Source organism: Girardinichthys multiradiatus, chromosome 1 (genome assembly GCF_021462225.1).
Source record: "Girardinichthys multiradiatus isolate DD_20200921_A chromosome 1, DD_fGirMul_XY1, whole genome shotgun sequence".
Lineage (NCBI taxonomy): Eukaryota > Metazoa > Chordata > Actinopteri > Cyprinodontiformes > Goodeidae > Girardinichthys > Girardinichthys multiradiatus.
The window spans coordinates 21,322,231-21,465,283 of record NC_061794.1 but is presented as its reverse complement, the minus strand read 5'-3'; the positions used below and the strand labels follow the sequence as shown (position 1 = coordinate 21,465,283).

The window sequence follows — 143,053 nt, the reverse complement described above, 5'->3', positions numbered from 1 at the left end:
GGGCAGCACTATGCTCCTCTTCACCGTACAGCCAAGAAAAACCCTGAACGCACCAACACTTTTTCTGGAATCATGTTGAAAGGACTTTTAACCGTCAGAGAAGTTTGATAGAAAATGTTTGCGGTTTTGAAACTGTTCTTTTTTTAAAACCTTGGTACACCTTGATACCGGTAATCAGCCCACGCCTACTGTCAATCAGGGCAAATATTGTGCATGAATAAACACAGGGTGCAGCATTCTCTTGTTTATAGATCGGTTTTAATTTATTCTTGTCATTGAGGCCCCAAATTTATGCCAACATTGATCTAGCAAGGGAAAATATATAACAAATTTGGGTCGCTGTTTGATGACCCGTGGGGTCAAGGAGATAGTAACATTGGTATTATTGAGCGTGGCATCTGTCGTTTTTCACCTGGGCTTCTGTCCTTTTCACTGTCCCTTGCATTCTCTTCAGAATGAAAACAAACCAAATCTGTTGCGGGCAAGGTTATATAGCAGGGTGTCAGGGTGTACGCACAGTATGCTCAACATAATTATCACAAGAAATAACACAGCTTCACATTAAAGTAAAGGGCAATTTCTTGCTGTTTGTACTTTTTAATATGTGTATTTTCAGAAACTTAATGCAAAAGCAGATAAAAATTGTATTTGGAGATAAAAATGCAGCTAGACTGTTTAGATTTTGACACTAAATTACAACATGACCAATTTACATTACGCGTATATTTTTGGTTCCATGGAGTAATTTTCCTGATACACAGCCAATGCGATCTGTGCATTTTGTGCCATCTTCAAGTAGTCTCTTTCCAGTCAGGTAGCCAGACTGTTGCAAAGCGTCACTGCTGAGCCGCCGAGCTCCGACTAGAATGAGCCAGGTGTTGTGGTAACAGACTTCCCCTGTGGCCCACTGATGAAGAACATCTGGAGCGCTTCTGTTCCGCCACTTCTTTCCTGTCCCCAATATGACCAGGCGATGTAGCTAACACTGCGATGCATGTCGACACATGGCTCCAAGGTCCCCAGATAGGAGATGAGACGCTCAGATACTCTTACCTGACAGGGCTGCCCCGTCGACATGCTCTGAACTCTTTCCATATGTGTGACTGGTGTCGGGTCCAAAGGGTGCCGGGCCCAGGCAGGGAGATGCTGCTGCTACTGAACAGGCAACTGTTTATTAAGGCCCAAAAGGTTCCTACCCACATTTGAAAAGTTTGGGATTTGATTTTATCATTTTCCAAGGCTGTATAAGTAAGGAAACGGAACAGCAGAGTATGGCAAAAATGACTTTAGTCCTTATTTTATTATCTAAAAAATAAATGTCTTGTTTATAAAAATAAAGTGTTTTTCCAATTGATTTATAATTAAATAACATCATTAATCTTTGATTTGCAACGTCAGAACAGAATCAATCATTTCAGGAGTTACTGACAGATCCCACAGATAAAAATGGTCAATTTCATTGCTTTTTTGCCTCTAAACACCCTTAGTTTCGTTTTTGACCTGAGGTTATTAAACCGGGTCTGGTTTAGATGTGCCCCAAAGTATTGGCTGTAATATTTTGCGGTAATTTTTACAAAAAAGAGGGATCAGAGATTATTAACTGCTTTAAAAAAAACCTGAATTGAATGCAGGATAAACCATTCCAGTTTTCTTATAGCAACATTTATACATTTATACACTGCGAATTCTTCAGGGCCAGTTTTGTAGAACACACAAATCATAAAACTCAGCAATGTACATGTTTTCTAGAGTCTGAATTACAGTTTTGAAAAGTATGTTATTTTGAAATTTGTAGGAATCCTGGAGGGAGCAGAGTATGAATAGAGGAGTTATTTATGATAATGTGACACTTTATCATAATAAAAGCATCTGTATGAAACATCTTAGAAGTTGTAGAACATTGTGAAAATAAAAGTATTTTGTTAAATTCCAAATTCTTTACTGTTTTGACAAGATATTAAAAAGAAAATATTAATAAACTACAGTTGCAAATGTCATTCATTATATTGCATGAACAGGTCTCATCACTCGCTTCACTTTTAAAAAGCTCGGCCTTTATTCTCCTTGACAAGCTGCACTTACAACATGACTTACAGCTGAGAATAAAAGTGTAAGGCAAACTAAGTAATCCAATAACAGAACTTTTCATTTTACAGTACTGCAGTCTCCTCTAAGTAAATACATCTTAAATCATCAAGACACAATAACTGGACGTCAGTGGCAGGTGAACACACAAGCACACACCTGCAGTGTCCTCGTGGTAAACTTTCAAACATTATACTTTTCCATCATTATACAGATATCCTCTTTAAATATTCCCTACAGTATAAGTCTGTAGATATTTAAGTCCTTTCTTTTATTCTTGCAAGCAAGCAATGCATGCTTTTTGTCCTTCCTTCTTTCTGACAGCAGAGGCTATAAAAGAGTTAAATCTGCTGGAACCTTGTCCCATTGGCCAATTGAATGGCAGAGCACAATGATCCAAAACACCCACTGCAGAAAATAAAACAATATAAAGAAATGCGCAATGCTGGGATTTAATTTTCTCGCCACCATCCATTTATATAATACATGAAATGAACCTCAAATTAATTTGCACCAAGGCTCTAAAGTAACAATGTAATCTCAGTGTTATAGCGCTGTTGCAAATGGATTTCTGTCTCTTGTAATTTTATAAGAAGCACTCTGGGGGTCACCTTAAAAGATGTCGCTATTTTTTAAAAGCACAAACTGTCCCATGGCCTGTCAGCAAAAGAGGGAATCTTCTGCAGCGCAATCTGTTTTGTGCCATTGATTTGTCTGTTGTGCCCTGTCACGTGGTTTTCCTGTTAGGGTTTGCTGGTATTGGTAGAGGTGACTAATATTATACCCAGATGCCTATAATAAAGTGCAGAGTGTCTGCTTACTTGCGTGCAATCTGGCCCTTGCAGCCTCCTGAGCAGTGGAGGATGATTTGAACCCTGCTAAATGTTAAGGGAACATAACATTGCATGGCACAGCAAGAGTAACGGACAGAGGGGCTCAGCAGAATATGATGACACTTCTATTAGTATCTTCCTGCTTAAAGATGTAGAACCAAACTCTGCAAATTATCTGGATTGTGACACCTCTGACATTTAATGAATGATTGCTTTTCCAGTTTTTTTTATGACATGTACAGTGCTCTGCAAAGTATTCATACCGCTTGAACTTTTTCGCGATTTTCATGTTACAACCCCAAATTTCAATTTGCGTTATTAGTAAATAGTACATAATTGTGAAGTAGAATGAAAATGATACATGGTTTTGCGAATTGTTTACAAATAACAATTTTGAAAGAAATTATGCTGGGCATTTGAATTCTTTCTCCTGAGTGAATACTTTGTATACAGTGCAGTTGCAGCTGCAAGACTTTGAGGTCCCTCTCTACCAGCTTTATACATCTACAGACTTAATTTTTGTCCGTTAGTCTTTGCGAAATAACTGAGTTTCAGTCAATGTGGATGGAGACTGTTTGAACATCAGTTTTCAAGAATTGTAAAATATTCTCAGTGGGATTTAGGTCTAGACTTTGACTAGGCCATTCGAACACATGTATGCTTTGACCTAAAGAATTCCATTGTAGGTCAGGCTGTATCCACAGGGTCGTCATTCTGCTTGAGCATGAACCTCAATTCTTGCAGCCTAACACTAACACTGTCATTGTTTTCGTAATAGATCTGACCCACATACAGAAGAACACTCTGAGGAAACAACTGAATCAGTGAAAGGTGTTTATTTACAGCAAGTGAGTCTGGAACGTGAACGGGTGAACAAAGGGACAAGGAACAAAGCATAGCTTAGAAGTGACTGAGCTTGTTACCACTGAAGGCAAACACTCTGGCATCGAAGTGCTGGCAGCTTTCTGCTTAAATACTCCTCCATGCAATCAGCAGATTAGTTGCACCTGTCACCCAGCTCACCTGAGAAACTACAGCACCATCTGGAAACTGAAAACAAAGTTGCACACAAAACACAAACACACACTGTAACCCAGACCCCGACAAACACGTGTTCTTTGGATGTCATATTTTTAGCTCCACCCATATCTCCATCAATTCTGAAAAGCCTCCCTGGTCCTGCTGCAAAACGCATCCCCACACCATGATACTGCCACCACCATGTCAGTTTAGGTTGATGGTTATATCACGGTTATATGGTTATATATGGTTTTATTACCCAAAGATGTTCAAAGTTGTGGATATTGTTTTACAACTTAACCCTGCTTTAGACTTTAAACCCAGACCTGTCTGCGGTGTTGGTTGGTCTTCAGGATGTATGTATTGTTCGTTAATGTTCTCTCACAAACTCCTGAGGCCTTCACAAAGGAGATGGATTTATACGGACATTAAATTACTCACAAATGGACTTTATTTACTAATTATGTGCCAATTGATTGCATTATTTAGAAGTCTCTCTACCCATCTACACCCACTTCTTCCGTACAGGGTCGCAGGGGAGCTGGTTCCTATCTCCAGTGATGTACGGGAAAGACGTGGGGTACGCCCTGGACAGATCGCCAGTCATTCGCAGGGCAACACAGAGACACACAGAACAAACAGCCATGCACACCTGAGGGGAACTGAGAGAGACCAGTTAACCTAAGAGTCATGTTTTTGGACTGTGGGAGGAAGCCAGAGTAACCGGAGAGAACCCACGCATGCAAACTACATGCAGAAAGACCCCCGGCTGGGACTCGAACGCAGGACATTTTTGCTGCAAGGCCACATTGCTACCAACTGTACCACCGTGCAGCTTTTTAGAAGTGTCAAAGTCAAAAGGGTTGGATACTAGTATTGAAGGGGCATGATTATTTTTGCAAGGAACTACAAAAAAAAAAAAAAAAGAAAGAAAGTCACAATTAATGCATCCAGTTATGTTTATTAAAACTCAATGTATACTAAAAAAAAACATGTTTTTCCAACTGGAAAATTGATGGTTATTGGACGCTTGTCAAGCACTACCTCTCATGCTGTTCAGTCACTTCTGAGCTCTCCCCTGCAGCCATAACGTCCCCTCTTCCCGTCAGAATCCACTCAGCATTCTCCGACAATTTTCATCCTTCACAGGAGTCCACACAGAAATCTCCTGAGCTATAACTCAGCACCTAAATTTAGGCAATATGTTGACACACTCCACCGTGGACCCGACTGCACCTTTTTGCCTTTTTTAGGGAACAAAGCGCAGCGTCTCGCAGAAGCCATCCTTGTGTGGTGTTTGCTTTTTAAATTACCACAAAGACTGAGAGAAGGTCATTCAGAATACACAAAGTGACATGATTTAAAGAGTGTTTTCACAACGGTAGCTGTTGAGAGAAGAACGCTGCTGGATGACACATGGTTTACAAGTCTATTACATTGTGCATTATATGTTTATTTTAAAAACGGTATGCTTTACTCCACAAAAAGTCATCATAATGACAACTGCATCTGAACAGAAATGACTCTGATTGAACCCAAAGGTCTTGTCCTTTCACCCCAAATATATAACTTTGTGTGATAGGTTTGTAGCTTGTTTGTTTCTTCTGTTCAGAGTCATACATTTGCTGCTGAGCTTCTAAACCAGCTTTTCAGCTCCCCCCTTCACCCTCTGAGCATCAGCGTTTTCTCTGAAGAAGGAATTTGGAGCTCAGAAAGTTTATAAATAAGCCTTCTATCATATTCCACAACAGGTGTGACCCCATGTCCTAAAACTGAACACTTTCAGTAGCTGCCCGCTATTTGCTATAAGAGATGAGGAGTGGATGAACTATTGGCTGCCATATCAAAGACAAACTGCACCCCTGTTTGCGATACAGATTTGTTCTTTTTCAAGTTTCCTTTTGTTTCTTTTTCACATCCTCTCTGAATTATGGCAGTGTGTTAAATGACACCAGTTTGTGCACACAATAGCAGCTGTAGCGAGGACAGACATGTCAAGTTGTGTTCCTGCCAGGGGAGTTTCAGGTATTCAATGAAGCTTTCAAGGATAAACAGCCTATCAGGTGATTTGCTGTACCCGACAGAACACTGTGAAGAACGCCGTACGTCCCCACGGTGTTTCAGCAAATGCCTGCAAAAGTTGGCAGTGAAATCCTGAAGGACACCCAGACTCAGACTTAAGAACGAATCTATTAACTGTTGACAGTCTTAACAAGGGAGGAAAAACTACAGTTAAATACACATTACCTGAGAGCCAAAAACCAGTCAGGTATAAATTGCAGATAGAGCATATATGTCCCTTTATGCTTCTTTTCATAAAACACAAAAATGGATGTGTTCATCTTCTTTTCTCCTCAGTATAAAATACAGATATCCGAATGGTTTATTCTTGAGGGAACAATATCAGAAGAAGTCATTATGTTAAGCAGAAAAGTTGAAATTTAAGAGTATAAATATCTTCTTGATTCTATGGCAATCATTCTGGACAATCACAAAAGCCTCTCACAACCAGGGGCGACTACAGAAAGGATTTGAAGGGGCGGCCAGATTGTCGCCACAGATCGCAGTCTTGGAATGGCCCAAAAAAAATCGAAGGTCATAATAGATGTTCCCAAATGTTCTCCTTCTGTCGTCATACATGAGGTGATTCGAAAGTTGTCTGCTATAAGGGACCAAATATCCCATGAACATTTTCACATGTTGTCATGTTTGTTAAAGCCACAAACATAATGTGTGATAGACAAACACAAAGCAATGCAAAAAAATATTAAAAGTATGTGGTGCATTGTATTTGGTCCCCCTGAGTAAATACTTTGTGGAACCACCTTTAGCTGCAGTTATAGTGAGTAATATTTTTTCATTCTTCTTTGCCAAATAGCTCACGTTTGATCAGATTAGATGGAGAGCGGCTGTGATTAGTTTTCAAGTCTTGTCACAAATAATCCATTAGATTTACGTCTGGGCTTTGACTGGGCAATTTTTGCACATAATTATACTTTGATCTAAACCTTTTTATTGTAGCTCTGGATGTAGGTTTAGCGTTATTGTCCTGTTGAAAGATTAGCCTGTAACCCAGCCTAGCTGCATCTCTTTTTTCAATGACTGACCAGTTTTGTTGTCCCTGCTAAATAAAAGCATGCCCACAGCATGATGCTGCCACAGATTTAATCATGGGGATTATGTGTTCACACTGTGCAGTGTCAGTTTTGTGTCACACATTTAGGGCAAAACGTTTAATTTTGATCTTCATGATGCTGTTTGTTCACAACCTTTCTGCCACAAACCTCTTAGGGCATCACAGTACAGCTTTATTCATACTGAGATTAGGTAAGAAGCATGTAATTTGCCAATTATGTGACTTCTCAAGGATTTTATTTTATTTAGGGGTTTCAGAGAAAAGAGGGTTTAATACCGATGCACAACACACTTCAGATTTCATTTTGTAAGAAAAAAATAAATAGGAATCGTGTATTTTTTCTCTCTTTTTTTTTATTTTGGGCCAATTTGTGTTGATCTATTAGTCAAAGTCCCAATAAAATACATTTTAAAAGTTCATGGTTGTAATGTGACTACAGTAGGAAAATGTCAAACGGTATCATTACTTTCTAAAAATGCACTGTAAATGTTACTTTTCTCCTTAATTTGCCTTCACTGCATGAGACAGCTGTCTGACTGCTCAGATCTAGTGAGTAAGGATTCTTAGTCATGCATGACCAAAAGGCTTTAATATACATTTTATTTCATTTGTGAAAATGATTCATTCAAGCAAAGATGTGGAGGAGAAGTATTTGCACATTAAAAACACACTGATGTGCGAAAGGAAAATATTTTTTTCTTATATTTATAGTAAATCTCCCAAGAAGTAACAGTAAAGCGCTACATATTTATGTTATGTACAACTGCAGCTTGTTTTCTTGCTCACGGCTCGCATGTCTAATTGGGGGGCTGGCGTAACACGCCATTTTATTTACCACAACTTAACTGCTAAGACCAGCTGAGAAATAAGAGACGATGGGTAATGGTGGGTAAAATGTCCTCCTCCATGTTACTCCCATGTCCTTAAATGTCCCTCCTGTCCCCTGTCAACTGAGAGCCATCTCAGAATTAGGGGAAGGTGAGCCAAGAATGAAAGCTGGCCAGATTACTTTACATTATTTCAATCAATTATTCAAATGTCCCCATCGCTGTCACGATGGCTGGCTTGACGAGGCATGCCAAATAATGATCCCGGCAACCCCCACGCTCGCATAGTTGGGGCCACACACTTAGACTTGCAAGTGCAAGAATGACCATGAAATATTCACATGGGACACGTTCACACCAGAACACTAAGTTTTAGGTCTTTTCACTGTACCCAACCGCAAAAAGGTGTTGGGTCAACCTATCTCTGTCTCTGCGGTCACATGAGCAGCTGGAACAGCATGGTGAGGTGAAGGGGCGGGGGGTTATGTATAGCCATCAAGTGCAAGAGGAACAGGGTACTCTTTGTTCCAGGTTGTGACTGTTAAGGAGTGTCAAAAGCTAAAAAATATTTCAGATTTTGGTGTGTGTTAGGGGCCGGGCCTTTCTGTGTCAAGCATCTGCTCTGTTTACACTCCCAAGGAAACAGGTGCAGGCGCATGATGGTGGATTTCAGTTCAAAAATAGCATTTAACATTTTACTCCTCCTGGAAGCCTTCTCTGGGACAAATTCTCATGTAATCATACACCCTGCATTACTGAAAACTCCTAAAGTTGATCCACGGAGACATGTGCTCCAGGGAGAGGAGGAGACACTGAGGCTGGAGAGGTGTAAAGTATCATTACTTTAGTGCCTTGCTAAAGTAATGATACCCCTTAAGCTGTTTCACAATTTGTCATGTTATAACCACAGACTACAATGTACCTAATAGGCTTTTAAGTGATAGACCAACCCAAAGCAAAGCATGACTCTGAAGTAGAATCAAAAAGGATCCATTGTTTGAAAAGAATCTAAAAAGCGTGGGATGTATTTGTATTCAGCCCCCTATACACCGATATCCCTCAATAAAATCTACTGAGAAATCAGATAGTTAATTAGAGTTCACATTTTATGATCTAATCTCAATATAAGTTCAGCTGCTCTGTAGAGGCCTCAGAGGTTTGTTAGAGAACATTATTGAACAAACAGCATCATGAACACCAAAGAAGAAAGCAGATAAGTCAGTGATAAGGATGTGGTTTAGGTTATAAAACAATATCTCAAGCTTTGAAGGTCTTACAGAGCTCTGTTCCATCCATCATCGGAAAATGTCAAGCATATAATACAACTACCATCCTACCATGACAGAGAATTGTTGAAGATACCCACAGTAGCTCTGGAGGAGCTGCAGGATCCACAGGCCAGGTGGGAGAATCTGTTGTTGCAAAAACTATTAATTCTACACCGAAGAAAGAAGCAAGAAGAAAGCTGTTGTTGAAAGGAAGGCCATAGAAAGTATTGTTTTCCACAAGCCAGGGGACAACAGGGGACATCGCAATTATATATGCGAAGGCAAAAGACTTGGGACTGGGATAGAGGTTCATCTTCTAGCATGACAATGATGTGAAACATACAACCAAAGCTACAATAGAATGGTTTACATTTACATGGTTTACATTAAATCCCCATTATTCATGTGTTGGAATTGTCCAGTTAATTAATGGTCACAGCTGCTCTCCAATGATAAGTGGGCAAAGATTTCAATTTCTAGATATGCAACGCTTGTAGAGACACACCCAAAAGACTTGCAGCTGTAACTGCTGAATACTATGCTTGCATCTTTTTCAGATTTTAATTTCAGCATATGAAAAAGCTAAAAAGGGTTGGATACTTTTTACAAGATACAGTAAACTGGTTTGGTTTATCAATATCTACAAAAGATACATTTTACAAGGGTGCATAAAGTTAGCTTATTTGGCTCAAAACTAAGCACTCCTAAAAGAAACAAAAGTTAACATTGTGAAAAGAAATTGTAAATATGAAACAAATATGAAAGAAAATTGAAGCAACACATAAGATCCACTGTGTGTCTCCTTTGTATCTTTAATTATGCCACAGAACGAGTGTGTTTTTCTTAAAACAACCAGGTCAAGCTCCATCTCCCTCTGAGCCATCACATTTTGTTTTATTTAATTTTTTTTCATTCACGTCACCAAATGCTGCCTGCAACATAATGAGAGATGTGGCAATTAATTTTCTTTTAATCAAGGTCGAAATAAAGTAAATTGGTGCAGCTTGGCAAGCCCTCATTTTCTATTTTTGCAACGATGCAAAACAAATACGAGAAAATTATGGCCCTCCTCACCTTCTGTAATTAAAAAGCGTGAATGATCACAGGGAGATGATATGTGCCATACAGTACCTCCAAATATGCCTCTCTCACCCTGTGCAGAGATCAGATTTCAGTGCTTTTGAAACAGATGACCATGTTTTCCTCCTCTTGCTTCCCTTATTTGTCTGATCCCCCCCACCCCTCTGCAGGAGTTACAGACAGAAGGAGCAGCTCAACGTGACATTGACTGCAATGATGTTGTAATGCCTCTCAAATCTTATTAAAAAACGCAGCTGTGGAAGACCTTGCTGACTCTACACATTTGCATTAACTATGTTGTTTCAGTGGTCCTCCAAGCTGATTAGGAATTTATTAAAATTAGATTTTACCTGCTCGTCTTATCATCACCATATGGTGTGGTGACCAGCACTGTTGTTGACGAAAGGATTTGTTTTTTTTTTCTGACTGCAAGCACGTGATTGAAGCTTCTGTAATTATTTTTCTGAGATATCACCCCACACAATACACTTGGAACACAGACCTAAATGGGTCTGTTATTTGAGAATATACAGTTTGTCCCTGGAAAAGTTGAGATTGCTGTGATATGGTGGTTTTCGTGGAGGACCCACATGTTAATTTCCTGTTGGAAGTGATTGAGGAAGTAGCCACCTACCTCTTATTGTTTGCTGGCTAAACATGTAAATATCTTAGATGGAGAAATCATATTGCCCACATGAGCAAAAAGGCAAACAACAAGGATGAGGGCGATGTTTTAACAATGTTTGTGTCTGAATGTTATGTGCTTGACAGACAAATACGCAATTTTCTCTGAAATTCATGCCGATCCCTTTTGACAGAGGACCGAAGAACCTTTCGAAAATATTCATTCCCCTTAAATTTCATCAGGTTTTTGTCCTGTTAAAACTTCTTTAACCGGGGTTTTGTGTGATAGATCAGCACAAAGCAGCACATAATATTAAAGGAGAAGAAAAATTCCGCATGGTTTTCAACATTTTTGTAAAAGGTGTGGCACGTGTATGTATTAGGTCCCCTTTTCTAATTCTCCTGAATGAAATTCTGTATAATCCTTTGGCTTCAGAAATCATTAAGCAGAGTCCACCTGTGAGTAATTTGATCCCAGTATAAAGCCATTGGAAAACATATTGGGATGAAGCAGCAAGGAACAACCCTAAACATACAGCCAGATCTACAATGGGATGATAATAGAATGGGCAAGTGGTAGAGTGGCCCGGTCAAAGTCCAGATCTAAATCTCGTTAAAAATTTGTTTCAACAATTAAAAAAACATTGTAAGTCCAGTGTATTTGAGCTTCAGCTGTTATGCAAAGAGGAATTGGGAAAATGTCAGTTTCTACATGTGCAGAGCTTGAAAAGACATTCAATCACAGCTGTAACTGTAGCAAAGGGTGGTTCTACAAAGTATTGGCTTCTAGGGTTTAAAACAAATGCAGACCACATTTTTCAGATTTTTATTTGTAAAAAAATTGAAAATCATTTTCGTTCCACTTCACTATAATGTACTTCTTTGTGTCAGTCTATGACAAAAAATTTCATTAAATTCCTTCATGATGTGAGGCAGGGTAACGTGGCAAAACGAAAGAAAGCTGAATATTTTTACAAGGCTCTGTATTCACAGGCTGACGTTTTTCAGCTCCTGCCCTCTGTTGCTCATGTGCTGTGTGCATCTGTCACACCAAATGTGCCTCTGCACCGCCTCAGACACTAGGTGTACAGTGTACAGTGTTGAAATGTTCTGGAAAAACACATACAAAGGCTTGATCGAGCATTAGCTCCAAGTTAGCACAGTAAGGTGGGCATAGTGACAGCTGTCCAATCTTCCCACCACCCAATTCCTCCTCACACTAGCCACCATCACTTTTCAAAAATGCTCCCTGTTTACCATACATAGGCAGCTGCCACTGCAGATACCTTCCATAAGACGACCACCTGCTAAAGGACATTTGTACATGTCTTCATTTAATTAAGGCAAACGCCAGTTCATTGGCTCCTTCATGCAATATGACTGAAAATAAGTCGACCTTGTTCAGCCTTGTACAAGCGCACAATTTAGTCCCCCATGGAGGCACACTTGTCTTTTCACTCACCAAATTGTTTATTTTGCTAAAAAAAAAAAATTTATAAAGTTTTTAAGGAATCTTTTATAGCTATAGATGCTTTGCAGCAGCATGGATAGAGTATCCTAGTAAAACATAAGCCAGTTTGACCCCTATTTTTCTAAACCTTGCAACAGTTTATATTTAACTGTCTTCTTGTGGCCCAGAGCACTATGGTATCACTTACTTGCAATGTGAAACTTATTTTGATGATAATAAAAAGCGCATTTGAGCTGATATTGCTGTCAAACACACAGAGCTGTCAGACAGCTGCAGTCATTTTCTTCTGCTTTTATCTTTTATGTAACACATTTGTAAGGCTGCTAAACTGTACAGAATTTGAATTTTTCCTACATCTTGGAAACCGGCACTCAACAAGCAGCAGGGAGGAGGAGCTAATTGGAATTTATTTTTTTCACACCTGAATATCTCGTGGGGTTTTTTGTCTGCAAATTACAGCAATAAATGCTTGGCATTAAACTCTTAGAGAGTCCTGACATTCTGGAACAAGTGTTATACAGAGTCAGATGATGCGTTTTATTGGAATTTCACATCTCATAGGTCAAGACAGGATGTATTTAGAGTAGCAACAGCAGGGGTGTGACTAAACAAGGTTCATGGGATAACACCACCCCTTCCTTCCAACAAAAAGTATTATTCAACCTTATTGTTTTGAATTTGAAGTAAAATCCTTGTTAAACCCATTATTTTAATAAAAGCTCTAATAAAAATAACACACAGGCCCTAAAAGGATCATTTGATTTTTGGATCTGAAGTTCTGATTCATTTTTAATTTAATCTAAAATTAAGGCTTTGAGTTTGTTACAAACTGTTCCAATCATAGACTTGGAGATGAGATAAATATCATTTACAGGTCACAATCATAAATCATGATGAATTAACAGAGGAATTACCAAGAAGAAAGTGGTCTGGTTGTTATAAAATACTATAACCTGGGAGGAACTTCTAAACTACTCATCTCATTTCCTATCCAGCTAGTCCTTGTAAATTTCCAGAATTAAAGCTGATTTATTGTTTTTTATATATCCCCAGACATATGTTTGGGCTAGATGAGTGTGAGCCTACCAATAACACGTTTTACAGACGTGAGCTGGGCTTTGATTTTTCAAACTTGATTGGAAATATTGTCTTAGCCTTCCCAAAAAACATTTATTATAATCTCTCACTTTGAATTTTAGCGTGTGAAGCAAGCTGATATGTGTCAAATTTAGGCTTACTGCTGCTTAGGTAACAGGCATGTTGTAGGTGTTCAAATTGGCCTGTAGTGTCTGCCCATAGTTAAATAAAATCAGCAAAATTCTTATACCACTGGTAATAACAGCTATGATTTTTATTTGGGTTGGACACTGGTCCCAAATAGATATAAACTGGTCGTGTGCTTTACTGACAACACAAAGTAGTTCCCTACACTGATGCACAAAATGTTTGATAGCCTCAACACTCACACTTTGGACTACATTTGCTCTCTGGCATGGGATAGGGGTTCATTCCAGTGATAATATTTCACATTTCACTTGGAAACGGCCCTATATTCCATTAATAACTTTCAATTTTAATACTTGGTTTCACCTATATTTACTGCATGTGTCGCCATGCTTACGCGTGTTTGTTTTTTATAACATGGTCGGTAGGTGATTTCATAACTTTATTACTCTATATTAGCAGATAATAGTTGCATACACATAAGAGGCGAACAGTATCTATGCTACAACACTAAAGTTACACTGGTCAAGATTACCAGTTATGTAATGCACATATCATATGTCTGCTGGTATGATTTCCAAATCACAAGGGGACCTGGAAAAGCATATGAACATAATATCTTTAATGAAGTGGCAAAAATGACAGCCTGTTGCAAAATCATAAGGTTTACTCCACTCATGGCACTTCTACTGTGTTTTCATTGTACCTCAAAGTTGGATTTTCTATTTTTCCAGTTGGGAACCCATTGAGAACATCCCCTGAAGTAGGAATTGCACCTGGAAAAAGTCGGAGCTGGCAAAAAAGCCCTGAGTTTAGCATCTAACATGACTACCGGGCATGCAGCATGTATTGGAAGTTGCAGATATAAACTACTTGTTCGCACTTCTCATGGATTCTTTAACATTAAACTGCTGGAAAACATAGTGCTATAAGATATCTCATTGTGAACAAGTAGCTTTTGAAATGCAATGTTATCACATTGTCGCTGTTCCGAGCTCTGACTTCGTAGACATATCGAACACAGCGCAGGAGCGGGCTGACGAGGGAGATTTATAAAGCGTGCCTGTCTCCTTACATAGTAAAAATCACCAATATGACATCTTTCTATAACAGGTAAGGAAACTTACCTTAAAAAATTTGAAGTATCCCTTTACGTTTTTCTCAATACAGGTTGTCGAATTTCACAGTATTTTTATTCTCGTAAGTTTTACGATTTATATGATTAGAAGCTCTCTGACTGAAACTAATTTAATTTTGGGAGATGACAAAGACCTGAGTAAGAAGTTCAGCAAGTGTTAAGCATGATGATTATGGGAAAAAAAAGATATGTACTGCAAGAGGGGGCTAAGGCTCAACAAAAAGCAGAGATTTTGACATGATTTAGACTGTCTGAGAACAAAATAAACAAAAAAAGAAAGTCATCTCTCAACTGAGGCCCAATTACGTTGCACCCTACTTCAAAGATCCTCACTTTACTTTGTGTACTGAACAAGCACAGGGACATTATGTTTGTTTTGTACGTGTGGTAGGGGCTCGGGTCAGTTCACCCCTTTCACACTTCCTACCTTCAGTTTATCCCCTCATGTTACAGTTTCATTCCAACCTACTTTCATTCAGTACTGGTAAAAGAAACATGTAATACTAGAATAATTAATTATTGTGTATCAACTTGTGTATTAAGTTTGTTGGTAGAAAAGCATTTTAGTCAAAAAGGTAGACAAATAATCCCAAAGTGATCAAATACCATATATGATTTAATTGATTTATTTTATAAAACTTATGTTACACCTGTTTTTATTGGGTGTGACTACAATCTCTTTTTGAGCCAGATGACTTTTATGAAATGTAAGAGATTATGATCCCTAATTAACCAGGGGACGGTTGCTGGTGTTAGGTTGAACTAAGGATTTAAAATGTTACAGTTTTAAAACTCCTCAAATGTACCATCATGCTTTGGTTTTAACGTCATTTTATCATTATTTTATTATTTTGTGCCAGAAAAAGCACAGGAGAGATCAGAGTTTTCTGAGGCTTTGGTAGCATAGATTACTGCAGAGCTGCCGCTACCTAATGTGTTGCTGTGCAATGCTGGCCAGCCAGCTGAAGGAAGGGTATTTCACTTTTTTTTATCTGTTACAGAAAGCCCAAATTCAAATGTCTGCTAATAATTGGGGTTTGCTGAATTACAGGGAGTCATTGTGTGGAAACTGAAAGAGACCACTATGGATCTTATTAGGGTAGACTCTGAGCATTGCGCATCTATAACGCAACTGAAGCTGATAGCCCACCTAAGTAATCAGATACTATACATTTCTTATACTGATGTTTCTCTATAAAGAGCAGCATGACCAGAAGTAAAATTCTGCATAATGGGAACTTAAAGTGTTACTAGATTTAGTAATTGTTCATTCTGGTTGTGGATGGCTTGTGGGACTTCTGAGGTGGCTGACTGGTACTGTGAGGCCAAGCATGCCACCGCCCGGGCTGCGGCAGAGGCAAAAACTCGGGCCTGGGAGGAGTTCGCTGAGGCTGTGGAGAAGGACTACCGGTTGGCCTTGAAGCGATTCTGGCAAACGGTCCGGCGCCTCAGGAGGGGGAAGCAGTGCTTCGCCAACACTGTTTACAGTGGGGGTTGGGAGCTGCTGACCTCGACTGGGGACATTATTGGGCAGTGGAAGGAGTACTTCGAGGAACTCCTCAAATCCTACTATCACGCATTGCCTGGTGGAAGCAGAGGTTGGGGACTCAGGGTTGGACTCTTTCATCACCCAGGCTGAGGTCACCAAGGTGATTCAAAAGCTCCACAGTGGCAGGGCTTTGGGGGGTAGATGAGATCCCCCCTGACTACCTCAAGTCTCTGGATGTTGTGGGGCTGTCATGGTTGACACGTCTCTTCAACATTGCGTGGCGGTCAGGGACATTGCCTCTGGACTGGCAGACTGGGGTGGTGGTCCCCCTTGATAAGAAGGGTGACCGGAGGGTGTGTTCCAACTATAGGGGGATCACACTATAAGTAAGGTCTATGCCAGGGTATTGGAGAGGAAAGTCCGGCCAATAGTCGAACCTCGGCTTCAGGAAGAGCAGTGTGGTTTTCATCCCAACCATGGAATACTGGACCAGCTCCACACCCTCTGCAGGGTACTCGAGGGTTCATGGGAGTTTGCCCAACCGGTCCACATGTGTTTTGTGGATCTGGGGAAGGCATTCGACTGTGTCCCTCGTGGTGTCCTGTGGCGGGTGTTCCAGGAGTATTGAGTCAGGTTTCTTTTCCTACGGGCTACCCAGTCTCTGTACAAGCGGACCAGGAGTTTGGTCTGTATTGCTGGCACCAAGTCAGACCTGTTCCCGATGCATGTTGGACTCCGGCAGGGCTGCCCACTGTCACTGGTCCTCTTCATAGCTTTCATGGACAGGATTTCTAGGCGCAGCCAAGGGCTGGAGGGGGTCTGGTTTGGGGACCAGTGGATTTCATCTCTTTTTTTTGCAGATGACGTGTTCCTGCTGGCCCCCTCTAGTCAAGACCCACAGCATGCACTGGGGCGGTTCGCAGCCGAGTGTGAAGGAGCTGGGATGAAGATCAGCTCCTCCAAGTCTGAGGTCATGGTTCTCGACTGGAAAAGGGTGGCTTGTCCTCTTCAGGTTAGAGGGGAGTTCCTGCCTCAAGTGGAGGAGTTCCCCTGCTCCTCCACATCGAGAGGAGCCATTTGAGGTGGCTCGAACATATATACCTGATGCCTTCTGGATGCCTCCAGACAAGAGGTGGTCCAGGCACGTCCTACCGAAAGGAGACCCAGGGTATGGCCCAGGACACGCTCGAGGGACTATGTCTCTCGGCTGGCCTGGGAATGCCTTGGGCTCCCCCTGGAGGAGCTGGAGGAGGTGTCTGGGGAGAGGGACATCTGGGTGTCTCTACTGAGTCTGCTGGCCCCGCGACCCGGTCCTGGGTGAAGCGGAAGACGACGAATTGTTCATTCTATACACCTCCCAAAGGGAGTTAGACCCTGTCAATCATTTTTGTTTTAATGTTATTGTTAAGACTGTAAAGCTTTTTTTTTTTACTCAAAAATCTCACCCCCACCCATGCCTACTGATCATGAAACCAAAAAACTGTGAGTCATATCCTCCTAGTAGATTCAATTTATAAGAGATTTATGACAGCATTTACTCAAAGCAGATTAGATGTAGATTATAGGAAGTTATTTAAATTTTTTGGCTGTCAAAACACATATGAAGCACGCTGAAGGTGGGAATGAATTGAATCATGGCTGGTATGCAAAGTCCTACCTAAGAAGGAAGTTTGTGTCAAGTTTCAAAAACTCAAAACTGTCTGTACCACAGGTTAAAACTATGCTGCATTCAAAGAGGTGATTGCAATAATTATTTAACTGATTTAAATTGCACATTATACATCACTTTTGTGAATTAAAACATGTTTGTCTTTCCTAATAGACTGTCATGTAAGCAGTTTTTAATGTTTCATAATTAGTCATTCCAATGACAAAGGAGTCAGCAGGCCAAGGGTCGGGTGAGCACACCCTTGAGGGCCGCCTTATGAATAAACGGCTGGCAATAAATGGACCGGGTCATTACTGAATCAAGTGATCTGCAGAATAATCTATTGATTTTCTGGTCTTTCTTACATCTTTATTATTCTGTATCACAGTATTGCAACATCAGGAGGAACTCGTTGATGGATGGGATGCTTGGACCTCTGCAATGACCATGATGGGTTTACTAGAAAATGCCGCAGAAGTTTAATAATAAAAATATATGGTGTACTTATAAGGAATCTTTGACATTCTTGACAATATTTGTGTTTTGGAGGCCCAGGAAAGGAGATGAATTTCTAAAAGAAGAATCTTTATGAATCCAATTTTTTACAGATTTGTTTTTCAATATTCACGTGCTCGGTGTTAAAGGTTTTCTATTCAGTGAGAGGTGCCCAGATTCTTTCAGAATATTTCAGTCCCCTCAAAAATGTTTATTAATTAAAATTATTCAGCTTAAAATTTCAGCCAGTTAGTTGTTTTTGGGTTCACAAGACATGCACGAACAAAAAATAAAGTCTCCTAACATAACCAATGAACTGGAGATATACTCAGCATTGGATCTCTATCCTTGAATCCTAAACCTTAGAGGAAGAGCTTAAAGCACTGTCTACCTCGTTAGTTGACTTTGCTATTGATCCTCTTGATTCTTTATTATGTACAAGGGGACACATCACAAAACTGCTAATTGGCAATAATCTGTTTGTCAATAGTTCACGAGACTGCAGAATTTAGATAAGGAAAGTTCAAGTTTAAAATACATTATCACAGCCCCACTATTCCTGTGGGGCTTGCTCCTGCAAAAGCTTCAAGGAGTCTCATGCACAGAATAATTTACAGTAGATTATTGATGTTTGTAAGGTAGCCGAAAAGGGGAGGAGGAAAGAAACATAGAGGAGGGGACAGTAGTGTCATATAAACAGATAGCTAAACTTAAAATGTAGCATGTGAAGACTTAATTTTTTTTCTTGTTTTAAGATAATTCCTACTTATTATTCTATGTCAATTAGAAATCAAATGGCCACGTATTGTGCAACAAGTATTTTCTTAAAATAGAGGCCAGTACCGTTCTGTCTGAACATGTTTTCATTGAGACTTTGGTTTTCTGCTATGGTTTAGGGAAATGTATGTTATTTTAATTGATAATGTTATATAACCATAAATGTGAATGTGAAAATGCACTGTTATCTTTTTGTCTACATTACCAAAGTGATGGATTGCTGACTTCTTCTATTTGGACCTTACTCAACTGTAGCTGGGAAAGGCTCTAGTCATTCATGACCCTAACTGGGATACAGCGGGTACAGACAATAAATAAATGTAGGACATCTTTTCTTCTTACAGTTTGCATCAATAAGACAACAGGTGTCTTCACTGCTTTCATTTACCAACATGTATTACTTAGAAAAGGCCTTAGACTTTGCAGTTGGAAACAAGTGATGTAAAAATGTGTGCAAAGTTTGGCTTGACCGAATAAAGCATTACCCATGCAATAGTGCCGAGATGAGCTATTGGGTTCATGAGAACAATACGGGATTTTAGTAAGATTTTAGAATATACTCAAAATATGAATTTTTCGTTTTTCCAAATACAGTAAAAGGTTCACATATCACAGATTGCATTTTAAAGAATGTGCATTATTCAGGGTAAAAACAATATTAAGGTTTGACTAGTATTGTGTTTTATATGTTATATCTCTAATTTCAAGATGTTCTTGCTGACCCCACTATACAATAAAATTGCTATTTTTTGTGTGTTTTCATAAATCAAATGCAGATTTAATAGATTTCAATGTATGTCAAAAATCTCTCTTCATCATAGAATTTTAAAGTACAGGTTAAATCAGTGTAGGTGTTGTAGATTTTTGACTCATGAATAAATACAGTTCAGACTAAAACTGAAATAGGCCATTAGTTTAGTTCAGTAGAAAGCCCTGAAGCAGATGCTAATTTTAGCATTGTTAGCGACTAAAAGTAAGCCAGTTGTGGTTTTCTCACAAAACCTATAATTTGTTTGTACCTTGCTTGACATTGCCATTGTTTCTTCTACCATGGGTTTCAAACACAGATGTGGATGCTTCTTAAGTGCTTTTGTAGCCTATTATAATGACCTACCAGTCTTTATCAGTTGACTCTGTCAGCAGAGAACTGAACTTATTTCTATATTTCAACAGCAATTGGTTCTGCAGGTTGAAGCTAATGGCTGGTCCTAGAGGAACCAAGACCTAAGCAAACTTTGATTATTTTAAACAACTCCAATCTCAAAAATGTCATAGTGAGGTTTTAAATGCTATTTTATACACCTTTAATTCCTCATAACTTTTGAACCATCGTTATTTACACAAAGGTTTAAACAGGAAATAACGGTAGGTAACAGTGCACGACCAATGACCTTCCAAGGTGAAACGCTTACTGAGAATAGAACATGTAAAATTTTCCAGTGTTTGCAGAATAACTAACATAGCTAACATATTATAGCGCTTCAGGTAAATGCGATTTTGTTGATTTTCATATTGCCTTACCTTTTTGTTGGGTAGTTACTCTGACTGGAAAAGCTTTACATGTTCCATTCACTGCGCGTGTTTCTCATAGGAAAATCGTTTTGTGGTGCAAAACCTGCTTACCCTTCATTTTTAAAGGACTGCCTGAGGCAAATGTGACAGCAGTTAAAGATTAATGAAACAGATTGCATATACTACTATGGTTTTGATCACTTTAATGATGACAGAAGTCAGCTTTGGTCTTGGCTCTTTTCAGACTAGCCGTTAGCTGTGTTTTTAGATTAGGGCCCTTTTTTTCCAAATTGCACTCTGTATCCTTTTATACTTCTTGCATCGCGTGAGCAGGCAGCCTGTTTCAGCAGGTTCCACTCTTTGCTGACTTTTTCTTTTTTAAATCTATTGTTTTTACAAGTTTTTTGCGTTCATATTACATATTATGGCACTGACCATTTTGTGGTCAGTGCCATAATGTGTAACTTTGTTTTTATTTTATTTTTTTATGGGATTTGTGTTCGGAGACCATGTGAGAGACCATGCTCCCAGTGTTTACCCCAGAGATCAGCTGCTAGCTCTCAGTAGTTACACTGTCCCACTGAACGACCCACTATTGCCCATGAGCCTAGGAGGAAGAGATACGGGACACAACCAATGGAAACGGAGGAGAAGGTACAGACCCATTGTCCCGTCCATCATCATGTAAAATGTGAGATCCCTTCCGAACAAAGTGGATGGGGGTGTGGCTAACTGAGCTTACTCTGGATACACACGTAGACATGGACAGTTTTCATTTATTTCGGACCAACAGAACCAAGGAGAGCGGTAAAAAGAGAGGAGGGGGACTGGTTGTGTTAGTGACTGATAGATAGTGCAACTCTGAGCATTTAACTATCAAAGAGACACTCTGCAGTAAGGACATTGAGCTGTTAGCGTTTGGCGTGAGGCCATGTTATCTGCCACCAGAGTTCACACGTTATCACAATAACATTGTATGTCCCCCCCTCTGCTGATGTGGAAGCTGCCTGTGACATCATCCTCACTGTTACAAGGAGATCTCAAACACAGCATGCTCAGGCCCTTTTCCTGATATCTGGGGATTTTAATCATGCCTCCGTGTCTTTTACTCTCCCCACCATCACTTAGCATGTTACTGAGCACCAGAGACAATAAAACGCTCAACTTATTGTATGCCAACACCAAAGAGGCAAACAGCTCATCACCTCTATTATTTGAAACCTGTTTGTCTAGAATCTGTACTCTTCCCAATAACTAATAGGAAAATCTAGTTTGGTATTACAACAATCAAATCCCTTTTAGATTTGTTGACCAGCACTTTGCATGTCTTCACTGGTATTTTGGCAGTTTATCTTTGGTGATTATCACTCCAAGTCTTTGATGTTGGAAGGTCTCCTTTCCATCACCCTAACAAGTCTGGACTTTGGCTAGGCCATTGCTAGACCATAATATTGCCTTCTGTCAGACAATTATAATTGAAATATTACTTTAAACCTAAGTCTGCTGCTGGTATTTTGGTCCCAGTTTTATATATAGTCCAACATTATTCATACCCCTGGCAGATTTAGGTTTAAGATAACATTTTAACTTTATTATAGGGAAAAATATAATTCTAGTGAACTAAACTTATTGCCTGTTTCTCAAGCATTTTGTGATAAAAAAATCTAAAAACAAACATTAATAGTAAGTGAATCAAATAATTTTTTAGAAGAAAATGCCTTTCATGAGTTATAAAGCCAAGTGGAAGAACATCTTCATACTCCAGTTCAGGTTTTCCGAGCAACACCAAGAACACCGACTAATTCAATTAAAGGACTCCTCTTCCCACTTGAAGCCGGTCTCCAGGGCAGATCTTCCGGGCGACTTGCCCCGTAAGAAATTAGAAAATGCTACAATAAAAACCTTTTAAAAACTGAAAAATATGTGGGAACTTTTTCCTTTTTTTAATGAACACCCAAGAACCGAACACCGTAACCACACACGTCTCTTCAACTGGAAGTCAGCGAAGTAGCTCAGGTAAGAGAGTTTCTCTTTTCCTCTCAACTAGTCTCCATGCTCATTTCATTTCCAAACACAATATTCGGCATGAAATGACATCAAAGTGTGTCTGTGTCCAGCCGTGACAGGGACATAAAGACATACGAAGTAGTGTGTGACATTTTAGGGTTGTAGGACTAGTCGGCAAACCCGGTCAGTGTCTCGGTAGAGCGGCAGCGCCGACCGCTGCAGCAGCCTCTTCCAGCTGGAGCGACTCTTCCAGCCTAGGTAAACCTATTGTACGGCTGGAAATACAACCGCACGAATAAACTTTAATATTTGACCTGAAGAGGAAAATCAGAGCCCTTAGAGAACAGATGGAAACTAGAGAACTTCCCCGTTTTACAGCTGAAAACAAAAGCAGCCAACTTTTTACGCTCCTCCTCTTTGAAATCTAAATCTAAGACAAAGTAGAAATAAAACACACATGCTGCGTCTTATTTGCTACTCTGCATATTGTTGCTTGTGTCTTACACTGCTCAAAAACGGAAAATTAATAAAATAAGAAACAAAAGAAACAAACAGTAGACTTTTATTGGTGCGCTGAAAGTCACAGTTTTAGTCGAAACTCTTTTGGTTTTCTCCAAACAGGTAGTATTGACTAGCAGAGTGTCATTTATTGTAAATAGAGGAACTGCTAAAAATGTAATCAATTTTCAAACCCTGAATAGAGGAAGTTAGGGTGATAAAAGTGTTGTTTTTCTGATCTGCATTGTGTGCAGTTAAGTTTGATACATTTAATAAAATACAATATATCAAAACCAATCAATAATTTTATGTTTTACCCAAAATGTTGTATAAAACTGCTCATTCATTTCTCACACTAAACACAATTTCCAGTAGAGCTCCAGCCCCAGTGACAGACAGCTTTTCTGACTTCCATCTACTGAAGGAAGAACAGTCTACAAAAGCACTGAGCATGTTTGCTTAATTCAGATCTCTACCAAAGACCTTTATGATATGAAATTTAATATAACATGTGTCTGTAAAGAGGTCAACATTTGTTCTCTTGTACATTTATAAATTCCTTCTGTATGCTCTCTTGTGTTTTTATTATTATTATTATTATTCTCAGGGATAAGGATGAGGAAAGGAATAGATCACTGGCACTTTAAGCCACAATTTCTCATATTCTCACCGGATCTTTCCCCTTTGCTAATTATTGTGTTGTTTTCAGAGCAAATATGTCATATCCATGGCGACCAGGCAGGTTTATTGTCTCTCCTGTGCAATAGCTCACAAAAGTAATTAATTACCCCTTTTCGCTTTCCCTCTTGTCTTTGGTTTAAGCAGATCATGGGAGGAAGATGGAAAGCCATCTTTTATATTAAAAATCCCACTGCTAGTACAACAAAAGGTAAACAGAAAAGTTTTTTTGCTGCTTTTCAGCTTCTGATGTCCATTTCATGCTGAGATAAATTTTTGTTTGTCTTACAAATCAGTGGAAAACTGATATTTTTCTCATGTTAAAAATATGCATTTATGCGGGCACTGTGCGCTTTTGAAGTATTTTTTTCATTGTATCCTTGCGATGCAGCAGCTGTTCAGCCTAACTGTTGCAGATGTATTCATGCATGCAAAGCAAGCACACACTTGGCACTTACAAAGGCACGCTTAAAAAAAACACATGTTTAGACATGAAATCAGCTTGCATTTTCTGTGTTTTTTGAATAGAAACCATTAGCAAGTCTTAAGGTAAGTTTGCTCCGGTGATGTCTTTTATTTTTTGAGGTCACCAAAATATAGTACTCAACAGCAGGTGACCCCGACAGGGGACAGTAGTGCTGCTCAATGCATCGGAAGGGGTATTTTTATGTGCTGTGCTCAAATGGAGCTGTAAAGCGATCAAGTTTAGAGGAGTTTCCAGTTTTTTGTCACAGTGTTTTTCTTCAGTGTAACTCTTAACGTGATGGCACGTGTCTGCTGTCTAAAGGTCCATTTCTAGCTGGGCACAAGCCAGCCTTCACTGTCAGCCCGATGGTACAGGTTCTCATCTCTCTTCAGCTCTGATGAGACACTGCAGTATCCATCTGTCAAGCATGCTGCCCTCCATTCCCTACTTCTCCCTCTGCCTCCTCCTTTCAGTGTTTCCTTGTCAGTGTATGTAAGAGTAAAGTGGAGTATATTTCATAAGAAGTAAGTAAGCCAAAGCCTGTACAATCAACTCTTTAAGGGTTCATAAGTCTGAATTTGATCCAGAGATGAACAGATCAGAATTTTGTGGCCTATTTTGAATAATCTGCTGTTTCAAAAATTTGACCTGCCAATTTGAATTTTAGCCAATTCTGGTTTCTCTTTGAAAACTATAAAATGGGAAGATATGACGACACCATTCCCAACTTTTTTTCAGGGCTTCCTGTTCCATGCAGTAAGTAATTATTTATATTAAGAGCAGATTCAGCATTACACTGTGTATGAGAGAGCAAAAACAACCGTTTTCTACATTGTTTTTAAGTAATTAGCACAGTTAGGGGTGTAAGCATTGGTCAAGCATCAGTCTCTGTATGTGTAAAATATTTTCACCTAACTCTGAGATGTCTAAAACACTGATTAGAAATCCAAGATGTTTTGAAACCGACATGGTTGAAAGCTTAAAAAGATAAAGCAGAGCAACTCTGGTGTCAGCCTTGCTGTTATCTATACAGGAAATTTAGTGTCATACACACAGAAAAAACACAGGTCAACACCATGCAATCATAATGCTTGCTTCTCTTTACTAAAAAGAAATATCACTAACCGATAAGCATCACTAAAAGGAAAACCCTAAATACAGTAAAAAGTGAACAGTGTGTGATGACCACCTTTAAATCAGAGTCAACTTAAAAAAGGGCAGGTGACCTAGAAAAATACACGTTTGAGGTTAGAGCTCATCTGCTGAAAGTCGTGTTTTCGCTCTTTCTAGCAGCCTGAATGAACCACATATCATTGAAAACACAGCTTCCCTTTTTTTTTTAGCTTCTTGCATCTCTGATATATGTCTGACTTCCATCTTAAACACTTCACTGAAACTGAAAACAGCTAACCTTGAGTCTTCCCCCTTCAGGGCAGCACCTATACTGAAGAATGGTGTTGTTCCCATGACCCGACGGTCAGTTGGGTATGATGCATTCACCTATTGGAAGAAGATCTGATCCAATCCTGTGACTTTAAGGTCATCTGTCTCTTAAACAGACTTCTGTTGCTGCCTGTGGTGGTAGCTAAACTGGGTTAGGACCTTGCCGTTTAATCGGCGTACGATCCAACATTCCTATTGCTCGGAGCCCTATAAGTCAGTTAAATGCCTCATGTCTCTTAAGTACCCATCTGCATCTGTCAGGGGGTGTGTAGAATTAAGCCCTTGTGTATTTCTCTTCTGTTTGACCTTGGCTGTGGACCTCCGGTCTTTGATGTCAAATAAGCATCAGTAATCCCCAGCGGCATTTGACAGGCTTCAGGAGTCATTATTTTTGTTTCCCCAGCACATAAGCTTTATCAATTGCCCTCAGTGTAATGATTTTGTATACAAATTTCCACTGCCTCAACCCATAGTGTTTTCCCAGTAAAAATATACAGCCCTCAACACGTACGGTTATACCAGCACAAATAAGGCACATGTTTTTTTAATCATCATTATTGTTTTGATTTTAGTGCTGAGGAAATGTCATTTTTGCATGCTTGATCAGCCAGTAGAGAAATCCAATATAATGGAGGTTCAAGGTGAATTGCATCCCTTACATTGTCCCCCCGCCCCCTCCACGCTTCGACTCAACGAATATTCCAAAGCAAAATAAACAAATCACACAGACAACATTTGAAGGCATGAAATAAGTATCGATTAAATCCTGCAGTTCACAGATGAAAATGGCCCTTTTGGTAATTTGTCCTGGGTCCCCTCAATACTATGAAGGAAGAGACAAACAGAGGAAAGGGACAGTTGGAACACAGAGGAATGAGACAAGTGAGGAACAATAAAGAAGAGCTTTTAAGGACTTAAGAAAGAAACAAGCTGCCCCTTTCAGAGCTCATTATCATTCTTAATAAGCCTTAAGGAAAGAAGAAGCGTTGAGATTAAATGCATGGTAATCTTTACACCGGCCAAGGTTAGTAGGGACGTCAATGTGCAAGTACCGTTTCCAGCTGGCCACTTTGGGACAGGACAGGAGCGCTGTTAAGGATAGATTTTCAAGGAGAAAGTGGGGATGTTTAGACGATGTGTAAAGGTTAGGAGCCCTTTACCCCAGCTTGTAGCTTTTCACTGCTTCTGCCACCTGGCATTTAATGAGCAAACAGATCTGCATATGAGTGAAAAACAGCAATATTTGGCCATTAGACTGGTCGCAATATGTAGTAATTCGCGTGAAGAACTAAAAAGCTGAAAAATATGTCTGTTAAATAAAAATATTTACACTCAGACTAACTGTTGACTGCAGTGTATGTCTGGCTCAGTGATTTTTGGGAGTAGTCCAGAAGCAAGCCTTTAAATGAATTCAATAAACTGGTGACCAATTAAGTCATTTAACAAATTGCCAGTTACTTGTAGTGGTTGTTCAGCCATGTTGCTTTAATGGAAATCCAATGGAGTATTTATATACTGCACTAAGTTTACAATCCAGTGGTGTCTAGGAGCAATGTTATTAATATTAAAAGTATTTCTATTTGTTAACCAAAAGAATCGTGGGGAAGCCTGTTAGTCTTGTAGTGATCAAGGGTGGACTTCATCGATGAACCCTTCAATTTCTGTCATATTTGTTAAAAGGGCTTGTTATCATTAAAGTTAGTATAAGTGAGTGCATAATTGTATAAATGTCTGATGGAGAATGCAACTTCAGAGCTATGTGCTTCAGAAAATGTTTTTAGTTGTGGGGGTAGACTTTTGCAATTTTATCATTTTATTATAATGTTTAGTAAAGTTAGCTGAAAGTGGTGTCCTGCATACAAACGTTTAGCACTGAATTGAAAACAAAAAAATACAGACGCATCAATCAGAATATTTTCGAATTTCGAAACCAGACAGTACTGATTTTAGCTCATTCAATTTCTCTTTAAAATATTTAATATAAGAAGATGTAAGAACAGCTTTGAAAATATTTATTTCTGCTGTAACCGGTCATTACGTATTAATATGAGAAGCAGAGGCGAAGTGTACCATCTTCTATTATTAGTGAGGTTAGCATGACTAACAGTTTTTGAGTTGACTGTGCATTCCTAAAGAATATACACCTTTACCTGAGATTTCTTATCACCAGCCGATTTCATAGTGCATACCTACATAAATAGATTGGGATTGTATTTTCTTTGATCAAATAGCTCCAGAATAATATGTTTTCATTGCAACTATTATTAAAAAGGCTAAACATAACTGGATCATTATAATCCCACACCTTCTCTCTGTAAATTGTATGATTGTCCATTTAGCTTTGATTTTATGTCCTGCACAGTTGGAAAAGGAGAGTCTCTTTGGACTGGGCTGTGTCAATAATATTGTGTTCCAGTATTTCCATACAAAACACCGACATACAAAACAAACAGATAATTTGTACAAATGTGGGTAAATTACTAGTTTTTTTTCCCATTCACACATATATAATGTCTTATTTACTTCTACTTATGGGCTGTAATTATGTAGGAACCTTCAATGGCTGCAGTTAAAAGATTCATGCTACGAGATGAAGTGTCCCTGGGCCAGATACTAAACACTCTTTGTGGTCCATATGCGGCGATTGGTATGTGATTGACACTAGTTCAGCATATACAGTATGCATACAGACGACAGAAAAAGCTTTGTGCCAATGGATAAATAAGAAACAACAAGAATATCAGCCTTTCCCTGTTTAAAAATACACAGCTACAAAAATTCATGTAAATACAAACGTGCTTGAATACAGAAATCTGGTGAATGAAATACCCTTTATCAAGTACAAATAGATAACCTCTTGCTACATGGTTTTACAAATAAATAACAGGCATTCCTTGTCTGAAATATTCAGCTGTATACTAAAACACAGTCAGCCAGCAGCAGATAATATTGTTGTAGGTGGTAATGTAAAATCATATGGCCACCTTGAAATGTAGGGTTAAAACTAAATAATTTGGCATACCCTCCAGGCCAGTTTGAACACAATCCCAAAAGTTGTTGACAACAGAGCACATTAAAAACAGCTTTGACCGAACAGACGATGAAAATCCTCACTGCACAGGCTCACTCTCAGTGCCAGTTGGTTTGTTTGCATCCATAAAGTTCTGTCCTAAAACAATCTGAACAAGTTTGGGCAATTTTGAACAAATACCCTGAGTGAACGTCCACCAGTGGTATTGAGTCATCTGTGACATCCAATAAAATACCTTAGTTAGCCCAAAATATTTGTCTTTTGCTTTGGGCTTGTAAATAAAAGAGTTATATTTTGACTATTTGTTTGAAACGGTTTACCGAGATTAATAAATTATATCAAGATTATTGAGGTTTAAGTTCAAAAGGTTTGGTGATTTTTATCCTGCTGAAAACAAAACAGGAAAGAATAAATTATTTGATCGTGTTTGTTTTTTTTTTTTGTCATCTTAATTAAAGTCATTTTTAACTATCCAGCAGTTTTACTGGATTGGACTGTCATGAAAATTGTAGAATTTATAGAGGGTGTACTTTCGTTTTAACATAACTGTAGATGACCTGGAATCAACTGAGTTGGTTATGTAAATCGGAGCAATCACAACAAAAACTGCAAAGCCTCTTGGTAGATATGTTAATAATACTGATACATCTCCGGGATGCTCCACATTTATTTTCAGTGCTCCTTGCAGTCATTCTTTCTTTACTCTTATGCTGCTTTGTCTGCAGCCTTTGTTTGCCCATTTGGTATTCTGGATGGAGAGATGTTTGAATGTCGAATATTCTTCTGGAATCAAAACATCCTACTTTTCCTGTATTTCCAATGTGTTGCTGGAGAGTTTTGAAATATTCCATGTTTTCTGTTAAAGACCTTACAGTGCCCATTTGAATTAAAAGGGAAACAGGCTTTAAACTTACTTTTTTATTATCCAGTTTCTGTGCCCTATGTTGTTCTAAACCTCCTAAACCTGTCATGGATTTTATGTCATTCCATAAATTTGTTGAGCTTAAGAAAACTCCTGGATGTAAACGACTTTCCCGATTGTTAAAAATTATCTGAAGTAATGTGAACAATTACTTAAAAATCCACAAAAGACCCCAAAGAAGGATAAAAGAATATTTTTTTTGGACCCCTGTGATGGACTTGCAACCTGCCCAGTGACCGCTGTAGATTATATTACTATTACTTAATGATATTAGGCACCAGCCCCCCCCATGACCCTGCAAGGATAAGCAGGTATAGACAAGAATGGATGAATGGATTTCGATGGAAAAAAATACAATATCCCTGAACAGGATGCAAAGAAAAAAAACAATATTAAAGACACATTTTTGTGTTATAATGGCTTCTAGCCACAAAAACTTAAACAAAACTATATTCTATGTACCTCTTCTGTGTGTTTTTTGAACCGGGAAATTGTTGTAGAACCATAAAATATATCTTACTTCATAACATTGCATAATAATAGGAAAAGGTGTGATAGCAGTAACTTTGGTGAGTGTCACAATGACAATATCACTTGAGCTAAATTAACAAATGCCTAAATAAACAGTGCTAATGTCTTTCTGCTTTCTGCAGTTTATTGCAAATACTGACCCCAGGTAACATGTTGGTTAGAGTTCCATTCCAGCAACATGGTTTTATTGAAATCCTTGCATCTGCCTACAGCTGATATTTTGGCAATGAAACAACTTGGCAACATGGCAACGCAGTTTTCTTAATGAATTTACCAGAACATCTTAATGCCCTCTTTCATTCTTTTTAAAAAACCAGAATCACTCAATATGTTAGGGGCATGTTGAAAATAAAAGCTTTGCATTGTATAAATAGTTATTGCCTTACATGCAGCTTTTTCTGATGTTAATATTGTGCTCCATGATATTGTGATGATGATAGAACCTCTGCTCAGTCCATCAATCCTCGCTTCTTAGTCATAAATAGAAAAGCTTACAGACATTACCTCATGTAAGGGCATCAGGTGCTGATCACAAAGAAAGTTGTGTTCCAAAACTGAATCTGTTATTTTTTCAAACCCTCTAGTTTAGGTATATAGGGAAGGAGAATTTTAAAAGATTAGATAACATTAAATCTAACTGTATACAAGAAGAAGTCTAATTCAAGGTCTAGTAATATTCTCAGGAGAGAAACCCACAATGCGTTAATTTCTTTCGCTTGCTGAGCTCTAAACTAGAAGAATGGTGGTTGATTTAAAACAAGAAACCCTTTGGCATGCATCCACGGGCAATACAAACACTGTTTTGATCATACCAACATAGCAAGGCATCATCTGCAGGATAAGATATGATTTCAGCCTAATGTCTTAATTAATGGTTTATGCAAAGTTCTGGTCAGAGAGAGTGAAAGATATAAAAAGTCAGAGCGTTTAATAGAGTTGTGTTCCTTTGCTGAAATATATATTTTTTTGTTTAATTCTCACTGAAAATTGGGTAAACCTGACAGACAAGTTGAGATTTTGCCAAACACTAACTGTAGAAATGTTTTTGAGTGTGTGGGCCTTTCTTTTTTGCTCAAGTGGGACACCAGTCAGAAAAGAAACTTCAGTCATTCAATGATGTACAATGAGTGTACCTTTTGTCTTGCTCTGTTTAATACCATGTTTGTATATTTATGTCATGTAAACATGCTCCAAAAAACTTTGTTCCATTTTTCCCACTGTTAAAGGCGGCAAAAAGTTTTTCTTGCAACATATCAAAGACAGTTGAATACTCTGCTGTCAGTTTCTCAGCCTTATATTGAGTTCTATTATGTGTTTTACACTCTTAGCCCTGCTTCTTCTTTCAAGCTACAAAGAACAGTGATCAATAGAAACAAGTCTTATTCATGATTCTTACCATTTGACTTAAATTTGGTTGCAGCAACGTTTGCAACCGACCCCTCCACCCCATCACCAACCATCCTCGGCCCTCCGGGGAGCCTTGGAAGACAAGAGAGCCATCGCCATGGTGATGTGAACACAAATCCCACACACACCGGTCCATTGTGACTGGCGTGCGTTGAGGTGAGAGGGAACAAATTGTCACAGCAACAGATTTTTTTGTGTTTTTGTTTTTGCCGCAATTCCCAGAGGAAAATGCGCTTAGATCCGTGTTCATGGTCGCACCAGAGAGACTGTGGGATTAAAGGAAACAAGCTCACTAAGGAAACATGGAAACTACAAATACGTATTTCTGACTTTTTATGTTTTATTGAGGGAAAACTGTGTGAGTTATAGGTGTGGGCCCATTGAGAAAAATAAAGATCCGCATTTTTAAACATATCAGAAACTTTTTTTATGAGTTTGTAATTACTGTAGGACAGTTCAGTCCAGAATTTATTAGTCCATTCTAATACTAATAATGTCTAATACTAAGGCAGTCCTAATGCTAAAAAACATTGAAAACTCTCCTTTTAAAAAAATCCCTGTTCAGTGCAGGATTGTCCAGTTTTGATTTGATATTTCAGATTTTAAGCTAGAGATTCATCTTCAGTCCAGACTCATTAAAAAACTGAAATAGCCCTTTCATTAGGCAATGATAGGAGACTCCAAAGAATGTGCTAATTTTAGTCTTGTTGGTTAGCAGGTTGCTGTTTTCTCAGGCTGCTAACAAATCCTTTGTGTCGTCTGCCTAGTTTTTGTAACTTTCTCAATTTTTCCTGCAAATAACCAAAAATGCTGTGACATAAATGATTTGAAATTGCTGGGGGCTTCTTTAGTGCTTTTGTAACCAAGTCTGCCAGACCCCTGTCAAAACAACCCGAAGGTCTTATATATAACTACCACAGGGTGCCAAACTTTAACCATTCTGCTTCATATCCAAGGTGCATAAAGAAAACTTAGATGTATGAGCCACGTGCTCACATCGAATAGTTAGAGCTTTGCAAAAAAGGCTTTGCTTTAATTAGAAATATTGCAGTATTTTATTTTATAAGATATCCATCCCCGGGATCTTATACTGCTAAAAAATACCAGGGTTTTGCAATGTTTACTAAAAAATCTAAAAACACAAATGTTTAATATAATCTAGTTGCTTTTTTTTTAAACATAAAAGCATCAATTACTGTATGTCGACTGCTGCAAAAAGTTTTATTTTAATTGGTTGCTAATCACCTATAAAATAAATGCATAGCATTTTTGATTTAGATGCATATTTAAACCAAAATGTTGAAAAAAATACTTGGTAAGAGTCATTTTAAGTAAAAATGCTTACTGTGCAGAATATAGTTTAGTAAGTCTGGGAGTTTAACATGCTGGTATATTTGGCTTGGCTATCTGCTTCAGTAACAGGCCTGCAGTCTGTTGCTGAACAGACATGCCACTCTTAGGTAGTTGTTGTTTTAAAACGGCACTACCTTAATACGCTTAATGGGTGGCGCTCTTTAGTTTCCATGTCGTGAACATCCATGTTTCGTGCTACAAAACAATTTCTGTCTTTCTATAATCCAGGGAAAGTACGACAGACATTTTTAAGCTAGTCAACTAGCAACATTCATCAACAGTTGGGAAAGAGGGGCACTGTGGCCCTCTATGGTCTGTACAGCCGAAGAGAATCCAGTAATTTATAGTAAAATCTATTTAGAGTTTTTGTGGTTTTGACACCGTAACTTTGAAAAACTTGTCATCTCCAGATGTTATGAAGGCAAAATTTTGAAGGGTCCTGCTGTTTTTGCTGTTGCATCATGTGATTAGCTGATGGTGATGCCCTGTGAACACTAAGTTCATGCTGCTCTTTGATCGGCCTCAATCCTTGCAGCATGCTATTGGCTGCACACCTTGAAGATGGAAGGCTTTTACAGATAATGTGGCAGTGAAAAGGTGGAGCGACTTTTGCCCTCAACCCCAGGGTAGATGTGGGCTTTGTCCTGTGACAGGTTCAGGGTGGCCCTCAGTCTTAGAGGTTGTGAAAAGGAGGTCAGCCTGTGCCAGAGGCCCCAGAGGTGACTTCATACTCCCAACCCTAACGTCTGGTGTAATGTCTAGACCTCCTGCCCTCTGCTCATACGATAAAACAATTTGAAGAACCACACATTATAATCATATTTTTTGTTTTGGTTTTAGGATCACGGCTGTGTGCTGGATACTAAAACTCTCACTTTGACCTGTTTTATTATGCAAAAGCCACAAGTCTCATGAATATTTGTTGATGTGTAAGCCGTAGCAGTCAGGTCTTTTCATGCCAAGTCTGTAAGAGCTTGCTATCTTTGTTCCCTGAGCAGATGCAAAGGTGGAGGTCCTGAGAGATCCTTGTATGTTTGGAGACCTCTCCTTGCTCCTTTAACTGCGACCTTAACCACATCACTGCTCTGTCTCAATCAGCTCTATGCTGTAATCCCACTTCACAATTCCTCTTGGCTAAGAGAGTAAATAAATTTTTCAGCATTTATTAGAATACAGCTTGCCAGAAGGGACTTTCTCCTCTCTCCTATTGCTGCTTCAGTAATTAGTAAATTGATTAGGAGAACTTCAACACACCTCCTTGGCTCTTATCTCCCCATTCTAAGACAATATTGCAGGGCCATGGGACAGCGTAAATATTTTAGGGGAGACCCTCAGTGAATCTCATTAAATGGCTCTGGGGCAGAGCAGCTGTCTCCCGTTGAAGGTCCCAGCCAATTTTCTAAACTATGATTAAAGAAAAGTTTTGGATTATTTAAACATACCATGTCCTGTGGGTCCTTTTTTTCATTGCAACACTGAAGACCTCTGTGATTCTCCCACCCATTCGGTGCTAGGACTGATCTTCTCCCTTTGGATCTATTAGTTTGAAATCATTTGGGTGATGACTCTTTGAAAGTGTTGGTCATTTTGGGATGCCATGTTCAAATGCATAGCTACAAAGACTTCTCTTTTATGCACAAATGCTAATTAAAATTTTTACCCCCGTCCCCAAGCTGCTGCAGGAAAGACGTGGCAATTTGGCAGATAATCAAATTGCATTTTAAATGAAGCCATTTAAAGATGACTGTGGTCTGCTCACAGGAAGACACAGTGGCACAAATTAACCTAAAAACACTGCTTTGTGCACAACACAACAAATTTCTCATAAAATAACTGGATGCATTTGTATTAAATAGATCACATGTGATGTTTTCTTTAATTGGGTGAAAGAAACTAAGCTGCACAGATTTGTTTCCTCCAAATGCGTACATGCAAGAATTCTGTTTTTCTTTTAATTATTATCTTCCACTCGCTAAGTGCCATCTTTTAATAATGTGCTCTCACAATCGGACCAATTGCAGCTAAATGCTAATATGACTTGAGTTGTTAACGGATGCGTTACCTAGGCAAAATAAATTTGTCCTTAATTTTAGATTTTCAGCCTGACAGAAATGGTAAACTGGGTGGAAAATGTTGTCAACAGCTATGTTTGTCTACAAAAATATTTGCTTAGAAGCTGTCCCCCCACATTTGGTATACATCATTAAGTTCGTCGTGGCCAATCAAACTGTCCGTTCACATGGCATTCCAGTACATATTAGTGACAATTCGTTAGCAGAAAACAGAAAACTGACACAAAAAATTTGGAAAACGGGCCTGAACTGTTTATTTCCCAGAATAAGCTAAAAGTGTGATTCTGATGAAATGATGGAATTGGTTCAAACATGCAACCCGCTGAACCTTTACTACCCTTTCTTTTGTATCACAGAAAAGCTGAAAACGCTTCTTTTTTTTTTTGTCTTGAGCAACATTTTTGGTAAATGTAACCACTGTGACTGCTTCTATTCATAAAACTCTTTATGGACAGCACAAGTGATGCTTGACTTGTAAGTTTAAAGGGTTCCTAATTGACTGTGATTTGCTGGCTCTGCAGCAGTGACTTTGCATTTCAAGTAATAATCCTCTGTGAATTCTAAGTTGAAACCCATTTCATCCTGGCCCCTCAACTCTATGTTTATCAGGGATAGGGATAGTTGTTCAGTTCAATTCAATTCAGTTCAATTCAATTCAGTTTATTTATATAGCGTCAATTCATAACACATGTCGTCTCAAGGCACTTCACAACAGTCAGGTACATACATTCCAATTAATCCTAACCATTGAACAGTGCAGTCTGATTCAGTTATTTATTAAAATTGGATAAAAAGTTTTTCTGTCTAAGGAGACCCAGCAGATTGCATCAAGTCAGAGACTTGCAGCATTCCCTCCTCCAGGATGAGCAAGTAGAGACAGTGGACAGTCACTGGCGTTGACTTTGCAGCAATCCCTCATACTGAGCATGCATGTAGCGACAGTGGAGAGGAAAAACTCCCTTTTAACAGGAAGAAACCTCCAGCAGAACCAGGCTCAGTATGAGCGGCCATCTGCCACGACCGACTGGGGGTTTGAAAGAACAAAGCAGAGACACAAAGAGAACAAAGAAGCACTGATCCAGGAGTCCTTTCTATGGGAAGGAAAAGTGAATGTTACTGGATGTAGCTCCTTTAGTCGTTTCACCTTGAAAGAAAGAACAGATAAACTCTGAGCCAGTTTTCAAGGTTAGTGTGAAAGAGAGCACATAGAGTTAGTCACAGTAGAAGCTCAGTCAATTGCCATGTCTAGGAGAGAGAAAGGGTTAAACGCTGAAAGACAGGGCCATGTGGATCATCGGTAGAGGGTGAGCATTAAGCTGTTGCCAGCAGAAGCTTGGACGATGCCCCTCTCCAGAAAGGTGTCACAGGCAGACACAGAGCCAGGCCAGGTGTAGCTTCTAGGAAGAGAAAAGAGAGAACAAGGTTAAAAGCTGAAATAACAGCAAATAATGCAAAATTGGAGAGTAGTGTGAGAACGTAGCGAAGAGGGTGAAAGTGGTCATTATGTCCTCCAGCAGCCTAAGCCTATAGCAGCATAACTACAGAGATAGCTCAGGATAACCTAAGCCACTCTAACTATAAGCTTTATCAAAAAGGAAAGTTTTAAGCCTAGCCTTAAAAGTAGACAGTTTATCCATCTAGAGCCCACTGATGGCCATTGTTATACTAAAAACCACAACGATCGGGATACCTCTCTCTGTCAGACTGATTATAACCATTGGAAAAGAGAAGGGGTCATACAGGTAGCAGAAATGGAGGGTGTGTTTGCACCTCAACCATAACTGAGCCGGTTTAGGCTAAACCTGACTCCCCCTTACTCCATCCAACATGGAGGGAAGAAGACAGAGGTAAAAATAAGAAAGATAGCTCAGGATAACCTAAGCCACTCTAACTATAAGCTTTATCAAAAAGGAAAGTTTTAAGCCTAGCCTTAAAAGTAAAGCTGGGAGTTGGTTCCACAGGAGAGGAGCCTGATAACTAAAGGATCTGCCTCCCATTCTACTTCTAGAGACTCTAGGAACCACCAGTAAACCTGCAGTCTGAGAACGAAGTGCTCTGTTAGGAACATATGGAACAATCAGATCTCTGATGTATGATGGAGCTAGATCATTAAGGGCTTTATATGTGAGGAGGAGAATTTTAAATTCTATTCTGGATTTAACAAGGAGCCAATGAAGGGAAGCTAAAGTAGGGGAAATATGATCTCCCTTTTTAATTTTCATCAGAACTCTTGCTGCAGCATTTTGAATCAGCTGAAGACTTTTAACTGCATTTTGTGAATATCCTGATGGTAGCGAATTACAATAGTCCAACCTTGAAGTAACAAATGCATGGACTAGTTTTTCAGCGTCACTCCTGGATAGGATATTTCTAATTTTGCCAATGTTCTGGAGATGAAAGAAGGAAACCCTAGAAACCTGTTTAATATGGGATTTAAATGACATGTCATGGTCAAAAATAACACCGAGGTTTTTTACTTTATTATTGGAGGTCAATTTAATACCATCCAGGTTAAGTGATTGACTAAGCAGTTTCTTTTTAGCCTTTTCAGCCTTTCTAAGAGAATATTGTGATCGACTGTATCAAATGCAGCACTGAGATCTAACAGGACAAGTAAAGACACAAGTCCATTATTTCAGTGTAGTAAGGGGAGCCCCTAAAAGCACATATTTTCAATGAAACATTTATAAACAAAAGGGTCAGAGTTTCACCTCCCAACACACAAATGTGCATGTTTTTTTCAGCTAACACAATTTTAGTGGGACAACAACCACTTTGATGTCTAGTTTGGAGTTGTGCTTTTGGTATTACTGTTAATCATTGCTTGTCCAACACCAAAGACAAATATCTCTCACTTTGGGGATCAGTATTCAGAGTCCGCAGTTCTCAACCGCAGCGTGTCGTGGGTTCAGCTCCTGGCCCAGGTAACCTTTGCTGCATGTCTTCCCCTTCTCTCCACCCGTTTTCTGTCAGCCTACTGTCGAAAAACAGAGAAAAATAAAGGCCACTAGTGTCGCAAATAAAAAAAAAATTCTAACTTGAAAATATTTTGCTATAACAACAACCATTAGGATGTGTAGTTCAACACATATTAATGCAGTGGTGTTCAAACTATTTGCCATGGGGCCAGAAAGTGTCAAGTTTAAAGTACTGACGGGACACAACTTTTTAATGTTTTTTTCAGACTGAAAGTGCAAAAACATTTTTGTGTGAAATGTTTAATTTTTACCTGCTGAGCAATAAACTCAACCAGGGGTACCCAAGTCCATTCATTGAGAGCTACTACCATTCAACTTTTAGATGAACCCCTTCTCCAACACCCCTGAATCATATGGTCGAGTTCCCTCAACAGCATTTGGTCATCCTGTACCAGCCCCAGTGGGTTGAAGAAGTATCCTGCATCAAAAAGTTGCAGGATAGTAGCTCTCATGGACTGGACCTGGGCACCCCTCAACTAAACACACAATATTTTCTTAACAAATGTAGTCTGTTGCCGTATTTTAAAAAAAATGCATACAGTAGAACTTTGTTGTGGTTCATTAAAAAATGATTAATTCATTGTCAACAACAAAATGCTTTATTTAGCCAAGTTTAATGGATGGGGGCACCCTAGTTGCTTTTGAATGGATGTCACTGTGTGATCCTATTCAATATGAAATTAAAATAAAAGCAAAAATATGGTTAATAAAAGATAAATACATTGTTTTGTACCCAACAATTTTCATTTTAAGATATTTCTATTTGTCTGCATCGTTCTTGAAAGGCCCTGCGTCAGTAAAAAACATAATTGTCTACACAACCCAGCAAACACACAACTTTTATCAGATTTGATGTTTTTCCAGATTTGAATGAATATTCCAGATGTCCCTCACAATTAAGATATTAAAAAAAAAGATATTGATTTGTTACCTCATGATGACTACAGAATCGAGGCACGTGACGTCGCCCGGTACTGCGGAGCCGGGGTCCCACCCTGGAGCCAGGCCTGGGGTCGGTACTCGTCGGAGAGCGCCTGGTGGCCGGGTTGCTCCTCACGGGACCCGGCCAGGCCAAGCCCGAATGAGGGACCCGAGACCATCTCTCTGTGGGCCCACCACCTGCGGTGGGAACCGTGAGGGACGGGTGCAAAGAGGATTGGGCGGCGGATGACGGTGGAGACCTCGGCGGCCCGATCCCCGGGTGCTTAGGCTGGCTCTAGGGATGTGGAATGTCACCTCGCTGGGGTCGAAGGAGCCTGAGCTGGTGCGGGAGGTCGAGAGATATCGACTAGAAATAGTCGGGCTCGCCTCCACGCACAGCGTGGGCTCTGGAACCCATCTCCTTGAGAGGGGCTGGACTCTCTTCTACTCTGGAGTGGCCCGCGGGGAGAGGCAGCGGGCTGGTGTGGGTTTGCTTGTTGCCCCCCAGCTCAGCCGTCTCGTGTTGGGGTTTACCCCAGTAGATGAGAGGGTCACATCCCTGCGCCTTCGGGTTGGGGAGAGGTCTCTGACTATCATTTCGGCCTACGGGCCGAGTGGTAGTGCGGAGTACCCGGCCTTCTTGGCGTCCCTGTCGGGGGTGCTGGATAGTGCCCCTCCTGGGGACTCCATTATTCTGCTGGGGGACTTCAACGCCCATGTGGGAAATGACAGTGACACGTGGAGAGGCGTGATTGGGAGGAATGGCCTCCCCGATCTGAATCCAAGCGGTGTTTTGTTATTCGACTTCTGTGCTAGTCACGGATTGTCCATAATGAACACCATGTTCAAACATAAGGGTGTCCATCAGTGCACTTGGCACGAGGACACCCTAGGCAGGAGGTCGATGATCGACTTTGTTGCCGTATCATCAGACCTTCAGCCGCATGTTTTGGACACTCGGGTGAAGAGAGGGGTCCACTGATCACCACCTGGTGGTGAGTTGGATCCGCTGGGGGAGGGGAAAGCCGGACAGACTTGGCAGGCCCAAACGCATAGTGAGGGTCTGCTGGGATTGTCTGGCAGACCCCTTGGCCAGGGATGTATTCAACTCTCACCTCTGGGAGAGCTTTTACCAGATTGCGAGGGATGTTGGAGACATAGAATCCGAGTGGACCAAGTTCTCCGCATTTATTGTCGATGCAGCCGCCCGTAGCTGCGGCCGTAAGGTCTGCGGTGCCTGTCGCGGCGGCAATCCCCAAACCCGGTGGTGGACACCGGCAGTAAGGGACGCTATCAAGCTGAAGAAGGAGTCCTATCGGCTGTGGTTGGCTTGTGGGACTCCTGAGGCGGCTGACGGGTACTGTGGGACCAAGCGTGCTGCGGCCCGGGCGGTGGCAGAGGCAAAAACTCGGACCTGGGAGGAGTTCGGTGAGGCCATGGAGAAGGACTACCGGTTGGCCCTGAAGCGATTCTGGCAAACCGTCCGGCGCCTCAGGAAGGGGAAGCAGTGCTTCGCCAACACTCTTTACAGTAGGGGTGGGGAGCTTCTGACCTCGACTGGGGACATTATTGGCCGATGGAAGGAGTACTTTGAGGATCTCCTCAATCCTGCCTTCAGGCATTCCCTGGTGGAAACAGAGGCTGGGGACTCAGGGTTGGACTCTTTCATCACCCAGGCTGAAGTCACCGAGGTGGTTAAAAAGCTCCGCGGTGGCAAGGCTTTGGGGAGATCCGCCCTGGGTACCTCAAGTCTTTGGATGTTGTGGGGCTGTCATGGTTGACACGCCTCTTCAACATTGCGTGGCGGACGTGGACAGTGCCTTTGGATTGGCAGACTGGGGTGGTGGTCGCCCTTCATAAGAAGGGTGACCGGAGGGTGTGTTCCAACTACAGGGGGATCACACTCCTCAGCCTCCCTGGTAAGGCCTACGCCAGGGTATTGGAGAGGAGAGTCCGGCCGATAGTCGAACCCCGGCTTCAGGAGGAGCAGTGTGGTTTTCGTCCCGGCCGTGGGACACTGGACCAGCTCTATACCCTCTACAGGGTACTCGAGGGTTCATGGGAGTTTGCCCAACCGGTCCACATGTGTTTTGTGGACCTGGAGAAGGCATTCAACTGTGTCCCTCGTGATGCCCTGTGGGGGGTGCTCCAGGAGTATGGAATCGGTGGCTCTTTACTAGGGGCTATCCGGTCTCTGTACAAACGGAGCAGGAGTTTGGTTCGCATTGCCGGCACTAAGTCGGACCTGTTCCCGGTGCATGTTGGACTCCGGCAAGGCTGCCCTTTGTCACCGGTCCTGTTCATAACTTTTATGGACAGGATTTCTAGATGCAGCCAAGGGCCGGAGGGGGTCTGGTTTGGGGACCAGAGTATTTCGTCTCTTCTTTTTGCAGATGACGTGGTCCTGCTGGCCCCATCTAGCCAAGACCTACAGCATGCACTGGGGCGGTTCGCAGCCGAGTGTGAAGCGGCTGGGATGAAGATCAGCTCCTCCAAGTCCGAGGCCATGGTTCTCGACCGGAAAAGGGTGGCTTGTCCTCTTCAGGTTGGAGGGGAGTTCCTGCCTCAAGTGGAGGAGTTTAAGTATCTCGGGGTCTTGTTCACGAGTGAAGGAAGAATGGAGCGGGAGATCGACAGACGGATCGGTGCGGCAGCCACAGTAATGGGGGCGCTGTGCCGGTCCGTTGTGGTGAAGAGAGAGCTGAGCCGAAAAGCGAAGCTCTCGATTTACTGGTCGGTCTATGTTCCTACCCTCACCTATGGCCATGAACTTTGGGTCATGGCCGAAAGAACGAGATCCCGGATACAAGCGGCTGAAATGAGCTTCCTTCGTAGGGTGGCCGGGCACTCCCTTAGAGATAAGGTGAGGACGTCCCTCCGGGAGGAGGCCCAGGGGACGGCCCAGGACACGCTGGAGGGACTATGTCTCTCGGCTGGCCTGGGAACGCCTTGGGCTCCCCCCGGAGGAGCTGGAAGAGGTGTCTGGGGAGAGGGACGTCTGGGCATCTCTGCTGAGTCTGCTGCCCCCGTGACCCGGGGACGGAAGACGACGAGTACGAGTACGAGTACCTTCAATGAATTAAATTCTAAATTGCCATCAGGTGGGAGTGTTTGTATAAATGGCTGTTTGTCATGTTTATCAAATGTGTTGTTGGTCTTATGATCTGTCCAGTACCCCGGATGGATGGATGGATGGATGGATGGATGGATGGATGGATGGACGGATGGATGGATGGATGGATGGAGCAGCTACTTCAAGTTAATATGTTGGTTGTTAAACACTGATTCATATTTCTTTTATCTTCCTTAAATGATTTCTTGAGATTTTCATTGCTATTGAATAGACCCTTCTGTAATTTTTTCAACCCACGATATTTTATTTTTTTTGCTTCCAGTTACCCAGATTATCTTGTAACCTTTTAAAATGGTCTCATGCAGCTCTTATTTCAGGTTTCTGAAAATCTTTTAAAGTTTCTCTGTGGAATTCTCAGTTTTTCCACTTAGGTTGGGATTGCTGACTCATCATTTTTAGAGATACGATTACAAAGGCTAAACTCAAGGAATAAACCATTGTTGTTTCTGCACATAACACACAGCTCAGATAAATTCACTTTTCTTTAGACAGACCTATGGAAAATATTGAGGATAACAGTTTGACATCCTTCCACTGGATATCTCTTATTTTGCTCCAAAAAAGCCCCTGTGGAGAGGAGACCCATCCTGCCCACAGCCATCTCTGTTTTTGGTGACTCTTTGAAGAAACTTAGTTTGAGTTATTAGAACTTTTAAATTCCATTTGGGATTAATAAAGTAGTTTTTAATTGAATTGAATTTAATAAAAAATATTTCCCAATCTGGGCTTTTGCATCCAGTCCATCTGCCCAAATTAAGCTAAACAAAGATGTTAAAATCAGGCTTGCTTAAAGCCCATTTGATCAACTTCAACCGCCTTTCAACCACATTTAGACATCTTTATGTGAATGTCTTTTCACTTTTCAACCATAAGTTGATGTTTAGGTTGGCTGCTTTTTTAAGATCTCAAACAAAATCGTCTTTCAATAGATGAGGTTGCTTTCTAAGTCTAAAGAATAACTTAAGCAAACATGAAAGTCTGAATCCAAGAAAGGAACGTAAAGGGTTGTTCACATCTTTGGATTTATAAAATATTGTGACAGCACTTAGCATTATACTGATTATTGTAAAAGTTTTCGAAGGCACAGAAAGATAGGAAATAACAGAACACCTATAATCTAAAGAAAACTAAAACAACATCAGACTTGATTAATAAATCATAAAATAAAAGCATCCTAACTATGAACCCTGTGGCCTCCTAAAGCAATGATTTAATTGTCTTTTGCAGCTCTGTGTGCCCTGTGTCCCATTTTATCTTTTGGCTCTCTCTAAAACGTTTTTTTTCTTTTTGAAGCCAACCAATCGCCGTCTTATGGTGCGGATTGACAAATATTGTTGCAAACTTAATGACACAATAGGGATTTGATTGATCAAGTGGATGACTGATCATAAAACTGCAGTCAATATTTGGCTGCAGCTTTATTTCCTCACCACAACGACAGCATAGCGGGATGTCAAAGATGCACGGTTACACAGATGGTGATGACAAAACACATATTTACATTATGTTTCTCCCTGAGTGTGATAATACTGCCTCTGTTTGAATAATATCCTATGATGCTAAAATGAGCACTCTTAGCATATTTATTCAGTTTGAGGGAAGTTTAATGGTTAAAGCTGACCAATTTCCAAGTGTTTGGGATGAAAATCTTCCTCTAATTACTTTACTGTGTAGATCCTTTGGTCCCAGTCCCTCTGATGATATTAAAAAAGTCTTATTTATAGAAGTAAAATTTTAGCCTCAGAAACAATAGGATAGTTCTGTTTAATGGTACAGCAGACTTTATCTTTTTAATAAAAAAAAATCCTGACTTGGTGAAAGTTTAATTAATAACAGACTTAAAGCTCACAGAATGAACAAGGGAGTTGGGTCTTTAAGGAGGTACTTATTTTTCCATCTGGGCTATCCTTCTGAAAAAAGCGTCAATTAGAGCATTAAGCTGAAGAGACAAAAAATGTCATTAGTTCTTGCAAAAAAGAATAATGGGTTTTAAATGTTTTGCTTCAGAGGAAGACCGAAAGCACAGCGAGCCTTTGTATTTTCATTTATTTCCCTCAATTATCAGAGTTTGGAGGAGGGATTTATTGTTCTATAGTGCATTACAGAACACACCAAAGTACTAGTTTTGTCTTTGTTAATTTTCGTGATACGTTATTGTTGTTTAACGGAGTTTCATTTTATTTTCCTGCTAAAGATTAGTACCAATCAAGTCATGTTTAGGAAAGCAACAAATATGACTAATCCTGCTCTTTACTGCTTTTAATATCTGTGAGATGCTTGTCTCATAATACTGTATATTGATATAACTAAGAAAATAAAGTTCTTTCATCTTTTGAGTGAGATTAAATTATCATTGCTGTTGGATGGCGGCACAGTAGTGCAGCAAGAAGGTCCTCGGTTTGAATCCCGGCGAATAGTTTCCTGCGTGGATTTTGCATGTCCTGCCTGTGCATTTGTGGGTTCTCTGTAGGTCCTCCGGTACTTCCTTCCCACAGTTCAAAAACATGACTGCTAAGTTAATTAGTCTCTCTAAATTGCCTCTAGGTTTAAGCACGTGCGCACATGCTTGTTTGTCCTGTGTTTTATTCATGTTAACAGTCCCAAATATATTTTATTGAGATTTTAGGTGATACACCAACACAAATGATGTGTAGTTTTAAGTGGAAGGAAAATTTTGAAGGGTATTATTACAAGTAAAAATCTGAAATGATTTAGATTTTATTCTGCCCTCAAGTCCCCTTAATTAAAATCAAGTGCAACCCATTGCCTTCAAAATTCACCTAATTTGTACGAAATGTATAATGCTTTGTGTGGCCGAAAGCAGACTCTCTGACACCAAACTAAATGCACCTTTTGCGCAGTGAAAGAATGCGGTGGGACAATCTTGATTTTGGAATGCTTTTCACAACTGCTAGGTAAACAAGTTTGTTTTGGTAATATGAAAAAAAAATCAAGGAGTATAATACCTTTTGCACTATACCGTAGCTATTAAAATTTAGCCCTGTGGGCAACTTGGAATCGAACATGAACATGAATTTAACATGAATTTAAAAACGAAACTGCTGAAAACTGAAAAGGAGCCATCAAATTCCATACTAAAAGACATTTATTTTGAGGTATTCTATCTGTATATATTCTAATAAATGATCCACATGATCATGTTTATTTAAATAGGACCTCCTTAAACCTTTGGTGCAAAGATTTCACAGAAAATATAACAATCAGGTGAAATATAAATACAGACATCCACTTTGTACCCAGGTAATCTTGAATAAGATGTGTAGCCTATTCCATTGACCTACATGCAAGTGGTGGGGTACATCCTGGACAGATCCCCAGTCCACTGCAGGTCCAACACAGAGACACAAGAGGCAAAACCTCCACCCAGTGGGATTTCCAAACCTCCAATTAACCTAACATGCTTGTTTGTGCAGTGTGTGATGAAACATGCATACCTGTTACAAATGCTTTATAGGGAATAATAAAACTTCAGCGATGCACAATAGGACCAAACATTGATCCGAAAATTTAAAAAAGTAAAATCAATGCAATAAAATCAAAGAAGAAAAGAACTAAAACAGAATTCTGGCAGTAATATATGTATAAATATATAAAAAGATACTGATCTGTAATCAAGTATGGTCCTTTATGTAATGAACCTGTTACCTTGCACACGGCCATTTGAAAGGTTTTCCATGTGGGCACAAAGTGTGACATTGCTTTTTAAATGAATCCTGTGTTATTACTGGTCATAGTGCAAGAGGTTTGAGGCACTGAGCCCAAAATATGTCACTGACGTGTGCCACACACAACAGGAGATGGCTTTTGCATCACAGTGTGAGTGGTAGTAAATGATTGGTTACAGGAGATCCTCCAATAAATTAATTGTTTCCACTTCATGGTTAAGTATGTGCTACTCTTCCAAATCGAGTGCTGGTACTTGGTTATTACACTTTAATAGCTCGCTTGCCAAACTAACGATATATTACTCCATGTGCTGGCTCAGATCAGAGAAGATGAATTGGCTATTAATTAGAGTTGCACTGAGAGGGCACAGGGGAGAGACTAGTCATAGCCTTGCAATCAGTGTCAACGGGGGCCTTTTTTCTGACTGGGACTGACAGGGCAGGCCCAGGTCACTCGGTCTTACTGTGGAAACCAGTGGATACCATGGAAGAGACCATCAAAGGGCAAGAGACGTGAAGCATCTGTGAGTTCATCTGATTCTATCTGTCAGGAGCAAGGACCAAGTAGCAGAAATGTGTGGGAGCTTTTCTTTTTTCTCTTTGGCTCAGCAAGGTTCCTTAACAAAAGCCTCACGTCCGGATGACTTTGAAATAGAAAGTTATGGGGGAAATATTTGACAGGCAGAGATGATTTGTAGTGAATATTATTGTTTGGCTCCCTTTTCTAGTGCAGACTCTAAATTAGGCCTTTTATCACAATTAATTAAGCTTGCCTATAGGAGATATTCCATCTTGCGCTCATCCACACCGGATAAATAAGTCAAAGCGGCAGGATATATGTCCTTTTATTGGCTGACTTGATCTCAGAGGCATCTGTAGTGTGTGTGTGTGTGTGTGTGTGAGGGGGGGGGGGGGGCGATTTTGTGGATGAGTCTTTGCCATCACTCACTTTCAATGCTTATTTAATGACTCTTTTTGATAAAATCCTCTTTTTTTTAAAGCAAGGTATCAGGAGTTATAGCCTGTTCATGCAAATTAGGGAATTTTGACACTTTGTTATTCATGTTGTTGCCTTTTTAAACACTTTAAGGCTGTATATTTCACTCTGACAGGCTGCTCCAAAATTGCCACTAAATATTATTAAATATTTTAACAAGTTCCTTGTAAATATGCCCTAAATGTTTGAACGTTGGGGGGGAAGAAAAATGGCTTTGCATCAACTTATTAGAAGCTATAAAAGTGGCAGTGATTTATAGCGTTTGTGGAGAAACTCCGGCTATCTTTCTTTTTTTTTTGCTTATTCTGTTGGCTTGCTTTGTTCTGATGTACACATTAAAGAGAGGAAACATTAAATTAAAAGCCTGTTGTTTCACAAGTCATGAAATGATATCAGAAGATGCTTTTGTACCTGTAGTCCTTGAAAGACAGAATGATGTACGGCAATATTTTCAAGTTTTAAAACTTCTTGTACCCTTCAACACTTTAACAACTTGTGATATCATTTACTCAGAAGCATCATGCTGATTATTTTGCTGACTTTTGTTTGAGACTTAAAGTGCACAGAGGTTTTCTTGCAAAACACATTTGGATCTTTTACTGCCAGTCACAGTGTCTGTCTTTATGTAATATCATATCCAGCTAAGCAGATACTTTGCATTAATAAGAATGAAATTCTTTCTATTGTGCTTTGTTGCAAAATTTGTAATATTAACATGATTGTGAAGACTCATATCTCTATCATTTACAAAGTTAAGGAGAAGAAGAATGATCTAATCCAAAATGTGTTAGGATTATGGCTTACCCTGGATTAATATACTAAATATATATAAACATATAGATGTTTATAAGCAAATATGGATAATTTAGAAAATGTGGGTCTTGCAGTGGCTGCAAACCTTTAGATTTTTTTAAAAGAAAGTTTAGCCACATGTTTTATCACTTAAGATCTTAAATTACACATGGCACCTATTAAAAATAGGACTTTGTTTTTTTAAGAAATAGATCAACTTAACAGTCACTGAATGTCTAGTCGTAGGGATATTACGAGGTACTTAAAATGTCTTACAAAAAGGGTCAGAATGCACTTTGACACACTTTTTCTTAGTTTATTACAAATCAGATATAGTGGTAAAGTGTAATGGTAAGTGGAAATGCTTTGATGCATTTGACCCTGAACGGGATGATCTTGTATTCCTTCATTTGCTTTGTTTTCTTGTAGCCATGAACATCCTTTGTGTAAAAAGTCAGAATGAGGTCAAATCTTAAGGAAAAATGTAAATTGGATTGGTACATCTAATTAATTTAAGGTTCTAAAGCTGTGTTTAAAAAGGCTAAATTCAAATGGCAGCAATTATAATCGGATTGGCCTAGAGAACTCTTCAGAGGTAATAGTAAACCATTGTTTTGTCTAGTCATCTTAAAGTTTCTTAATTTCAATATGAAACTAAGAACTAAGAAAGTCCCTAAACTGGCTCCCTGTAGCTCAGAGAATAGACTTTAAAATACTTCTGTTAGTCTATAAATCACTGAAAAGCACCAAAATACATTACAGACTTGTTGTCAGTGTATCAACCACCCAGACCTCTCAGGTCTTTTGGCTCAAATCTACTCTGCACACCCAGAAGCAGAACCAAACATGGAAAAGCAGCTTTTAGTTCTTATGCTCCACTAATCTGGAATAAACTCCCAGAAAACTGTAAAAGTGCCCAAACCCTAAGTTGCTTTAAATCAAGATTAAAAACTTATTTGTTTAGAGTGGCCTTTGAATGTGCCATCTAAACATTATTAGTTACGTTTTCAGTCCAGTTTTCCTTTCATTTTCTTATCCATCATTCTATACTCTTTATTTTTTGTATTAATTTATTTTAAATTACCTCTGTTGTTTGATTTTCTGTATCATTGTAATGTTTTTCCTTTTGTACGGCACCTTGAGTGACTTGTTGCTGAAAAGCGCTATATAAATAAACTTGACTTGACTTGACTTGACAATGAAATTGCCTCTCGTTCCAACTTAAGCTTCTTATTATGCTTCCTTTTTGGACGTTTAGGCATTAAAATGTCCTTCAGAATTTAAAATACACTTTTGCTTTTGGTCTGTACTCAAAAAAGTGTGTCACATATCTCAGTGCTGTCTGTGTGCATCAGTCCTACCGGTTAGTATGATGTGACGGCTGCCATGTCAGCAACACGGCCCGTCTCTGTTCTCGCTCTCTCTAGCCCTCTGTGAGTTTTCCCCGGGCTTGGCAGAAAACGAGTGCCCCCTTCTCTGAATGTTTGTAACCTTGCCATCAGCTTGTGTTTGTGCATGGTATTTTTCTTCTTCACTTTACAACTCTAAAGACTTGAGCAGCGATGATTCAAGCCACACAAAGCACACCTCGGGGAAAATTCAGTGGGAATGAAAATAACAAGTGGATTTTTTGTCTGCTCTGAGATGTGAGGATGCTGGCACTGGGCTAAAAGCCTGAGCAGATTTTGCCCACCACACACCCCTCCGGTTCATTAGATTAGGTTGTCTCGTGTTCAGGAAGTGCTGAAAGGCTCTGCAGATTGTATCTGCAAAAAATGCCATCCTTATGTCCGGAGACATTTGCCAGTCCTGGTCTTTGGATCTCCAAAGTAGTTTTCAATTCAGTTAAGGCAAGATATTGTGGTTGTCTCTTTGTGGTCCCCCCTCTGCTGAAGGCTCTTATCGGAAGGGTTAAGTATGAGAAAGCCTGTGTTGGTATTTTATGCGGTCGCTCATCTGCACGCCGCACATGAATTTCTCTAAATTATTTATTTTCCTGACATCACCATATGGTGATGTGACTTGTTTGTCTTGGAGCGCACGGGAGAAATGCAAGACTGAGTCTGGGTTACTTCTCATGTGTATACATGGGAGACCATCTTCAAACAATGCCTAGTTTTATTTCTTTTGCTGGGTGAGCTGTGTTGATGCAATTCTGTGCAACATCATACAAGAGTTTGCATCTATTTGAGTGCAAAGAGATAATAAACGTAATTGGGCCAAAATGTGGAGATGCTTAAAAGAGAGGCACTACTTCTGGTCTGCAGTGGATGGGGGAAACTAAGAAGGCCCAGAAAAAAATGGCTGCTGATCTTCTTTGAAATGCCAGAATTAATTGCTATGCGTTGTCCCAAATGTGCAAATGATTAAATGTGCTCCTAAACTGCCCTGATTTGTGGGGGCACCTTGCTGATTTTATTTGCCATTGTTAACATTTTGATTCCTGCATTATGCATGGTGCTGTGGGGCAAGGAAGTGCTGCAAACAAATGGCCTTGGGGATCAGTGTAAACAGTGTGCCATGAGGGGGAGAAGACTAACTGTTCAGCCCAGCCTCCCTCAGCAAGTTTTCACTTCAACCTAGAAACTAGCTAGATAGTCTGGCTGTGTCTCAACAGATCACTGTTTGTGTTGGTCAATGTCACTTACCTCACATACTTGAGCGCACTGACTGAAAATGACCAGATTTACAGTATAATGAGAATGACCATGGGCTGGTGTGAGATGCTCCTGTTAAGATCTTCAGTAAAAGTACAGCTTTGTGGTATTAAGACAACATTAAAAACGCCAGAAAGCATTACATCCTTCTGACACTGAAACTACACATAGACCTCCTTCAGACATGAGAGAATATTAGGTCAATACATACAGGTCCTTCTCAAAATATTAGCATATTGTGATAAAGTTCATTATTTTCCATAATGTCATGATGAAAATTTAACATTCACACATTTTAGATTCATTGCACACTAACTGAAATATTTCAGGTCTTTTATTGTCTTAATACAGATGATTTTGGCATACAGCTCATGAAAACCCAAAATTCCTATCTCACAAAATTAGCATATTTCATCCGACCAATAAAAGAAAAGTGTTTTTAATACAAAAAAACGTCAACCTTCAAATAATCATGTACAGTTATGCACTCAATACTTGGTCGGGAGTCCTTTTGCAGAAATGACTGCTTCAATGCGGCGTGGCATGGAGGCAATCAGCCTGTGGCACTGCTGAGGTCTTATGGAGGCCCAGGATGCTTCGATAGCGGCCTTTAGCTCATCCAGAGTGTTGGGTCTTGAGTCTCTCAACGTTCTCTTCACAATATCCCACAGATTCTCTATGGGGTTCAGGTCAGGAGAGTTGGCAGGCCAATTGAGCACAGTGATACCATGGTCAGTAAACCATTTACCAGTGGTTTTGGCACTGTGAGCAGGTGCCAGGTCGTGCTGAAAAATGAAATCTTCATCTCCATAAAGCTTTTCAGCAGATGGAAGCATGAAGTGCTCCAAAATCTCCTGATAGCTAGCTGCATTGACCCTGCCCTTGATAAAACACAGTGGACCAACACCAGCAGCTGACACGGCACCCCAGACCATCACTGACTGTGGGTACTTGACACTGGACTTCTGGCATTTTGGCATTTCCTTCTCCCCAGTCTTCCTCCAGACTCTGGCACCTTGATTTCTGAATGACATGCAGAATTTGCTTTCATCCGAAAAAAGTACTTTGGACCACTGAGCAACAGTCCAGTGCTGCTTCTCTGTAGCCCAGGTCTGGGGAATGCGGCACCTGTAGCCCATTTCCTGCACACACCTGTGCACGGTGGCTCTGGATGTTTCTACTCCAGACTCAGTCCACTGCTTCCGCAGGTCCCCCAAGGTCTGGAATCGGCCCTTCTCCAAAATCTTCCTCAGGGTCCGGTCACCTCTTCTCGTTGTGCAGCGTTTTCTGCCACACTTTTTCCTTCCCACAGACTTCCCACTGAGGAGCCTTGATACAGCACTCTGGGAACAGCCTATTCGTACAGAAATTTCTTTCTGTGTCTTACCCTCTTGCTTGAGGGTGTCAATAGTGGCCTTCTGGACAGCAGTCAGGTCGGCAGTCTTACCCATGATTGGGGTTTTGAGTGATGAACCAGGCTGGGAGTTTTAAAGGCCTCAGGAATCTTTTGCAGGTGTTTAGAGTTAACTCGTTGATTCAGATGATTAGGTTCATAGCTCGTTTAGAGACCCTTTTAATGATATGCTAATTTTGTGAGATAGGAATTTTGGGTTTTCATGAGCTGTATGCCAAAATCATCCGTATTAAGACAATAAAAGACCTGAAATATTTCAGTTAGTGTGCAATGAATCTAAAATATATGAATGTTAAATTTTCATCATGACATTATGGAAAATAATTAACTTTATCACAATATGCTAATATTTTGAGAAGGACCTGTAGTCCTGATTTAGACCTATGTGTTTAGATTAGACGTAGCAAAGTGGTCAAAAGTGGTCTAAATTAAACAAAACAATTGTTAGGTCCATAAAAATAAATGTGGACCTAAAAATGATCTACACTGTAAATCATGTAAAAATTCCAGAAAGTAAACACAAAGACAGCTTCATTTGAGCTATGCAATTTCCTCATCAATTTCGGTTGTGATATTGCCATACTAATATGGACCAAAGCAAGACTTTATATTTTTATTTTCTCAATTGTAAAAAAAATAGATAAACTGAAAGAATTGGGATAAATATAGAGACATATATGGATATTTCTACTGTAAAGGGAGTTCCTAACCAGAACCAGAACTACTACAGTCTCAAACAGCAGCAGTACCTCAGCTGATGATGTAAACTCACAGAGATGCTTATATTACAGAGATAATACAGCTTTACAACTTTCTTTAGCAATGACAATAAAATGATGACGGTACACATGAAACTTCCTGGACTTACATATTATTAGTCCATAAACATGCATGCGGATGTGTAGCTCATTAGTGTGTGCAGGTAAGTAAGAGATCCTGAATGCGAGTCTAGCCAGCTGATTTAGTCTTAAACATATCTACATTCAGACCACTGTAATAAACATTTAAAAACCTCATTTGGATGTCTAAAATGCTTTTACTTTTAATCCAAATATATCCTGATTTTTGCCCAAAAATCGATGGATCACCTCAACATTGTTTGTACGTATTTCTTTTTTTATATATATATTTTGTTTTGCAGCACTAGTGGCCTTTATTTTTTGTTTAATTTTCTGAAAGTAGGCAGACAGGAAATAGGGTGGAGAGAGGTGGAAAACCAAAGCCTTCACACATGGGTCATGCGCTCCACAGTTGTACCACGAGCCGATCCCTTTTAGACCAAAATATTCTCAATGGGATGACCTAGTTGCTCTCATTTTTAGACAGAAAAGCAACAATTGCTTCAATTGCTAGTAAGACAGTAGACGTTGTGGTGAAGAGAGAGCTAAGCCGAGAAGTGAAACTCTCGATTTACTGGTCGGTCTACGTTCCTACTCTCACCTATGGCCATGAACTTTGGGTCATGACCGAAAGAACGAGATCCCGGATACAAGCGGCTGAAATGAGCTTCCTCCGTAGGGTTGCCGGGCACTCCCTTAGAGATAAGGTGAGGAGCTCAGCCATCCGGGGGGGGGGGGCTAGGAGCCAGTTGAGGTGCTCAGGCATCTATACCGGATGCCTCCTGGACGCCTTCCTCGGGAGGTGTTCCAGGCATGTCCCACCGGGAGGAGGCCCAGGGGACGACCCAGGACACGCTGGTTGACTATGTCTCTCAGCTGGCCTGGGAACGCTTTGGGCTCCCCCCGGAGGAGCTGGAGGAGGTGTCTCGGGAGAGGGACGTCTGGGCGTCTGCTGAGTTTGTTGCCCCCGCGACCCGGTCCCGGATAAAGCGGAAGACAACGAGAGACGAGATAGTAGAACATATGGATTATTACAATTACAATATTGTTATCTATAACATTTGTTTATTATTTTGATTTTTAAATCCTGCTTGTGGCTTGCAAACTGTAGATTTAGAGCAGGGCTACCTTTCAAAGATCTGATTAGAGGTGCTATTTTCGATTCCACACCATGACTGTGTTTGTTTGCGTTTGCGACTAGAAATATTTCTACATAGACATAAATGTCTCTCTTATAGGCGAGAGAAAAGAGGAGTAGTTGTCTTTCAGTCAGCTGATCAACAGCGTGCAGCACCAGGCAGCACTGCATTACTGCTTAAAGCCAGAGGAAATGGGGGTCACTCTGGTACCTTCTCTTGCATCTCATTAACAATACTTTGAACCAGAACGATCAAAGACGATTCAGTGTTTGAATTTGAAACAATGGAGCTCGCTCTACAGTATTTATTTATGTTAACCATGAATGTATGGGAGACTTAATGTTTCTGTCTAACTAATGAAATGTGATTCCTTCTCCGTTAACATCTATGTGTTGAGGTCACTTTTACTAGTTAATTCTGACAGCCAGTGCAATGTGGTGCCGACTGCTTTGCGTTGAGGGATTTTAATTCCTTATCGCAATAATCAGTGACTGATGGGAGCCTTAGTGATATATGAAAGCATGCCAAATGACATGTGCTCCCTTTTGAACATGAAACGCCACAGAGTAGAAATATGAATTTTCACATTAGAGGCATATTAAGTCTCTGATTAGGATTTACTTGATCTGGGATCTTGGCTCTTAGAAGTGCAACGCTGCACGCAGGGCCTGCCTGAGTTGTCAGCTGTCATGGCACTGGCCCGGAGCCTCGCTGCTGGCAGATCTCCACGCCCTTACCTCCAGCTGACAATGCAAATGCAGGCAAAGTATGTGTAGCTGCTGGACAGCTCTGTATACACTCATGTAATGCCACATGAAAGACAACTTAAGTCTGGTGTAAGCTGATCATTAGAATGATGATCTCTTTCACAGTGATAATCTACTGTTTTGACAATGGAATCATTTATTCATTTCAAGTCATAAAGCAGTCTCTCAAGTTCTTACCACTGTGTGCATGTTTCTGTTTTTTACTCAGCCCCTTGCCTTTATAAACTAACTAATGCAATAGGGAATGGAAAGAGGGCAGATATTGTTTTTTTATGGCCTGACCTTTTGAGACATTATTATTTTTTTGATGAATAACTGTTTACTCTCAAAGCGGGTATTAAACAAGTTTCCATAAGTTTTGCAGTCATCTCCCCTGACAAGTGAACCCAACTGCGGTTCGTGGAAATGGAAAGTCTGTTTTAGAGGACTGGAGGCTGTGTTAAATAGATGGCGAACAGTTCATTAGAATGCCTCTCAGAGCATGAAAAATGACCTTTTCTCTTGTAATGGCAGCTCAAATTCATACATAGTCAGATGGAACCAGAGCATATTGTATGTTGATAAGGATCACTGGAAACAATTAGCATCACATCTCACTGGTTAGTTTAGAAGCAGCTCTGTTTTCACTTTATTAACACATTTGTGCTTAAATGCCTGTCTGACTTGATTTTATGTGACAGTCTTGGAAAAAAAGAATTATAGTCATGATTTAAATGATCAAAATGAATTGGCTGCTTTGCAAAAATGTTTGCTATACAACATTATTGAGCTTAGAAGGTTCAATTTGTGGCTGAAGAAGAGAGTTAAACATAAAACATGCAATGTACCTTAAATATTCTTAATAAAATTGACATTTGCATAGTTTCGATGTTAGCTGGGTTGGAGATTCTTGTTTTACTATCTATTATGCTAAAAATTTATATTGCCAACCTTAAGATTGTTGTGCATTCACTGTTGTCTTTGTGCTACGTCAACCATATGAATATTTACATTTCAGTCATCTAATGTGGGTTTATGTAGGTTTTTGTACCGGTACCTAGTTTTTTGGTCGCTGCTCCCGAGCAGGTACGACTGGAACTGAGTCGGGACTCACTGTGATGTGAACTGACTGCTCTTCACTGATTGGCCATGGGACCAGGAGAAATGAGAAAGGTTTTCTGAGAGGTAGTGGAGAGAAAAGTTGATAAAACTCAAGAGCGACTTCAGTAATATTGAGGACCACAATGGCCAAAACACACAACATACCACCAACAGCATGTCTGGTGCAGACATTTATTGACAGTCCTTAACCGTACCAGTGTCTGCAGGAGGAGGGAGCAGGCAGAGAGCAGCTGCCCGTAATTAGACTGCCTGCATCAGGTCAAACGAGAGGAAGAGCCCTCTGAATCTGCAGAGCACAAATATCCAATATCAACCTAAAACAAACTTCTCAGTGGTCAATCGTCTGTGGTCCTTTTCCTTGTAATTGCAATGGCTGAGACAAAAACTTTCCTCATAAAGATTTTAACTTCTTCAGGCGAACTTTGAAGCTTTACCAGTCCAGACAGCATTGCCTTTCCTCTCCACTTCTCCTGCCACAGCCCCCTTACATAAAATGTTCTGGCTGGCCTGTGTTCCAGATAATTGTCCCAGTGGATCATCCTATACGTGAAAAAAACATATATTAGACATTCTTTCATACAATAACACAAACATTATTTGTATTTGTTTTTCTGTTCTATTTCTTTATTTAATATTATTTTTATTGTTTCACACAGATTACTTTAATGTTAATAGTGGCAGAGTGAACTAGACTGATGGCTGGAGGTGAAGCTTCAAGCCATAGCTCCAGCTGTCAGTGGGTCAATGGAAACAACTGGTTCTGTCCGAATGGAGAGTGACCGAGTGGAGTTGAGCCGTGAAACCTAACAAGAGCCAGTGGAAAAGGGGCATTAGCTTCTGTATTGGCGCTATCTGGAAAATACTGACAGGATTTTATTGACAAAAAATTGTTTTCATTGGAATATGTATGTTAAATGGATGTGAGCACTTTGGCTTCAAAGATAATCTTTGAAGGAAATATGAAGGATCTCTGTGGAAGTAGGTTAAAAGTACAAATGTTCCTCATCTGGAAAAACAGCCCTTCTGTTGAAAACACTTTTCCCCAGGGTTATGGAACAACTGAAATCCTAGATTTACAACACAGTTTATAGGTAGATTCAACATCATGTCACTTTCTTCTTCTACAAACAGCCTCATTTAGCAGGAAAATATATGGTGTGGTTTGAATGAGAGTTAATGCAATTTCTAGGCTGGTTGGTAAAATAAATGTTTTAGATATTCAACCAGTTAAGTTAGGTAAAGTTTATTTGCTTGAATATCATGCCAGATAAGAAAAACAATAATATATCATTTCTGCTTGTCACATATTTGCAAATGTATATTGAAAAACTTCAATGGAATGGAGCCTTCAATTTGTTCCATTACTACCATGTTTTCCGTACAATCTTGAAAATCAGCAAACATAACTGACCTTATATTATTGTTTAACTTGTCTGCTATGATGTACAAGCTGACAAAGTAAATTTATTTGCTTATTTTACCCTTTTATTGGCCTAACACCCTGAAAGTTGCATTGACTTCCATCCAAACTGTAGGGTCTACTTTCTCCCAAAAGGGGCATGGACACAAAGGCCGAGTATCTGGGCTCTTTTAAATCCCTTCATAGCATGCCAGTTTGTAAAGTCTCGAAGCTGCTGCTCTCAGACATAATTTCCTATGCTTATATACTTAATGAATTCAGATTTGAGCTGAAGTCTTACTTAGTCTGTTTAGAGCTACTTAGTCGAGGGTGGACATTGTTTTGGCGTTCCAAGCCCAACATCGTCATTCTTTGGCAACTTTCAGCTTCTTTTAACCTGAAATTAGAATCCATTGCTATTTTGAATGTTTTTAGGTTTTTTTCCAGTAATTTAAAAAGTGCATATGCTTTAGTTAACATTGTTGCAGTTTTGGGCCTTAGGGTATGGCTTGAATGAACATAAAAATGTTTTTGATTGCTCTTCATCAAGCCTAAATTGCTGTCATCATCAGAAATTTCCCTCCCACTTCTGTGGCGTTTTTAAAAACATATGTGGTAGAAGAGAGAAAATATTTAGGGCAGCTGCAAACGTGATGCACATCTGTCAAACAGCCCAAGGGTGAAAACCAACACATAACAAGACAACAAATGCTGATCTGGGACTTCTCTGCGGCAAAATAAAATATGGCTCAAGTTTTCATTAAGGTGCTATTGATTAGCTTTTCCTGGCAATGAATTATGGACGACATTAAATAAAAGGGAAATATTTTTATGAGTTTGCTTAGGCCACGCCAGATTCCCTCTTTTGCTTCTTGTATGCTCGCCCTGACAGGCATTTTGTTTTCTCTCAAATTCTTGTGGCTTTCACAAATCCAAGATCAAGTTGAAAAAAGTCATTTCTCATTTATTATTCTTTTGGTTCTGAATGCTTGCAGAATGATTTGGAATAAAAACTGCAGAAAGGATTCAATCTTTTAAAACTAAAATATAAAATCAAGCTCTTAAAGTCATAACAGAGATTTTTAGAATCACTCAGTTTATACTAGCCCTGCAAATACTAATCAAATTAAACTAAAACTGCTACATTCTTCTCATATGCTTATATCTTAATAGAAACGTCTACAGTGCAGGCTTTCTAACTGTTGGTGTGTCTCTGGAAGATTTAAGTGATTCTGCCTGTCATTTATTGCATTAAAGCTTTGTTTAATCCACAGACTTACTATAGATTAGACAAAAATCACTTAGGAGCATGAATCTGTCAGAGTGGACAAACAATTATAGTTATACAGGACAGAAGGGCAGAAAAAAATTATACAAAGTGCAAGGGCAGGATTTTTTTTTAACATACACAAGTCTGTAGTGTAAGTAAACCTACTGCTAACAGCAAGTTCACAGACTAATGCAGACCAAACAGTAGACCCAGGCAATAGAATAACATGCAGAACAGAATGACAACTAGATGCTGCTATTGAAGCAACACTGCAGAGGTTTTTTAAGCTAAAAGCTAAATGAAGTTTCTGAGATGTTGTAAACTGTGGCAATCAGAGACAAACAGATGAGATAAAAGTTTTTTTATCAGTTACAGGTCCCAATCACAAATCGGAATGAGTAAATGGGGGAACTATCATGCTGGGTGTTTAATTTCAAAACTTAAACTGCTTAAAAATATTGTCTTGTTCTTTTTTTTTACCATGTCCTGTCCGGCAGAGTAGCACTAAGAATTGTTTTCTGAGTGCCAAGTAGAAGCCCAACAGATTTACTTTCAGAAGTGGAGCATTACGGCTAATGCTATAATGCTCCTCTTTGATATTTATATAATAAACTTTATTAGAAATTGCACTGGGATTATTTCATTGCAATGGACACGGAGACGGAAATGAAGAGGAAAAAAAAGAAGCAAGAAAGATAGAGAGGTGGGGCAAAAAAGAAAAAGGGAGAGAAGGAGAAAAGTAATGGGGCAGAGAAAGTAGGGTAAAGAGAATACAAGATAACACTCCAGAAGACTGCTTCTACACCTGCAGATATATATATAACAACAGCATTGTTACCAAAAGTGCACGGTACTAATGAATGGAATATGTATTTAGTGGTAACTGCGGCTCAATATGGAACGTCTGTGTATCTGTTAACACCTGAATCTAAACACCTGTGGGTGTAAGTGTAAGCGTGCTTATGTATATAACTTTTCTTCATAAAAATATTCAATACCGAGTGTGAGGAGCCACTGATCTGCCCCCGTGGACCCGAGACAGACACGGAGGAGATCTGAGCCCCAGACATCCAAAGGCCCCCAGAGCACAGGAACCCTAGGAGGACCACTTCTGGGACTGCCACAAACCCCCAGAGAAGAGCAGAAGAGAGCACCAGGGGAACCCAGTGAATCAACATGAATTGCCCCACAGAGCCACCTCCAACCAGGACACAGAAATGGAACGCATGCCCCCGAACCCAAATGCCATGAATCCCCTCCCCGCAGGGGTCGATGAAGACACATCCAAACAGCTCAAGCTTCACACACAGCCCCACTCCATGCACCTCTGCTGCGTCCTGCCCCCCAGCACATAGCTCGCCGCGACTGCAAGAGAAGGGCCTCGTGCAACACCACCCAAGCAACCGTCCACAGGCGCAACAGAGTAGACACCACCGAGCACCATGCTCACAACTGACCCCCCGACCCCACACCAAGACGGGACAAACTCACCAAGCAAGAGGTCCCCCAGCTGGCGGCACGGCCCCGACCCTGTGCCCCCGCAACCACACAAACACACCACATCCCCGCCACTGCAACGACAGCCCAGGGAGAAACACCAACCAGCTCAGCCCCACCACCACCACTCAGCCAATTTAAATGCTGGTGACCACACATCCAAAAAGAGGACACAACCCCCACACCCCACACACTGCAACCCCTATATGCCACCCTCCAGCCCACCGCCCTGATCTCCCCAGAGCCACAGAAGGAAGCATTGAAGGGAGGCCACCACAGCACACCAAAGACCGTGCACACACACCTCAACCCTGAAGGTGCCCCAGCATGCCCGTTGCATACACTCCCACATGACATACCCTGCCGCACCAAGTAGGCCACCTCTCTGCCAAAGTGAAACCACATCCCAATCACCGCCGCACACTGCCTGGCCAGGATCCCCATGGCTGGAGCACAATAACCAGGCCAGTGGAGCAGCAAAACACACTCCACACCAACACTGAGGAAGCTAACAAGCCACACACGACCCAAAATGGCAGGCCCACCCAAATGCAAACCTGAGCCCGCCTAGGCACATGCACCCCCCCATAGATAAATTAACCAAAACCACCAGCGCCAGCCTGGTAGTCAAGCAGACCCAGCGACACACCACCCAAGGAAAAGACGCCGGCCCAGCAAGCTGAAGGGCGCCACCGAATGGCCACAGCCCTCACCGCAAAGAGGCTGCCACCAACCTCCTCCACCACCACAAATGCGCTTCCACCAGCCTTCCAAAAATAAAGCCCCTTCCTGTGAGAGTGCACCCCTGCGAAAAGAAGACTCACAGCATCTTAACCCAAGAACACATGCCCATCACCCATACACCAGCCAGAAGTAGCCCCACGAGAAAACCCTCACCTAAGCCTATAGAAAGCAGAGAACCCACAGAGCCAATACCAAAACCCACTGAGAAGCCGAGATCCCTCCACCTCGAGATCAACTCCGGCCAGCCTGCCCACCCAAACCATGCAGACCCCTCCAACCCCTCCTCCAGACAGAATTGGTCTTATCCCATGCACATACATTTTCCCAAAAATCTAGATATTAACTGTCAATATTAGTGTTTTAGGCAGACTGGGTACATTCAGATTAAGGATCACAGCAGTGCTGGTTACAGAGGAGCTGTAGATTTTACTGATTGAAAGCTCATGGTGATAGCACTTGCTACCAATATCAAACTGTTATTGTAAGATGTCTTTTACAGGAAAAGTGTGTTTGCAGTTTTTCAGAATGTGCAGTCTTTAAATTGGATTTTGACTTTTCTTTATCTCTAGTGTGTACTGAAGGTTGTTAGGGCTGAACCCCTATTTGAATAATTACATCTATTTACAGTGAATTATAGTTCAACCTGTCTGCCTGGTTTGGTGTTTTTAACTATGTTTTATCTTTCTGCATATCTTTTGTTGTGACTTATTAAAATATTTTTTACACTAAGATTAAATTTAGTGTATAGTTGGGTATATTTACAGTTACGCATCAGTTTATGAGCACAACTACTATATCATGGTTAAATAGACAATATTCAAGATCAAATTAGAATCAGCGGCCTATGTGAGCAAAGGTGCTTGTTGTATAACAATAGGCTGCCCACAAACCTTATGAGTGTAAGAATGTTTAGTCTTCTGTGAATGAGAGTGAAAGAAAAATAGGGACTTACAGGTATGTCCTAAAAAGTACATTCCACGCATACAATCTGCTTGGTTTCACAAAGGACCTGAGACATACAAAAATGTGTCCTTGGCCTTTTTTCGTCATTGTTTTTCAGAGAAATACAACCACACCTACAGGTTTTTATAGTACAAATGATAATGAAAGGTTATGAAAGTATTTTCTTGCTGCTTTGATATTGCTGCATTCTGAAGCTGATGCGCATTCATAAACAGGTTAGAGGCATAACATTGTGTACCTTTGTCCACAAACTTGTTCCTCAAGTGAGTGTATTTTTAGGCAGTATTACTTATAGATTTTTGGTACATGTAGACAATGTATTTTTTGTAACTATTTGCATTTCTCTAGGTCAAAAACAGCTGTTTAGTGTTCTTTTTTTAACATACATTATAAATTCATGTAAATTTACATCATTCTCACCTTTTCATTGACCGATACTGTTTATCCATCTAGTGTACAAGAAATCATGTAATGAAATCTAGCAAATTGCACAGGAAAAGAGCAATTATAAATCTGTTACAAAGCCAGTGTGCATTGTTAAAAGTTAAATATGATTGTGCTTTCATACACTGTGACCTGACTTCAGTGTTCAGAATACAGATATTTAGTGTTCCAGGTGTACCAGATTGTTTCCACATTACAAACAGAAAAGTGCCACAGCATTTAAACATACTATTAATATACCTTTAAAAGACTTGCCACGACTGAGCACCAAAAGCTTTCAGTTTTATTAGTTTCTTCTCATTGTTGAGCATAACTTCCAGTTTGCATTTTCAGGTAATTATAGGGTTGTGCACCCAAGAGTGGCACAAATTGCACTTTGCTGTAAGAATCATCTGGCTGGATGCTCATCAGTGTCTGTATTGCTTGGATATGATAAAAACAGAAGCTAAGATGCATTTAAAAGACACAAAGAAGCATGTATCAACAGTTTAACAGAATTTAACATGAAACTTGAGACAGGTTTGTGGCATAATCTCCGCTTGTGTTACATTTAACCCTTTATTAATGTTGTATTTTATTGATGAATGAGCTCTTGGGAGAAAAAATGGGTTATTATGAAGGCCAAGCCAGAGAAACAAAGTGTGATAAAATACTGAGTTAAAAATCTTCCCTGGATGACAGATAATGATATCACATGATGTTCCGACCTGAACTCCACCTGTTAAAGATTTGTTGAAATAGAGTATATGCTTATGAAAATAGTCTTACACACCCTTTGTAAGAGCAAATAAAGAAATGGCAGGTCCCCTTGTAAAAATGCATAACAAGGCAGAGTTTTTAGACCTGTAAAAATGCGAGAGGTTTGATGTGGTCTGTCAAGTTTCTCTGTCGCACATGCCATGAAGGCAAGGTCGTGGCTGCACTGTATACTGTGTGCAATTCCTCCCCTCTACATGTGGAATTTCCTCCCAGATGATTGAAGTATCAGCATATTGCTGCCATATTCCGCCCCACAAGAGGCTTGACTTTTAATAATTTGCAGGATGAAGGGGGCAGATGAGAGGCTATTAAAGATGCTTTGTTTAATCTCTGAAGCACTGTCATTCAAAAAGTTTTCTACAGCAGTGGTTCTCAAACTTGTTCTCAAACTTGTAGAAATACGTTCCACCTCAGTACATACCAAGTTTTCCAAATATCATCATCTTGATAGAAAGTTTGCAACAGGAGTACAGCAGGAATTGGTCTTGGACTTGGATGAAAAGACAAAAAAGAAAATTTACACTGCATGAAGGTGGAAAGATGTTCCAGTTTTACTCTGGAGGAGAAATTTTCATGTTCAACGTTAACAGAAAAATAAAACAGAAAATTCACCTGAAGTTGTAATTGTTGTATATAAAAGTATAATTTCTCACCAGCCCCAAACTCAAAATTCCAATATGGCTGCCTTGCATGTAAAACTCAGTGACTGTTGCAGTACAAAGACAGCTTATTTGCATTTCTAATGATTTGTATGTACATCCCATGAACCTTTTTTACATGTTGTCATATTTCGAGCACAAACCTGTGTATGTTATATTTAAATATATCTTAATGAGACTATATATAACAGACCAAGACAACATAAAACATAGTGGTATAGTGTACACTTTATTAGATACACTTTACAATTACAATGTGGGATCCATCTTTACCTTCAAAACTTCATTAATTCTTTCATTAATTATCCTGCTGAAATCAGAATAGGGGTACACAGCAAGGGATGGGCATGGTTATAAAACAATAGTCAGGTAGACTGTGGTGAAAAAAGAGCTGAAGTTGGTACTAAGAGACCAACTGTGTCATCTGTGTCATTTAAATACCCACAACATTATACCACCACCAGCCTGAACCATTGATATCGGGCCATTACAATCCATGTTTTCATGTTGTTCATGTGAAATTCTGAGCCTTCCAACTAAATGTCTCTGCTGATTTTGAATTTTTGACCAATAGTTTTTCTAATTTGTCACTGTCCACTTTTTTTTAGGCTGTGTAAATTCTAGCCTCAGTTTCCTGTTTGAGCTGCCAGGAATGGCAGTGGTAGCCCATCTGCTTCAGGGTTTGAAATGTTGTGCATACAGAGATGGTATTCTGCATACCTTGGTTGTTAAGAGTGGAGAGTTAAGCTCTTGTTACATTTCTACCATCTTGAACCAGACTGTCTATTGTCCTCTGATCTGACCTCCAACATCAAGAAGGTTTTTAGTCTAGACAACTGCAGCTCACTGGATATTTTCTCTTTTTAGCCAATTCTCAGTAAACCTGAAATATGTTTTTGCGAGATAATCCCACCAGTTGTATCTACTCAGAACACCTAAAGTTACGTAAATCCCATTTCTTCTCTATCCTGATGCTCCATTTAAACTTCAGCAGGTTGTCTTCAGTATATCTAGATTCTTAGAAGCATCTAGTTGCTGTCATGGGATTGGCTGATTTGCTGTCTGTTTTACAAAGCAGTTGAAGAGGTGTGCCCAATAAAGGCTGGTGAGTGTACATTAATACCTTGCACTGGCAATAATAGTTATACTTAATAACTATTATAACTAAATAGTATGCTTGATAGCAAGCATTTCCATTAGCATATCCTACAGATTTTTGAACTTGTAATAGGAAGTAAGTTTGGTCTCATTTTGATCTAAGTTGCAGCTTCAGAGGTAAATAGAAGGAAGCAGATCTCATTTGGCTGATAATTTGTATTTACCTTGCAATTTATTAATAGCAACATTCCTTATGTGCAATACTTCCAAAGACAGCCCAAGTACCACCAGAGGTGTTTTACCACAATTTGAGAACCCTACAGGTCCTTCTCAAAATATTAGCATATTGTGATAAAGTTCATTATTTTCCATAATGTCATGATGAAAATTTTACATTCATGTATTTTAGATTCATTGCACACTAACTGAAATATTTCAGGTCTTTTATTGTCTTAATACAGATGATTTTGGCATACAGCTCATGAAAACCCAAAATTCCTATCTCACAAAATTAGCATATTTCATCCGACCAATAAAAGAAAAGTGTTTTTAATACAAAAAACGTCAACCTTCAAATAATCATGTACAGTTATGCACTCAATACTTGGTCGGGAATCCTTTTGCAGAAATGACTGCTTCAATGCGGCGTGGCATGGAGGCAATCAGCCTGTGGCACTGCTGAGGTCTTATGGAGGCCCAGGATGCTTCGATAGCGGCCTTTAGCTCATCCAGAGTGTTGGGTCTTGAGTCTCTCAACGTTCTCTTCACAATATCCCACAGATTCTCTATGGGGTTCAGGTCAGGAGAGTTGGCAGGCCAATTGAGCACAGTGATACCATGGTCAGTAAACCATTTACCAGTGGTTTTGGCACTGTGAGCAGGTGCCAGGTCGTGCTGAAAAATGAAATCTTCATCTCCATAAAGCTTTTCAGCAGATGGAAGCATGAAGTGCTCCAAAATCTCCTGATAGCTAGCTGCATTGACCCTGCCCTTGATAAAACACAGTGGACCAACACCAGCAGCTGACACGGCACCCCAGACCATCACTGACTGTGGGTACTTGACACTGGACTTCTGGCATTTTGGCATTTCCTTCTCCCCAGTCTTCCTCCAGACTCTGGCACCTTGATTTCTGAATGACATGCAGAATTTGCTTTCATCCGAAAAAAGTACTTTGGACCACTGAGCAACAGTCCAGTGCTGCTTCTCGGTAGCCCAGGTCAGGCGCTTCTGCCGCTGTTTCTGGTTCAAAAGTGGCTTGACCTGGGGAATGCGGCACCTGTAGCCCATTTCCTGCACACGCCTGTGCACGGTGGCTCTGGATGTTTCTACTCCAGACTCAGTCCACTGCTTCCGCAGGTCCCCCAAGGTCTGGAATCGGCCCTTCTCCACAATCTTCCTCAGGGTCCGGTCACCTCTTCTCGTTGTGCAGCGTTTTCTGCCACACTTTTTCCTTCCCACAGACTTCCCACTGAGGTGCCTTGATACAGCACTGTGGGAACAGCCTATTCGTTCAGAAATTTCTTTCTGTGTCTTACCCTCTTGCTTGAGGGTGTCAATAGTGGCCTTCTGGACAGCAGTCAGGTCGGCAGTCTTACCCATGATTGGGGTTTTGAGTGATGAACCAGGCTGGGAGTTTTAAAGGCCTCAGGAATCTTTTGCAGGTGTTTAGAGTTAACTCGTTGATTCAGATGATTAGGTTCATAGCTCGTTTAGAGACCCTTTTAATGATATGCTAATTTTGTGAGATAGGAATTTTGGGTTTTCATGAGCTGTATGCCAAAATCATCCGTATTAAGACAATAAAAGACCTGAAATATTTCAGTTAGTGTGCAATAAATCTAAAATATATGAATGTTAAATTTTCATCATTACATTATTGAAAATAATGAACTATATCACAATATGCTAATATTTTGAGAAGGACCTGTATATCTAGACTGCTTGTATTATTACTGAAAAGCCAAGTCAAAAGACAACTAAAGCTGCATCAGTGTACAATGTTTATCCGGTGTGGATATAAACTATGTATGTAGCAATCAATACATGCCAAGAAATACTATGTGCATGATGTTTACAGTATGATCATGTGGAGGAAAAATAACAATAAGTAATCTTGTGTCATTTAGCTGTTCTATGCAAAGTTAATGTAATCCTCTAATGTTTAGTATAATACATCAATCATGCAAAAATCTATTGTTGCATTAGCCTTGAAAGAACAATAATAATAAAAATGCTGTAATGGTTCTAGCTTCCTTTCCATAAATCATGTTCGCAGGCAGGGGGGGCATCTTAACTTGCCATTTCAGCTCATCTGAGGGGCGCAAGGGATTCAGAATACTGATAGGATATCGAACAATAACCAGAGCCGCAGTTGGTCACTTTCAACTTGAAGTGGTTTGAAATATTGCTTGACACTTCTTCTGACTGAAGTTGACCCAACACCTTCTACAATGAAATAAAGCCGTTTTCTGTTCGATAGGCACTCAACAAGGGACTGTAAATCAACGGTAAATGCATGAAAACCGTGCGTGGCCGAGGATTTATTGTCACACTGCAGATGGTTTTCAACAAATATGAAAATGAGACCAAAATAAGCCGAAATATCCTTTAACGTCTTATCTTTACTTCAGGTTTAGCTTTAGCCATAGAAGGATGCATCACAATAACTAAGAATATCACCAAAAAGTTAAAAATGATATTCCAGTAATTCAGTCCAAAATGTGAAATTCATATATAGTAAAAATACACACAGAGGGATATGCATGTATATATATATATATATATATATATATATATATATATATATACATATATATATATTTTTTCGTTTTTCATAATTATGGCTTACAGCTGATGAGAACCAAAATTCAGTTTCTCAGAACGTTATTATGCTACATAAAACAAAATAGAAAAAATATATATTTTACATATAAACGTTTTATTGTGGCCATTTTATGAATGGGAAAAACTGCTGACAGTTATCTAGCAAAGTCAGTGTCTCTCTCCATAAGAGTGCTGCATCCAAGTATAATAATGGGTAGTTGTGTGGAAGGATAAAGTTGAGTAAAAAAAAAGGATAAGGCATAACAAGGACTGGACTACTACTCAGTGACCCAGAGCGTTTTGAGGTGATGATAGTAGGAAGGTGATGATTGCAGGAAGAGGAACTTGATTTAATACACTTTATTAGATACACTTTACTATTACAATGTGGGATCCACCTTTACCTTCAAAATTTCCAGAGGAAGTGAAGAGGCACAGGATTCAGCTTGCTGGAGGTCAAGTGTGAAGTGTGAAGTCAGTGATAATTTGGGTTGACATGTCATCTGCTGGTCAACTGTCTTTTATCAAGTCCAAAGTCAGGGAAATTTAGAGCATTCCTGCTTCTCTCTGCAGATAAGCTGTATGAGCTGAGGCTGTATGATTGAGATGCTTAGTTCACTTTCCAGCAGAACTCCGCACCTGCCTACAGTGCCAAAAGTATTAAGACTTGCTTTAATGACAATGGTATCACTGTGCTTTGTTGGCCAGCAAACTCACCTTGTAGAGAAACTATGGCGTATTCTCAAGAGGAAAGTAAAAGATGCCAAAGTCAACAATACAGACATGCTGAAGCCCTATCTGCATTAAAGCAATATGGGCTTCCTGAACACCTTAACAGAATCACAGGCTGACCGCCTCCATGCCACGCCGCAATAATGCAGTAATTCATGCAAATGAAGCCCAGACCATGTATTGAGTGCATATTCTGTGTATGGATATAAATCTCAATAGCCAGACATTTGTGTTCTAAAAATCCTGTTTTTGTTAGTTTGGTGTAATAAGAAACTGAATTTGGGTTTTCATTAGCAGTAAGCCATATTTTTCTAAATTAACACAAATCAATTCTTGAAATACATCACTCTGTGTGTTATGAAACTACATATGAGTTTCACTTATTGAATTAAATATCCTAAATAAGCGTTAACTTTTTGATGATGTCCTCATTTATTGACATGCATTTAGTGCATCTGTCCCCCTCATGTCAGGAAATTTTCAAGTTAAATGTCTGAACAAAATGTAAAGCAAATTAACTCACAAAGTACGACGTTCTTTCCAATGGTTTATAGCACTTTAAGGTACATCCGTTATACGAATGTTAAGTGCAATAGTTAAGCAAATATCCTGATTAATAATGTATCGTCATGCAAAACGTAATGCAGCAAAACGCATATATACAGATAGAGAAATTGCTGAAGAGCACAGCTCTCAGATTTGATAAGTGGAAGTGCATTTTTACCGTGCGGTTTCAACCTGGGACCTTTTATAAGTGCTTGTCGGAGTAGTGCTCAGAGTACAGCCTGAAGAGGCTTTTCGATTTCACAAAGAAAACACTCTTCCCAGGAAGTGGGTGGAGAAGATAATGCTACAAAAGAGGACGATGGAGAAAAAAAGGAAAACTCTAGAATTAATAAACCTTTTTAGTCGCGCATAATCATTCATTTTGAACTTAAACTGAACAGAGCAACAAAACAAATCATTTTTGGGGAAAGAATACATGTATTTTAATGCCCTCAAGCAAAACTAATTAAAGACGACACCTCATTTACATAAATAAGCATTATAATTTGCATGCATGCACAGGGGAATAGAGTCAGAAAAAGGAGGCAATATTTTGCAGTCTGCTAATTTCATTTTATTCAGGATTTAAGCTTAATAAAGATTCATTTTGGAGGGGAAAGGAAAATAATCAAAGGGGAAATTTGAACTATCTCCAAAGATGCAGCAGCCTTCCATTCAAAGGGCTCCTTTTTGTCAGCAGATGACTCCTAATCTGGAGTGGCACTTCCTGGCCTGCTTCCAACACCAACTCCTTGAAAGGTAAAAAAAAATTAGAGCCAAATTTATTAGTATGCAGTTCTGGCTCTGGGTAGAGAATTAATGGCGGTGACTGATAATGACTGTAATCGTGGCACAAATGGGGTGTTGAAATAGCAAACAACGGGCACAAGGCATGTAATGGGGATTTTATTAATTATCCAAGGTCCCTAGCACGAGCAGTCTCAAGGATTTACAGTGACCATGCCAGCCGGTCGAGAAGGGGTCGACCAGTATAATCTGACTAAGAAAGTGTCACAACTGAGGTGCGAAGGGCTGCTGCACTCGCATTTAAGAATAATAATATGATTTCAGCTTGTTGCATTGAAGACATTAAAGAAGTTATTTCTCATAATACATTTGGGTGGTGTTCAACATCTGAACTCTTGAGTACTTTTAAGCTGCTTAAAAAACAGTCAAAGAAGGAAACAGAAGCATCTGAGGTAAAATTTCCTTTTTTTTGGGCCACAAATGAGTTTTGTAGTAAAGGCATTAACCTACCCCACAATGACATAAGCTCCCTCTGTCTTTGTTGATGGTTAGAAAAAGAAATCAACATATGGGTGGCACTGTCAGGTAGGGTAACCCATTCACACATCAGCTCATCAACAAGAGAGGATTGATTAAAAGTCCTTTTTATTACTCACTGCATCCTTAATGGACGCAAGACTTTGAAAATGGAAGAAACAATTAGAGTTTTACTGCTTTGTGGGCACTGCCGATTTATATAAATCACTGCATGGGTGTAAATTTTCCAATAAAAGTCTGAACCGCTCCTGGCATACATAATCAACACGTCCATTCTTGGTACACATGCCTGGGCTCAGAACAATCTCTTTAAATGCAACGAGTCAACAGCCTTACCAATTGGTGCTCCATCAGTTGATTGGTTGTACAGCAGCTGATGGAATTTCTTAACTGTTTGCTTTTCCTTTTTTTCCCTTAATTAATCATATGTGTTTGACCCAAAAAGGATTACATACAGTGCATTGCTAAAGCAAGCACTCTGCTTGAACTTTTTCACATTTGTCATGTTACAACTGTATACTTCAATGTCTTTTATTGGGGTTTTATGTGATGGCCTGACACAACATAGCACATATTTGTGAAGTGGGAGGAGGTTCTCAGACGTTTTTGACAAATATAAATATGAAAAGTGTGGGATGCAATTGTATTTATTCATAAAATATTTTGTTGAACCCAAGCATTGTGCTCTAATTATTTAGAGTTTGGGGTTTGTTCTTACCAGCTTTACATCCAGTTTGAAAGTTTTGCACAGTCTTTCTTCCAAAATCCCTCATGCTCAGTAAAGGTTGAATGAAAGCGACTATGAACACCAGTTTTCAAATTTCACCTCATATTCCCAATTGGATTTGGATTTAGGCATTGACTAAATCAGGCTAATGTAAATATGTTTTTTTCTGAACGTATGCTATTGTAGCACTTGGTGTATGGTTGGGTTAATTTTTCTACTCAAAGGTGAACCTCCACCCTACTCTGAAGCCTCTAACTTCTTCCTGAATTTTCCTGTAATTAGCTCCAGGCATCCTTCCATCTACTGTGATCAGCTTCCCTGTCCCTGCCGAAGAAAGCATCTTCCACACCATGATTCTTCCACTACCATGTTGGTGGATGTTGTGTTCAGGGTGATGTGTAGTGTAAATTTCTGCCATATAGCTTGCAGTCCAAAAAGTTCCATCTTGGTGTCATCTTAACAGAACCTTTATTTACATGTTTGTTATATCGCTTACAATGCCACAAATGGAATTTATTATGGCTTTTTTCAACAGTGGCTTTCTTCATCCAACTGTTCCCAAAAGTGCAGATTATTAGTGTATATAACTAATAGTTGGCCTGTTTGTAGATTCTCCCATCTGAGCTGTTAATCTCTGCAGCTCCTCCAGAGTTCCATGGGCCTCTTGGCTGCTTTCTTTGATTAAGGCTTTAATTAATAAATATCTCTGTAGAGCTGCACAGACAAATACATTTAATTGTTTTAAAAATGTTGAAAGTTTATATTTCACTGCTGCAGAAACTGGGTTAATCTGAAATGTTGTAAAACTAGATGGGCTCCTTAAAGCAAATAAATTGATATTCCATTGTATCTTTGAGGCATCAGAGAACACACCTGAATATATTGCATTGTTTTTATCCTAGCCATTGCAACACCTATCACAAACTTGGAAGTTGTTATAGAACACTGATAAAAAGTAGTGAATACTTCAGAATTGTCATAAAAAAGTCCAAAAGCCAGTGATCAACCACAGGGAGCTTGACTTTCTTGTTATAGGGACAGCATTTTATTTTAAGGGGTTATATATTTTTATTTTTATTTCAATTTCGCTCAGATATGTATTAATTTTTGGCGATGAAGTATATTTTTGTTAACAGGACGGGTGGTGTTGGATGTTTTACAGGGGGATGAGTTACTCTAATGTACAAAATGCACTGAAGAGCAGTAATGAATGTAGATACTGGAAAAGAAGTCAACAGTTATAAATCTGCTTTAGCTGCCCTTATACTGCATATAATGGACACTGACATCACTCACCCGTCAGCAACATGTAAAAATAACTTTGCTGATTTTCAATAGTGAAATATGTGCACACGTCTTTGGGAGTATCCTGCATAGATGAGAAATGCTACTGGCGGGTTAGTTGTATTCTTTGCACTTTCATACATGATTTATTTTAACATTTTAGCACTAATTCAGTGGAATGGGGCCAATATAGTAAAAAAGATTAATTGCTAATACAAAACATTTCAACATTTTAACAGAATTGTGTTTACGGCCTAAAGTCAACAAGGCCCATCACTGTCAGCGATGTCAGACTGAAATTTCTACAAGATCCATCAGAGCTAATAGAGACACTATTTGCTCTGATTTCTATCAAAATGCTGCAGTATAAAAACATACACAACAGCACTGCTGGATTTTTGTCAGAAAGTGAAAGCATCATTTAAAAATTGTTCACAAAAAGCATGACTGAAACCAACATCTTGAGTTATGACATGACCACTTTGTTGTACTGGTGGTTATGGGATGTTTATTTTCACAGCTTAATAACCATGGAATGCCATCCTTAGGTAAAATGCCGTAGACACGTTTTTTAAAAAACAAAATAGCTGCAAACAAAACAGTAAATGAAATTATGTTGGACTTGCCTGTGTTGGTTGCTTTTATAGAAAGAATAGTAATGAACCTGAGTGACATTCTCAAGTCACATTGCGTGACAAAGGCGTGTATAATTTTTCCAGTAAATTTATCTCGTTCTTATGCCCAAGGGCAACCAATGGTAACATAACCTCAGAAAAGCTCACCATTCAGGTTCATTTTCACTTTTTGTAGTGCACAAGAGCGGTTTGGAAAAATTTTCAGAACCTTCTTGACTGAAAGCATGTGTAGCTGGATTACAGATGCCCTTTGTAACCCCTGCACCGCCTTAGAAATGAAATGGCAGTAAGCAGGTGCGCTGTTCAAGCCACCGACAGTGGATGCTGAACATCAAAATCGGTTCGCTTAACTTATGTGTTCTTTAAAGGTGGGGATATTGAAAGTGTCCCTGTCAATGAGCTTGATTGGATCAAATGGTTTCCCAGCATTGAAGCAGTCACTGAACAGTTAACACCTCTCAGCTCATCTGATTGCTGTTTTATCACTAAAATCAAAATATGCACCTTTTCAGAACCTTCCCTCATTCACATGTTCTGACATGGTTTTTCACTAGTGGCTTGGCTCTGGGTTGTTTTTGCAATGTTGCTGTGTTCCTTTGGAGCACAGTGTTTCTGTCTGAGCATTGCTTTAAGGACACAGCAGGAAATATTTTCCATGTAAAAACGCCTATTGAACACATAAGGGCAATCAAATCGACTTGAAATTGAAATATATAACACTGCTTCTTCAGCGTTATATAGTTCACAAAATTAATTGATCCAGCAAGTGTTTGTGCTGTGTAGAAATGTACTTACAGACTAGAAGCAGTTAAAAAGGTTTTTTAGAAATAACAAGCCCTGAAAACACATATTGAAGGTGTGTATCATGACAATCTTAGAGTGGAAAATACCAGTTTGCGGCAAAGAAAGCATAAGTGTGAAATACCCACCTTTTTCTGCGATGTTTGTCTTTTTACAATAAGTACCTGTTCAATGGGTGTGTGCATATTTTTCTTTCTAAAATTATGAAGTCATGTGTGAAAAATGTACTGAAAAACAGTCATGCCGTAACGTATCAAAACCTGTTTTTACATAATGCAGCAGCACAATGAATGTTTCCCTTTGGTTTTGTTGCTTTTGCTCCTCCTCTTGTTAAGTGAGGTGAGAGGGTAGAGACTTTAAAACTAAAGTTGGCAACATTCCTTGGCAGTGACACATACGCAAGTATCACATTATTGCTCTATTTTATTACACCTAAAAAACCCATATAATACTGAACCAGATGTTCAAGATCTTAACTTGTCTCCTCAAAGTGAGACAATGGAAGACAAGTACAAACATTATATTATTTATATATATATATATATATATATATATATATATATATATATATATATATATTTATATATATATATATAATATATAGATATAGATGTATATCTATACACATATAGATATACATCAACATCAGTCCAGTACAGACCAAAAGTTTGGACACACCTTCTCATTCAAAGAGTTTTCTTTATTTTCATGATTATGAATACTGTAGCTTCACACTGAAGGCATCAAAACTATGAATTAACACATGTGGAATTATATACAGGTCCTTCTCAAAATATTAGCATATTGTGATAAAGTTCATTATTTTCCATAATGTCATGATGAAAATTTAACATATATTTTAGATTCATTGCACACTAACTGAAATATTTCAGGTCTTTTATTGTCTTAATACGGATGATTTTGGCATACAGCTCATGAAAACCCAAAATTCCTATCTCACAAAATTAGCATATCATTAAAAGGGTCTCTAAACGAGCTATGAACCTAATCATCTGAATCAACGAGTTAACTCTAAATACCTGCAAAAGATTCATGGGGCCTTTAAAACTCCCAGCCTGGTTCATCACTCAAAACCCCAATCATGGGTAAGACTGCCGACCTGACTGCTGTACAGAAGGCCACTATTGACACCCTCAAGCAAGAGGGTAAGACACAGAAAGAAATTTCTGTACGAATAGGCTGTTCCCAGAGTGCTGTATCAAGGCTCCTCAGTGGGAAGTCTGTGGGAAGGAAAAAGTGTGGCAGAAAACGCTGCACAACGAGAAGAGGTGACCGGACCCTGAGGAAGATTTTGGAGAAGGGCCGATTCCAGACCTTGGGGGACCTGCGGAAGCAGTGGACTGAGTCTGGAGTAGAAACATCCAGAGCCACCGTGCACAGGTGTGTGCAGGAAATGGGCTACAGGTGCCGCATTCCCCAGGTCAAGCCACTTTTGAACCAGAAACAGCTGCAGAAACACCTGACCTGGGCTACAGAGAAGCAGCACTGGACTGTTGCTCAGTGGTCCAAAGTACTTTTTTCGGATGAAAGCAAATTCTGCATGTCATTCAGAAATCAAGGTGCCAGAGTCTGGAGGAAGACTGGGGAGAAGGAAATGCCAAAATGCCAGAAGTCCAGTGTCAAGTACCCACAGTCAGTGATGGTCTGGGGTGCCGTGTCAGCTGCTGGTGTTGGTCCACTGTGTTTTATCAAGGGCAGGGTCAATGCAGCTAGCTATCAGGAGATTTTGGAGCACTTCATGCTTCCATCTGCTGAAAAGCTTTATGGAGATGAAGATTTCATTTTTCAGCACGACCTGGCACCTGCTCACAGTGCCAAAACCACTGGTAAATGGTTTACTGACCATGGTATCACTGTGCTCAATTGGCCTGCCAACTCTCCTGACATGAACCCCATAGAGAATCTGTGGGATATTGTGAAGAGAACGTTGAGAGACTCAAGACCCAACACTCTGGATGAGCTAAAGGCCGCTATCGAAGCATTCTGGGCCTCCATAAGACCTCAGCAGTGCCACAGGCTGATTGCCTCCATGCCACGCCGCATTGAAGCAGTCATTTCTGCCAACGGATTCCCGTCCAAGTTTTGAGTGCATAACTGTACATGATTATTTGAAGGTTGACGTTTTTTGTATTAAAAACACTTTTCTTTTATTTGTCGGATGAAATATGCTAATTTTGTGAGATAGGAATTTTGGGTTTTCATGAGCTGTATGCCAAAATCATCCGTATTAAGACAATAAAAGACCTGAAATATTTCAGTTAGTGTGCAATGAATCTAAAATGTGTGAATGTTAAATTTTCATCATGACATTATGGAAAATAATGAACTTGATCACAATATGCTTATATTTTGAGAAGGACCTGTACTGAACAAAAAGTGTGAAAGAACTGAAAATATGTCTTATATTCTAGGTTTTCAAAGTAGCCACCTTTTGCTTTGATTACTGCTTGAAAAATAAATGATGGTCCAACTAAACACAAACCGGATGGAATAGCATGCCGCTGCAAGATGCTGTGGTAGCCATGCTGATTCAGTATGCCTTCAATTTTGAATAAATCCCCAACAGTGTCACCAGCAAAGCAACCCCACACCATCACACCTCCTCCTCCATGCTTCATGGTGGGAACCAGGCATGTAGAGTCCATCCGTTCACCTCTTCTGTGCCGCACAAAGACACGGTGGTTGGAACCAAAAATCTCAAACTTGGACTCATCGGACCAAAGCACAGATTTCCACTGGTCTAATGTCCATTCCTTGTGTTCTTTAGCCCAAACAAGTCTCTTCTGCTTGTTGCCTGTCCTCAGCAGTGGTTTCCTAGCAGCTATTTTACCATGAAGGCCTGATTCACACAGTCTCCTCTTAACAGTTGTTCTAGAGATGTGTCTGCTGCTAGAGCTCTGTGTGGCATTGACCTGTTCTCTAATCTGAGCTGCTGTTAACCTGCGATTTCTGAGGCTGGTGACTCGGATGAACTTATCGTCCGCAGCAGAGGTGACTCTTGGTCTTCCTTTCCTGGGGCGGTCCTCATGTGAGCCAGTTTCTTTGTAGCGCTTGATGGTTTTTGCGACTGCACTTGGGGACACTTTCAAAGTTTTCCTAATTGTTTGGACTGACTGACCTTCATTTCTTAAAGTAATGATGGCCACTTGTTTTCTTTTACTTAGCTGCTTTTTTATTGCCATAATACAAATTCTGACAGTCTATTCAGTAGGCCTATCAGCTGTGTACTGTATCCACCTCCTGCACAACACAACTAATATATATATATAACTGATATATATACTGATATATATACATATATATATATATATATATATATATTTATACATATATATATATATATATATATATATATATATATATATACATATACATACATAGCTTTTGCATCTGATGAAAGTTTTAGCAGTTGGCATTTTTATGTTTTTTAGTCATTTACACAGATAAGACCATTTATATGTTTTTATTGTTGATGCTCTAACTGTGCTGCTTTTGGTAAAGCATCATTTGGCACTGACTTGTGTTGCAGTGATCCAAATGTCACTCAGAACGGTGTAAAAATGGAGCTTTGGTTTTAGTACTATGTTTACTAAGTCTACGACATCTGAGAACGGTAAAGAAGTTCCTTAAAGTAGCTGTCCTATGGGCGTTTAGAAGGAGTTCCCTGTTTGTTTCAGAGGTGTCTCAGACGGTTGCCTCAGATGGTCGGATTAGACAGCAGCCATATTGAAGATATGTCACTAATCCATTGTTCCTTACCTTGGCAACCAGACACGGTTCTGTGCAACACTTCCGCTCACTCAAAGTCAGCATTGCACCCTCAAGGAATGTGAGAAATTTCAACAGCAGCTTGATAGTTTTAAATGCATTACAGCAATACAGTGCCTTCCAAAAGTATCTACACCTTTAATATTTTGTCACTTTATCACCACAAACTTCAGTGCTTGTTAATAGATTTTGTGCGTGAGACTAACACAATGTATTAGATTATTATATAAGGGAAGGAGAAGAATAAATAGTATTGAATTTGCTGTACACCAAAGCCACATTTACCCAGTCACACTCACTAACGCACGCACATTCATACACTGATGCGCACATTGGTAGGCAACTTGGGGTTAAGTGTCCTGCCCAGGGGCACATCAACATATGACAGGAAGAAGCTGGAATCAAACCCACAACTTTTAGATCGAAAGACAACTGCTCCTCCAAACCTTCTTCTTTAATTTATCAGTTTTTCTAGCAATACATCGACTTTCAGAAACAAACACAATTACTCCTCGAGAAATAAACAAGATTATCACACAAGAATCACTTTAGTTCAAGGGCTACATTAGGTTGTGCAACTACCACTAAGCGATACACAATAACTGCATTCAATCATTCAAGTGTATTGATATTGTTGATGCTGTCATGGAACCAACCGTGGGAAAAAGAGCAAACAGCAAAATAAATAATCCATGCTGCCAATTTCATAGGTTTGGAAACATCATTAATTAGAGTTTTATTGTTTTCATGATAGCAACTATTTTTATCCAGTAACAATAAATGAAACAATTACTGCTCATTCTTACTTGCCACGGATGCCTGTGGTCTATATTCTGTCTAACTGCTGGGCTGCATGGTGAAGTGTAGGTTACTACTGTAGCCTTAAAACTAGATTACCAGGAGGAATCTAGGCCAGGCCTCAAACAGGAAGTTTGTATGTTCTCTCCATTTGCACGTTTTCTTGTTCTCCACTTGCTCTGTTTTTCTTCTGATGGATGAAATGTCTAGCTGTCTTCCTATTTACTGGAATGTGTTTGTTAAGTTTTTACACCTGGAAGATAACATTTCTCTTAATCAAGTGTTTTATTCTTGAGAGGTAACAAAAAAAATCCCTAATAATATTCTAACTACAAGGTACAGTTTAATAAAAGCTGTTCTCAGAAGCTCTTAGCTTTGCTGTCCTTAGAAATTTTTTAACAGGAAGTTTGTCACAGTTAAGAGGCAAAGGAAAAAGAGATTATGGTAATTCTGAACCGGACTATCAAATCTGTTAGTTTTTTCTTGTCTGTTTTTGGTCAGAAGACCTGCCCTTCATATCGTAACCACATCACTACTAGTTGGAAGCAAAACTCTTATTTATCCAGTGTGTAGATGATTAAGCTGTTCTCATTAGTGACATAATTGGAAATGTAATTAGCAATAGTAATAATTATTGCATCTAATACCTTTTTCTCTTTCCTTATCAGGCTCATTCAAACTGTTAATTAGAGTTCAATAGATTTTCATACTTTTGTCCTAATTTATTTTGGTGACCAATTATTTCTTTTGGATCTTGCATCAATAAAGCAAAACTACATTCATCTAGATTATTTAGCAAACAAGCTAAATACACGATTGATTTTAGATGAGAAAAATGCAAGCAGCGTACCACAGTGTGATTATATGTGCTGAGGTTTTGTTTTTTTGTTCTTAACTTCCCTTAATGGCCTGCAACATGAATGAAGGCATGTGTAGGGGATGTAGTCGTGGGTATGATGATCATGAAACGCTACTAATTGCATTTACATGGCAAGTAGCTAAAAAAGCTCAACCTTATTGCTCTGATCTTAAAGGGATAGTTTGGATTTTTTTGAAGGGGGTTCTCTGAAGTCTTTATCAGATGTCAGTATCTTAACTGCAGTATACAGAATCGTCTCAGTTAAGCTAGCAGTCAGATTTGTTCCATGGATTATTTTAGCTTCAGTAGGCATGGGCCAGATACTCAACACTTGCACGCCTGTTGCTGTGCACTGCCAGCCAGCTTTCTAAAAGAGGGCTTCTACATTTAGCCCTTGATTTACAAGAGAGGCACTTCCTGGTGTTTGGTAATATTTCCTTCCTCAGTAACCAAGGACAGTCATGCTGTGGAAACTAAAGAAGCTTTACACCTCACGTTTGTTATGACTGCCGTCTTTTTCTCTTAAGACTGCACCAAATTCTAAATATCAACAACTAAATGTTCTAGATAATGTCATTAAAATGGTAATGAGCAAAATATAATTTTTCCAGCAGTTGCAAGTGTTGTTTCTGTTCTGTTTTAAATCACATCAATTAGGTAATGTTCTTTTAAACTTTTTGTGGAAAAAAAAAACATGAAACAGGTGTTTTTACTCAAGTTTGTCACACCCTCATACTGTTTCATGCCTAGTCATCATTGAAAAAAACATAGACTACTATTTTAATAAGCTTTAAATGCAAAGGCAGGCAACAGTAAAGGTTTAAAAAAGACTTGTCCATGTTGTGGCTGGCAAATGATCCACGAGCTACAACTTGGAAACCCCTTTTGTTAGTCTGGGACCCCTGCGCCGTCTTTGACTGCAGTTCAAAATATATTAAATTTGGCCTGACACCACAGGTAATTAATGCTGATGAACACCTAAAAATGTTTTTATGGGTGAGATGTTCACTGACAAGTTGAAATCTACCTAAAATGATAAATGTTTGGTGCAACACAAAATATTTGTTTTACTAACCATGTTTTTTGCTTTCATTTCAACCTTTACTCAAAAGCAGACTAGGGCTCCTACGTTCATAAAAGTTGACTAAATGCACCAAGGATTTGTAAAGAAAGAGTGACCCACACCCTGTCCTTTTGTTAAAAATAGAAAATTGTTTTGTGCACCAACAAATATAAAACAGTTTGGAAAACAATTTAAAATTATTTGCCTCTCTTTTAATGCTGCCTACTTCAGGTAGGATACTGACTGCAGATAGCAACTATACAGAAGCCAACTTAAAAAAATGTCTCTTGCCAACTCACCATGTATGACACAGTTAAGAGTCTGTTGTCAAACGTTTATGCCAGTGAGTTTCTGTTACTATAAAAAATGTACAAGATCATTTTAATTCTTTTATTTTCTAACAGAACAAGAAATAAAGACTTCTATGATGCGGTTGGATGTCTTGTTCATGTTTAGCATAAATATTTTAATCTTTATCATTTTGGTGGTGCAGTTGTTTGGGCTTCGTTTGAATCTTCATTTGAATGTGCTTTGAAGGTTGTCACCCTTTACAGCGAAACCAAACTTTGGAAATATATTGCGACATTCTTTAAATCTGTCATTTCAAAGAAACGCCAAGTGTCAATAAACAGCTGTTTTATGTTTATCCACAGAAATCCGATGCGAGTAGAGTGAGCATCAGACAGATTGTGAAGCAGATCCAGCTTCAGTGCAGATTTTACAACAGGAAGGTGAGTCTTTAGCCTAAATTTATTTGCCGTTTCACTCATCTTTACTAAAAACTTACTAACAGATGCAATAAAGTGCAAATTAAGGTAGAAATTTTTTTTTAAGTGGAAACTTGATTCCCTTATCTGTCTGATCAGCATTTGCATTTTGTGCTTCAGTTATGTAAAAAGAGCATTTCACACATTTGCCATTTATTCCCTAGTTTTCTTCAGCGGTGAACAAAATATTAGGTAATTGATGCGACTTTCACAGAACACAAAATGTGTTATGCCATGTGCGGTGCGTTGGTGTCTCTGCTCCATGTTGAAGTTGCACCTCTGTTTCTTGGAGCAACTTAATTGTCTCAAACATGCACACAAGCAGCACGTACAAGTCATGATACCCCAAGGCATAGATTAATTAAGCTATGAAAACCCATGAGCAGGGAGCATTCAGCAGGTGCCTGTTTGGCTTGGTATGGGAGTTGTTTTTGGCAGTGGTGCAGTGGCTCATTATAAATCTATAATTAAGTTACAATTTTATTTGCCATTTTTTTTAAAACATGCTGTCATAGGGGATCAACATGGCTTAAACTCTGATTCTGCTAAGTACACTCTTGGTTATATCGCTTGTATCCTCTGCTCCTCTGCAGAAATCGCACTTTGACAAATATGTGATTAAGTGGCTCAGTGTCTCACACTACATCAAATCCGGAATCCCTCAGATGTCTATGTTTTCAAATCGCTTATTGAGGAGCATCTTGCGATTTTTAGAATCTCTTCAATTCCCTGTAATCCAAAACAAGCTGATTTACACTCCCCCCCCCCCCCCTTTTTTTTTTTTTTACTTATAAAAACAAACATGGCTCCCTCCCGCTGGCTGATGGGATGGCTTGCCGGTCAGCTCATCGCGCGTTGGGTGTGTTGGCAGCGCTAAGTGAATGCAATGAAGCGGCTCACTCTCTCAGGCCAACATCTGTTATCCTGAGTCACCTGCCAGCAAAATGGGGAGGGGAGTGGGGAGGCACAGCAGGGGCCCAAAGAAGGGATGAGCAAGGCTGCGGGAGAGAAACCCCTTGTCTGCAGGGTGGTCAAGCTGAATGAGAGTCACCACCGCAGCATCGGTGTTTGCCAAGAGCCTGCTCAAGCTAACAATGCGGCCTTTGGAGGGGGCAGACAAGGCAGGAAATTGAGGTTAACAACGTTGTTACATATTAAACAGGGCTTGACTTCATGTGTTGGATGCTGAGGAGCGAATGCTTGGAGTTAAGAGTGTTATTTAAAAATTAGGCTTATAAAAACTGTGATAAATATTTAAGGCTGTTCTACTTTGGGATAGTAAACATAAAGATACCAATAAAATTAAAGAAAATATATTTGCTGTATTAGTTTTTGTTTGGAGATATTAAACGTTCTTAATTGCTATTGCTGTGTACTGTTGCCTTGTTGCCAAGACAGGCCTGGATTCAAATACAAGAAGTTTTCATGTTCTCTTTATGCACGTAGAGGATTTTCTCTGCGCCCTCTGGTTTCCTCCCCCAAAACATACATGTGAGCTTTGATGGCCACTCTAGATTGAGTGTGCATGTTAGAAAATGGCCTAGTCAAAGTCCCCTCTTCAATTCAACAGAGTGTGTCTGTCAAGACTTGAAAATTGATGTTTACAGACTGTTTACTTCCAATCTGACGAAAGCTGTGGTATTTTGCAAAGAATTGACAGAACTTTCAGTCTCTAGATGGACAAATCTATTAGAGACCTGCTTTGATTTTGATTGTTCAGTCCTTACAAGTGAATCTCACCACCTTCTGGAGCCTCCCCCCTCACTGTGCTTTGCTCAGGGGATAGACGTCTTCCACGTGTTGTAATAAGGGTAGCTGATATAATGAAGGTCATTGTAATCAGAGCTAATGTGGCAAGGAGTCAAGACACTGTAGCTTTATTTGCCAGCATTCTGTACCCGTGGGGATTGTGCTGATAGTGTTATCTTTGCTAACCTGACTTTAATACAGGCCTTGCTCCGCTGTTTGTGTCAGTGTCGGAGCTGAACTTTTTCCCAGTGATTCCCTCTGTGCATAGATGGGCATGCGTTGGGCTCCTCCCTGCTCCATTCTGGTTAAATCCCATCCCAAGGTGTTTGAACTCTTATTTGACACATTGCATTTAAAACAGCAGAGCACTCCCTCTCTAAACTCCCTGACTTGGAAATCAGAATAGGCTCATATAGGAAGTAATTGACAGAGAAACATTATATCAGCGTATGCCGAGGACCGACTCATAGGAGATGACCTCTAAATCTAATCCTGTCCCTCAGGGTATGCAAATGTTCTCAGCTCAGATTTGATTTGTTTTGGTTTATTTAAGACACAGCGGTTTGCTAACAACTCTTGTCCAGCTTTTACTGTGTGAAAAAAACAACAAAAAAACAAAGACTGACAGGAAACTATTTTTTTCTGAAAATGATTCTTATAAAAGTCAGTCACATTTTTAGACAAGTGGTAAATGCAAAAAAAAAATCTATAAATCTATTCTTACAATGTCTTTTTGAACATTTATTAAACATAAAAAGGTACAAATTCAACAAATGATTTAATTGTCTGTATGAAATGAATTTATTTAGAAAAATAAAATTTTTGCATTTGCTGAAAGTAACCCACTAAAATTTGCAACACATACATTCCTTTTAAAGTCTCATGTACATGGGATGGAATAAAATGTCTTAATCGAATGAACCAGTTTTACGATATAGCAATAATAAATGAAAACGTAAATAAAAAAATCCAACTACTTTTATATTATTATTATTTAAATTCATTCTAAATTTAATGCACAGATACAAATGAGGGCACTAAAGGAACAAAGGTGAGTATATCACTGCTGCTTCATATAGTCATGACACAACTTTAAATCCATCTCAACCATACATAATAATAAAACTGAAAAAAAGCTGCTTCTTTTTTAAACTGATGTACAATGATGATAGACCTAAAACATCTATAGAGTAACTGCAATATATTTTTTGGTAGTTATTAAGTATACATACTTATCGGATAACGTTTTTGTTAATACTTGCGAAATGGAGGACCCCGGAATGCAGACTAGCAGGCAGCATGACGGTAAGAGAAAAAGGCTTTAATTAACAAAAAAACTCACTCATAAGAAGAGGCAGGAACAAAACAATAAACGGGCCGGCAAGACAGGCTTGGCATGATCCAAAAAACAAGACGTGAGCATGATCGAGACAACTAGACATGAGCATGATCCAGAAAATGTTTCCACGACGAATGACAGAACAGGTGTGTATTTATGGAGCGTGAACCAGGTGAAGCAAGAAGACAGATTAGCTAGGTGTAGGTGAACCAAATAAAGTTGATTGACAGGACAAAACATGGCTTGAGCAGAACGGAAATCCAAGGATACAAACTAATAGAAATACAACTAGAAAAACATGAAACTAAAGCATAACCAGGAAAATAATAAACAGAAGAACGATTCAAAACCTTAACTGTGAAACAGACCAACAAAACCCCAAAACACCCACAAATCATAACAGTTTTTTCTCTTCTGGTGTGTTTCTCTGTAAAACAGGAGTGCCCAAAGTGTGGCCCGTACTAATTTTGTGTAACCCCCAACTGCAATTCAAGAACGATCCAAATTTGGCCTGCCAGCACAGGTGGTTGATGCAGATTATTCTAATTAGCAAAAAGTTATTACAGACAAATTAAAATCTTTTTTAAATTGAAAATGCTAGGTACAACACAAAGTATGTCTTTAATAATCACACTTTTTTGCATTCTCTCCAATTTCATAGTAAATAGGACCACATCTATCCAGTGACATTAGCCCGAAAGCAGACTTTGGTGCGTCCAAATATCTAAATCTGCTAAATTGTTTATTATAATTTGCTAGATACAGCAAACGTTACAAAGAAAGAGTGACCCAAATCCTATTGTTATTGCTGAGAACAGGGATTTAGACTAAAAAGAAGTGCTGACTGATTGCACACAGCACCAGACGTGGGAGACGGAGCACCACACCATACTCTGGAGAAATTTCTGAAGGTGGCCAACATGACTTTATGTCACATCCCATTAATTGATTTTGTTATATGGTCTTCAGACAGTTGTTTGACAGACAGTGGTTTCCGGATAATCATTTATCAAGACTATTTTAAATGTCGCGTCCCAACATGCCTACACTGTGCATAACAACTGTCCTTACCATTTGGTTTAGATGAGATAAAAGTGCTGGAACAATATGAGTGAAAATGTCATTTTGAAACCATGGCACACATTGAAGCGTTACACTTTCCAATTCCTGACTTAAACTTTAATTTTCAGATATAGCTTGTGTTTTTGACCATTTTCATCTAGGGCTTTCCACCAAATAAGTTCCAGAGCCAAACCTGTGCCGGGGCTTGAGCTAGTTCTTAACTGGTGCTGTGCAAACAAAGTACAGAACCGGTTTGGTTTTGCTCAACTCGAAAGTCAGCTGAGTAATACAGTATATGACTTACAGCACACATTGCTTTTTAAATATTTTTTAGAATTTTAAAAATTACTGGTTCACTAGTTTTGCAGTGAACTCACTCACCAAAGACATTCTTCTTGACAGAGAAATTTATTTCACCCCAACTGGAGTTTCTGCTGGACGATCATAACCTGCTGCTCCAACATAGATGAACTCATTTAAGAAAGCTACTGTAATTGCTTTAGTGCTAGGCTAAAGGTAGCATGTCTGCTCCCTGTTTTGCAATGGGTCACTGATAATTCGCCTTGTTACATAATTTAATGTGGTTCTAGTTAAAAAGAATAGAAAAAGTTGTTCTGCTTCAGAAACTCGGCTTTAAAAACCTTAAAACGTCATGACTATGGTGATTTATCGAGGATAAACACAGGTCCCTCTCTTAAACCGTCTCTGATACATAAGTGCAGCTGGCAGAGCAGATTACATGACACTCTGTTACTTTGAGTCATAGGAATGAGTAAAAATGATTATAAATGGACAATCCAGATTTGAGGAACACAATAATGTGCATAAACTTTAATACAGTTTTGCAAACTATCCAGAAGAAAATAGGTTGTGATTGTTTAAAATGGGATATGCTGTGGGTGCGGCTGACCTAATCACAGGCCATCAACAGGTATAGGGAGCTATGTTTTGAAGGTGACTCTCAGTACTGATTATTTATAAAGGCCCTTAATGGGGACCCCAAGATACCTGCGATCTGATTGGGAAATCCCTTGTACAAAAAAACAAAAAGATAATTATTGTATTTTTTGTAATAAAAACATCATTGTTTAATGTACGTGTGTATAAATTTAGCTGTAGTGTTATGGACTAAATGATTAAATGTGTTAAAACAGTCATACATTCTAAAAAAAAATCACCACATATGCTGCTTTTTTCAACAGAGATAGGTTGGGTGATTTTATTTTCTAATACTTTTTATTCTCACCCTTTAAACACAATGCGTTTTGAATAACATCAAAGGCCTTTTTCCTATTCATTAGAGCACCTCCTGAAAAAAAAGGCTAGAAAAAAAGGCTACCCATATACCACCTCATGCAAGTCCCCTGATCCCATCATTTAAACTTCCAAGCTTTGCTTTGTGGCTTCCTGGAGGACCATGGTGAAATGATCTCTTTTGTCTCGCATCATTAGTTCCATCTGTTGTGCGAGCAGGCCTGTCTGTTCCGGAGCATGGCAACGTGATGGTGGCCAGGGGCGATTGGAGACGCTTACAGTCCTGGTGGCTCGTGGCTCAACCTCCAGCACCGCCGCTGCCACCCTGTTCATGATCCCTGTGACACTGTCACACTCACTGGGGTGTTTACTCTCACTTATTTATTCACACATTGAAATGAAATAGAAGCAAGCGAGAGCTTTGTGTGGATGTGACGTGGTAACCAAATGGTATTTTTATAGTTGATCAGTACATACAGGGCAGTGAAAAGTATTTACTCCTCACAGATTTCTTCTGCTTTGGCTTTTTTTGTCCCAATTAAATGTTTTAGATCATCAAGCATAGTTTAATATCAAATATCAAAGACAACCTAAGTAAATATAAAAGGCAGCTTTAAAGTGATGACTTAATTTTTAAAGGGAATAAAGTTTTTGAAAGCACCCGGCCCTTTGTGAAATAAATTATTGCCAACTAAACCTAATAACTGGTTGTGAAACACAACTACCATAACGTCTTTGTTATAGCTGGCAATGAGTCTTTTATATCACTGTGTAGACATTTTGGTCCACTCTTCTTTGCTTAATTGTTTTATTCCAGCCACATTTGAGGGGCTTAAACCATGAACAGCCTTTTGAAGGTCATGACACAGCATCTGAATTAGATTGAACTCCAAACTTTGACTAGGCCTCTTCAAAATGTTACTATTTTATTTTTAGCCATTCAGAGGAGAACGTGCTGGTTGGCTTTGGATTATTGACCTGTTGTCCATGTACTTAATAAGCAAAGCAGCCCAAGAACATCTCATTACTACCACCATGCTTGACTTTTACTATGAATATCAGCTTCTGAAATGCTGCTTTGGGACTCACGGTTCTACTGTTTAAATATTTAAACAAACATCTGTCAGAATATTTAAACCAAGGTCTTGGGGTTAATCAAGATATTATTGGCAAATGTTTGTCTGGCCTCCTTTATGTAATGATAAACACTAACCTTAACTGAGGTTAAGTGAGACATGCAGATTTTTAAAGGTTGTTATGGGTTCTTTTGTGACCTTCTAGATGAGTGTTAGATGTAGTCTTAAAGAGATTTTGGTAGGCTGGTCACTCCTGGGAAGGTTCATAAGTGTTTCATGTTTTCCCTACCGGTGGATAATGGCTTTCACTGTGGTTTACTAGAGTCCCAAAGCCTTAGGAATAGTTCTGTAACTCTTTCCAGACCGATAGATGTTAATGCTGTTTCTAATCTGTTTTTTAATTTAATTAGATCAGGGCATGATATGTTGCCTTTTGAGATTTCTTTACCTACTTCCTGTTGTCAGACAGGTTCTATTTACGTGATTTCTTTTTATTCTGCTGCTCTGGCAGTAATCAAACCCTGGTGTGGCTCTTGAAATGGACGCTTGATGGCAGTTGTCGCCACCAAGGGTGCCACAGCTGGTTATAAGGTTTAGGGGGCAATTACTTTGTTACATTGGCCAGGTTGGTTTGGATAAGGTTTTTTCCTTTTTATAAACTACTCAAAAATTTGGACACACTTCCTCATTCAATTAGTTTGTCTTGATTTAAATTACAACATCTTGGAACTCCTTCAAAACCATTTCAGATGACCACCTCATGAAGCTTATTGAGAGAATGCAAGTGTGTGCAAAGCAGTAATCAAAGCAAAGGGGTGCTATTTTGAAGAATTTTCCGCAATTGTTCGTTTACTACATAACTTAATATAGTTTTACTTTATAGTTTTGATGTCGTTCCAATGTATCTACATTGTAGAAGGTAATAGAAATAAGTTAAAGCTATTGAATGTCAAAGGTGTGTCCAAATGTATGATATATATATATATATATATATATATATATATATATATATATATATATATATATATATATATATATATATATATATATATATATATATATATATATATATACAGGGGTTGGACAATGAAACTGAAACACTTGGTTTTAGACCCCAATAATTTATTAGTATGGTGTAGGGCCTCCTTTTGCGGCCAATACAGTGTCAATTTGTCTTGGGAATGACATATACAAGTCCTGCACAGTGGTCAGAGGGATTTTAAGCCATTCTTCTTGCAGGATAGTGGCCAGGTCACTACGTGATACTGGTGGAGGAAAATGTTTCCTGACCTGCTCCTCCAAAACACCCCAAAGTGGCTCAATAATATTTAGATCTGGTGACTGTGCAGGCCATGGGAGATGTTCAAATTCACTTTCATGTTCATCAAACCAATCTTTCACCAGTCTTGCTGTGTGTATTGGTGCACTGTCATCCTGATACACGGCACCGCCTTCAGGATACAATGTTTGAACCATTGGATGCACATGGTCCTCAAGAATGGTTTGGTAGTCCTTGGCAGTGACGCGCCCATCTAGCACAAGTATTGGGCCAAGGGAATGCCATGATATGGCAGCCCAAACCATCATTGATCCACCCCCATGCTTCACTCTGGGCATGCAACAGTCTGGGTGGTACGTTTCTTTGGGGCTTCTCCACACCGTATCTCTCCCGGATGTGGGGAAAACAGTAAAGGTGGACTCATCAGAGAACTATACATGTTTCACATTGTCCACAGCCCAATATTTGCGCTCCTTGCACCATTGAAACCGACGTTTGGCATTGGCATGAGTGACCAAAGGTTTGGCTATAGCCGCCCGGCCGTGTATATTGACCCTGTGGAGCTCCCGACGGACAGTTTTGGTGGAAACAGAAGAGTTGAGGTGCACATTTAATTCTGCCGTGATTTGGGCAGCCGTGGCTTTATATTTTTTGGATACAATCCGGGTTAGCACCCGAACATCCCTTTCAGACAACTTCCTCTTGCGTCCACAGTTAATCCTGTTGGATGTGGTTCGTCCTTCTTGGTGGTATGCTGACATTACCCTGGATACCGTGGCTCTTGATACATCACAAAGACTTGCTGTCTTGGTCACAGATGCGCCAGCAAAACGTGCACCAACAATTTGTCATCTTTTGAACTCTGGTATGTCACCCATAATGTTGTGTGCATTTCAATATTTTGAGCAAAACTGTGCTCTTACCCTGCTAATTGAACCTTTACACTCTGCTCTTACTGGTGCAATGTGCAATCAATGAAGACTGGCTACCAGGCTGGTCCAATTTAGCCATGAAATCTCCCACACTAAAATGACAGGTGTTTCAGTTTCATTGTCCAACCCCTGTATATATATATATATATATATATATATATATATATATATATGTAAACTGTGTTTATAAGATCATCTGTGCTTTTTGCATTTACTCAGGTTAGCTTTGTCTGGTAATTGAATGTGTTTGATCATCTGATCATCTGAAGTATTTAAGTTGGACAAACAGGTTGATCACTCCATTTTATTAGAGCGCCTGGAAAACTGGGTCGGCCTTTCTGGTATAGCACTCAATTGGTTTAAATCCTACTTGAAGGACAGGGATTTTTTTGTGTCAGTAGGTAACTTTACATCAGAGACCACAAAAATCACATGTGGCGTTCCCCAAGGGTCCATCTTGGGGCCCCTTCTATTCAATATCTACATGCTCCCCCTAACTCAGATTTTAATAAACAACAGCGTAAGTTATCATAACTATGCAGACGACACACAGTTATACGTTATGATGTCATCAGGTGACTATGAACCCATTCAAGCGCTGGGTAAATGCTTTGAAGAAATCAATGCATGGATGGGCCAGTCTATAAATCACTGAATGGCTTAGCACCAAAATACATTACAGACTTGTTGTCAGTGTATCAACCACCCTCAAGTCTTTTGGCTCAAATCTACTCTGCATACCCAGAACCAGAACCAAACATGGAGAAGCAGCTTTTAGTTCTTATGCTCCACTAATCTGGAATAAACTCCCAGAAAACTGTAAAAGTGCCCAAACCCTAAGTTGCTTTAAATCAAGATTAAAAACCTATTTGTTTAGAGTGGGCTTTGACTGTGCCATCTAAACATTATTAGTTACGTTTTCAGTACAAATTTCCTTTCATTTTCTTATCCATCATTCTATTCTCTTTATTTTCTTTATTTATTTTTTCTTATTATTATTTTTTTATTTACCTCTGTTGTTTGATTTTCTGTATCATTGTAACGTTTTTCCGTATGTACAGCGCCTTGAGTGCCTTGTTGCTGAAAAGCTCTATATAAATAAACTTGACTTAACTTGACAAGTAAAAACAGAACTTTTCCACAACTCTGTACTGTATAGTAAAAGAAAGATCTGTATTTTTTACTTGCATTTGGTAGTAAACGATACCCCAACAGATGTAGAATTTTGCCACAACAAGGAAATATTTTATTCATAATTTACATGCCTGATAAATCTTCAGAAAGCCGTAGCGCTGATGGGCATACACAATTTAACATCTGTCCTCCTCAGAATTGTTAATCAGATACAGGAGCACATGGGACTCAGAGTGGAAGCTTTATTTCTACTTTATATGTTTTTTAATTACTTCTTTAAAACAAAAGTATTCTCCAAAGAAGACTGAAATTATAAACTTGAAAAATCACAGATAGATGCAGAAAAACATTGCACTTCAGCTTCTTAGGCTAATCTTTGCAAACCTCCACTAAGCTTATGATGGTAAAATGTAGCCACAAATTCTAATTATAATACATAATTCTCAAATGAGTATTTCCATAATGTCCCCCTAGTGTATTGCTCTTATCCCCATAGTGTGACTGTTCAGCATAAGGGCGTCTGTGTGCATGTCAGTGCGGAGATCGCCGGATAATTTTCATTGAAGATGGAGCCATCAAAGGTCACAGCCATCCGAATGACCTGACCTTGGAATGTACACCTGGGTGTAAAAGTGGACTTATCCTATCTGATGGAATGGGTGTAATGTACCTCTAATGTATAAAGTGCAGAAATAAAATAAGAGTTATTGGTTGGTGGAGGAGGTGCAGTGTCTGTTAGAGAAGACTGTAACTCTATAGGGTGGAATAGCTGTGTTGGTATCACCCGAGGTGACAGCCTATTGCCAGAGTGCTGTATTTGTTGGAACCATTATGAAATAAAGTCAGTGGAAAAGGCCAATATTCAGTTTGAATTGATTCCTGGAAAAGTCCAGAAGTGAATATGCTTTCATTTTGATGGTATTACTATGGACAAAATGTGTTGTGTCAGTTTCACCCCGCCATTACTTTGCTCCATTAGGGCAAAACCGAGTGATTTTATTTTTGCCCAGTCTATTTTCTGTGATAAAATGAAAATCTGAAAGCTTTATTAAGTCTGAGTGACACCCAAAGCTGAGAGCCAACAGGAAAATAAGTCATGTGGGATCTGGTTTCAGTTCATTTTTGCTCAATTCCCATCTCCTGATCAAATACTGCACTTTCCAGTATGGGCTTAATGGGAGTGTCAAGTTCACAAAAGGCCCTCTCTCTTCCACTCACTCCATTACCTGATAACAGCACTGGTTTTGGCACTTATTTGCACAGAGCGGCTAAGCTCGGCTCGCGCTCTTCACATTTGCAGCAGGTTGTAATTGAAGCTGTATTGAGGCCATTTTATTAATTTTAAAAGCATACATTTTCAAGTTACCGTGACACTAACCCATCTCATTTTCTCTTCATTTACTCCCGACTACTCGCACTGCTGTTCTCGGTGAAAGCTTCTCTTTAAGCCAAACAAACATGACCATCGATGTCTTGGGTTCAGAGCCTTTAAAACAACCTTTCAATAAAAACAAGCTCAGCTGTGACACATGCAGGATCTCTCATGCTGGGCAGCCCCGCTGAAAATACCCTCCCTCCTGTTTCAAAGCCATCAGCTTTTGGTTCCCCCAGGAGAGCCAGCATTATCCTGCAGGGTTTATTTAAACTTGTTGGGAAGGTCTTGTCTTTTTTTTTTTTTTTTTTACAGACTAGGTTACATGACATTTAGCAGAATCTTACCACATGTGAAAGAGATTTTACTCAGCTTATTGATCCAGATTTGAAGTGTTTGAGTACCATTTTCTAGTACAATATCACTGATGGTGATGGTAGGGTGTGCCACGTCTATAATCCTCCTCCTCAGATGCTACAATTGACAAACATAAAGATCCCGTGTAGGGATGCACCGATCAGAGTTTTATGACCGGCTTATGCCAATTGTTTTCAAAAGAGCTACAAATAACATCTTTAAAAATATTTCTGTCTTGCCTTTCTGCTATGAGCAGCGATTTGTTATTCACTGAGTAAAACAACAACAGATTCACAATATTCACAAAAAATGTTAAAAACAAAGGTGTCTATCTTGATATAACTGCTTTTGTTAACAGAAAAGTAAAATGTATCCTTCTAAGGCATGAAAAATAGTAGTAACCTTTTTTCAATTGTATCGGGTTGCGGAGGGGCAATGCTACATTGAGTCCGCCTCGAGTCTGCCTCTAGTAATTTTGAAATTTCCAAGAGGCCATTCACCAGTCAGAGATGATCAAGCTGAACAAGCTGAAAATGGCGTCCAATTCCAGTCACCATTGATCTATTGATCATTGATCTATTTGCATGTCTCTAATCATAAGCAACCCTGCTGTGTTTGTGAAACTTTAAGCACCTTTTGAATGACGGGAAGCTGAAAGGTGAGAGGAGAAACAGGAAGGGAAGGAAGGAGAAAGACAAATGAGGACAGATGACAGAAGAATCATTTACAGCTTGATACTGCAGACCCGGACTTGTTTTATTGACCTTTTCCTTCCCACATCTATCCACGGTTGAAGATGTGCCACTTAAATAAATATAATTTGACCATCTCTGCTTTCAGTGTCACCTGCTGACATGTGGTATTTTGATAGAATTCATCCGATCGTGTTGGTAGAGCATCCATTGTCTGCTTCACCATGCACAGAGCTGTATCTCACACTGAAAAAATATTTGCACTGAATCTTCTCTTTAAATTACTCCTAAATCCGCCAACTCATCAGCATTGTGGTGCTTCTTCTTGAACAATCTTAGGACTACCAGCCTTTGGCTGAGACATTACTGAGCCATTAAACCTCCACCCCTCCTACTCTTCAGCTTTCACTTCTGTGTGAAGGCACTGGAATTACTTCCAAGGGGCGAGGGTTGCACAAAGACTGCTGGAATGGCTACTTATTCTATTAATGATGTCTTGTCCTTTTTAAGTCATCATCTTCCAGGCCCAAATCGATGACTATGGCAGTGGAGAACCCAGGGATTTTTTGTTACTTACTGTGAAATAAGGCAGGATGGTTTGTGTTAAAAACTGGGTTTGTTGCCACCAAATAAGGGTTATTCAAAGACACACTGTAATTATTGTGTGGGTGGATTACTTGGAAGGTATTTCTGATTATTTTCACTACCCACTGATAGCAGTGGTATGAGACACACCATAAACATATTTATTTGGATCATGGTGTCACAAGTCAAAGCTAAATAAATGTCTAACTTAATTATCTTTTTAAAGCACTGATGATTGTCTTTTACTATTAGAGCTCAGCGCTGTTAGTTTCGTGGAATTGTCATAAATATAATCTCTTTGAATTTAAGACATGTATTGTGTAAGAAGTTAGACATTTTCCTCATGGGAGTGTATTTTTTCTATTGGCAGGCTATGGTATTAAACCGTCAGCAACCATCAATTATGGTTAGTGCCATGGTTACACAATTAGGTTATTTACATACTCAAAACTTTTGGTGTAGAGTTGTACTTTCAATATAACATACTGAATAAAAATGTGAAAAAAAATGTAACTCTACGTAAATGGATGAGCTAAACGAGAGAGAGACTGATGTAGGTTTCTGGTTTAATTTAATGTTTCTTCTTGGTTCCAGAAACTTTAGGCCGCTTGCAAGCGCACATCAAGCGCATGAGGTGTATTCAGCGTTACACATGGCGTTCCTCTCCAAGGACCCTCTGATTTGTATAATATCCTTCTGACAAGGTCATAACAGCGCCCACATCTTTGAAGATAGAGGAAAGAGAACATGTTCCTCCTTCTTTGTGCTTGTGGAATTAGAACAAACGTGCGATCACGCTGTCGAGGGGCTTCCACTCTTCAGAGCTGATATGAATCAGACATGAAAAGGTTTAGATAAAGCGATAGTTATCTTGATTCCTGGCGGCCTCTGCCCAGCAGACAATGCAAAGCACGGGGGGAAAGCGGAACGGCTGCATTTTAGTGTGAAATCCTGGGGAAACGTATCCATCTGGTAAATGAATAATTTAGATGGCTCAAGTTGGTTCCTGTTGCTATTGTGTTTGCGCTCAGCTTTCTTTCTCGGCTCAGTACCCCCTGCCGTCACCCCGCCCTCCTTGACATCACTCCTGAGGCTTGTTTGTGATGCTTAAAGGGAAGTTGGCCCACAGGAGGAATCGTGGGGAGGAGAGACTTCTTTCCTTCTCTGCTTTCGATCTTCTGTCTTATTTCTTCTTTAGGCCTAAAGAAAGCCTCGGATACACAGTTTAACACCCACTGACACAAGTAATCAAATACTATCCAAATGCATAGAAAATGTAGATATGTTGTACATTTTTCCTAAGGTTTTGTTTTTTTCAGAGGTCCTATTTTTGACAGGACTTGAGTGAAAACAGAATTTTTCATGTGAATAAAAATGTACTAGGCTGCCTTTTAAAGGTTACTATTGAGACATAATGTATTACCTTAATGCTTATTTCTTAGTAAATCAATGCAATTTGTTGCCTATTTTAGCACTTCTCATTTACTTTTAATATAAAATTAAATTAGAGAAAGCATTACAGTGGTCAGTGCACCTTTTTTTTACCTTTTATAATAATTTTTCTCATCAACTTTTAACAAATTGGATAGTACATTTAATTGTACATTTAATTTTTAAAACTTGTGTTCCTCCGTGAACCGCCACCTTAACTTGGAGGAGGGGTTCGATTGAAATGATCCCAGAGGTTATGTTGTTCAGAGCTTAAATGCCCCTGGTAGGATCTTCCACGGCCTTCATGAGGACCAGTAGAACGAGGCACGTGACGTTGTCCGGTATAGTGGAGCCGGGAACCCACCCTGGTGCCAGCCCTAGGGTTGGGGCTCTTCAGCGAGCAGGTGGTGGCAGGGTTACTCCTTGCGGGACTGGCCGAAATAAGAAATTTGCACAACCTGTCTACATGTGTTTTGTGGACCTGGAGAAGGCATTTGACCGTGTCCCTTGTGGTGCCCTGTGGGGGACGCTCCAGGGGTACGTAGTCAGGGGTCAGGGGCCCTTTATTAGGGTGTGTGTACAAGCAGAGCAGGAGTTTCGTATTGCCAGCATTAAGTCTGTTTGTGGCATTTTGAACTCCGGCAGGGCTACCCTTGGTCACCAGTCCAATTCATAACTTCCATTGACAGGATTTCTAGGCACAGCCAAGAGCTAGAGGGGGTCTAGTTTGAGGTCCAGTGGATTCCGTCTCGCTTTTTCACCGATGTTCTGCTTGGCCCCCTCTAGCCAAGACCTACAGCATGCACTGGGGCAGTTTGCAGCGGAATGCAAAGTGGCGGAGATGAAGATCAGCTCCTCCAAGTGCGAGACCATGATTCTTGACTGGAAAAAGGTGGATTGCCCTCTATGGTTTGGAGAGCTGAAGGGACTATGTCTCTCGGCTGGCCTGGGAACGCCACGGGCTTCCTCCAGAAGAGCTGGAGGAAGTGTCTGGGGAGAGGAAAGTCTGGGTATCTCTGCTTAGGCTACTGCCCCCACAACCCAGTCCTGGATAAACAAACTTGATAGTACAAACTTGTGTTCATTTATTTATTCTACTAAATGATACAGAAATATACAGGAAGCCGTTTGTAATTAATGAATATTTTGTGAATGACTTCCACTGGTTTCACTGAAATGTAGTTTTCAATTTAATCGCAAAACTTTGTTGCATGAAATGTGGACTTAACAGTGCAGTGATCATTTGGTTTGTAGATTCCTCCTTAGAAGACTTACTTTTTTATTACTAAAATTATTCTAGGGATCTGACTGAAAATAAAAAAATACATAAAGATAGAAATCTACTAATCTTGCCAGCCAAAACAGGTTATTAGATAAAAAACTTTGTAGTCTAGTTTTGTTTTTTGTTACATCAGGATGTTTTGAAGAAAACATGAAAATGGGAAATGAGATTATAAACCCAGTAGATAAATAAACAAAATTAATAAAGGAATCATTAAACAGACAAAGTTAGTTTTGCGCATGGCTGATTTGTCTCCTTTGGGCTATGATGTAAAATGTAAGTTTTCGAACACAAGAGCATGAGCGTCACATTAGTTGGTGTGGACGATATGACAATATCAGATTGTAAAGGATTAGAACATGATGACAATCTGCCAAAGCAGAGAAAATAGTGTTGTCTATAGACACATTCTGTTTGTTGCTGTTCTATGTTCTTGTACAGGTGCATTAGGTTTTTTTTCTTCCTTTTAATTTTTCTTGATAAATTTGCTTTTATGTGGCAAGACTGTACCTTATTTAGGTGGTGTTGTCATTTTTTACCTTTCAAATTATAATACAGTTTTTTGGAGTTTGGCTGAACAATCTGATTCTACAGTGTACCTAAATTCCAAAGTATTAAATATCAGTTGTACCCAAAGCAAGTTGGAAAAAATGTCTAAATGCTGTTATATGTTCTTACCCATATAATCATATTGATATTGATAAAAATTATGATAGTGTGATTGCATTGTAAAAAAAATGGGAAATAATATTTTTGCACTCGCCCAGCCTGTAAGTAAGAGTTTTGTTTTGTAATTAGTATGTTATAAATTATTCTATTTAATGTACTGTTTAGTCCTTAAGAAACAGTTAAACATAGAAATAGAAAATAGGATAGAAAGCCATCACATAAACACATACAAATGAAAAATTTGCTATTTTTGACTTTTAGACATGTCATTTTCAAGACACTTAAAATCCAGTCTTTCACTCCTTCTCCATTTGTTTTGAAATACTAATAATGTTTCTCTATATCCCAAAGAAAAATAAATAAATATATGAAAGTAATCATGAATCTCAAAAATAAACCTAAATAATAGCTATTTCTGGGAAATATGCCCTCCTAATTGCTAAAATATAAAATGTGAACATACATTTAAATGTCACTTTGTTAGTGCGGGCGCTCTTGCACACAGCAATTTAAACCATATACTAAAGGTCTATGTGCGATCTGTGTGCACCAAAAAAACAACAAACACATACTCTCGCAAAAAGAAAGTGTTTGTGGACAGATAACACTCTACACGAAAATCCATTAATGTGGCAACCCAGCTAAACTAATCCAGTCCCTGTCTTTAAGGGAACCAGTCAGGATGATGGGGGTGGTATTGAGGACTGGGAGGAGGGAGAAGAGAGCGAGGGAGAGGGAAAAAGACAGATAGAGGGAGGGAGAGAAGAAGGGAGGGAGGCAGGGGGATGTGACAGGCCCTTGGAATCTCAACCTCTCTCTCCTGGCGCCCGCTCTAATCAACCCCTGTAATTTATGCAGAAAATATGATTTATATTTAATTTCACTACACTTGCATTGTTAATTTGAGATGTAATTAACGCGTCGCCACGGCAACTAATTTCTCAATGCCGTAAATTATCACCGCCTTTTCATCAAAATTCAGTTACTTTGGCTCCTGTGTGCAATGTTGTGATGCAATTAGGTAACCAGGGCAACCCCAAAGTGTTAATTTTCTTTTGTTATATTGCAGTGAGGCAGAAGTTTTTATAGCACAAGTCATATTCACTTTCTTTTGGTGCGGAGAGATCCTGAGAACGGTGGTGGAACGTATACACTGCATGCTGCTTTAACTCATTGAAGTGGACTGCTGAGTGATAACGAAGAAATTCTGTGCTGCTGCAAGAAGATGTAACTCAAAGTTGTCCTTTGGGAAAGGGCACGGTTGTCAAAGGGAATCTATATAAATGAGAAAGTGTTTATTGTTGAAATTCAACAGAGCTCTGTTTCTTTCGTCTCACTTGCTGTCTTAAACATACAAAAATGCTACCACACATGCGCACCAGGGCACATGTTCAGCACTAGCTCTCCTTTTATTCCCTTAACAGTGACTGTGAAATGACTCAATATTTTAATCAACTGTATCTAATTTGCACTCCAGCAGAAGATAGGGCCACATGTGTGCTGTTTTTATCTCGGCTGGCAGTGAGTATGCCCACTGGATGGCTCTGAGATGCCCTGGACTGCAACGCTTGGCAGTCTCTGCGGCCCCCTTGGTGCATTCGTCTTCAATCTGTACCCTCCACCTCCTTAGCTGGTCTTCAGTGGAAATATCAGGTCATTGGCTGCTAAGCTGTGGTTAACTGCAAAGGTAATTAAATTTGTAAGCAGGCTTTTTGGATCTTTTTAGCGTCTTCAGTAATACCTGCAGGTATTACAGTGCATTTGAAGAGAGGCTCTGTTTGATTCCCTGGCCGAAAGGGGCCAAGACCCAGAGACCGGGGTCCTCAACAGAGCTGAAGCTGTAGGAGTCAGAGCCTCATGTGTTTTTACTGTGGAAATGGAGGAAGTAAACTGCTAGTCACAGACTCTTGCCTTTTTATATGTCAAAATACATTTCATAATTCATATGGCTCAGCATTTACTTTTCATGTATTTTTATTAAACATTTTTCATTAGTTTTTGAAATGAGGTTCTGTGAAAATTTTAGAAATAGACCCTTATATATCTCTCTTGTTAAGTTTGTTCCTGTTTTGCACTGTTGGATTTTGCGACAGGCTGTCATTTGTGCAATGGCATTGAAGATGGTACATGAAGATGGTTCATGTATCTTTCCTGGTCTTGTTTTTCTTCTTTATTATAATGGCACAGAAGAGGAAAATTAAAGGTTTGGAAGTTTTGGACGACATTTGGCGGACCAGTGACATCAAGATGGACTATTCTTTAGAAAGCTGCAACAGTTAGGAAAAGGAAGAGGATGATGAAGGTTAGCTTCATTGGAAGGGGGGCTAGTTCATTTATTGTACATTTATAAATACTCTAGTGTAGGACATTTGTAAACAACAATAACCACACCATCTCCAGAACAAAGAGGCTGCATGGCTGTTTGTGTGGGACTGATTCAAGGCTTTTTTATTTTGAATTTGATTCAGAATCAGAGTCACTATCAACTTTACCAGCCAAGTTTGTGTGCACAAACAAGGAATTTGGCTTAGGTTTCTAAAGCCACAATATGTAAAAACATAATTCAGTCCAAATTTGCTGCAGTTATAGTCATGATGTTGATGAATACAATTTCAGGCTTCTCTTAGAATTTCTAAAGGATCTTCGTAGAGTTTTGAAATGTTAATTTAGATATTTTTTTGCAGAGGCTCAACAATTTTTTTTCTTTGTTTAATCACCAATAGTTTAATCAGACTTGGTAACAGTTGCAATAGTGGTTTCACAGAAAAAAATATTATTTTATGTCTTACCTTTATATAGGTAGCAAAAGTTTGCATTTAGATGTATAACTTATAACTGTAGAGCTATATTTGATTTATTTCAGTTATCTAATTTCAGGCAGAAATTGCTTCTATACCCCATATGGCTTTACAGGTTAAGGAGTGCTGTTGTACTGCTAAACAGCACACAATAGTTGCATTCAGTCATATTTCTAAATATAATGATATTGATTGATGATCTAATGGAACTAACAATGGACAAGTAACAATCCCAACAATTTATCATTTGCTAAATAATTATTTATCAGGTTATGTTGGCAACAATATAACCTTAGGACTGTTACAGAGATGTTGTTTGGATGAGAAAACCTTAACATCAGTCTCTCGTGAAATTGCACGCATCTGATATGTGCTAATATAGCAATGTTTCCCACGGATAGAAACATTTTTAGATGGGTTGTTTTAATTTGCTTTAATAATGTAAAACAGACTAGCTGTGAGGATATGCCATCTCAACTACAGATAAGAGAACTATTATAAGAACTTAACAGATTCTCCTTTCAAAAACTCTGACTATCTCATTAGTGTGATGAAAATCTATTTAGAGATGTTATTTTTATTCTTTGTCTGTTGACTTTAAACAACAGTTTGAGGTTATTTGGAACACCAGCCTATATAGGATGCGCCTGCTGTATATAAAGGCCGTTTCTTGCAAAAACAGGAAACTCTAAGCTCCTCCTCTTGTTTCTCTTGTTTTAGACAAGCAATTTTAAGCTATTTGATTCTAAATGAAAATGCAGGTGCTTTTTGATCCCTCCCTGTCTGATCTTTTAACTCACCTCAGTCAAGCTTGCACATGCACAATGCATCACACCTATGGTAAATAGACATAGTGTAGTAACTTCAAAATCTACAGCAAATTTCATAATCCTCAAAGCAGAAATGTGCGCTAGGTTGTGCAGTGTGTGGCTGCTGTTCCTTATTTGGAACGTTTGTGCAAGAGGACACTATTAAATTTTTATTTGCAGGAAAACTTAAAATAATATCATTTTGCCAGTGATGTTGAACTTTATCGTAAAAACAATTTTAAGTCACACTGAGGCTGAACTGTCTAATCAACAGCAGGGTAATAGGACATCGAACCTGTCTCGCATGTCTGGGAATTCTTTCTTGATTAGAACAACAAAGTCAAAATATTCTCACTATTGTCCTGGTGAATGTGAAGTCTGACTGTGAGGAAAGGTCATCAAGGAAGTTTTTTGTGTAACCCGCTCTGTAAAAACACAGAGTTGATTAGACTTGTTTATTTATTCTGGTCCAAAAGAGTATTTGCTTTTGTCGCATTTATTCCCATTTTGCCTGTGCGAGGGGGCCCTGGAAGACGAGTTACCAAGGAACACAAAATTTTAATTAGTGTATTTTAATCATTCAGGCTTTTCAAGCTAATCCACAGACCCCTGAGAATTCCCAAGATGCAGCTCTGTGCTGCTTTACCATTTATTGTTGAGTCTATTATAATTACTGTTAGCAGGTGGGGGCAGGGAGACGTTTATTATGTTTTTCCATCTTTATTATAATTACTAGAAAAAATGAAAGGATGCTGTTTCATTAAGTTTAGAGATGATGCCATTTTCCCTCTGTTTTCCCTTCAATCTCCTTTTTCTTTGCCTTTGTTTCATAAAACCATTGTGCTGGCTTTCATTCAGGGACTTTCATACATTGCACAGCTTTGTGCAAATAAAGAAAAGAACAACTAAAAGAAACTGATCTTTTATTAAGGACAGAAGAGGAGGAAGATGGTTTTAAAGAAGTAAATTTCTGAGACCGTTTCTTTCCTTCTTTTTGTTTGTTTTTCAAATGCAAGCTCTGAAAATGAAGTTGACACATCCTCTGAAACACAAATGTTTAACAGAGCTGGAATGGGATCAGAACAGAAATCCAGAAAGTGGAATCTGTTTGCCTCTCTGTCACACTCCTCAGTAATGAAAGATAAGAGGGCTGCAGTAAATCTTTAAGCTCCAAGCTTTTGGTTCTCTGCAGGGATTTTAGCATCTTCCAAATGTATTTTATGTCTTTAGGCATAGTTTTTCTTCTCAATCCTTCTCTTGTGTCCCTAGAACAGTCAGTCTGCAAAAGTGGTCAGTAGAACAAACTTGAGATTTCTCAGCTGTTAGTTTTTGTAATCTTTATGAAAGATTGAACTTTTAGCCCACTAAATGAACAGAGACTGCTTTTGAAATTGCAGCAGCAGTGTGTTCAGACACCATGTGGGTTTACTGGTTGATCAGAGCTTGTAGTGTCGGTACGTTGGAGTCAACTACACCACATAAAACTTAACGCTTGCCATCATTCCAGTGTCTGTCAAGGGCACCGTTTTGGCAGTGAATGCCATCAATTTTCTTAAGTGAACATGACTGAGGCTGTCTCCTGGAGAGAAAACAGTAAACTTAGGGCGCATGCTTAAAATGCACTCTGTTTGTTCATTAACACCCGAAGGGTAAAATTTATAGAGTGTGGAAAATAAAGATTTTAAAGCTGTTTATGATCGTTTGGCTCTTAGTTTATGAAAGCGAAGTTAAAACCAAATTTACTTTACGAAATGCATCTTTTAAACTTCAGCATCCAGGTGTCAATTGTGTCCATTCAGTGTTATTACTGCAGAAGCTAAACTTGTCAAGTGATGACAGCAGAGTCTTTAATCTGAAGAGTGAAACAGACAGATTAACTTCAGAGATAAAACCCAGAGTTTGCTTTGTAAAGGACAGCATGCTCAGCATTTTTTATGGGTGAGCAGTTATTTTTGTGGAGGGGATTTAAGAATAAGACCTCTGCCCCTTTTTCACAAAAAGGAAATTAGATTTCCATGCAATCTCAAATTAGTTGAGTTGATTTTTTTATTTTTAACAAATTACTATCAATGTGTAATTTAATAAAATAAAAAGGATATTAGATATAACAAGGGCTGCACGCTGGCGCAGTTGGTAGCACTGTTGCCTTGCAGCAAGAAGGTCCTGGGTCCGATTCCTGGCCAGGGGTCTTTCTGCATGGAGTTTGCATGTTCTCCCAGTGCATGCGTGGGTTCTCACCGGGTACTCCGGCTTCCTCCCACAGTCCAAAAACATGACTGTTAGGTTAATTGGTCTCTCTAAATATCCCTTAGGTGTATGAATGAGTGTGTGCGTGGTTGTTTGTGAGTTGCCCTGCAATGGACTGGCGACCTGTCCAGAGTGTACCCCGCCTCTTGCTCGTAGACTGCTGGACATAGTCACCAGCTCCCCCACGACCCACTATGGAATAAGCGGTAGAAAATGACTGACTGACTAGATATAACAAAGTGTGTTTTTAGCTGGAACGCATCAAAATGAGCGTGTTTATTAATGGTTGTTGATGGGTTGGGGAGGCTTTTTTATTGAGGTACTTGAACTAAGCACAGCTCACTTTAGAGACATTGCACTTTAATGTGAAGGGTTGCTGTGAAGAGAGAAGATTTTTGACAGACATCAGACATATCCTTCCTCCAAACACCAGATAACTTAGGACATCTTATTATGGTGATTTTAGGAATGCCAGACCTTATTCAGGAAATTGAGGTCTTAACCATGACGCTCACCTTCCACCCACATTTAGACATCCATAGACATCTTCATGTGGATGTCCTTTCCCTTTTCAACCATGAATTCATTTTGTTAGAACAGAAGGCAAAGTCATCTTTTCTTAAGTGGTTCTCAAAAGTACACACAACCCTGTTTTTTGTGATTTGTGTGACTTTTCCAACATATAATATGATATGATGTAAAAGTCAAATGAAAACAAGTACATTTATTTATTTGCACTTGTTGCATACATGTTCACCCTCTTAAACTAATACTTTGATAAAACACATTTAAATTTATTTGCAGCATTTAGTGTTCTTGGGTTAAACACCTGCCTTCAAATATAATGAGTTTAACCTGAAATAAAGATGTTTGCCATAGTTTGCAGAGAGGTTAGAAAGGATCAAGAATATCTAATTTTACAAATATATCAGTTAGGAGAAGAATACAAACCAAACAATTTAAAGTTACCACCAGCTTTCAGCAGTCTGTTTTGTTTTATCCGTAATCTTCGTAACACAAACAGCCCTGCTCTTTCAGATTGTGTACCCATTTGCTCTGGCTGTAATATACATAAATGTCTAAAAATATAGGTGGCCTCTTCCCAAAAGGCATGCATAATGCCTCAATTAAATGTGGGCAAACTGCATCCATGCAGAGAGTTGCTATTTGCTTGCTGAAGCTATTTTTGGAACAGATCTGCCTTGGCAGTTTTTTCCAAATTTAAAAGACACACAAACTGCGTTTAGCATAGTCAATATCTCTTTCAAGCTTCCCTAGATCAGGGGGGAATCAAACAGATGCAAGTAAAAAGAGACCAGAATACTACCTGATGGAATAACTGATATGCTAATTGATTGATTTAAATAATATTTCTCTGTAGTGAAATACAATACCTGTGAAAGACAAACTGAAGGGTTGCTTTACAGGTCTGGTTAGGTCTGCAGTTGTGATTCTCAGATTAGGTAATTTCATGTCATTACCAATTTGATAAAATCTGACAGTTTGGAAAACACATCCAATACTGGCACCAGTTAACATCTGTTTTGATTGTGACCAAACAGATTGACAAATTCTTTCTAACTGCCATAAATAAAGAAATCCCAAATAACATTTTGCTGCTAGTGATGTTTTTAGTTCTTCTTTTTAGACGATTAAACTATAGAAGAGTTCATGTCCCTACTTATATGAAGCCACTGTTAAGACAGAGGTCATCATTCATCAATATGCCATAGAATGTTTTATTCAATTGTTAAAGTTTAAAAAGGCAAGTTTTATTTTAATGTAGTATTCACAATATTTGCAGTAATGTATTTAGAAAGCCAGTAGTGTAATCTTGCAAGAAGATATCCTGAGAAGTTAAGAAATGGGTTCTAGAAAGTAGCTGCTCATTGAAAGTACATCGTGTGACTCTTGAACTGTAATGTAAACTTCCAAATTAAAATGTCACACAGCAGGTATGTTGAGCTCTCCTAAAATATGGGATTTTAATTGCATTTTTTTTCTTTCCACATAAAGAAACCTTTAGATTTATGATTTACTGTTGTGTATTTAAGTGAAATATTCTCCTTGCACCACATGAATGCTTAGTTTCAAGTCCTTTGTTGTCCCTTAAATCAACACTTCTACTATCTTTGATATGGTGTCTGCAAGATGATCCAACAAAAACAATTAAAGTAGTTAATGGTACAGCAATTCAGACTGCAGTTGTTGGCCTATTTTAAGGTGCTGTAATGTTGATCTCAAGAAGTTGTCAGTTTTAACATGAACCTTTTAGGAGTTTGCAATTTATTCTTTTAACAGACACAGTGGTGACAGTCTCTGGAAGCTGTACTCCAACAAGTACAGTAGAAGAAGCAGTGATCTCAATGGGATAATTTTCATGTTTTCATGTAAAATTCCACATGTTCCCATGAGGGGACCTTTGAGAAAAAAGACATTTGTTTCAGGACAGGCTCTTCAAAAAAGTAATGAACGGATGTTTAAAGTGAAGGGTCATCCTCATGCAATTATAAGGTCCTTGTGAAGTGTCAGGTTTTTGGAATTATGAAATCATCCTGGACCAGCAAAGTAATTATGTGACTCACACTATAGTTGATGTAGCTTAGAAAGGATGTAGCTAGAAATACATTGTGCAGATGCACAATGTATTTCTAGTTTGTGTAATAGTTTGAATGCTTTTTCGTTTATGACTTTTCTAAAATGTAAGTTATCTAATGTGTGATTATTAAATTTTCTTATTCTCTCTCAGTTTATTAAGCCATGATTGTAAGCTTATTCTTATGAAATCCCTAGTTGAACAGAGGTGAGTGTAGCGGTTTCTTTTTAGACCAGTTCTTATTGGACCTCTCAGTAAAGTGCCATTGACGAGCCATGTGGAATAATAATGAGTACATCTGTTGTTCACACTAAGATAGCCGGGTTAATCTGAGGCTTTTATGTGATAGCAGGGCAAGAGGATTTTATTAGCATCCATGATGTGTCTCTTGGGGTTGCTGAGGACTGAAATCGTCTTTTTTTAAAGAAAAGCTGATATCTAATTTACCATGATGCAATGTGGATTTTTTCTAAATGTCCATACACTCAGTTTTAGGGAGACAGCCTACGCAAGGCTGATAAAAGTGGTATTAAACCATCAGACCTCTCCCCTCACACGTTATCCGCATCTACATCATACAAATTACTGCTCAATTTGGCTGCAATCATGCTCTTAACATGGAGCTGGTTTGGAGCGGAGCTTTTCTAATTATGGGCAATCTGTAAAAGATTGTTGTTGTGATTAAAGCAGAGACATATGCCCCAGTGCAGAGTGCATCCAAAGCAGACCCCAGCAAGTTAAAAGCCTGAGAAAGACTCCAGGTATTGGTTGTTACCAAATATTTTCTTTTTATGCATGTCAAGTGTCAGGATACAATTTGCAGTTGTTAACAGAGCTTGAACATCACAATCTGAATCTCTTCTTTTGGCATTAAGTTAAAGGACATACGGTAGAAATAAAAATACACACTGTATAAAATGACAAAACAGTTTTTTCTCACTGTCCAACATTTAATCAAACTATATTTTCCTGTTTTAGTTCATTTAGGATTACCAAAATTATTTCTATTTCCTAAATGCCAGGAAGGGGTTGCATGGTGGCGAAGGTCCCAGGTACGAATCTTAGCCCGGGGTCTTTCTGCACAGAGGTCTCTAGTTCTGCCTGTGTGCGCGCGGGTTCTCTCTGGGTACTCCGGCCACTTCCCACAGTTCAAAAATTGGAAACTCTAAATTGTTCTTATGTATGAGGTGTGTGTGTGTGTGTGTGTGTGTGTATGTGTGTGTGTTTGTTATTTGTCATGTGTGTCTTTCTGTTGTCCGGAGATGGACTGGTGACCTGTCCAGGCTGCACCCTGCCTCTCACCCAATGACCACTGGAGATAGACATGAAGTTCCACACAACCCTGCAAGGATAAGCAGGTATAGAAAAAGGATGGATAAACTCCAGGATAAAAGGAGTTTTTTTTATGTAAATAATTTAAATTCAGAGGTTTACATACATGTTTGTAGTATTTGGAGCAATTGCCTTTGAATGCTATGACTTTGGTCAAAGATTTGGGGTACACTTCTACAAACGTTTCGCAATAGTTTTTTGGAATTTTGGCTAATCTATCTGTTAAGAAGAAAAGCAACATTTGTTGCTTTTGGAATAATGGCGTCTTCTTTTCTGAGCGGCATTTGAGCTCACGTCAGCACAGGACTCACTTATTCTGGTTTTTGTTGATTTTCTAATTCTATGGTTGGCACCAACCACATATCTGGGGTGCAGAATTTGTATTTCACCTGTACGGTGGATGGACATATGCTTGCATATATTGTTTGAACAGATGAACATGGCACCCTCAGACATTTGGAAATTATACCAAAGGAGTAATTAGATGACAGGTTGCCCTAAATTTCATCCATGGATGTGCCTCCAATTAAATTCAAATGTCAGAATCTTACAAAGCCATAACATCATCATCATCTGGGCTTTTTAAACTGTTTAAAGGTATTTTAGTGTATGTTAACCTTGTACTTTGAAGAATTATAAAAAATGAAAAGGTTTCTTATTATTCTGATATTTAGTCCAAACAAATCATTTAATTTCATATGAATAAGTTTATCTGATCCTAACTGACTTAAAAAAGGAACACTTTAGTCTGATTTGGTTTTGTGTGTTTTTATGCAGTGTCTGTAAATATCTGGTTTCAATTATATATGCATTTGTTCTCAAATGTGTATTTATTTATTTTGCCCATTTCAAGTCGGTATTATTGTCCATGTGAGCTTTGAAATTAAAGTCTTTTTAAACTTTATTCAAAATTGCTACAACTCAGACTGAAACACAAATGACAAATGTAAAACGAAAATTGTCTGGTTGCATGTTTAAAAACATTTGTGTAAAAAATATGCAAAAATCTATATATGGAACTTAGGCCTATGCTGTGTTCCATTTGAACCTGTAAGTCTGAATTGTGACTTACCAGCAGGAAAACAACTGAAATGCCCTCCAAGCTATTATTTAAACTCACATTAAAGATGAAGCTCAAAATCCAAGCTCAAAATCCATGATAGCTACCACATAGCTAAAAAAATGGTGGCAGGCTGCAGCACTAAAAAACTTTATTTGCCCTGCTGCTGGTATTATAACAATAAATCGGTAGCTTTGAGCAAACAATAAGCTGATCATACTGGTTTTCCGACTTACTCCTGGAACACTGTTAAATTGGGTGTAACCTCATGAGTATAACGTCCGAAAACCAACTCTTTAGGTAACACAGAAGAACACATTCCTACAGTTGGCTAGTATTAGCATAGCATAGAGCCACTACCAACCTTAATGATGCCCATGTAGTTGTTGGGACCCCAGCCATGGATTACAATATGGATGAACATGGAGTCTGAGCTATACATAATCGAAGGCCAGTATGAACTTTTCTGCACCTTTCAGTGTCACACTAACATGCGCCTAACCCAGGCCAGGAAGAGGAGTCATAGCTGACTGCCTGTGACATCACTGTTTAAACAAAAACGCGTTTTCCAACATGGTGGCCTCTACCACACGGCTCTCAAGGAGACCAGGCAGAGGGACATAACACATTAATGTCTCCTTGCTGGAAAACAGACATAACTCTTCAAAGTGGATCCAAAAGTTACTACGATCGTGGCCTTCCTGCCTTCATGTCCAGGTACCAAGAGTTTCTGCGCCGCGCCACTGAGGTTGCCGCAACGTGATTCTGTTGTACAGTTCAGGCTATATGTGTATGACCGGACAACTTCGCTTCCCAAAAACCTTGACCTTTGGAACTCCTTCTTCAGCACAGTTCAAGAGGTGGTGTTTGGGCAGAGAAGATTAGTTTAGAATTAAATATTCGAAATAATGTTCATTTCCTGATGTTTGTTTTTTGTTTGTGTTGAGAAAACTCAGCTTGCAGACTAGCTGCTCAGCCAATGATGTGTTCTCTGTTGTGTTTTTAAAGGTAAGACAAACTTTATTTAAAGGGTGGTATTTAAACAAGGAAAGGCCATAACGCAACGTCAAGGCTTATGCATTTTGATCCTTTTATTGATGGTATTTTAAAGATACATGTTCCACTTTAAGGAGCTAAAGGCTTCCCTCTTTGTTAGCTGAAACTGCTAACAGCTATGGCTAAACACGTAACTCGCCGCCATCTTATAAATCCATTAAGAACCATTTATCCAGAAAGGTTGCTAGTTTCCAATCTAGGAAAATAACATTTCCCTAAATATACTGTTTATTAAATGTGATAGCTAATTAAACACCAGTTACAAATCATTTATCCAGGAAGGTTGTTGGTTCCTATTTATTAAATAATATTTTAATATTTCCTTAATAATATTTCTTTAAATATTATTGTACTTAATAAAGGAAGCTATTTAAACACCACTGAGAATCAGTCATCCAGAAGGTTGGTCTTATTCAGCAAATCATTGTTTGAAATATTATATTGTCAAAATAATGTTTTATCTGGTCCTGCATTGTGAATGGCGGTTTAAAGGTATGTCATTTATCGGTTAAGTTAGTTCCTAGACTAACTTAACCTAATTTCCAGATTCTTCATGATAATCCCTGGTTTTCATACATAAATAACATTGAATGCTAATGTTGCATCACTTTATTGGTCATGGTTTTAAACCATCTTTGATTCACTTGTTCTTATTATACATAGTTAGTCTTCCTTATTCTTTAATTGGTAGTTTAGTTGGATTGTTCTTGTATAGTAAATAGTTTGTTGATTGCAATATGTTTGACTTTGAGTTGACTTAATTTTGTTATTAAATTCTTATATTTTAAGAAATTGTGTGAATTTATTCCATGTGTGTGCAGAGTGTTGCTGTTCAGCAATGTCAGAGCTTGACTCTTCCCTTTTACTATTGTCGTAATACCACCTCCTTATTGGGCTGGTATTCACAGGACAACACTTAACAGACCGAATTATTCTTTAATAAAATATTAATGGGATGAGGATCAGCTCCTCCAAGTCCTAGGCCATGGTTCTCGATCAGAAAAGGGTGGCTTGTCCTCTTCAGATTGAAGGGGAGTTCCTGCCTCAAGTGGAGGAGTTCAAGTATCTCGGGTACTTGTTCACAAGTGAGGGAAGTATGGAGCGGGAGATTGACAGACAGATCGGTGCGGCTACCGCAGTAATGGGGGCACTATGCCGGTCCGTTGTGGTGAAGAAAGAGCTGAGGCGAAAAGCGAAGCTCTCGATTTACTGGTCGGTCTACGTTCCTACCCTCACCTATGGCCATGAACTTTGGGTCATGACCGAAAGAACGAGATCCCGGATACAAGCGGCTGTAATGAGCTTCCTCCATTGGGTTGGCGGGCACTCCCTTAGAGATAGGGTGAGGAGCTCGGCCATCCGTGAGGGGCTCGGATTAGAGCCGCTGCTCCTCCACATCGAGAGGAGCCAGTTGAGGTGGCTCGGGCATCTATACCGGATGCCTCCTGGACGCCTTCCTCAGGAGGTGTTCCAGGCACGTTCCACCGGGAGGAGGCCCAGGGAATGGCCCAGGACACGCTGGAGGGACTATGTCTCTCGGCTGGCCTGGGAATGCCTTGGGCTCCCTCCGGAGGAGTTGGAGGAGGTGTCTGGGGAGAGGGATGTCTGGGCGTCTCTGCTGAGTCTGCTGGCCCCGTGACCCGGTCCCGGATAAGCGGAAGACGACGAGTATGAGTATGAGTACGAGTACAAAAATAATAATATTAAATATTAAACAATATAATCATAATAATAATCACAACAATGTGTGGTTGTTATGTATGTCTATTTTTAAATGATCTATATAAAAAGTCAAAAAGAGATAAAAAGTGGAAAAATATTTCATATTGCAGTTTTATAACACAATGTTTAAAGGGCAAAAGCTCTTATATTTTAGAGCTATCAAGCTCATGAATGTGGAAAACCTTTGAATACTGAAAATGAAACATAAATCATAATCAGACCTTCCATTGTTTTTTATTGAACATAATATTTATAAAAGTAATTTTAAAAGCAGTTCTTGATAGCAATAATCTTTGTAGCAGTACCTCTTAAAAACAGGAAGTGAGCACCATATGTGGATGGTAATCTGGATCCACTGTGTCTGATGGACACATAAACACATAAAACAGAGACAGATATTTGTTTTTAGTAAAAATGACCTTTTTAGTGGAAATAAATCAAATGAATTTGTTTATCAGTTTTTTAAAGTTAATCAGGTAAAAAAAAAAATTGTTTTTCTTTTTTTCTTTTAATTTTTAAATGTTTTGTCCGCGGATTATTTGAAAATCAATAGGTAGTTCTTAACGGTTTTCCCTGGATAATCTGGTTACCTTCCACAGTAAAAGCAAAATATCCATGTTTTTATCAGTCACTCCAAATTACTATTAGGTGCATGTTTAGGAGTGCATGGTTGTTTGCATGTGTGTTTATGTTGGCCTCGTGATGAACCAGTGACCTTTCTATGGTTGTTCCCCACCTCTTGGCTGATGACTACAGAAAATTAGTAAAAACTGAGGATTACCAACATAGAATTTAAAACTGTAAGAACCTCCCTTTTGCCTTGGTTTGACTTTTAATGGCTCTATGTCTGTCTCACGTATCTGTCTATATTTAAGTGTTCTGCCCTGATCAAGGGAGTTTAAGTGAGCCACTACAGGTTTAAAAATAAGACTTTTGGCTCTGTCTCGTCTTAGAAAAACTCTACATCCACCCAAACCGCCACACATGCCCTCTTTCTGTCTCCTTTTAGTACATGGCCATGATCCTCTTATGAAGGCTTCCTCTCCAGTGAAATACCATATGTTTCCAGTTAAACTCAATTTCTTTTTCTCATCATTTATGACATGCATAGGCCAAGCCAAAAAGCATTGAGAAAGCCACACTTCTACCATTCTTTTGATCCCCCCACCCCCCGACAGCGTATCAGAATATTTCAAATCGCTGAGGTTTTCAATTAATGTACAGCCGCAACAAAAGATTTCAGCATTTTAATAGCATTGTAAGTAATTTTAAGTTAATTCCATAACCTCTGAAATGGAGTTCAGGCAGCCTCTAAATTGTGGTTTCTGTTGATGAACACAGAGGTCACACAGAGGCTTCCAGCTTATTCATCAAAGGATTACTGGGATCATTTCTGAATTGCCATATTTTTCCAGCGGCACCCTAAACTTGTGACTAAAACTATGTAGAGGACATAAATAACAATTAATGGTTTGTTTAAAACATTGTTATAGCTTCGGCTTGTTTATGCTCTTTCATACCAGGGCTGATCTGCAACTACTGTGTTTAGAACAGAGCAAATTTTTTTAGGCTTTCACAAATTTTGTAAGTGTTAGAAAAGTTAACAATGCACTCGGATTGCTTTAGAGCTGCTACATAAGTTTATAAATCCTTAAGCAGTTTATTAAATTTATTATGTGCCTTGTTCTTAAAATCCTTTTTTCACAGCAACAGCATCTTTTGATTTCCTTCCCTGATACTGGATTCAGTGATGCGAGAGTATGGTTGTGGTCCCAACTTCTTTTATTGTAATTCGCTTCCCCCTACATTAAATGTGAGCTGTTATAGGGCCCAAAGGAGCTCTGTAGTCTATTTTCCAATGATGTTGTCAACCATGTGGCTTACACCCTTGAGAGGTGAAGGTAATCAGCCTTTTCATCTCCAGAGGAGGAGCAATGTGGAGATCCTGGCTGACTCCATATTTTCCTCAGCTCTTAGATTGAATATTTCACTGTATACTAGTGCAGGTGCATTTCCCTAAACCCAGCTTAGTACATGTTGTTGTGATTTTTTAACTTCAAGTTTTCATAAAGCATATAGTGTGATGCCATTCTAAGTTGCTCTATAATTACACATTTATTTCTGATTCAATCAAATTAACATGAAAGCATTAGGTTCAAATCCACATTACGGAGACATTAAAAAAAAGTTTCATTTTCTCAATTGACATAGTCACTCTATAAAGAGCAGAACTGCACGAAAAGTATAATGATGTACCCTAGGCTTTGAATGATATGACATTCTGTTAGCGTGATTATCTTGAGTAAAAGTGCCACAGCTTCAATAGCATGGTATGAACACCAAAACTTAAAGGTAAATGGACTTAAATTACTATAGCACTTTTTCAGTCTTACCAATCACTCAAGGCATGTTACACTATTAACACAACTCACAAATGCGCACACATTTATACACCACTGCGCAGACTGGTAGGAGCATATCGACATGTGGCATGAGGAAGTTAGAATTGAACCAACAACTGTCAGATTGCGAGACAACTACTCTGCCCACAGAGCCATAGTTGCCATATGAAATTAGGTATATTGTTTTGTTTTAAACCAAAAAAACAACAATTAATCACGTGATAAATGGAATGAATTTATATAGCGCTTTTCCAGTCATACAGACCACTCAAAGCGCTTTAGTGTTATCTACAACATTTAAGCGATAGAAAAGATTTGAGAAAAATATATCAGTTTCTTTTTCTTTTTTACTTCAGTCATTAGTGAGAACACATTAAAAATCATTTTCAGCTACAACAGCAAGTCATAATAAAAGATAGAACTTTTTTAAAAAATCATAATTTTAATATTTCTACAGCTAAACAGAGCGGTGGCAGACTCCAGGAAAATACACAAAACACCTGCAGAGTTTGTATATGTTTTTATTTGAATGTGCTTATTTGCAGAATATAACCACTTCTTGCTATTTTACTCTTTATAAAATATTACTGGAAGTCTAGCAGGCTTATTTTATGGGATTAATTAGCTGGGCTGCTGGCTCACTTAGCTAGCCTGCATTCTGTTGCTTTACAAACAAGGTGTTCCAGCCTCTGAGAATGTGAACTGTACTTTAAAAAAAGCTTTACCTTAGGAAAAGTAATGGCAGCACTCTTTTAGTTTCCATGTCACAACTTTCCAACCAGCTAATATTCTTCTTACATACAAAAGAAATGTTTAGGACTGAAAGGTAGTGGTGCCAAGACAGGTAAAGAGGTGCAGCGAGATGTGAATCTGCTCCAAACTGCTGGTGAAAATTCTGGTCACCCTGGAACCTTCTCTAGCATCTTATTCATAGGACTTTAAAGTTTTTGTGGATTTAAAACCACAACTTTTTAAAACTCTTGTATACCTTCATAATCATGATCAACTCATGCCCATGTTATGCAATAAACAAATTTTACTTAAAGCTGGTCTATGTCAGAATAATAGTAATATGATATAGATGTTTTTATAACAGTAATAATAAATATTTTATTATTTTCATTATTTGTGCTTTTAAATCATGGTGTACATTTTTGTTTTACATTTCTGTTAATTCCATAAAACGGGTAGTTTTACTCAAGATATCATACCAGAACATGCCTATTCCCTCTTCTTTCAGTACCATAATACTGAAGAAAAGTGAACATATTATGTAAATTGAATGTTTTGTAGGACTTTGCTAATGCTCTTCTTGTTTTTGGTAGATTAACTTCAGTCAGCATTTATGCATGTTATCAAAAGTGCAGTTAAAGAATATTAAAATTAAATCTGTAAAAAGAAAACTTTAATACTAAAAACCACTTTAATACTGAGACAGCTCCATGTTTGCATTTTTGTTGCGTAGGAGGTAAAACGATTGCTCTCCTCCGAGCACCTCCCTAAAATATCGTGCGTATAGAGCTTGTAAGAAATTAGTTAATTTAATTTCCTTGAGTAATGAAAATGTCATGCTCCGTTTAATAAAACTGCAAGAAAAAAAACCCATCTGTGCTTCACCCGTTAGAGATAGGTAAGGCTCTGTGAGTTTGAAACTTAGACAGTTGCCCCTTTTGATGTTTTCTCAAAGTTTTGTGATGTTTTTTTCTTGATGTGATTTGAAATTAATCTCAACAGCTTGGATATAAATATGAAAATGAGACTTGTTTGGTCTTCCCCTGACAACCTAGCACACCGCTGGCAGAGGTAACTGATATCTCTTTCCCCTTTAAACTGCAAATTATTTTACGTTTATGAGTTTGTCTCATCTTCAAGGTCAAAAATGTAATTTTTGCTCTTTCAAAGGGTTATAACCTTAAAAGAGAACCTCAATCCATGCTGATTAATGAGAGACTTCTGCATTTGATGTTCAGCTGTGACATTTTAAACTTTAAATATTTTATATGCATACCTATGAAAAAAATGAAGATACGCATTCATGTGGAATAAACGCAATTGCAAAGAAGAAAGGCTGGGCTGGGTATCATTTTTAATAGAATAGTTAGAGTGCAATGGTTTTTCTTGGTGATTTTTATTTGAGGGTTTTATGTGTGCGCAAGCTGATTTAAAGGCACACTAAATCATTGGGGATGGGGAGTAGTGGATTATGCATTTAATCAAGGAGTAGGCCTTGGGAGAGTGGCTGGCCAAGTCAATGGGACATCAGTGAGGGTTTGCTCTAACATGGGGCCTATCCTCTTTGTTCCTCACCATAATGGACGTTTTTACATAATTTGTTAAGACGACCAGAGATATCATTTGACGCTGGTGCAACTGCCTTGCTGCTGATCTGAAGAAGTGTTTCAGTGCAGTGTTTAGTATAAAATCATGTCTGGATTTTCCTGTATTTTTTACAGCATTTTTGTTTCTGACTGTTTTATAGCTCGATAGAGCTCTATCAGAGATGTTCACAAGTACATTTTCCAAGTCCAAGGCGAGTCCCAAGTCTTTGAGGGACAAGTCTAAGTGGAGTACAAAGTCTCTGAAGAGCAAGTCAAGTTCCACATATTTGAGGGTTTAATACAAGTCAAGTGTCACTTCTCTAATGACAGAAATGTACATCTGATGCATGCAGTCCAGTCTGCCTAAAACCCATAATTGCTGTAGGTGTGAATTCAGATAGTTATCTTTTAGTCAAATTTAACACTTGAACATATCTTTATCTTTTTCATTCGGTTCAAAATGTAAAAATTGTTATTACCTGAAGGGAATGATTTTTAGAATTCATAATGTATTATATTTACCTCACTATAAATATGAATTTGCATTTCCACTTAAAGAAAACCAGTACAATTACATTAAGACCAGTTAAATACCCATTTTTTTGTCTTTGCAACCTGTCTTCATATCATCCACTTATTATCTATGCATAGCATTATACAACATCTAGAGGCTTTTCTTACCCTTTCTTTTGTGTGAGAGGATTTGCAAAATTCTTTGGAAACTATGTAGTAAATCTTCATTAAAATGCTAATCAAGTCTAATCAATAAGCATGTTCCAGGGCCTATCTTGTTGTTACAGGATGTATTTTATTTTGAAGAACCAGAAGTGCCTTTGTGTTTACGGTAGCTTAACAACAAGAGAATGACTTGTCAGAGAAAAGTTTATCTTATTTGGACTAAAATAATTTAACACAGAGTTTAGTTTGAAAGAAATGTCTGTGGTCATTATTATGGCACTACAACAAACCCAAACAGGTTGTTATGAACCATGACCAGTCACAGTCAGCAAAAGTCCCTATTTAGAAACGCACCCTTTAACAAGAGAGTATTCTCACCCTGCCAGAGCTATGGTCTGTTGTTTACTTGCTGTAAATGCTGCGATGGTAGAATTTAATAAAAACTGAGCCTGTAAGCAACTTTAACTCTTTTACCAGCAAGTAATACCAAAATCTATTACAGGAAACCCATGCATAGCGTGTGTTACATTACTTTGAGAATCATTCTTTTCTGTACACCACAGTAAATCAGAGGGGGCAACCTTATGTTACGCAAATGATCTAAACTTATCTACTTACTATCACTACTGATTACATAACATAACAATTGTTCATGAGATTTGAATTTAAGACCTATGCCCCTTTTCCATTGACTCCACTCCTTCTTACTCTAATAGGCACGGTACCTGTTGTGTTTCCATTAATCTGCTAATGGCTGGAGCCATGGCTTGAAGCCCGCCTCCAACCGTCAGTGTAGTGCGCTGTGCTGCTATTAACGTTACTGTATGACATTGTCACATTAAAGTAATCTGTGTGAAATTATAAAAAATAAAAAAATAAACATAAAATGAAAAACATAAATAAATTAAATACAAATATTGTTTGTATTATTATATATGCAATAGTTTCTTATATATGTTTTTTTCATGTATAAAATGATTCACTGGGATAATTATCTGGACCACAGCCCAGGAAGAACTTAAAATAAGACTCAGGGGTTCTGATGTGAGAGGGGTGTGGCAGGAGAAGCAAAGAGGAGAGGTGCGGCTGTCTGGACTGGTAAAGCTCCAAAGTTTTTCTGAAGAAGTTAAAATTTTGGGGATTTATAGGGGAGTTTTTGTCTCAGCCACGTGGACAAGGACTTTAAAGCCCAAAACTGTGGACTTCTGACCATGGTGAAGTTAGTTTTAGGTTGGATATTGGATATTTGCGCTCTGTGGTTTCAGAGCTCTCTTCCTCCCATTTGACCCGATGCAGGTAGTCTGATTACAGAAAGTAGCTCTCTGCCTGCTCCCTCCTCCTGCAGATGCTGGTTCGCTTAAGGACCGTCCAAAAATTTCCAAACCAAACCCACTGTTTCATGGTGGTATTTTGTGTTTTGGGGTAAATGTATGTGCATCTGAACAGCTGATTTTATGTACGATCAGGTGGTTTAGGATGTTGTTAAATACACCGGCCACTACCTGCTTGTAATTTAGGAAAGCTGGTGTCCTTTTTCTTGTCTTTCAGTCTTCAGGCATGGTTTATCATTTGTAAATAGTAAAATTATATTTCAGTTTCACCCGCTCCAGCCATTGTGGTCCTCAGTAATGTTGCAGTCGCTCTTTTTCCTGCACTACCTCTTTGAAACGTCTTTGGTCCCATGGCCAATCAGTGAGCAGTAGTCTATTCACGTCACATGTAGTCCTTACTCAGTCCCAAAAAGTAGGTAGCGATATGGAAAAAAACTGTTATAGAAATGCTCGCAAATTGCGCTGAGTGGAGCCAGGCTAAATAGAGCCAGTGGAGAAGGCGTACTAGAGTCCTTGTCAAGTCTCGAGTCTTTAGAGCACAAGTCAAGTCTGAAATCTTTGTTTGTGCAACGCGACTCAAGTTTAAGTTGCAGACATTAGTCCCCATCTGTAATCTCCGATTTTACTTTATTTAGTGGCCTCTTACCAAGTGAAGACAATATATATATATATACAGGGGTTGGACAATGAAACTGAAACACCTGTCATTTTAGTGTGGGAGGTTTCATGGCTAAATTGGACCAGCCTGGTAGCCAGTCTTCATTGATTGCACATTGCACCAGTAAGAATAGAGTGTGAAGGTTCAATTAGCAGGGTAAGAGCACAGTTTTGCTCAAAATATTGAAATGCACACAACATTATGGGTGACATACCAGAATTCAAAAGAGGACAAATTGTTGGTGCACGTCTTGCTGGCGCATCTGTGACCAAGACAGCAAGTCTTTGTGATGTATCAAGAACCACGGTATCCAGGGTAATGTCAGCATACCACCATGAAGGACGAACCACATCCAACAGGATTAACTGTGGACGCAAGAGGAAACTGTCTGAAAAGGATGTTCGGGTGCTAACCCGGATTGTATCCAAAAAATATAAAACCACGGCTGCCCAAATCACGGCAGAATTAAATGTGCACCTCAACTCTCCTGTTTCCACCAGAACTGTCCGTCGGGAGCTCCACAGGGTCAATATACACGGCCGGGCGGCTATAGCCAAACCTTTGGTCACTCATGCCAATGCCAAATGTCGGTTTCAATGGTGCAAGGAGCGCAAATCTTGGGCTGTGGACAATGTGAAACATGTATTGTTCTCTGATGAGTCCACCTTTACTGTTTTCCCCACATCCGGGAGAGTTACGGTGTGGAGAAGCCCCAAAGAAGCGTACCATCCAGACTGTTGCATGCCCAGAGTGAAGCATGGGAGTGGATCAGTGATGGTTTGGGCTGCCATATCATGGCATTCCCTTGGCCCAATACTTGTGCTAGATGGGCGCGTCACTGCCAAGGACTACCAATCTAAGTTGGTCAAGACGCCAAAAAAGCAATGAAATACTCCTTTGCCGCTTCGCTAAACTGAAAACCACATTCAGCATGGCGTTTTTTCATTCATTTGTGGAATATACAGCTACAGATAAAACCCTATTGAATAAATGTTTTGGGTTTCCAGAATGTTAAAAAAAATCTAAAAATGTCAGTATGGAAATTTTGAAAAATGCAAACTGTGAGAACTCTGTTCAGCTAACACAATTCTGGTGGATTGCCAGCAGTTCGTCCTAATTTGGACAACCACAGTAACTGCAACTGTGGACTTGCTAATTTACCCCAGAGGTTATGGTTGCCTTTGTTAAGATACTTACTTTAATTGGCAAAATAATTATGAAATTGTAAGCAACCCAGATGCCATCATTGTGTTTATTATAAAATTCCAGAGATTTCAGTGAGTAATTCAAGTTTTCTGCATTGGTATTTTCTTTGTGTTGCTCTTTCTGGTCAGACTCAGCCTAGATGTAGAGAGCCTAACAAATCTGTTTTGTTTGTCCTGGTTGTCTCATTTAACTTATCGCAGCTCCTGCAGGGTCCCCTGTGAAATTGTAATGAAGACCCTGTTTTCCACAGCAATGCTCATGATGTCAGAGGTTCCTGATCTGGTTCTCATGGTACTGAATATGTATAGTGGAAATTTGTCTACAAACATTTAATTAATTTTTTTATTTTATTGTTATTACTGTCTATAGTTTCCAAAATCTAACCATATTTGGCCAATACGGTCAATTAGACTATCTTGTCTGACAGCTTTGGGCAAGTTAGTGTTTCTGTGTCCAAGATCCCATTATTACTGGAATATTAATATTTGTGCTTAATGCTTAATGGTTTTCTGTCCTACTGGCCGGCAAAGCATAATATATAATTTAAAAGCTCCAGCGTGCTTTGTATGTCAGAACTTTCCCAGGTCTTAATCGGGATGACAGCACACAAATCAGGAATGAATTTAGATGGCAAATGAAAATACTGACCTTTATGTTTGTATAGTACAAGCACTGATATTTCTCACCCTTTTATATATGTAACATGTAGGATTTATCATTCTGCAAGGCAACAATTTTACAGCTGTTTGTTTTCTTTCAAATCATTAATTTAGTGAGTTAAACAGTCTAATTTCTTTCTAACCTGCCAAGAACATGTTTTGCTATCTTACAGCATGGCAGTTTGATAGGTGAAATATTTACCTAAAGTGGAATTTAAACAGGGACATGTTTTCTATAAGGGCACGGTTTGTTTTCTACTCCTCTTTGCTCCTGTGGGGGATTAATAGTGCCAATCATGTTGACTGGCACCTCTCAAATCACACCCAGGCAGCAAAGTGGCTGATTTTGTCGGGGAGCGAGCGACGTTATCGGCAGAACCTTGTTTAGAGACTTACAAAACCGCTAAACCCGCAATTCATGGGAGATCTGTTTACAATCTGCACCGGCCATTGACTGCTAAACAGCCCGCTCAGATCCATCCTGGGCCACTCCGAGGAGGAGAGGAGCAGAGCAATTACATCCTCAAACAGCAATCTGAGGCCGGGTCGGCGTGCAAACAGACGTCGAGTACGCACACAAACACTGACGGATTCAGACATGAGCAATACGTTTGCTCAGGACTTTGGAAAATACTGTTAGGGCTGGAGCTGAATATGTTTGTCCTTTATAGTGTTGCTCTGTAGAACAGTTACTTTGCTGACTTTGTTGACCTAAGTGTTAAATTTCACTTGGAAAACAAGACAAACCACAAATAAAACACATTCATGAAACATCTGGAAAAGTCTAGTCAAGTATAGAATTTGCTATCATTTTTCAGGTCTTGAAAAGTATGGAAAGAAAAAAACTGACTATGGACAACTGTTTTATTTTCTAGACTATTCCTTATTTAATTTTCTAAAAGACAGAAATCTACATTTCAGAAAATGCTCCTAATTTTTACCTTGATTTATATATTAAATGACCTCCTTTATCTTTAATTTGCCAAATCAAACTTTGATTTTAAAAATCTGTAATTTAGTTTTGAGCTACTGTATGAGAGCTTACTTGTCAAAACGAACTGTTTTACTGTTTTCCTTGCCTCAAAACAACTTTAAATCAGGATTTTGAGCTAAACATACTATTCTGGGTCTGCTTTCATTGCTAAACAATGTAACAAACTGCATTTTAGAAATATTTCTGATGAACAGAATAATTGTATTAATCTTCACAAACTTTGCTCTAAAGAATCTTCATTTTGTGTAGAATAATCTGCCCCTGCTGTAGATTTTGAGATGGAGATAATATAAATTTGGGGTCCTAAAACAACTTTGAGAATGCCCTTTACCACTCTCTCAATAAAAAATAAAAAAGTTATGTTGTTACATATATTGTGGAAAATGTACACAGTATAATGCAAATATAAAACTAATTATCAAGACCCAATCAACTAAAGTGATAGAACAAGCTTTAGCCTTTACCAGAGGGTTGAAATAAGCAATAAAGCTTTGGGTCTTGATTAAAAGTAACCAACAGTTTCTGTACATCTTATATTATTAGCAGTTTCTTCCTTAGCTGAGGAGCACCACATTAAATTGTGCCTCCCCCTGTTTAGATCTGAACCTAGGAATATGGCTACACTGTTGAATGGCATAGAGGTGATCAGCCTGTGGAGATGCTGAGGTGTTAAGGACGCCTGGGTTGGTTTAATATCGGCCTTTAGCTTGTCAGCATTGTTGAGACTACTTTCTCTCAACAAGAGATTATTGTTAAGATTATCCTCTTAACAATAATCCATATATTCTCTGCAAGGTGTAGTGCAGGCAGGTTTGCTAGCAACTTTTATTTAGACAGTTTTTTCCTCCACTCAATTTTCCAATAATATTCTTGGATGCAAAACTCAGTGAGTTTCTTTAGCAGTGATCTTTGTCGCTTATCCTTTTTGTGAAGGACATCATTAACTGTCTGCTGGACATCTGTCAAATCTGGCTTTAACATAAAATTTATTTATCAAATATACTTTTTATTGGCTGCGATGGACTGGTGGCGACCTGTCCAGGGTGTACCCCGCCTCTCGCCCATAGACTGCTGGAGATAGGCACCAGCTTCGCCGTGACCTACTATGGAATAAGCGGTAGAAAATGACTGACTGACGTTTTATTCGCTGCGATGGATTGGTGACCTGTCCAGGGTGTACCCTGCCTCCTGCCCATAGACTGCTGGAGATAGGCACCAGCTTCCCTGCAACCCACAATGGAGAAAATGACTGACTGACTGACTGACTGACTTTTTATTGGCCTTATTTAATATTAAAAATTTCTGAGAAACTGAATTTAGGTTTTTTTGCTTGTTTTAATGCTTGAGATATGTCAGCCTATTTAAAGAATCTACAGTGAATATATAACATTACTTTTTAATTGGACTGCACTAAATAAGTACTTTCTCCTGTGCTCTTCATTAAAACTAGAACCCCTCCAAGTGGCAGCATTGAACATTGTTTAAAATTTTTTTTCAGCAAATCATTTTCTAGCACTTCACAACATGAATTAATTACTCATTGGTCACAAATCTAAATTCTTGCAATTTTCCAGTTTAATTTAAACCATATGCTGAAATAATGCGTCACAAAAGGTGTCAGTTGTTCTTTACGGTTTTTGAAATGTAAATGTAAACCCCCCATTCTGTATAGTGCCCAAAGCATAAAAGCTTGGGGATGATGCAAACGTCTAAGTATATTGCTCCTTCCATTAAGGCATTTTAATAGTTGAGTTACATTATTGATTTTATTTTACAGTGATAAATACATCACTGATTGAAGGTTTTTCCACATCAAAGATGAATTGTATTAGTCGCGGCTTTTTTAACAGCTGGAATAGAAATTGGATGTGTGAAAGCCATAAAACGTGTATATGTGACAAGTGTGCGAGTGCAGCCTTTTCACGGGATTGTTTTACAAAGCTGTAATGACTAATCAGAAAAAAAGAACTTTATGTAGCACGAGCCTTTCACACATTTTCTTTTAATCTGATGGATTGCATTAAAGGTAATGTACACCAAAAATATGCAGTGCTTCACTGGACGTTAGCAAACATGAGCAGAACTCATTAATTACATTTTAAATTTAATTTTTCACCTTTTTTGTTGAACAAACTGCTGAGAGTCTGTTAGTAAAGCATATTTTCTCATCATGGCTAAACACGACACTGTGCACTGTAGTGGAAAAACAAACCAATAAGCACAGGAAAATAAATATATCTAACCAGGCGGATGTGAAAATTTTTTTTATCTGAATTTTGGTATTTAGGAGATCCAGAGTGAGTGATGATATGTGACAATCAGTCACAGCAATTAGTGTTACTGTTAAGAAGCCTTTTTGTTTTCTCTCACCCATACAGAATGTCACAAATAAATCCTCACTTACATTTGCATATTAATTGGATCTGAGACGTCAAGCATCTTTCATTAAACAAAATGATCTGCATATTTGGAGACATAAAATAGTTTATTTCAATCCGGGAACAGAAGTCATTGAAAATTGACCGCATATGGGATGTTAACTTTAGCTTATCCATTAACCCTTTACCCCCCAGCTGCATAGCGAGCACAAAGCAACAACAGACTGATTAACAATGAGATGATGTTTCTCAGACTCAAACAATACAAAGCTGGATGTACTAAAGACCCAGTGAGTTGAAAAGCTCATTATGAGGTAGTATTTGTGTGTGGGCTCCATGTTCAGAGGGACATTTTCAAAATCGCTGATATTTGTCACAGATTAACTATATATCATAATCAGTGCTATATTTGTCCGCATAGAAAAGGATCCCAAACCAAACCTAAACAGTTTGTGTCTAGGATGTGTGGGGTCTGAAGAGATGTTAGCTTCCCTTTTCCTGACCCTAGTCCTGTACAAGTCCTGGATGGAGGGAAGGTCAGCCCTGATGATCCTCTCTGCAGATCTCACATAGGGCCATTTAGTGTTAGTTCAATAGTTGGAGCAATTAGGAACTTTCAATTTTCCCTGAAAAGCATTGTCACTTAGCAGGTTGTGATCGTCTAAGAATTAAATGTTTAAGAACTTCTGGAAAACCAGATATAGAAAGGGTTAATGATATCAGCTCCTTAGCCAATCGGGGTGCTTGTTCACAACATGTGATCAGGCTGGAATCAGTTGCTGAAACACAAATGTTACAAGAAATGCTGTTCATGTTAGAAACATCATGAATGCTTGTTATTTTTGTTAAATTTGGTTTACATTATTATTTTACCCTTTTTATATATATTTAATAATCACACATGAAGTCACAACAATAACTTATCAGTGAAAAAGAAAAATTAGGAATTGTTGAAAAAAATCAACTAACAATATGGATAGTACCATGAAACCCCTATTTTTTGATTGGTCCATATATTTACTGACCTTGTGACATTAGCAGGTTAGGGTGTGACTGTGGTTCTGTGGGAAGAGTTGTTGTTCTTGCAGTCAGAGTGCTGTGGGTTAGATTCCAGTATGCCACCTGTCAGTGTGCCTCTGGACAACTTACTGATCTATGTATGAATTTGTGCTCATTTGAGAGTGAAGCTGCATGGATGTGACTTTAGTGCAAAGGTCTTTTAGTGGTCACTATTACTAGAAAAGCACAGTATCAGTTCAGTCCATTTGTTTTCAATGTAATTTATTACATTGCTTTGAATAGTGTCCTGTATTGGTTGTATTGTGTAGAAATGCCACAGTCTAAAATACTAATGCAAAAGTTGTTAGTTGGCTATGTTTGTCAGATCTTCCTTTTATAGGCGATTGTGCCAGTAACGTTTGGCTGAAAATTGTCCTTCCTGTTCTTATCTATCAATTACACCGGCTGTGTGTTATAAATGGTTACGTAAAACCTTACTGCAAAGAGAATCAGTGCATGTCTGTGAAAGTTCATATTGTCAATTAAACTTCAAAACAACAACCCTACTGTTAAATCTGTCAATACCCGAGAAACCTGTTGGCACTGAATGTACCGCAAAATGTTTAGACATATCCATGAAGTTAAAAACGTGCCATGTATTGAAGCTTGTACGTTGGGTAAGTGCATAAACCATACTTGTGTATGAATCAGCAGTTCTTTTTTTATCTTCTTTTCGGATTAGGCCTTCAGGGACCCAACCCTGTGATTATCAAAATCCCTTGTGTCATCTGCAGTTGTCTTTCAAAGTTATTCTCAATAGCTGCAACTGTGCTCCACTAATTACTACAACTACTAACTTCCCTTGAAAGCTTCATTTGAACATAATGTCCCATTGTCTTAAGATAGTGTTCTTCCAGCGATAAGATTTTCTTTCTTTTAGTGCACTCTGTTCTTCAAAAGTGGCTAAAATCCCGGGGCAATAAGAAATGTCAGACAAAGTGGACAAGTGGGGAAAGATATTATTTGTCTGAAATCTTTGGGCGTCAGAGGCAGCCATGCTTTGTTTTCTGCATCTGTTGGCCATTCTGAAGGGAAAAGTGACATTGGGTGTTTCGACACGATTAAGGCGCAGAGGATGGTAATGGACAGACTGTGTATTGCACAGTTTGAAACAGTTAGGGGCTAGGCTTGTGAATAATTTGATTAGGCTGCAGGGGAATATATCTGGAGGATTATGTAAATGGCAGTGCCCCCATGCCGAATTTCTTTTGAACTCTTCAGAACTCACATCTGCCGGGGTCGACAGCTAGACAGAACGGCCGCCTTCTTGTATACCGGTTCCTCGGCGTTGGAGGAAGGTGTTTAAAGGTCATTTCTGGTACAAACAGTTTTGTCCTCAGAGACCTCGCTGCTCTATAGAACTTCAAATAATTTTTTTGTTGATGCCCATGCAATTATCATTTTCTTTGAGTCAACAATAGGACAATTATTGTTGTGTACTAATTAACCAGACTGTGCGCGCCTGTGTCACCGGCAGCCTCTTGCAAGCTCTGTATGCACACACAGGAATAGCTTTGACCTGTTTACAATATATTTAAGGTTATATGTGCCTCTCCCTCTGTGCCGTCTGATTATGAGATTTTCCCCCAAGCCTTATTTGGTGTATTTCTGGGTGGGGATGTGTTTGTGTAGAGTGCTATGGCAACCAAAGTCAAGGTGACCAAGAACATGTAGCACACATTATATTATCAGAACAGAGGCAAGAAACAATGCAGTCAGCACAAAATAGCATTTATGTGCAGCCTGATTGTAGGGTGTTCAGAGACCATCCTTGGGCCAGCTGTGGATTTATTGTCCTGGTGAGTCTGGCCAATGTACTGTTAGCTGCTAAAGTATTAGGGCAACTGCTTATACAGTGGCTGCTTTGTATACTATGTGCCTGCTCACAAATACTAAGTTAATACTTAAACGTTTATGTCTTGTTGTTTTAAGGAATTAAATATGTATTGATATATCATTATTACACAGTGTTGAAAGGCTTAAGGAGTTTAATATTGTAATCACTTAAGTGGAAACCTGATCAAAATAAACTCAAATAATTTTCAAAAGGGCTGGATGGTTTACAGGAAGATCCAGACATATTAACAATAACTATATATTCTACTATTAAAGCTTTCATAAGAATTTTATGCTTGTTGTGCCTCTATAAGCTGCAAGTGAGTTTCATATTCATAAACAAACCTCCTCATACGCATGTACTGAATAACAGCATGTCAGTTTATTTTACCTGCTAGGTCCATATTTTTTATGAATAATGGAGAAATAAAACAAGAAAAATGCTCAAATGTCACATACAATTAAATATTTTGCACATATTTTTTGAGGACTTTAAAGAGGGTGTACTCTTTCCATTCAATGTGGTTCCAACCTCCATTTTGGCCCATGCATTCTATTTACAAAGATTAGGATCACCGACCAATCGAAAATACTCTGAGCAACATCCTTCTGGGCACTGGAACTACAGAGCCTTAGAAATGTCAGTGACTGTGTTTCTTGTTTGTTCTTGAATTTCCTTAGATGGGGAAAGATGTGTGGCTTTTTTGGATCTTTTGTCCTATTTCATGTTGTCAGACAGGTTCTGTTTAAGGGATTTATTGATTATACAGATCAGGCCTGGGTGTGGCTTATGAAAACAAAGTGAAGACCCCTTTTCAAACTCGTTTAAAAACGTATTATTACTAATTGGCCTTCAACCCAACTGGGACTTTATTTTACTCAGATTTTATAGGTATTGATTTTATTTGTTTAATTGTTTGGTTTTTACTATGTTTACTATCTATAAGGGTGTAAATACTTTTTCACTGTACCGTATTCTGAAATAACCTATAAATAAATGCATAGAAATATTTAAGAGAAGACAAATAAGTTTGCAAACCATTGAAAGGCAGACAGTAACACTGCATATTTTAGTATAATTTGAAGAAGGCCCAAAAGGACAGTTCTGTATCCTAATATCCATTGTTTTCTGTTGTGTGCTCTGCTAGGTAGAAAAGGTTACACCTAAAAAATTGTGTGGCATGAACATAACAACTTTGAGATGCTAAATATGCTCCATATACATGCCACAAGTTGTACTGAGATGTTATGACAATGACCCAAAAGTGTCATCTTGATGCTATAAGAAGCTCTGTCTACACCGATGAAGGTTGAAAGTTTTGACCAGCCCTATCAACTTTCTGATTTGTCAATAGTTATTTGACCATTCGGTGGCACTCATGACAAATTAAACCTTAACCCCCAGATGGCCAGTTGATCCTTAATATAGAAAAAAAATTAAACAATATGGTGATGTCACAACAAAACGTCATGTACCCCATTGACTCACACTGATTTTTCCACCCTTCATCCTAATGCACATGCACTATACAACACAGGGGTTCATCATAAAGGTCACACATACTTAAAGGACATGACAGGACTTGATGTTCAGATGGCAAGATAGGCAACGTTGTGATAGCAGTGGTCTGCTATCAGAATCAATTTGAGAAAAATTCTTTAAGCTAAGCAGATCTAAGTAATTGTTCCGGGTAAGCCTGAATGAGAGATGACTGTGCTTGAGGCGTCTCTGTTGTTGATGCAGCACAGTAAAAGCTTCGCCTTTCCAGTGGGCTGGGTAGTTGTGGGATCCTATCTCATTCAAAAATAGGGAATAACAAACAAAAAAAACAATGCTTGACCTCGAATTTCTTCTGAAGCTTCTGTCAACATATGGGCTTCCATAGATGGATGAAATATGGGCATGGCTGTCTTGATACTTATGTGTGTTCTCAGTCTGTTTCCTTTCTCTCAGAAAAGCTGAAGTCCTGTAATATTGACTGAAAATAAGCCTGACAAACCTCCCACTTCCCCTCTTTCAGAATGTCTCTTTTTTCCATTCCCAGGAATGTATGCAAGGCAGTACACTTCACCAACAGGAAGGATGATTCAAGGACATACTGTAATTATGTTCAAAGATACAGATTCAGCCCAGTTTTCACTTGTAAAACTTGAGCAATCAGTTTTGGAATCTGAAAGAATCCTCTTTTGTGGTTGTCTTGTGCTATTGAAAGAGCCTGCTTTGCCCTGGCTTGTGACCACTTGTTGAAGGGGTTGGGAGTGATTTAGGGAGGGCAGCTGGATAACAGAGATTTTATTTATCTATTCTGAGAGCCCTTTATTTTTGCAAGTGGTTCTCAGCTTGCAGTTGCTTGGCATTATGGCAATTTTTTTTCAATTGTGTGGAGCGAGTATGACAGAGAGAAGAACAGCTGAGAAGGGGATTAAATGTGAAAACAATCTGAAAAAGGCAAATATGTTGTATGTAAGACTGTTGAAAGGGTTAAATTTAGATTTTTTGCAGCTTTCTGCAAGCAAAAGGACAGAGAAAAAACATAAAGAAGTAATTTGTTTCTACCTTTTTTTTGTTAAAACAGCAAACAATCTAAACAGAGGTTACTCTAAATACAAGTGAGGTTATTCAACAGTGTTTCTAATGGCTTTGTGAAACTTCTCCAGGCATCTGAATGAATGATCGTTCTGTGCTACTACGTGTGCGAGGATAGATACGGAGGCATTATTACCCAGGAGAGGTCATGGGTCAAGTATTAAGCAAGCTGCCTGCTTGGATCCCTGTATCAGAGATTTCACACTGTCAGCCCCGGAAATACTCCTGAGCCTTGTCTAAATAATCAAGGAGTCCTTCAGCGTGCAGTTTTTAAAACTGATAAACAAACGCAAGAGACTGAGATTAAGAGGAAGCCATGCTGCAAAGAGCCCACAGCCCTAAAGTGAAGATTTTTTCCTCTTAAGTTTAAATCAACAATCAGGGTTGTATACAAGCCATTTCTCAGGAACAGGAATACCCTGTTGCTCTTAAGCTGTTACCTTTAGTCGTGTTTTCTTGGTTTCCGAACAGTGTTGTTTGACCTTCTACATCGGAACAGTTTGTTTTAGCCTCATTCCTCTTAAAATTTAGGAAAACAATGGAAAGCACTCAGATAGGAAGTGACATCCCAGCTTATCAAAAACAGATTAGAAACTGAAGAAGACGCCAAAATACAATTAAAGCCTTCAGTGTCTTCTTTTTACTGTAATTACTCTTATCACTTTTGCCAAAATGATTTTTGATACTATTTGTACTTTTCACAATAATTTTTATGTTATTGATTGATGGTAATTATACAGTTCCCTGTTAAAGTATCCATACTCCTTGAGCTTTTTCCCATTTCCTCATGCTACAATTGCAAAGTTTAACAAATTTGACTCAAGTGTTACGTGGTGCAAAAAAAAAATATATATACAGGTTTGTCCAATAATTATTTTGAAAATGAAAATCTAAAATGTGTGGTGAAGGTATGTACTCAGTGTCCCTGGGTTAATACTCTGTGAAAGCAGCTTTACATTTTCCTTTACTGCTCTGTCTGCTCAGGGTCCTTGTCTTGCTGAAAGGTGATGATTCACCCCAGTTTCAAGTGTTTTGTAACATTTGACAGATTTTTCTTCCAGGATTGTCTAGTATTTAGCTCCATTAATACTCCCATAAACTTGTATCATCTTCTCAGTCCCTGAAGAAAAAAAAGCATCCTGACCTCGTTATGCTGCAACTACCATGTTTTACCCAGGGAACTGCATGCTTGTGTAACTCTATGCGTTACATGAACGCTCAGCTTGGACTCCTGCTTTACTTGCACTGCCATACTTTCACAATGATCACCTGCACTGTTGTATTGCTCTTGCATCTTATACTGCTCTATACTTACTCTCACTCACTTAAAACTGTGCACATATATTTATATTATATTGTAGATATGTTTATACTGTTTAATTTGTATTGTATTGCACTGACTACGCCAAAACAAATTCCTTGTATGTCCAAAAACGTACTTGGCAATAAAGCTTTTCTGATTCTGATTCTGATGGTGATGTGCAGTGTTAGTGCTAACCCCTATCCTCCACATGTATATTTTATATTTTGACAATAAAGGTCAGTTTTGGTGTAGTCTGATCAGAACATATTTTTCCAAGGGCTTGCTGTGTCCTCATTCAACAAGGCCTTTCTTTCTGCATGACAAATAGGTGTCCTGTCAACAGATTTTTCCAACTGAGCTGTGGATCTCTGCAGCTCCTCCAGAGTTGCTATTGGAATCATTTGTTAAAATTTTCAAAATGTAGTTTTTTCCTTCCACCTCACAATTATCTGCTAGTTTTTGTTGGTCTTTCATTAAATGTCACAAACAATACATAAAAAAGTATGAAAAAAGTCTATTGGGTGTGAATACTTCTGCTAGGCACCACAGATAGCACTAGTTGTTTAAATTTCGGAACCTTCTGTTTTTATCTGCTCCAACATTCATTTTCTAAATTGTTACAGACCCATCTCTGATTAGAGCCTTTAAAGAGGGACAGTGTTAGAGTGAGCATTATCACACCACTCAAAATAACCACAGAATTCAGGCAGTGCCTTATTAGGTGATGATTCTGCGATGGAAAGGAAGTGAACATTAATTTATTGACAGGCTCAATGTTTTTTTGAGTTCAGGCTCAGTACAACATAACCCAAGTCAGGGCTGATGGCCTTGGCGTTTTCTCAGAGAACTATTAATTGTGCTTTGCATATCTTGAACTTGGTTTTAGTTTTCAGTAGTTTAGGTTAGAAAAATATATCATCAAGTACTGTGTAGCCTGCTGAGCCCAAACAGACACATCTGCTGTTTTTGCTTGAGGGTTTTTGACTAAAATAAACCAAGTAATGCTATAACTTCTCCTTTTAGAGTTAGCCAAGCACAATTTTTACTTATTAATTCACTCAGATAAGAACATCCCGGTTTAAAATGACTCCCCAGTTACCCTTGTTAAATGCGCCTGTCCTTTCTCCAGCATGCCTAACTTGTTTTTTGTTCTATTTTTGACCTGATTCTGTTCTTGAAGAGGACAAGAAAACTGTCAGTCTGTGGGTGTGTGCAAACGTGTTTGTGTGGTGGTTGGATAGGGTTGGGTGTATGGCGTCACAAGTGCTCCAGTTTAGGAAAAGTGACACTTTGCCTCGAAAGACTCTTCAGGTCAGTCAGATAAGGAATTTAGTGGCTTTATCACAAATGCCGCTATTTAATTTAAAAGGGTGAGGCACTTAGGTATCTGGCAGCAGTCTTTCAGTCTGGTGATAAATTTGCAAGAAAGTGGAAAACAGTGGGGCATGAGAGCAGATTAGCAGGATACAAATATAGAAGTGACATTATAGAGGGTATTAGTCAGGTGCAGAACAAGTGGCCTGTTCCTGATAGCCCTCAGAATGGGGCCCAACTGCAAGCAGGGAGGACACATTGCTGAACGTACTAAAAAGATATGACATAGTGGTTGAAATGAAAGATTTTAGCTGTTTTTTAAGTGTTCTAAATCTATGACATAGAATGTTTGTTATTTTACTATATGATGATAAAATTTGGAGATTAAACTACATAACTTGAATTTTGTGGCAGAGTTCTGATCTCCGGTTTCTGAACAGCATTGACCTGCCAGTTCCAACTCTTTTGATTTTTATTTAAGAACTTTAATATATCAGGTTTTCTATGCCTTTCTGCAGTTAGTGGCCACACACAGTGTGTGTGTGTGAACGCGATGGTTAAAAAAGTAGTCATAAACTGGGTCCAGTTTACCTGCCAAACAAAAAGCATCAACACACTTTTGCACTGTGAACAAACAATGCCATTCTTATTACTGAGTACAGGTCCTTCTCAAAATATTAGCATATTGTGATAAAGTTCATTATTTTCCATAATGTCATGATGAAAATTTAACATTCATATATTTTAGATTCATTGCACACTAACTGAAATATTTCAGGTCTTTTATTGTCTTAATATGGATGATTTTGGCATACAGCTCATGAAAACCCAAAATTCCTATCTCACAAAATTAGCATATCATTAAAAGGGTCTCTAAACGAGCTATGAACCTAATCATCTGAATCAACGAGTTAACTCTAAACAGCTGCAAAAGATTCCTGAGGCCTTTAAAACTCCCAGCCTGGTTCATCACTCAAAACCCCAATCATGGGTAAGACTGCCGACCTGACTGCTGTCCAGAAGGCCACTATTGACACCCTCAAGCAAGAGGGTAAGACACAGAAAGAAATTTCTGAACGAATAGGCTGTTCCCAGAGTGCTGTATCAAGGCACCTCAGTGGGAAGTCTGTGGGAAGGAAAAAGTGTGGCAGAAAACGCTGCACAACAAGAAGAGGTGACCGGACCCTGAGGAAGATTGTGGAGAAGGGCCGATTCCAGACCTTGGGGGACCTGCGGAAGCAGTGGACTGAGTCTGGAGTAGAAACATCCAGAGCCACCGTGCACAGGCGTGTGCAGGAAATGGGCTACAGGTGCCGCATTCCCCAGGTCAAGCCACTTTTGAACCAGAAACAGCGGCAGAAGCGCCTGACCTGGGCTACAGAGAAGCAGCACTGGACTGTTGCTCAATGGTCCAAAGTACTTTTTTCGGATGAAAGCAAATTCTGCATGTCATTCGGAAATCAAGGTGCCAGAGTCTGGAGGAAGACTGGGGAGAAGGAAATGCCAAAATGCCAGAAGTCCAGTGTCAAGTACCCACAGTCAATGATGGTCTGGGGTGCCGTGTCAGCTGCTGGTGTTGGTCCACTGTGTTTTATCAAGGGCAGGGTCAATGCAGCGAGCTATCAGGAGATTTTGGAGCACTTCATGCTTCCATCTGCTGAAAAGCTTTATGGAGATGAAGATTTCATTTTTCAGCACCACCTGGCACCTGCTCACAGTGCCAAAACCACTGGTAAATGGTTTACTGACCATGGTATCACTGTGCTCAATTGGCCTGCCAACTCTCCTGACCTGAACCCCATAGAGAATCTGTGGGATATTGTGAAGAAAACGTTGAGAGACTCAAGACCCAACACTCTGGATGAGCTAAAGGCCGCTATCGAAGCATCCTGGGCCTCCATAAGACCTCAGCAGTGCCACAGGCTGATTGCCTCCATGCCACGCCGCATTGAAGCAGTCATTTCTGCAAAAGGATTCCCGACCAAGTATTGAGTGCATAACTGTACATGATTATTTGAAGATTGACGTTTTTTGTATTAAAAACACTTTTCTTTTATTGGTCGGATTAAATATGCTAATTTTGTGAGATAGGAATTTTGGGTTTTCATGAGCTGTATGCCACAATCATCCGTATTAAGACAATAAAAGACCTGAAATATTTCAGTTAGTGTGCAATGAATCTAAAATATATGAATGTTAAATTTTCATCATGACATTATGGAAAATAATGAACTTGATCACAATATGCTAATATTTTGAGAAGGACCTGTAACTTAATTGTGACATGTTAACTATATTAAAAATGAAACTATACAAATGTCGACACTACCTAATCCTACATAATAATTTTAGAATCCAAAAGCTATTTCTGTTTACTAATTATAGTCACACACTGTATTTTTTATTTTGTCTTTAATTTTACTTATTCAGCTCTAAGTGGTTGTTAGCTTTATTTTCCAATCCAGATTTCTCCCTGATTATGTTAACAGATCAGATGCAGATAATATACTAACTGCTCAGAAGTAGACCAGACAGCCTCGCTTAAAAAGAAAATCTCTACAAATCCAGGGACTTTTTGTTAAAAAAAAGCTTTCAGAATGACTAAATGCTGCACTCAATATAATTTTGGCTTCTACATACTGATAGATGGCAAGTCTGAAAAACTAGAAAAAATGGTGTTCCTAGTTTAATCAAAGCACCATTTGTTTTGTTACAAAACTTCAGTTTTGTTTTCATTTTTTTCCCCCTCCCTGCCTTCCGTCTCTCCTCCTTTTGCAACAGTTGGTGTGTGTTTCTCTTGGCAACGCTCTATAGCCTGTTTGATGTGGTTTCCAGAAGTCCTGAACTACAGTCCCTGGCCACTCTTTCTGTCATCCGTAGACCTGCTGTCTCTTTAGCCTCCATTGACTCCTGTTAACCTCCTCCTACCTTCCTCAAGTTGCAGCAGCTGCTTTCCTTCCCACTGCACATTTCTGCATAGAAATGATCTGATTCCCATTATTTGATGGTAAACGGGATTTCACTATGGGCTGCATGCAAAACTGCACACTTACAATCACTGTTTGCTCTCTAGGCAGGAATTTGCCTCTTTGCTGAACATCTTCCAGGATGTGTTCCAGCAAGTGGGAAAAAATTAAAGAAGCTTACTATTTCCCCGTCGTGAATAAAACCAGGGAGGCCTGAATTTGTGATTTACTTCTTAAGTTATGAGTCACCTGAGGCTTATACATTTTCCATCACAATATTATGTAAAACTATATCAGAGTTAATTAGCTCTGTTGAACCAATCTGTACCGGTGACCTCTACATGTTGTAATTTGAGTGACAGAAGCGGAGGAAGTAGAGACAGCCAGATAGTTGCTCCAAAGAGGGCCTTGCAGAGGACAGTCAGTGACCCTATATGGGCGCCTTTCTTGCACATAGCAGCAGGTTTAAAGGGAAACTGATAGGGAGGTGAAATATCTGCCACTTACAGAAAAGAGTCAGGGACCAGAGAGGGCACACAGGACAGAATGGATATGGATTGGGCACAAGGCTGACGAGGCCATCTGAACGAAATGAATATTCCTTGGAAAGTACACTTGGTGACACTTATCTCTATGGACTCAACACTGGGACTGAGGAAATTAGTTCCTCATTTTTGTTTTGGCAGACAACAATACTGCATCAAGCATTTTAACATCGTGTATCACTTTACATGAGATACTGTGCCTTTAAAAGTATTCATACCCACCTATTTCAATTTACCTTTTTGGGTGTTTTGTGATCTATGCAACTTCATGCAAAGTAGTACATAGTTCAGTCTATCATACAGGCTTATGGAAATGTGTTACAAATAAAAATATGTAAAGTCTCTGACACTCCTAAATTAAATTATATGTGTAATTTCATCTCAGTATAAATCCAGCTGTTTTGTGAAGTGCCACAGATGTTTGTTAGATAATATTAGTGAACAACCATCATCTTGAAGACCTAGGAACACAGTAGACAGGTCAGGGAAAGCTTTGGAGATGTTAGAGTAGGACCAGGGTTATAAGATTATCTCACAGAGCACTGTTCAATCCATCATCTGAAAGCAACAACAGCTGCAAACTAGGGCTGCACAATATAAGGAGAAGAAGTGATATGTGATACTGTTGGTAAATTTTACAAAAACTTGTAATACATACACACTTAGCTAAACAGTGTAAAGGTCTTTCTGCTTTGGGTTCATTTCAGACATAAACCCCACATAGTGTGTAGTGTATCCAGCAACTCGAAAAAATTGAAAGTCAATATTTCCATGTTAACAACAAGGTTTTATTGATAAAACTTGTACCTGCCGTTTTGGCAATAAAACAAGTTGTAGTCATTTTGACATCTTAATGCCCACCTAAAACATTTTCTGCTGCATTAAACAACAAATATAACATCACTTACTGCAAACATACCGAAACCTGACCATTCACCTAAATGGCAGCCTGGATAGTGAGAGAATTAATCAGATAAATAGCCAAAACATCCATGGTGAGTCTAGAGGAGCTGCAGAGATCCACAGATCAGCCAGGGAAATCTGTGGATGTCGGGATCTGGGTTGTGTTTGTGTTTTTGTGCTTGCTACATGTGTTCAGTGTTTTCAGACGGTGCTGGAGTTCTCAGGTGTGCTGGGTGATAGGTGCGATTTATTCTACTGATTACTTGGATGAGTACTTAAGCAGGAGGCTGCCAGCACTTCGATGCCAGAGTGTTTTGCCCTCAGTGGTAACAAGCTCTAGCCAAACACTAAGTCTATGCTTTGTTCTTCGACCTTATGTAACTTTGTTTTTGCTCCTTCACAGGCTAAGTAAACATAAACCCTGGGTTTATGTCACTGAATACCGACTATGTGTTCGGAGGTCTTTTTGGATGATCAAGACTATCTACATTCTGAGGACTTAATTTCCTATCTCCTGTCTTCGTTTGGATTCGCATCTAGCTGGCAGTTTCCTGCTACCTTCATCTCCTGGACCAAGCCGTAAGTGCACCCTGTCCACCCTCCAACGTAAGCATCTGCACACCGAACTCATTCCTGTTTGCTCCGAGCTCACACAGAACATCACCTAAAGAACCCTCTACAAACTCAACCTCAACAGACCTGGTTCCTGAATCCCTCTACCCCTGGTGACCTGATCACACCTATTTAGTAAGCTGTTCTCTTGATTACATTAATTCCTTGTACTTAGTTCGATATCATTCAGTTCCCTGTTTTCACCAGTGTTCTTCCCCTCTTCCCATACAGTTAGAGAATCATCAATTACGTTCCTGATTACCATTGTCTCAAACATCCTTTACTTATTCTGTTATCCGGATTGTTCTCTGTATGTGGGTCAGATCTATTGCAAACAAAATGACAGAACACTCTGGCCAACAAGACCCAGCAGAAGCACTCCGTAGAACTCTCTCTGGACATGCTAATCACATTCACTTTCATGACTCTTCTCTCCGTTCCCTTTCAGAGCAACAACGCCAGACTAACCAACAGCTAGAGCAGATTGCCTCCATGTTGCAACAGACCTTAGGTACTCAGTCCACTACACCTGTAGATGGCGCTACTACATTACCGGTATCCCAACAGCTACCTCATTCTCGTGACGTCACTTGCCCTAATCCTGACAAGTTTTCTGGTGAGGTGGGCAATTGTGGCGGGTTTTTGCTTCAGTGCTCCCTGGTTTTCAACCGATCTCCCCCGTTCCTTTCCCCATGATGATGTAAAGATTTCTTATGTTATTAGATTATTGACCGGCAAGGCCTTACAGTGGGCTGAGGCCCGGTTTCCTGATTGTAGAGAATTTGGTTGTACTTTTGAAGATTTTGTCAAGGAGTTTAAAAGGACTTTTTACCCAGTGTTAGACAAGTCTAGTGCTGGCTGACAGTTGAGGGCCTTAAAACAATGTCACAGACCCATTACTGAGTTTTCTATTGAATTTCGTATGTTAGCAGCTACCTCGGGTTGGAATAATGAAGCTTTGAAAACTACCTTTTTGCACGCTTTAGATGATTCACTAAAGGATGAGTTAGCCATGATCGGTGAACCCCCTACCTTAGATGAAGTTATTTCTTACCAGAGTTGACAACAGAATCAGAGAGGAGAGCCTGAGCAGAAAGGTCCAATTACAAACCTCAGCTGAAGAGTAATTTTCCACCCTATGTTAAGTATCCACCTCAGCAACCAGTTCCTGAACCTGAGCCCATGCTGGTGGGATGTACTCGTCTCACTTTAGAAGAGAGACAGAGACGCAGATTATCCAAACAGTGTTTTTGCTGTGGTTCTTCAGATCATTTTGTAGCAACTTGTCCTGTCTGCCCCAGGCCATTAAAAGACAGGGTCCACCGGCTTTGAAGGGGGGGTTGGTGGACCACGCTCAGATTTGTAAAGCCCCTAGATTCAGCTTACCTGCTACTATCATAGTGAACCAGCATACCATGACCTTATCGGCGTTGATAGATTCTGGCTGCGAACAGAATTTAATAGATTCAGAGTTGGTAAATCAGGCAAGTATAGAAGTTGAACTACTTGATTCCTCATGTTCTGTTCTAGCTCTAGACGGTAGGAAATTACAGCAAATAACTCAACGGACCAAACCAGTAGAACTTTTATTGTCAGGCAATCATAGAGAGAAGACATCTTTTTTTTGTTTCCTGTGTCTCAAGGCTCATTAGTCTTAGGTTTCCCCTGCTTGCAAGAACATAATCTGCATTTAGATTGGTCTAAGTGTCGTATTGAATCCTGGTTCACTAATTGTCACTCATCTTGTCTCTAGTCTGCCTTTTCCCCTAGTCAACCTCAACAGGCCAAGAAAGAGGACTAGGTAATTGATCTGACTCATGTGCCCCTTGAATACCATGATCTTAAGGGAGTCTTTAGTAAAAATAAGGCCCTGTCCCTAACCTCACAGACCCTATGATTGTGCGATCAATCTTCTTCCCGGTACGCCTCTGCCCAGTAGCAGACTTTATAACATCTCCTGTCCTGAGCAAAAGTCTATGGAGAACTATGTAAATGACTCCTTGTCTGCAGGTATTATTCGGCCCTCCTCCTCACCACTTGGGGCAGGGTTTTTCTTTGTAGGGAAGGACGGTTCTTTACGCCCTTGCATTGATTATAGGGGTTTAAATCAAATCACCATTAAGAATAAGTACCCACTTCCTCTCATCACCTCTGCTTTCGAACCGGTTTATGGTGCCACTATATTCTCTAAATTAGATCTTCGTAATGCTTACCTTCTGGTCAGGATCCACCAGGGGGATGAGTGGAAGACGGCTTTCAAGACGCCGCTAGGCCATTTTGAATACTTGGTCTCGCCCTTTGGACTATGTAATGCTCCTGCTGTGTTCCAGGCTTTAGTTGACAACATTCTCAGACTTTTTGAACATTTGTTTTCGTGTACTTGGATGACATTTTGATCTACTCGAAGGATGTTGAAGAGCATCGCAGACACGTTCGCCAAGTACTGCAGCGCCTTATGGAGAACCGCTTGTTTGTTAAAGCCGAGAAGTGTGAGTTTCATCAGTCTTCCATCACATTTCTGGGCTACATCCTTGAGGGTGGACAGGTATGTTCAGATCCAGAGAAAATAAAAGCAGTACTGGAATGGCCGGTGCCTGACTCTCGCAAATCATTACAGAATTTTCTGGGATTTGCACATTTTTACAGACGTTTCATTAAGGATTATAGCCGCATTGCTGCACCCCTGACTGCACTAACTTCCTCTACGTTCTCATTTTTCTGGTCATCCAGAGCAGCTTTCCAAACTCTCAAAGAGAAGTTCTCCCACGCCCCCATCTTAGTCCATCCAGATTCCTCAAGACAGTTCATCCTGGAGGTCGACGCCTCTGACATTGGAGTCAGAGCGGTGTTATCACAGAACTCAGAAAATGGGAGACTTCATCCTTGCGCCTTTTTTCCCGCAGGTTCAGTAACAGAGGAACTATGACGTGGGTGACAGAACTGCTGGGAATTAAACTGGCCCTTGAGGAGTGGCGCCACTGGCTTGAGGGGGCTGAGCATCCCATCCAAGTCTGGACTGATCATAAGAACTTGGCCTACCTCCAGTCAGCTGAAAGACTCAACCCACGCCAGTCTCGGTGGTCTTTATTTTTCTCTTGTTTTGACTTATGCATTTCTTTCAGACCTGGACCTAAGAACACTAAGCCGGATGCCCTCTCCAGACAGTTTGCCACTTATTCCGTGAAGGAACCAGCTCCCATCCTGCTGCCCAGTTGGACGGTTGGAGCACTCAGGTGGGAGATGGAGGACACTGCTCTTAGGGCTCAACAACAGGAACCTGACCCTGGCAATGGACCGCCAAACCGCATCTATGTTCCATCTAAAGTATGTTCCCGACTAATCGATTGGTTGCACAGAGCAAAATTTTCTGCCCATCCTGGTGTTAGCAGAGCTATCACACTAGTTCAAAGAAGGTTTTGGTGGCCCTTGCTGCATAAAGATGTGAAAGTTTGTTCAGGCTTGTGCAATGTGTGCCAGAAATAAGTCCAGTAACCAGTCACCCGCGGGTCTTCTCCAACCTCTCAGCATCCCAAATCGACCTTGGTCTCATTTAGGATTGGATTTCATTACCGGACTTCCCCTTTCCTCTGGTATGACAACAGTTCTCAATATTGTGGATTGTTTCTCTAAGGCTAGTCATCTTCATCCCCTCAGGAAGCTTCTGTCAGCCCTACAGACAGCCAAACCTCTCACAAAACATGTGTTTCGTCTTCATGGGATCCCACAGGACATTCTATTCGACCGAGGTCCACAGTTCATCTCGCAGATTTGGAAACAGTTTTATTTAGCTCTAGGAGCTAAGGTTTCATTGACCTCAGGTTATCACCCTCAGTCTAATGGTCAAACCAAAAGATTGAATCAGCAGCTGGAATCCACCTTACGATGTCTCACATTCACAAACCCATCAGATTGGTGCTCATACCTTCCTTGGGTTGAGTATGCATTAAATTCACACGTTTCTTCAGCTACTGGACGTTCACCTTTTGAAGCTTCCCTTGGATATCAGCCACCTCTGTTTGCTGCCAGCAAAAAGGATATCACGGTGTCATCTCTCCACCAACATGTCTGCCGCTGCAAATCCATCTGGGACTCGACTATCCAGACCTTGCACCGCACTGCTGACCAAAACAAGCGTTTCGCTGATCGGAAACGCAGGCCTGCACCTGAATACCAGCCTGGACAGAAGGTATGGTTGTCAGCACGTGATATTCCCCTTAAATCCATGTCTTGGAAGCTTTTGCCGCGTTTCATCGGTTCCTATGAGATTGAGACTGTGATTAGTCCCTCTGCTGTTCGCCTTCATTTACCTGCAAGTCTTTGCATTCATCCTACATTCCATGTATCTCAGATAAAGCCAGTGGTCTCCAGTGACCTGGTTTCTGAATCCCTCTACCCCTGGTGACCTAACCACACCCATTTATTAAGCTGTTCTCTTGATTACATTAATTCTTTGTTCTTAGTTTGATATCATTCAGTTCCCTGTTTACATCCAGTTCTTTTTCCATACAGTTGGAGAATCATCGTTACGTTCCTGATTATTATTGTTTCAATAAACATCCTTTACTTCTGTTCTCCGGAGTGTTCTCTGTATGCGGGTCAGAACTATTGCAAACAAAATGACAGTGGAAAGACCAACTATAATTGCACACTCTAGAAATCTAGCCTTTATGAAAGATTTGCAAGAAGAATTACATTGTTAAAATAACTATAAGGAGCAAACATGTGGAAGATTTTGTGAGAAACATTTAAAATTTTGGCAAGAAAACATGGCGGTGGCAGCATCAAGGTTTGGGGATGCTTTTCTTCAGCAGTAACAGGGAAACTAGTCAGAGTTGATAAGAAGATGGGTGAAACTAAATGTAGGGAAATACTGGAAGAAAATATATTGCAACCCTAACCATATAACCATTTAAAATGAAATGGTTTAGACCCAAGAATGTTCATCAGCTAGATTTCTAAGTTTGAGGTATTTAACAAATAAGAGGACAAAATGTTTAGTCACTAGATGTGCAATGCTGTTGAAAACACCTCAGAAGTCTTGTTTCTGTAATCTGACTGAGAGGAAGTCAGTGTTCACTCAGGAGGACTGAAAAATGTACACTAACCTTCAAAGATTTTGATTTATAAAACATACAGGGGTTGGACAATGAAACTGAAACATCTGTCATTTTAGTGTGGGAGGTTTCATGGCTAAACTGGACCAGCCTGGTAGCCAGTCTTCATTGATTGCACATTGCACCAGTAAGAGCAGAGTGTGAAGGTTCAATTAGCAGGGTAAGAGCACAGTTTTATTCAAAATATTGAAATGCACACAACATTATGGGTGACATACCAGAGTTCAAAAGAGGACAAATTGTTGGTGCACGTCTTGCTGGCGCATCTGTGACCAAGACAGCAAGTCTTTGTGATGTATCAAGAGCCACGGTATCCAGGGTAATGTCAGCATACCACCAAGAAGGACGAACCACATCCAACAGGATTAACTGTGGACGCAAGAGGAAGCTGTCTGAAAGGGATGTTCGGGTGCTAACCCGGATTGTATCCAAAAAACATAAAACCACGGCTACCCAAATCACGGCAGAATTAAATGTGCACCTCAACTCTCCTGTTTCCACCAGAACTGTCCGTTGGGAACTCCACAGGGTCAATATACAAGGCTGGGCTGCTATAGCCAAACCTTTGGTCACTCATGCCAATGCCAAATGTCGGTTTCAATGGTGCAAGGAGCGCAAATCTTGGGCTGTGAACAATGTGAAACATGTATTGTTCTCTGATGAGTCCACCTTTACTGTTTTCCCCACATCCAGGAGAGTTACGGTGTGCAGAAGCCCCAAAGAAGCGTACCACCCAGACTGTCGCATGCCCAGAGTGAAGCATGGGGTGGATCAGTGATGGTTTGGGCTGCCATATCATGGCATTCCCTTGGCCCAATACTTGTGCTAGATGGGCGCGTCACTGCCAAGGACTACCGAACCATTCTTGAGGACCATGTGCATCTAATGGTTCAAACATTGTATCCTGAAGGCGGTGCCGTGTATCAGGATGACAATGCACCAATACACACAGCAAGACTGGTGAAAGATTGGTTTGATGAATATGAAAGTGAAGTTGAACATCTCCCATGGCCTGCACAGTCACCAGATCTAAATATTATTGAACCACTTTGGGGTGTTTTGGAGGAGCGAGTCAGGAAACGTTTTCCTCCACCAGTATCACTTTGTGACCTGGCCACTATCCTGCAAGAAGAATGGCTTAAAATCCCTCTGACCACTGTGCAGGACTTGTATATGTCATTCCCAAGACGAATGGACGCTGTATTGGCCGCAAAAGGAGGCCCTACACCATACTAATAAATTATTGTGGTCTAAAACCAGGTGTTTCAGTTTCATTGTCCAACCCCTGTACATTTATGGTCTACCTTGAATTGGTTTATCACATAAAATCCCAATAAAAGGTTTGTGGTTGTAACCTGTGAAAATCTGAAAAATGTCTATGGAGAGCTGTAACTATACAATGAGCTGGGCATGTTCTGACTTAACACCTAAACATTTTACTACTTTTTCTTTAGTCATCAGTGTACAAAACTGACACTGAAAAGTCAGTGAACCTGTAATGCAGCGTCTTACAGGCCACCAGCAGAAGTATTTGTTTTCATGGTGTGGGCTTCCAGTTTGTGTCAGATGAATGCAGTGTGGTGGAGCTAAACATGCCCAGGGGGCTCAAGTGATATTGGTGTCTCATTTTCAGGAACAAACAAGCACATACAGGGACCAGACATGGCTGTCACATCTGCCTTAGCCTCCGTGTCAGCAGCCCTGAGGGCAGTGTGCAGGGGCAACCTCAGCGTACTGGTCAAGGCACGCAAAAAATAAAATCTCGATGTACTTATGCAATGACAGAGATGCATTTACAGTACAAATGCAAGAACATATGTCGCAGCTGTTGTGGCTGCATGTTCAAACTATCTCATATGAAGCAGAAAAAACAAGAGCTTTCCTTGTAATTCTCCCAAGATCACCAGCCTGACCTTCCCGGCTGAAAAGCAGCTCATTTAGTCCCCAAACCTGG

General features: G+C 39.4%; 1 long non-coding RNA gene across 1 annotated transcript; it reads left to right on the top strand.

Annotated features, from left to right (window-relative positions):
* The first annotated feature begins 22,486 nt into the window (after positions 1-22,486).
* Positions 22,487-136,160, top strand: LOC124876297. The gene is made up of 3 exons (XR_007040269.1): positions 22,487-22,643; positions 80,290-80,367; positions 135,777-136,160. It is a non-coding gene; the product is annotated as an uncharacterized LOC124876297 (long non-coding RNA).
* Positions 136,161-143,053: the final 6,893 nt, after the last annotated feature.